This window comes from Capricornis sumatraensis, chromosome 2, assembly GCF_032405125.1.
Source record: "Capricornis sumatraensis isolate serow.1 chromosome 2, serow.2, whole genome shotgun sequence".
Taxonomy (NCBI): Eukaryota; Metazoa; Chordata; class Mammalia; order Artiodactyla; family Bovidae; genus Capricornis; species Capricornis sumatraensis.
The window spans coordinates 122341040-122460350 of NC_091070.1; the positions used below are offsets into that span (position 1 = coordinate 122341040).

The 119311-nt window shown below is 45.8% G+C and overlaps 18 non-coding genes and 1 pseudogene across 18 annotated transcripts; 9 read left to right on the forward strand and 10 right to left on the reverse strand.

The window, feature by feature from the left end:
- Nucleotides 1-5539: 5539 nt before the first annotated feature.
- TRNAV-AAC (transfer RNA valine (anticodon AAC)) lies at nt 5540-5612 on the reverse strand. Its single transcript has one exon. It is a non-coding gene; the product is annotated as a tRNA-Val (tRNA).
- Nucleotides 5613-11852: 6240 nt separating this feature from the next.
- Nucleotides 11853-11925, reverse strand: TRNAV-AAC (transfer RNA valine (anticodon AAC)). Its single transcript has one exon. It is a non-coding gene; the product is annotated as a tRNA-Val (tRNA).
- Nucleotides 11926-19880: 7955 nt separating this feature from the next.
- On the forward strand, nt 19881-19951 carry TRNAG-CCC (transfer RNA glycine (anticodon CCC)). The gene has a single exon. It is a non-coding gene; the product is annotated as a tRNA-Gly (tRNA).
- Nucleotides 19952-20714: 763 nt separating this feature from the next.
- On the reverse strand, nt 20715-20786 carry TRNAE-UUC (transfer RNA glutamic acid (anticodon UUC)). The gene has a single exon. It is a non-coding gene; the product is annotated as a tRNA-Glu (tRNA).
- Nucleotides 20787-21283: 497 nt separating this feature from the next.
- On the reverse strand, nt 21284-21356 carry TRNAV-CAC (transfer RNA valine (anticodon CAC)). The gene has a single exon. It is a non-coding gene; the product is annotated as a tRNA-Val (tRNA).
- A 600-nt stretch (nt 21357-21956) lies between these two features.
- TRNAN-GUU (transfer RNA asparagine (anticodon GUU)) lies at nt 21957-22030 on the reverse strand. Its single transcript has one exon. It is a non-coding gene; the product is annotated as a tRNA-Asn (tRNA).
- A 2356-nt stretch (nt 22031-24386) lies between these two features.
- On the forward strand, nt 24387-24458 carry TRNAQ-CUG (transfer RNA glutamine (anticodon CUG)). The gene has a single exon. It is a non-coding gene; the product is annotated as a tRNA-Gln (tRNA).
- Nucleotides 24459-36574: 12116 nt separating this feature from the next.
- TRNAG-CCC (transfer RNA glycine (anticodon CCC)) lies at nt 36575-36645 on the forward strand. The gene has a single exon. It is a non-coding gene; the product is annotated as a tRNA-Gly (tRNA).
- A 1326-nt stretch (nt 36646-37971) lies between these two features.
- TRNAV-CAC (transfer RNA valine (anticodon CAC)) lies at nt 37972-38044 on the reverse strand. The gene has a single exon. It is a non-coding gene; the product is annotated as a tRNA-Val (tRNA).
- Nucleotides 38045-38612: 568 nt separating this feature from the next.
- On the reverse strand, nt 38613-38686 carry TRNAN-GUU (transfer RNA asparagine (anticodon GUU)). Its single transcript has one exon. It is a non-coding gene; the product is annotated as a tRNA-Asn (tRNA).
- A 2381-nt stretch (nt 38687-41067) lies between these two features.
- Nucleotides 41068-41139, forward strand: TRNAQ-CUG (transfer RNA glutamine (anticodon CUG)). Its single transcript has one exon. It is a non-coding gene; the product is annotated as a tRNA-Gln (tRNA).
- A 12761-nt stretch (nt 41140-53900) lies between these two features.
- LOC138074817 (U1 spliceosomal RNA) lies at nt 53901-54064 on the reverse strand. Its single transcript, XR_011144621.1, has one exon. It is a non-coding gene; the product is annotated as a U1 spliceosomal RNA (small nuclear RNA).
- Nucleotides 54065-59480: 5416 nt separating this feature from the next.
- Nucleotides 59481-59553, reverse strand: TRNAV-AAC (transfer RNA valine (anticodon AAC)). The gene has a single exon. It is a non-coding gene; the product is annotated as a tRNA-Val (tRNA).
- A 14924-nt stretch (nt 59554-74477) lies between these two features.
- Nucleotides 74478-74551, forward strand: TRNAN-GUU (transfer RNA asparagine (anticodon GUU)). The gene has a single exon. It is a non-coding gene; the product is annotated as a tRNA-Asn (tRNA).
- Nucleotides 74552-79122: 4571 nt separating this feature from the next.
- TRNAH-GUG (transfer RNA histidin (anticodon GUG)) lies at nt 79123-79194 on the forward strand. Its single transcript has one exon. It is a non-coding gene; the product is annotated as a tRNA-His (tRNA).
- A 4014-nt stretch (nt 79195-83208) lies between these two features.
- On the forward strand, nt 83209-83282 carry TRNAN-GUU (transfer RNA asparagine (anticodon GUU)). The gene has a single exon. It is a non-coding gene; the product is annotated as a tRNA-Asn (tRNA).
- A 1585-nt stretch (nt 83283-84867) lies between these two features.
- LOC138074223 (chromobox protein homolog 1 pseudogene) lies at nt 84868-85424 on the forward strand (annotated as a pseudogene).
- A 9030-nt stretch (nt 85425-94454) lies between these two features.
- Nucleotides 94455-94527, reverse strand: TRNAV-AAC (transfer RNA valine (anticodon AAC)). The gene has a single exon. It is a non-coding gene; the product is annotated as a tRNA-Val (tRNA).
- An 11505-nt stretch (nt 94528-106032) lies between these two features.
- LOC138074611 (U4 spliceosomal RNA) lies at nt 106033-106176 on the forward strand. The gene has a single exon (XR_011144447.1). It is a non-coding gene; the product is annotated as a U4 spliceosomal RNA (small nuclear RNA).
- The last annotated feature ends 13135 nt before the right edge of the window (nt 106177-119311 follow it).

The window sequence follows — 119311 nt, forward strand, 5'->3', positions numbered from 1 at the left end:
ATAACAGTTTTCCCTTTATGGTAGTGAGATGAATTGGCTGTTCAGAGTACTCAGGGAAACGAATGTGAATGAATAGGTTGAAAGAGAATATTTTAACACATGTTCTGCACTTGCTCAACTGAAAGTGGGTGGAGACGCTAAAAGCCTAGGAGGCTGGGCATATCCACTATCGCTGGGCCAGTCATCGGATCTAAACCTGTCGACACTGGGAATACCCTGAGCCTGGGTCTCTGTCTCTGAGAGACACTTAGGAAAATCCATCTACACCTCAGCGACGGACCACAGCACCTGGTTCCCTTTCCCTGTGAAGCCTAAGCCAGGGATCACAAAGGTAATGTTTCAATGACCAAAGGCTATAAGAAAATACTCTTGACATATTTACTCATTCGGGAAATAAACGTCATGCTTATAAGGAGATATCATTACACAGCCTCCAGCATGACTGGTTTTTAAAAAATTCGTACACTAAATGCTGACAAATGTGGAGCAACTGCACCTGTAGTAGTCAGTTCAAAATCATTCTAGAAGACTGTTGGCAGTTTCTAATAAAGTTAATCTTGTACCTACGTCATGACCCAGCAATTGTAGTACTTCTATGAATGCACAATATACAAACAATTGGTATGGAATATTCACCGAGAACACCAGTTAACACACAAAAAAAAAACCCTAACAAAATTACTCCAATGATACCAAAAGTAATGAAATAGGCATAACACTATGAATATGTTTGTTTAATGAACAAAATGTTGCATGAAAGCAAAGTCAGTTCCAAAAATGTAGCTTCCTTCATTTGAATTTCAAGAGCAGGCAGCAGTACACTATTGCGGAGGACCTCAGAATGGTAATAAAATAAGCGATCTAGTGTAGGAATTGCCTAGAAGGTGGCTCAAGTGACATTTCAAGGGTGGGGGAAATTTTCTACACCTTGATCTGGGTGCCGATTACGTGTGCAAAATTTCAACAAACTGTGTCTATAGTTCAATGACTTACTGTTTCTGTAAAAATCAGTGGATGGTGGATGGAAAGGAGCTGGTCTAGACCATGATGACTGGTTTGCATTTTATTGTAAACCTCTTAAATATGTCTTCTCCTTTAGTGTAAGGAAAACCTCACTGATATTAGAAATATCTTTACCAGAAAACAACAACAACAATGACCGTGTTATTTTGTTAGTGTAAACTATAGACAAGGCTCCGTGAAGGGCAACCTTTAAACTCTGGGGATGTGTCCTGCTCAACAGTGAGACAAGCAGTTGTTCTAGGTTTTGCTTTGACTGGCAGGTTTGTGCGCTGTGGGATTTACTCCTCTTCTTGCTGCATTTTGCTCCCGGGCCAGTGGCAAATTCTGCTCTCCCACCACTGCTAGGGGGCATAGCTGGTGCTGGAATTAAAAGTAAATGGATAGAATATTACTCAACCAAAAAAATAAATAAATAAAAAAGAATGAAGTGATGCCAATTACAGCAACATGAATGGACCAAGAGATTGTCATCCTAGTGAAGTAAGCCAGGCAGAGAAAGACAAACATCATATGACATCGCTTATATGAGAAATCTAAAAAACAAAACTAAAACTGATACAAACGAACATATGTACAAAACGGAAATAAACCCACCGACATAGAAAACAACATCATGGTTACTAAAGGGGAAAGGGGGAGGGATAAATTAGAAGTGTGGGATTAACATATACACACTACTACGGTGCAGAAAGCAGATAACCAACAAGCACCTAGGGTATAGCCAGGGACCTATACTCAACATTTTGTAATAATCTGAAAGGAAAAATAATCTGAACCAAAACTAGATGTATATGTGTGTATAACTGAACCACTTTGTCGTACACCTGAAACAAACACAACATTGAAAATCAACTATACGTCAAACTAAATAAAAGAAAAAAGGCAAATGGCAAGACAGGCTATAGACACTACCTTGCCTTAGCCTGGATCTGAACCAAGGTTGCTGCTGCCACAATGCAGCACTTACACTCTACAGTTCCAATACACAACGTGGCATAAGGTAACTGTCCCACATAAATATACTCACACGGTTTTTGCTGTTTTATTTGTGGACACCAACAGAAGTTTGAGCTTTTCTCTCTTTCACGCTCTTCTCTGATTCTCCCTCCGAGTTTTGCCAAGAGAACGCGCCGGTCATAAACACTCTCTTCAAACAACACAAGAGACGATTCTATACATGGACATCACTAGATGGTCAATACCAAAATCACACTGGTTCTATTCTTTGCAGCCCGAAGATGGAGAAGCTCTATTGCCAAAGTCAGACTTAAGTTGAAGAAAGTAGGGAAAACCACTAGGCCATTCAGGTATGACCTAAATCAAATCCCTTACGACTGATTATACAGTGGAAGTGACAGATTCAAGGGATTAGATCCGATAGACAGAGTGCCTGGAGAACTATTGATGGAGGTTTGCAACACTGTACAGGAGGTCTTGATCAAAACCATCTCCAAGAAAAAGAAAAGAAAAATGCTCATAATGGTTATCTGAAGAGGCCTTATAAATAGCTGAGAAAAGAAGAGAAGCAAAAGGCAGAGAAAAGGAAAGATATACCCAAATGAATGCAGAGTTCCAGAGAATAGCAAGGAGAGATAAGAAAGCCTTCCCAAGTGAACAGTGCAAAGAAATAGAGCAAAACAATTAAAATGGGAAAGACTAGAGATCTCTTCAAGAAAATCAGAGATACCAAGGGAACATTTCATGCAAAGATGGGCACAATAAAGGACAGAAACAGAAGCAAGAGATATTAAGAAGAAGTGGCAAGAATACACAGAAGAACTATCCAAAAAAGATCTTCATGACACAGATCACCAGGATGGGGTGATCACTCAGCTAGAGCCAGAATCTTAGAGTGCGAAGTCAACATAGGGGCTTGCGAAGCATCGCTGCAAACAAAGCTAGTGGAGGTGATAGAATTCCAGCTGAGCTACTTCAAATCCTAAAAGATGATGCTGTTTAATTGCTGCCCTCGTTTGCCAGCAAATTTGGAAAACTCAGCAGTGGTCACAGGACTGGAAAAGGTCAGTTTTCATTCCAATCCCAAAGAGAGGCAGTGCCAAAGAACGTTCAAACCACTGCACAGTTGCACTAATTTCTCATGCTAGCAGTGTAATGCTCAGAATTCTCCAAGCTAGGCTTCAACAGTATGTGAACCGAGAACTTCCAGATGTTCAAGCTGGACTTAGAAAAGGCAGAGGAACCAGACTGCAAATTGCCAACATCTTTTGGATCATAGAAAAACCACGACAATTCCAGAAAAACATCTATTTCTGCTTCATTGACTAACACTAAAGGCTTTGACTGTGTGGATCACAACAAACTGTGGGAAATTCTTCAAGAGATGGGAATACCAGACCTCCTTAACTGTCTCCAGAGAAACCTGGATGGAGCTCAAGAAGCAACAGTTAGAACCAGACATGGATCAATGGACTGGTTCGAAATCGGAAAGGAGTACGTCAAGGCTGTATATTGTCACCCTGCTTATTTAACTTGTATGCAGAATACATCATGCGAAATGCCAGGCTGGATGAAGCACAAGCTGGAATCAAGACTGCAGGGAGAAATATCAAGAACCTCAGACATGCAGATGACACCACCCTTTGGCAAAAAGCAAAGAGGAACTGAAGAGCCTCTTGATGAAGGTGAAAGAGGAGAATGAAAAAGCTGGCTTAACACTCAGCATTCAAAAAACTAGGAGCATGACATCCGGTCCCATCACTTCATGGCAAATAGATGGGGAAGCAATGGAAACAGTGACAGACTTTATTTCCAGGGCTCCAAAATCACTGCAGATGGTGACTGCAGCCATGAAATTAAAAGACACTTGCTCCCTGGAAGAAAAGCTATGACCAACCTAGACAGCATATTAAAAAGCAGAGACATTACTTTGCCAACAAAGGTCCATATAGTCAACGCTACGGTTTTTCCAGTAGTCATGTGTGGACGTGAGAGCTGAACCACAACGAAGGTTGAGCATGGAAGAATGGATGCGTTTGAACTGTGGTGTTGGAGAAGACTCTTGAGAGTCCCTTGAACTTCAAGGAGATCAAACCAGTCAATCCTAAAGGAAATCAGTCCTGAATATTCACTGGAAGGACTGATGCTGAAGCTGGAGCTCCAGTACTTTGGCCACCTGATGAGAAGAGCTGACTCATTGGAAAAGACCTTTGCTGGTGAGAAAGATTGAAGGCAGGAGGAGAAGAAGGTGACAAAGGATGAGATGGTTGGATGGCATCACCGACTCAATGGGCATGAGTTTGAGCTAGCTCCGGGAGTTGGTGATGGACAGGGAAGCCTTCCGTGCTGCAGTCCATGGGGTCGCAAAACGTCCGAGAGGACTGAGAGACTGAACAGCACAACACATTTTTCTGCTACTTAATAAAATTATCTTTTATCCCTCACGATCTGTCTGAGCCTCTTCACAGGCTTCCCAGGGGAGGTCTCAGTGTCTCATCCATGCTTTTGCCTGCTCTCGCTCCTTTTCACGTTTCCTCGTTGGACGTGATCTCTCCAGCTGCAGCCACACGCACCTCATCTACTAAACCGATGTCCAGAAGCGCAAATGGTCGGATGAAGGCGGAGCAAACCAGGAGCCATCAGCTTCCTTCGGGCGCCCCTTGGACCAAGCTGGGGACGTCTCCTGGCCGCTGGCGTCTGCGGCGGAGTTGAAGCAACGCGCGGCGGGGGACACTTCGGGGGCCTTCTGCCCTCGGAATCGCACGGCTTCCCCGCGGGAGTGAACACCCTGAGTGGACTCCATCTCTCAGGTTGTCCGAGGATCGGAGGGGAAAACGCTACTCTGAGAGACACAGGTGGCTCCGGCTAGCTCCGTGAGCATGCTTGCTTTCTGTCGGAGTGAGAAGTAAGCTCTCCTCGTGTCTCTGTGGCGCAATCTGTTACGGAGTTCGGCTGTTAACCGGAAAGTTCCTGGCTCGAGCCCACTCAGGGAGGGGTCTCACTCTTAGAATGTAAATGATGTACGATTGTTTCTAATCTGTGCATCCTCTCCTGAGCTCCAGTACACACACAGGAGGACCTACGTCCGGGATCTCGGGGGAAAGCAGGTCACCATCTACCCTGTAAACTCATTTTACTAATGAAGTTTCTTCCACTGTTTGTAGTAGTCTCTATTTAACCGTTTCCATATACTTTTCCAATTAATTTGGCTCTATTCTTTTCCTCCGTTTTCCATCCACTGGATCATAGAAGAAGCCAGAGAATTCCAGAAAGCCATCTGTTTCTGATTCATGAACTACTCTAAAGCCTTTGACTGTGTGGATCACAACAAACTGTGGAAAATTCTTCAAGAGATGGGAAAAACAGACCACCTTCCCTGCTTCCTGAAAAACCTGTATGCAGGTCAAGGAGAGATGAAACCAGTCAGTCCTAAAGGAAATCAACCCTGAATATTCCTTGCGAAGACTGATGGTGAGGCTGAAGCGCCAAGTCTCATTCCCTGCGGCAGGCCTCCATTTCTGTTTAAAATATGAATCTAAAAGTTTCAGTAAAGTGACGTTGTTCCCGCCCGGTTTCGAACCGGGGACCTTTCGCGTGTTAGGCGAACGTGATAACCACTACACTACGGAAACCACATGGCAGCCGGTGCCTAGTGACATGCTCAATAAATGCATGTTTGGACACCGCTGGCCTTCAAATTTTCAAAGGAAGCCCAAGTGATCCCTCAAGTAAGGATCTGGGGTTCCTGAAAGGCCCTGACTGAGAGTTCCTCACCTCTCCCAGAGCGAGGTCCCTGTGGGCCCCCAGGCAGTTAGACCTCAGGATCCCCCAGAATCTGCTCTCCACTCCCCCCACTCTTCCCCCAAGCCAAAATTTCAGGCTCCTCTGTGAACTGCAACTGGTCAGGTACTCCTTCCATTAGCGAGGTCCAGATGCTTTCAGGACCTTGATAGTTGAAAAGCAAGCATCAGAGTGATGCAAACCGTTGGCATTTGTCTTCCAAAAAAGGGAGTTGGAATGGAGACCCCCAGGTGAGACCTGGGATCCCAAATATCTCTAAGGACCACAGAGGTGGGAAATGGGACAGCATCAATGGATTATGCTTTCTGGGAAGGCCCCAGGGTTCCAAAAGAAACTCTGGGTCTTTCCCCTTCCACCCCTGTGGCAAGGGTGTTTTCCCACCTTACCTGATGCTCTGTTGGCTCAGACCAAACACACTTCTCTTTGACACCAGTCTTTCACATCACACTTGCAACTTGTCAGAAAATCCTATTTTTCTTTGGTTAGTTATGCATTTTGATGCACATAATCTTTTTCTTGGTCTGATTTCCTCCCTCAACTTTCCTCATAAAGGTCGGGAGATGGATTCAACTCGAGAGATTCCCTCCTTTGAAACTTTAGGGTGTGAGTCTTTTATCGTCGAGTACGTGGGGCTGGGCCGAGGTTGAGAACTCTCTTGGCCAAGTCGGTCGAGATTGGCCTCTCCTCGCCTGTCCTCCAGGGTCGGGGGCAGGGCCGGGCCACCTCAGCATGGCCCCTGCCGCGGGGTCTAGAGCCCTCACGCAGGCGTGGCACCGCGGGAGACGCTTCAGCCGATAGCGTGGATTCAGCACGCCGGGAGCCGGCGAAGCGCAGGTGAGCGGCGCACCTGGGTGCACGCAGCGACTTTTGGTTCTCAGAGAGCCGGTGCCCTCCCGGCCCCTTGGTTCTGATCCCGCGGGCAGTAACCTCCGGGCCAGAAGAGACCAGTAGGGGAAGGGCAGCATCTCCTTCAAGCCCTGTCCAGTCAGCACCCAACAATGGTCTTGAAGAGACACAGTGAGAAGTGGTAATAGGTTAGGGGAAAAGAAGAAATCCTTGGTGATTTCCTCATCGAAACACCTCATGAGGATGAAGTGGGAGCCTGCAGGGACCCAGTCCTCCTGGCACTGGTGAAGGCCAGTCTAGTTCCCACCAGCTGCTGGAGCCAAAGCAGACAACCTTGGGCAGGTGACCAGTGAGTAAGCAGTCCTTCCTCCTCCCCAGCTGTATTGCACTTGAACTTGCGGCACTGGAACGTATCCCCCTTGGCTTTTGATGGATTCCGAAGAAGTAACACAGGTTTCTCTCTTTTTTTCAAAAATTGTTTTCTCCGACTTTTTTGAGACATAATTGACATAACACTGTGTGAGTTGAGCACGTTGATTGGATAGTTATATATGGCAAAATGATTCCCACCAGAGCGTTTACTAGCACCTCCATCCCATCACATAATTCTCATTTCTTTTTTGTGATGAGAACATTTATGATCTAGTCTCTTGCAGTTTTCAAGTATACATGCAATGAAGTGCTTCGATGAAGTTTACACCCAGGTAACTGACATCTTAAGATGTGATAAGAAATCCCTGGCAGTCTAGTGGTTAGAACTTGGTGCTTTCACAGCTGTGGGCCAGGGTTTGTAGAACTAAGATCCCACAGTCTGTGTTCAGTCATGCATGCTCAGTCATATCCAACTCTGTGGGACACCGTGGACTGTAGCCCACCAGGCTCCTCTCTTTATGGGATTTTCCAGGCAAGAATACTGCAGTGGGTTGCCATTTCCTGCTCCAACAACAGATAGGTTTCTTAATGCGCTCATTAAGGTCGGTAGTGGCGGGTGGCTAGATGGCACAGCGTGCTTTGTTTGCTGATATGGCAGGCAACATTTATCATGCACATTCCTCCCCTCTCCCTTCTGATCTCATCTGTTTGGCTGCACCCATTGGATTCCATGGGCAAGAAAGACCTGGAAATGCTGGTTTCCAGGGTCAGCCTCAAGCACACAGATCGGGGCGAAAGGTAGACAGGAAACCAGGAACCAGGAACAGCAGAGACCATTTAGCCCAAACATAATGAGCCCCCTCAGGGGGCCTCCTATTAATCCTGCTGGCACCACTTAACTTCCTTTTGACCCTGGGTCAACTCCAATTTGCTAGGCCAATTTTGCAAGTGTCATATGAAAGAAATAATAAGTACTTCATGAAGCTATTGTGTAGATTAAATGAGATAATCAAATAACACAGCTGGCACAGAAGGTGGCCAATATTAAGTACCTTCTAGGAGGAAACAATCAAAGAAAAGCTGGCACCTCAGTCTTTTGTAACATTTGAATACATTTTTAAACATTTCAATAAATTTTGTCATGATGAATGTAACATCCATTCACAAAATAAATGTATATTAAAGAATAGAAATTTTAAAATGGAATTTATAAAACATATGCCCACAAAAGGGACTTGCTCGTAGTAGCTTTGTTCATAATAGTCCCCAAATTGAAAACCATTCACATGTCCAGCACAAAGTGAATAGATATGATTGTGACCTGGTCACTCCAAGAAATACTACCCTTCAATAAAATGAAACAAATTTCTGATACGTGGCAACAATAAGGATTAAAACTTCACCCTGAGTGATGAAACGAGTACATACTCTGCGGGGCCACCTATGGGAATTACTAGATGAGGCAAACTAATCCCTAGTGACAAGAACTAGATCACTGAGCCCCTGGGACAGGGAGTGGCAGGGGGTTGACGGCAAAGGGGCTCAAGGGGATATTTTGGAGTGCTGGAGATGTTCTTGAACTGGGTAGTGGTTCCATAGGTACATCCACTTGTCAAAAGTCATCAAACTTGAAATGGATAGATTGTATCATTTTAAAATTAATTCTTAAGAAATTTGATGTTTTAAAAAATAACGAGAAGGATCGTTCCAAATCTTAATACCTTAATTCAATGACATTCATTATTATTATTAGCACTAGAGGGTTCTTTAGAAATATATGTCTCTTAAGGTAAACAATTTGATTGAAAGTTCAATGGTTTCTTCATTTTTCCATTTTTTCATTAAATTTATACACTAGTAAATTGAAATACTTTAAAGTCAGAATAGATTCTATAAGAGCTCAATCATATAAAAGCATATATATATATATATATACTTTTCTTGGTTGCTGCTGAGTCACTTCAGTCGTGTCCAACTCTGTGCAACCCCATGGACTGCAGCCTACCAGGCTCCTCCGTCCATGGGATTTTCCAGGCAAGAGTACTGGAGTGGGGTGCCATTGCCTTCTCCGTCTCTCAGTTGATATACCTAAATGACTCCATTATCATTTACTTACATTAACAAAAGTTACTTTTGAATTTAAGATGTTTCAAAATTTTACATATTTGTATTTTCTGCATCATTTCAATTTTGTAAAATAACACATAGAGTTTAGGGGCTTCCCAAGTGATACTAATGGTAAAGAACCCACCTGCCAATGCAAGAGACACAAGAGATATGGGGTCTATCCCTGGTTCAGGAAGATTCCCTGGAGGAGGGTATGGCCATCCACTCCATATTCTTACCTGGAATCCTCTCATGGTCAGAGGAGCCTGGCAGGCTACAGTCATTGGGTCCCAAAGAGTCAGACAGGACTGAAACGATTTAGCATGAACCCATGCGCTTTTGCTACTTAGAATAATGTAAAAATAGATTTGAAGGAAAATGTGCAAAGATGTTAACAGCAGTCCATTCTAGGAGGTGGAACTACGGATGACTGCTTATTTACTTCTTTAGATATATTTAAGGTTTTTAAATTAAAAAAAAAAAAAGAATGACCTGGAAGTGAAAGAACAGAAGAGCTGTGAAAGAGGTATTGGAAAGGTGAGAGGAAAGGATAAAGGGGAGGAAAAACCTAGTTCTTGCAGAAGGTGTGTATAAGTTGGGGATTCAAGGGGAGCAGCTCTTGGAATAAGAAAGGTGTTTGCCAGGCAAGTGGGTCATGAGGATACTGCAGTTTTATTTGTGTTACATGACTCCTCCTTGGTGTTTTGTCAAAGAAACATGCAGGCTTAAATCTCTTGCCAAACATTTTTACCATTTCTGTTCCCCTTTGACTAGCACCATAACCTGTGGAGCCAGGCAGGCTCCAGTTCAAATTGCTGCTTTCAGATCCCACTCACTCACTGAGTGACTAGACAAGTTATTTAAACTTCCATGTCTCAGATTTCTCATATGTGAAATGAGGATGATGATATGCTAGAAGCATGTTGAAAGGATAAAGTGAGTACATCCATGTAAAACTTGTAGACAGTGCCTCAGCACATGGCACTTTGCATGTCACCATTGAGTGTAAACTCTTACATTTTGGCACTGCACTGCATGAAGTCTGGGTGTGGTTTTCTTTTAAGTTACTGATATCTTTCAGTGGCAGTGGAACTTTCAAGAGAGAGTGAAGGAATCCTGTCTGACCAACAGTAACCTCCTGGGCTAGTGGGATCTGCCAGTTTACTAGTTCATCTGATCAGCTCATCAAAAGGGGAACAGTAGTCCAATTCCTTGCTTTAAAAATCCCCCAATTAAAAAAAAATAAGGTTTTACAGTGGAAAACATTTCTATACATGATACAAGACCCAGAATTTTACAACCAGCAAAGGAAACTGCCAGAACAAATGCAAGGCCAGCAGCTTTGCGATTTGGGGTGAACGGGATTCCCGGCCACCTCAGGAAAGCGTGGGAGCTGCGCCAGAGTCAGGCGCTGTGATCTCCCCAACCCAGCGACGGCCCCCGCCGCGATAGCAGCCCGCTCCTCTCTCGTGAAGTCCCTTTCTCCCTCTGGCTCATTCTCTGTTCTCTCCTGCTCTTGGCCTTCCTCGGATCTATTCGCCCTCTTCACATCTTTCATTTCCCGTCCTCAAAAGACAGCTAAAGCCTTACATTGTGTGGATCACAACAAACTGATCTCTTTCCAGCTGCAGCCACACGCACCCCATCTACTAAACCGATGTCCAGAAGCGCAAATGGTCGGACGAAGGCGGATCAAACCGGGAGCCATCAGCTTCTTTCTGGGCCCCCTCGGCTCAAGCTCGCGACTTCTCTTGGGCGCTGACATCTGCGGCGGCGAGGACGCTCAGGAGACCTTCTGCCTTTGGAACCTCCCTGCTTCCCGACGGGAACGAACAGGCTGAGTGGACTCCATCTCTCAGGTTGTCCGAGGCTCGGAAGTGGAAACGCCATTCTGCGAAACACAGGCGGCTCCGCCCAGTTCCGTAAGTATGCTTGCTTTCTGTGCGAGTGAGGGTTAAACTCTCCTCCCAACTGACTTTGGGGAGCAATGGGTTAGCTCATTCGTCTGTTAACCGAAAAGTTCGTGGCTTGAGCCCACCCAGGGACGTGTCTCACTCTTTTAGAATGTAAATGATGTATGATTGTTTCCGGTCTATGCATCCTCTGGCATGCTCCACTACTACCCTACTCCTCTGTGTCTTGTGTACACACACACACAGACACACACACACACACACACAGACAAGGACTTACGTCCAGGTAGTCTCTGATCCTCAGAGAGGATCTCTGGAGGAAAGCAGGTTGACTGGGAATCCTAGAATGCATGAAAGAGTAGGCTCATCATCATCACCCTGTAAACGCCTTTTACCAATGAAATTTCCTCCATTGTTTGTAGCACTCTCTATTTAACCTTTTCCATATATTTCTCCAATTAATTTGGTTCTATCCATTTCCTCCTTTTTTCCCTGCATTTTTCCTCATTGCATCATAGAAAAAGCAAGAGAATTCCAGAAAGATATCTATTTCTGCTTCATTGACTCTACTAAAGCCTTTGACTGTGTGGATCACAACAAAATATGGAAAATTCTTCAAGAGGTGGGAATAGCAGACCATCTTACCTGCCTCCAGAAAAACCTGTATGCAGGTCAAGGAGAGATGAAATCAGTCAGTCCTAAAGGAAATCAACCCTGAATATTCTTTGGGAGGACTGATGCTTGCTGAAGCTGAAGCTGCAAGCCTCATTCCACACGGCAGACCTCTATTTTGTATTTAAAATGTGAATCTAAAACTTTGGAGGAAAGTGAAGTTGTTTCCGCCCGGTTTCGAACCGGGGACCTTTCGCGTGTTAGGCGAACGTGATAACCACTACACTACGGAAACCACACGACGACGAGTATCTAGCGACATATTCAAGAACTGCATGTTTGAACACACCTGACCTTCAAATTTTCAAAGCAAGAGGACTCTGAAAACACAGGCAATCCGTCAGGCAAGGATCTGCAGTTCCTGAAAGGGCCTGATTTAGGGTTCTTCGCCTCTCCCGGGGCGAGGTCCCTGTGTGCCAGCTTTGCGCCCAAGAGCAGAGGTCGCCTCCCCTGACTCCCCAGTTCTCAGAAGCCTCAGGAGCGGGGGGAGTAAGGTGCTTCTGAGCCCCAGGTGGCCCCACGTCCGTCAAGGTGGACACAGCCCTTCCAGAGGCAGATCCAGTGCCTTGGAGTCCCTTTCATGGCGCCAGCGGGGACCTGGCTCGAAGTTTCTAATCCCACTCCGGAAACAAAGGACCCGCCCTCCCCTCTGCCCCGCCTGACCCGTGCGCTCCTCTCTCGCAGGCCTTTCACAGCAGCGCTTCTCCGGCGCCGCCTAGCACCGGGGGTTCCTCAGATTCCTGCCTCTGTGGCTGATGCTAGTCCTCTAGTTTCAGTCCAGACTTGCATCACGCTTTCACGTTTAGCAGGAACCGCCGCAAAGACTGAGGCTCGGGTCATTTGTTGAATTCCTTTGCCTACCAGGCCCAGCATAAAGCCGCAGAGGAGCCAGGCGCGGTCCACGCAGATCTGACCGCCTTCATTCCAAACTTGAGTTTCTTCTTGAAGGACCGCTTAGTTTTACATTTTACAATGTCTGAAACGCCTCTTGTTTTCCTTTTATAATTTTGCTGTTCAACAGGTCGTGGAGCGCGAATTTAAGAGAGGTAAAGGCGTTTTGTTTTGTTTTGTTTTGTTTTGTTTTTCAGAAAGCCGGTGTCTTGAAGGGTCTTCGTATTTACCTCACAGCAGGCAGAGTTTCTTTTCGCTGAAAGGTTTTAATGCAAGGTTGTCTGTGTGTCTGTCTGTCTCTGGTTTCCGTTAGCAGTAGAGCTTCTCAGTTGGGGGAATGCATGTGGCCTTTCCTCCAGCAGTGGCTTTCCTCCCTTTCTCAGTGAGGTTCACGGGCTCAGACCCCGAGGCAGGCGCGGGCCGCATGGGCACCGGCCCCCCGGCAGCAAGGCTCCTCCTGGTTCCGCGTGGACTCCGAGTGCGGTCGAGAGTGTGAGCGCGACAGCACCCTCAAGCGCGCTAGAGGCCTGAGTTCGCAAAGAGGCGGACTTGAAAAGGGCTTTAGATCAGGGCGTTTCTCGAGATTTCGCCTTGCTTTCCTCCCCTGCAGGTCCTAGTTTTCACCTGCCACGTCCAGACAGAGGAGCGGATTCATCGTTTTCTGTCGCGTCCGGCATGCTGACGTCCCACGTGGACGGGACGAGGGTGAGGTGGTCCTCTCCCCGTCAGGGTGGACGCACAGCGGACGCCCGAGGGACCACAGACACACGGCTCCCTGCAGCAGAAATGGTAGGCACAGGGCTTCGGAGCCGGCGAGTGGAGCGCGCCGAGGGGACGGATCCATCCCCTGCCCCCGAAGGTGTGACAAAGCGCAAGGACGCCCGCCCAACCCCTGGATCAGAGGTTCAGCCTCATCCAAGAACTGGACAAGGTAGGCTCCGCAGGTCGTGAGGGAAGACCTGGAATCCAGGTGTGGTGAGAGGTCAAGCTCTCTTTCTGAACCTGTTAACTTGCGAAGCAGGGGCCACTTGGTTCTCAGCTGGTAATGGGCGGGTCCATCTACTCCCTGATCTTGACCTGATTCCGGGGCCTCCCCTGATAGCGGCTCGAGGACCGGCTGCTTCTCCTCCTGGATCAGCTCAATCCGCAGAGCCTGACCCTCTTCATCACTGTGTCTTTGGCTGGAAACCGCGGTATAGAGTTGAATTCGTTCCCTTTTGTTCTCTGACTCAAATCAGATTGTCCCGCGGGTGTGCTGGGGTGAGGGAAAGCGAAGTGTCTTCACAAGGGACGAACTTCTTGGTTTTCAGAGAATAATAGGTGTCGCAGGTAGAGACGATGTAGGGCCCAGATGAAAAGGTGAGGGGATATCAGGCGGTAAAAGTATCCTGCAGTCAGCTTTGTCCTGTGCCCTCCTTGGATTCACTGACTGTGACTTGTTCTGCAAGGTGACTCAGAGCAGAGAAAGATGGGCTGGTTGTAGGCCCTATGGAGCTTTCCGGTTGTAAGCAACTGTTCCCCAGTTTCTTCAGTTCAGTAGCGATCCAAGGACAGTAACACATCAGGCTTCCCTGTCTCTCACCAAACCCTGGAGTTTGTTCAAATGCACGTGTATTGAATCAGTGATGCCATCCAACCATCTCATCCTCAGCCACCCACTCCTCCTCTTGCCTTCAATCTTTCCCAGCATCAGAGACTTTTACACTGAGTCAGCTCTTCCCACCAGGTGGCCAAAATATTGGAGCTTCAACTTCAGCATTAGTCCTTCTGATGAGTATTCAGGACTGATTTCCTTTAGGATGGACTGGTTGGATCTCCTTGCAGTCCAAGGGGCTCTCAAGAGGCTTCTCCAACACCAGTTTAAAAGCATCAATTCTTTGGTACTCAGTTTCCTTTATAGTCCAACTCTTACATCCATACACGACTACTGGAAGACCCATAGCTTTGATTAGACCGACCTGTGTTGGCAAAGGAATATCTCTGCTTTTTAATATGGTGTCTAGGTTGGTCATAGCTTTTCTTTCAAGGAGCAGGCGTCTTTTAATTTCATGGGGGTGGTCCCCATGTACAGTGATTTTGGAGCCCAAGAAAATAAAGTCTCTCACTGTTTCCATTGTTTCCCCATCTATTTGCCATGAAGTGATGGGATCGGATGCCATGATCTTAGTTTTTTGGATGTTGACTATTAAGCCAGCTTTTTCACTCTCCTCTTTTACTTTCATCAAGAGGCTCTTTACTTCCTCTTCGCTTTCTGCCATAAACCCGGTGTCGTCTGCATATATAAGGGTATTGATATTTCTTGCAGAAATGTAGATTCCAGCTTGTGCTTCATCCAGGCAGTCATTTCACATGATGTACTTTGCATAGAAGTTAAATAAGCAGGGTGACAGCACACAGTCTTGACATACTCCTTTCCCAATTTGGAACCAGTCCGTTCTTTCATGTCTGATTCTAACTGTTGCTTCTTGACCTGCATACAGATTTCTCAGGAGGCAGGTAAGGTAGTCTGGTATTCCCATCTCTTGAAGAATTTTCCACAGTTTGTTGTGATCCACACAGTCAAAGTCTTTGGCGTACTCAAGAAAGCAGAAGTAGATATTTTTCTGGAACCCTCTTGCTTTTACTATGAATCAACGGATATCGGTAATTTGATCTCTGGTTCCTCTGCCTTTTCTGAATCCAGCTTGCACATATGGACGTTCTCAGTTTACATACTGTGAAAGCCTCACAGTGAGAATTTTGACCATTACTTTGCTAACATGTGAGATGAGCGCAATTGTGTAGTAGTTGGAACATTCTTTGGCACTGCCTTTGTTTGGGAGTGGAATGAAAACCGACCTTTTCCACTCCTGTGGCCGCTGCTGAGTTTTCCAAATTTACGGGCATACTGAGTGCAGCATTTTAATAGCCAAGCCTCCCTGTCCATCACAAGAGTTTTGTGAATGTTCTTCCCAATGGCCCATGAGTTATAAGTAGTCCAGTCTGTGTGGGGAGATCACTTACACACGATTGCTTGTCCTGTGTGGTGAGCACCAGGCATTGTTCCAGGATCTTTTAAAAATGTTCTTTCCTTGGCCTCAGGCACTTTCTTCATAAGGATACCCGGATCATTACTCTGCTGAGTACTTGAGGGAGACCCTTTCATATCCCAGCATTCTCTCTCTCCCACTGTCTCATCACTGGACCTTTCTTCATGTTTCTTTTTATTATTATTAACTTTTATTTGAGTATAGCTGCTTTACGATGTGTTAATTATGATGTTGTGTTAATAGCACAGTGAATCGGCTATACATATACATATATCCCCTCTTTTTAGGATTTCCTTCTCATTTAGGTAACCACAGAGCATCCAGTAATTCCCTATGCCATACAATAGGTTCTCATTTGCTATTTATTGTACCAGTTCAGCTCAGTTCAGTCGCTCAGTCATGTTTGACTCTTTGCAACCCCATGAACCGTAACATGCCAGGCCTCCCTGTCTATCACCAACTCCCGGAGTCCACCCAAACCTATGTCCACTGAGTCGGTGATGCCATCCAACCATCTCATCCTCTGTCATCCCCTTCTTCTCCTGCCCTCAATCTTTCCCAGCATCAGGATCTTTTCAAATGAGTCAGCTCTTCACATGAGGTGGCCAAAATATTGGAAATTCAGTTTCAACATCAGTCCTTCCCATAAACACCCAGGACTGATCTCCTTTAGGATGGGCTGGTTGGATCTCCTTGCCATCAAGGAGACTCTCAAGAGTCTTCTCCAACACCACAGTTCAAAAGCATCAATTTTTCTGTGCTCAACTTTCTGTATATCCAACTCTCACATCCATACACAACCACTGGAAAAACCATAGCCTTGACTAGACGGACCTTTGTTGGCAAAGTAATATCTCTGCTTTTTAATATGCTGTCTAGGTTGGTGATAACTTTCCTTCCAAGGAGTAAGCATCTTTTAATATCATGACTTCAGTCACCATCTGCAGTGATTTTGGAGCTCAGAAAAAGGAAGTCTGCCATGGTTTCTACTGTTTCCCCATCTATTTGCCATGAAGTAATGGGACTGGATGCCCTGATCTTAGATTTCTGAATGTTGAGCTTTAAAACAACATTTTCACTCTCCTCTTTCACTTGCATCAAGAGGCTCTTTAGTTCTTCCTCACTTTCTGCCATAAGGGTGCTGTCATACAAGGCATCAATAGTGTATATAGGTAAATCCTAATTTCCCAATTCCCCGAACTCCCCTTTCAGCTTTGATATCCATACCTTTGCTCTTTACATCTGCTTTGCAAATAAGAATCACTGGATCTTTGTCCTGTGAGCTCTAGCTGCCTTACTCTCCACCAATATTCAGCTTCATCTCCAGAGTCAAATGAAAAATTGACCTGAAATCCTCCTCTTGGTGCCCAGCACGGGAACTCACTGAAAGCAGGAAGGTGGGCCCATGACAAGACTCATCTTGTTTGCTTGTCACCTCTCAAGCCTTGCTATCCTTTGCTGCCTGATTTCCAGTGTCTTAGAAATCAGTATTTCACGTATTTTTGTCTTTTTTATTCCTTTGGGAGTGGGACAAAGGTGGAGAGTGAGATTTGGAAGGAGGGTTAATCTGATTTCTATCACTGCACCTTTGCTAGAAACTGAAGGCATCTCTTTATGTTCTTAGTTTTCCCTAAAGAGATGTGCTAATTTATATTCCAATGTATTTTGCCGGCTCAAGGAAAGAGTCTTTTTCTTCACAGTCTTGCCATCACAAGAAATTGTCAATACACCTGTCTGTTACTCTAACAAAGGGATTTGTGCCCTCCTGACTCAACGTAGCGGCAGGTACAACGAAAAGACAACGTGTACATTTCCCAGAGATTGCACATATTCAGCAGCTAAGCTTCCAAGCTGATTGGAAAGTATTCTAATAATTGTAACTGTTTTCAGTGGTGACCAAGTCATTGAGTCCAGACAAGACCAGCCAGAATGACTCTGGAGAGCCTCTTGCAGAGCAGCTTATGGATTACAGGAGTTAAAACAAAAACAAAAACAAAAACAAAACGACCCCACTGGTCCCAGACATTTACCCTCTTCCCTTCATGAGTTGTATTTTGGCTTTGATTGGATGCACACAATCTAATGAGGGGTCTCCCTCCGGTATATGGGCGCACTTGCAAGCCCGAGACTCTCTCTGTATGATATCTCAACAGTACGGGGCTACATCTGCAAAAATTTTCTCATTTGAGACAAATTGTTGCAAGCTACAGAAACCTGGATCCTTAGAGTTCTTGGTTCCCCTTCCACTGATTCCTCAGTTGAAGTTGGTGACGAAAGAAGAGCTCTTCAGATTTTCCGTACTCAGTCGAGATGTCTCTACGTTCTAGGACATTTCTCTCTGCCCTTTTCTCTCCCTTTTGGAGCTTGTGCCTTTCTGTCCCTTATACTCTAGACCTCTGTGGATCTTACCCACATTCTGTCCTCTTCATCAGTTTTCTGGAACTGTGCATTAGGAGTCCTTCAGTCAGCAAGCACTTAGTAGGTGCTCACCAGGTACCAGGCCCTTCTCCCGGAAAACTGCTGTATCAGGAGTAAAGTCAAGGTCCCACTCCTTGGTCCATTCACACCAGGAGGCATCAAAAATAAGATACACATGCACACTCACACACACACACAGACACACACACACACACACAAATAAGAATCACAGCAGGAGAACCACCTGCCATGTTCTTTTCAGGTTCATCTGCCTGCCAGCACCTAAGGACCCCAGCAGTGACTAAAAAAAGAATTACATACCACATGGGAAAATGGGTGACTTGAGATTTAGAATGCAGGTAACTAAGAATCAGGATTTTTTTTTTTAATAAAGGAGTACTTCAGGTAAGCAATAGGTCTTAACTTAGAGAGTCCGTGTGTTGTACCCTTCTTCAACTGATGTATGGCTACATTCAGGAATATCTCCTAAAGGTACCAACACATTCTCTTAAGCTGGTAATCGAGAGCTCTCCTATAAAATCGAGAGCTGCCCTATAAAAATATGGGCATTATTATTTCTACTTAATTAGAAATTCTCCAGGCAAAGATTATACGTTAATTGAACCAATTTAATATCAAAGAACTTAAAGTTAATGATATATCTTCAAATCACGATTGGAGCTGAGTCCTGTCTGATAAATGCTGCTTAGAATCACACATTAGATAATACCTAAAAAGTTGACCCCAAATTGAAAGGGGAATAACTAAGTCACTATGATTTCTTAAATCAAAAGACTTAATCCTGATTTAAAAACATTATATGGTATATTTAATTTACTGGGACACATAATTATAAATTTTATAAATAATAAATCTGAAAGTAACCATGAGGTAGTTTTTAGACCAAAATTATTAAAGTAGTGTGGTGCATACCAAGAGTCAACTCTGGGAGCATGACAGGACAAACATTTTCTGGGTAATTATACATCAACTATTAGAATTCTATAGCATGTTAAAAGTATTCGAGAGTCATCCTTATTATCAACTTGAATTTTATTCTTGTTTGTAGCATGAAGAGCACTAATTTCTCTAAAGCTAAACCTTTTTTATATTCCTGAGTTACATTTCAGCAAAACAAAGTTAAAGGAAAAAAAAAAAAAGACCCACGTGGTTGCTATTCACTGAGATAGAAAAGGTGGTTCAGAACTCCGCTTTGGAGAGAGGCTGAATGACATACGTGTGGGAAAGCAGGGTGCCTCTGTGCTTGAATTCAGACTGGACCTGGGACTGGGTCAAGGCCAGAACACAAGACTAAGCATTATTGTCCTAGGGCAGCCACCCAACCGACAGCACCCACACAGCAGTTCTGGGAAGCTTTGGAGAATATTCCCCTCTCTTTGCAGCATTTCCCATCTGGTTCTCCATCCTCCAACCACACGGAAGGATTCTTCCCCTCTGTGTCCTGACAGAACACGTTACGCTCCCTGCAGGGCACGGGAAGCCAGGCAGGAGCCAAGGGGGCAGCTGCACTGCCTCGATGGGTTTCTAGCAAAGGAGCGTGGAAATCCCATGGACAGAGGAGCCTGGTGGGCTAGAGTCCAAGGGGTCGCAAAGAGTTGGACAAGACTGAGCCAGTGAGCATGAGCACCAGGCGGTTCCACCACTTCGACGGATCCAAAGTACACCTGAGTGCACGCCAAAGCAACCCGCAGGAGGCCAGAGGCCAGAGGGCAGCCCGTGCCGCGGAGGGCGGAGGATGAAAGCCTAGACCGTCCTAAAGGACAGGGCCTCACTGGCCTGCACTTGAGAACGACCTGAATAAACTTCCATCTAGGTTGCTCTTTCTTCAACGGCATTGGTGGTTCAGTGGTAGAATTCTCGCCTCCCACGCGAGGGACCCGGGTTCGATTCCCGGCCAATGCATTATGGTTGTGTTTCTTTTGGTCCTCGCTGGTTCCATACAGGAGACCTGGGCTGGGAGATTCCCCTCGAGAAGGAAATGGCAACCTACTCCAGTATTCTTGCCTGGGGTAATCGGTCCAAGGGATGGCAAAAAGTCCAAAAGGACTAGCGACTAACACACATATAGCTTCTCTACATCCTACAGAGGGCGGATTCCAGGTGCCTGACGGGCCAAGGGGGCCCTCTTCCGGACGGTAAAGCTGTTTGCTGGCCTTGGAAGACAGGTCCCACAGAAGTTAGCTTTGAGAGGGACACCAAAAGAAAGGAACAATCCCGAGATATCCGCATGTTACTATCAAGTGATGTCATAACTCTTATCCATAGAAAGAATGTGGTGTTAACTGGCCACTTACGTACAGAATATAGGATGTTCGTATTCTTGCAAACTTTTGGTATCTTACGAAAGATTTTTGGTTTGGGATTTTAATGAATTTTTGGAACGGAAGCCTCACGTTCTCTTTGAATGGAAATTCTGTTAAGTAAGAGTCTGTGTTTACCATGCCAGGAGAAAAGAGTGGAGGCCAGAGCTGGCCAGCCCAGGCTGTCCATGGCATCTCAGCTCCAACAGCCAGCCTGAGGTCCAGGACCCTGAGGCCCGGACTCAGCGGCATTTAGAAACTCTGTGCAGAAATGTTCTGCACTGGATCTTTAAGCAAAATACAGTTCCGATCTGGGCGGGCAGAGAGAGACTCGTGTACGTGCAGACGCTGGAAGAAAGAAAGTTTTCCCTGACCGGGAATCGAACCCGGGCCGCGGCGGTGAAAGCGCCGAATCCTAGCCACTAGACCACCAGGGAGCTGTAGGCAAATAGGCTTGTTTAGCCTCTGCAGGTGAAAGGTGAGTGGAAGATGACCCTTCGGAAAGTCATCAAGCTGGAAAGGCAACGTCGCAGCGGCCCAGGGCTGTGTGCAGCTGTGCAAGGCTCCCAGCCCTGCCCTCGCGGCTCATCGGCCTTCACCTCTCCTTTCCTGGGCGTCGCTTTTGCTCTGGGGCAAGGGCACAACGTAGCGGACTGGGTCCCTCCTGGTCTAGCGGTAGCGCTGCGTGCTGCCGAGCCCAGGTCTTGCTCTCTTTGTGAACCTCGGTTTTCTCTGTAGTCAGGCTCGGTGATGAGTGGCGGATGATGAGCGGACCCGTCCACCTCCAGATCTCCTAGCGCTGAATAAAGAGACTTGCAGGTGGTCACCAACTCTTCCTCCAGCTGCGTCCCCTGCCGCACCCCGTGCCTTTCGCGCCTGTTGGTTTTGCCAAGAAGAAGGCACACCTCCGGGGGGGAAAAAGAAAGAGAAAGGCTGTTTCAGCCCGGTTTCGAACCGGGGACCTTTCGCGTGTGAGGCGAACGTGATAACCACTACACTACGGAAACGGGACAACCCCTATTCCTGAACACTGTATCCATGAAATCCCGAGGTCCCGCCACCACGAACCACACCAACTCAAGACTCAAAGAGGAACCTTGGAGCTCCAGACTCTCTCAAGCACGGAGACGGCGGCTCCCGAGGGCCCTGCTTTAGGCTTCCCTTTCTCCCCTGAAGTGAGGACCCTCGGGCCCCCACAGGTTCCCTTCGGGGCCCCGAACCTAACGCAGAATCCTCAGATCCTCAGCTGCGCACCCTGAGTTCAGGGGTCGCCCCCGCCGACACCCCGGCTCCCGGCAGCCGCAGGAGGCGGGGACGGTGGGTGCGCCCGAGGCCCAGGTGACCCCGAAACCCAGCGGTGTGGAAGCCGCCCCTCCCGGGCTGCGGACCCGCGCCTCGGTGGTCCTCTTCTCGGCGCCCGCGATCAGCGCTCCGAGCTCTCAGGAATGACCGACGCTTCCAATCCACCCGGGACGCGCCCTCGCCGCTGTTCCTTTGCACCTCATTCCTGTGCTCTTTCTCTGAAAGTCCGTTGGGCGCATCACTTCTCCGGTGTCCTCCTGGCAAAAGGGAGTCTCTTTGGTGTTGCCTAAAATGGCACCCCCTACCGTCCCTGGGTGGGCTCGAACCACCAACCTTTCAGTTAACAGCCGAACGCGCTAACCGATTGCGCCACAGAGACAGCATTACAGGGTTCCTTGGGACTCTCTATGGAATAGACACTCATTCCCTGGGTGAGCGCTCTGTCCGCCAGAAAAACGGTGCCACTTCCCTGCCCCTGCCCGCCACAGATGCCAGCGCCCCCAGAGAAACCGCCATCTAGGCCTTGAACCTTCCGGGCTTGAACCAAAATAGATCCAAGGATAGCTGAACACCGGCTTGCTCCCATGATGGCTCTTCCCGTTTCCTCGCCAACACCCAACGAATGAGTTTGCCCACCTTGGCAAAGGCCTCCAGGGCAGAGGTTGGGCTTCGGTTTCCTGCCTCCACCAGGTGGTTTCCACCAGAGTGGGCTTCGCTTGGGGTTCAGATGGTAAGAATCCGTCTACAATGCAGGACACCCTGGTTCAATCCTTGATTTTGGAAGATCCCCTGGAGAAGAGAATAGTCACCCACTGCAGTATTCTTACCTGGAGAATTTGGACAGTGGAGCCTGGCAGCCTACAGTCCCTAGGGACACAATGAGTTGAACACGACTGAGAGACATTGACTTCTCTTTAAGTGAGTATAGCTCGTTTGTCTGAGTGTTTTCTTTAAATGGTTATTTTTACTCACATTGTAAATTTAACAAATATACACTTATTGTGAGAATAACTTCAGTTCAGTTCAGTTCAGTTCAGTCGTTCAGTCGTGTCCAACTCTTTGTGACCCCATGAATCACAGCAGGCCAGGCCTCCCTGTCCATCACCATCTCCGGGAGTTCACTGAGATTCACGTCCATCGAGTCTGGGATGCCATCCAGCCATCTCATCCTCTGTCGTCCCCTTCTCCTCCTGCCCCCAATCCCTCCCAGCATCAAAGTCAACTCTTCACATGAGGTGGCCAAAGTACTGGAGCTTCAGCTTTAGCATCATTCCTTCCAAAGGAATCCCAGGGCTGATCTACTTCAGAATGGACTGGTTGGACCTCCTTGCAGTCCAAGGGACTCTCAAGAGTCTTCTCCAACACCACAGTTCAAAAGCATCAATTCTTCGGTGCTCAGCCTTGTTCACAGTCCAACTCTCACATCCATACATGACCACAGGAGAAACCATAGCCTTGACTAGACGGACCTTAGTTGGCAAAGTAATGTCTCTGCTTTAGAATATACTATCTAGCTTGGTCATAACTTTTCTTCCAAGGAGTAAGCGTCTTTTAACTTCATGGCTGCAGTCTCCATCTGCAGTGATTTTGGAGCCCCCCCCAAAAAATATCTCACAGTTTCCACCGTTTCCCCATCTATTTCCGATGAAGTGATGGGACCAGATGCCATGATCTTCATTTTCTGCATGTTGAGCTTTAAGCCAACTTTCTTGCTCTCCTCTTTCACTTTCATCAAGAGGCTTTTTAGCTCCTCTTCATGTTCTGCCATAAGAGTGGTGTCATCTGCATATCTGAAGTGATTGATATTTCTCCCGGCAATCTTGATTCCAGCTTGTGTTTCTTCCAGTCCAGCGTCTTTCATGATGTACTCTGCATAGAAGTTAAATAAGCAGGGTGACAATATACAGCCTTGACGTACTCCTTTTCCTATTTGGAACCAGTCTGTTGTTCCATGTCCAGTTCTAACTGTTGCTTCCTGACCTGCATACAGATTTCTCAAGAGGCAGGTTAGGTGGTCTGATATTCCCATCTCTTTCAGAATTTTCCACAGTTTATTGTGATCCATACAGTCAAAGGCTTTGGCATAGTCAATAAAGCAGAAATAGATGTTTTCCTGGAACTCTCTTGCTTTTTCCATGGTCCAGCGGATGTTGACAATTTGATCTCTGGTTCCTTACCCCTCTCCAAATCAGAAATATATGAAGAATAAAAGAAGAGTTCTCCTGCCTCCATTCCCACTCCACCACTGACAAACTTTATATGTTACAGGTAAGAGATGGTGGCGGCTTAGGAGTGTGATCAGTGCTGTGAGAAAACTAAGGGACCCAGGAAACCCCGCCTCCTGCCCTGACAACCATCTGCCCCCTCTGGGCTACGGCAAAAGGGTGAAGGCAAAGAAAAAGAAAATAACACTCTTATTTGCAGAAATTTTACCTCCAGATGGGACACTCTGGTTAACCTAAACAGAATGTGCGGTTGGTGGTAGGGACCTAGGGCGTCCTCCCTGGCACCAAACCTAAAGTGGATTTCACTTCATTTTCTGAGGTGAGAGTGAGCTGAGTCGATCAAAGGAGAGGAGCAGAGAGAAAGTGAGAGGGATGAGCACCCACAGGAGTCAACCATATTGGAGTCTCCTCAGGGCCTCAGAAGAACTGCCCTGAGCTTATGGGTGGGACGTATGGAGGTAATGGAGCATATCCCGTTCTCTGGCGATGGAGGCCAGGTGGCTCCTGAGGGGTTCCATGGTGTAATGGTGAGCACTCTGGACTCTGAATCCAGCGATCCGAGTTCAAGTCTCGGTGGGACCTTTCTGCCTAGTTAGAAGAAGAACACTTTTTACTCCCCGAATCGGACCCGCCCGAGGTCTCCCGCGACCCACAGCGGCATGGTTCACATGGACACGGTGGACAGGTGTGGGACCGACCTGGGGCGTCCTCGCTGGACCCGGGCAGCTCTGCCCATCTCTGCCCTCCAAGCCCCGGCCAGGGGCGCAGCGGCCCAGCCAGTGCCACCCCCTTCTTGGGTCCCCTGGGTCTCTGGAGTAAAAGGCAGAGGCTGAGTCCACAGAGTCCTTTCCCACGAGGGGGCTTCCCACTGCCCATCTTGTAACTGGACGGTTGTCCTTGAGAGTAAACGGTTGCGGGGATGAGCTGCCATGTCAGATATTCACATATTAGATGATATCGAAAAACATTGAACCCCGTGTTGAAAGGGGAATATAAGTAACTATGATTTCTATAACTAAAAGACATAATCTTCGTCGGAAAAATATATCATATATTTAAATTTCTGTGGCACATAATTTTGAATTTTATAAATGGAAATATTTTTTGGATATGAGTTTGCTTATGGGAAACAAAGCAATACAGGACATTTAGGCACTTCTTTCATTAGGATTTTGAATAGAAAATAAATGCAAGACTTTACAATCTAGAATAGTATGGCACCAATATTTTCCACATTTTTAGAAAATCTGAAAGTCAACATGAAGTAGTTTTTAGACCAAAATTATTAAAGCTGGGTATGGCATACCAGGAGTCATCTCTGAGAATATGACAGGACAAATATTTTCTGTACAATTATACATCAATTATTAGAATTATCTAGAGTGTTAAAAGTATTCAAGATTCATCCTTACTATCAATTTAAAATTTTTTCTTGTACGTAGCCTGGAGAGCACTCATTTATCTAAAGCTAAACGTTTTTTATATTCCTGAATTACATTTCAGGAAAACAGAAAGGTCAAGGGAAAAAAAAAAACCCACATGGGTTGTATTCACTGAGATAGAAAAGGTGGTTCTCTACTGCACTTTGGAGAGAGGGAGAGTGGAATATGTGTGGTAAAGCTGGATGCCTCTGTGCTTGAATTTGGACTGGACCTGGGACTGGGTCAAGGCCAGAAGAACACAAGACTAAGCATTATTATCTTGGGGCTTAGACCCACCTGACAGTGTTGTAGCCATGCGTTCCGGGATACAAACTCACTCAGATGGACAATGCAGATAGTGGAATGCAGTTTATTGCACCAGCGGGCCCAAGGCAGAGTCTCCTCTTAGCCAAGGACCCCGACCAGCATTTGTGAAAATCTTTTATACCCCATGTGTACGTGTCTGAACCCACCACTTCAAATTCCTTGAGACTTACATAACCCAAGGAAAATACAATCCGAATAACCCCATCACTCACGTGCTATGTGCTCATGTGCTCAAACAGTCAAACAATTAGCCAATAATCAATAAACCCGAGGTTACACTCTGATTGATACAGAAAAATTTATGGCCTGTCTGAAGGAAGGGGTGATTAGTGTATGTTTCCTCTTAGGCGGCGAGGAACCTAGATCCGATCTTCAAGTTTCCCCTGTCTGGAGGGGGTCTTATCGTTCTGTTGTTGTTTTCATAGGCACTAAACACAGAGTTCAGAGTCCATTGGAAAGGTGGCCGAGCATGATCAGCATGAACAGGCCTAAGAGGGAGTCCAGGCCCTATGAATTCTTTCTTCAAGAGCACCCACACAACAGTCCTAGAAAGCTCTTGAGGATACTCCCTCTCCCTTGGACACGTTCCCATCTGGTTCTCTATTCCACCAGCCACAGGGAAGGACTTTTCACCTCTGTGTCCTTGCAGAACCCTTTATGATCCCTGCAGGACACAGGGAGCCAGGCAAGAGTGGAGGGGGCAGCTGCACTGACCTGATGGGTTTCCAGCAAAGTAGCAGGAAAATCCCATAGAAAGAGGAGCCTGACTGGCTACAGTTCATGGGGTTGAAAAGAGTCAGACATGACTGAGCCAGTGGGGGTGAGGACGAGGTGGTTCCTCCAATCAGATGATCAAAACACCACTGGCTGCCCACCAAAGCAACCTGCAAGAGGCCAGAGGGCAGCCAGTGCTGCAGAGGGCAGAGGATGAAAGCCTAGACCATCCTCCAAGCACAGGGCATGACAGGCCTGCCTGCACTTGGAAATCAGCTGAATAAAACACCATCTAGGATATTCTTTTAAAAAGTCTCTCAGTAGGGGCGTTGGTGGTTCAGTGGTAGAATTCTTGCCTATCACGTGGGAGACCCAGTTTGATTTCTGGTCAATGCATTGTGGTCATGTTTGTTTTGGGCTTCCTTGGTGGCTCAGATGGTAAAGAATCTGCCTGCAATACAGGAGACCCTGGGTTGGGAAGATCCCCTGGAGAAGGAAATGGCAACCCACTCCAGTAGTCTTGCCTGGAGAATCCTATGGACAGAGGAGCATGGTGAGCTACAGTCCAAAGGGATCTCAAAAAGTCCGACATGACTGAGCAACTAACACACATACCCTCTCTACATCCAAAAGAGACCAAATTCCAGGTTCCTGAAGGGCCAAGAGGGCCCTCTTCTGGACGGCCAAGCTGTTCCTGTCCTTGGAACACAGGTCCCACAGAAGATAGCTTTGAGAGAGACACCAAAGTAGAGGAACGATCCTGAGATGTTGGCATGTTATTATCAAGTGATGTCATAACTCCTACATAAGGAAAGAATATGATGTTAACTGGTTTGGTCCCTTCTCTTTGAATGGAAACTCTGTTAAGTAAAACTGGGTTTACCATGCCAGGAGGAAAAAGTGGAGGCCAGAGCTGGCCAGCCCAGGCTGTTCACGGCATCTCAGATCCAACAGCCAGCCTGAGGTCAAGGAACCTGAGGCCTGGACTCAGCGGCATTTAGAAACTCTGTGCAGAAATGTTCTGCACTGGACCTTTAAGCAAAATACAGTTCCGATCTGGACGGGAAGAGAGTGACTCGTGTGCGTGCAGACGCTGGAAGAAAGAAAGTTTTCCCTGACCGGGAATCGAACTCTGGCCTCGGCGGTGAGAGCGCCGAATCCTTGCCACTGACTAGACCACCAAGGAACTGTAGAGAAGAGGTTATTTCGCTTCTTCAGGAGAAAGATGAGTGTAAGAATCGTCAGAAAGCAGTGTAATCGTCAGAATACCTCAGCGGCCTACTGCTGAGCCTGCTGCCTAACCCGTGCCTTTCGCCTTTGCCGATGCAAATGCAAATCTCCCGGTTGGGTGGTGGGGGCAGGGGAGAGCAACCTGTTTCCATCCGGTTTCGGAGCAGGGACCTTTCGCGTGTGAGGCGAACGTGATAACCACTAGGAAACGCGTCAACCTCCGTTACTTAACACTGTATCCATGAAATCCCGGATGCTGCCACCAGCATCCAGACCACCAAATTGTAACACTCAAACAGGAACCTTGAAGCCCTGCTTTAGGGTTCCTCATCTCCCCTCAAGAGAGGACCCTCGGGCCCCCATAGGCTGCATTCGGGGTCCCGCACCCAACGTAGAGGCCTCAAACCCTTAACTCCGCACCCGAGCTCAGGGGTCGCCCCAGCCGATTGCCGAGCTCCCGGAAGCCGCAGGAGGCGGGGACGGTGGGTGCGTCCTAGGCCAGGAGACTCCGCTGCCCAGCGGTGTGGAGGCCGCCCCTCCCGCGCCGCGGGCCCGCGCCTCGGTGGCCCTCGTCGTGGCGCAGGCGGTCAGCATTCTGGGGTCTCAGGAACGGTCGACGCTTCCAATCCCCCGGGACCCGCCCTCTCCGCTGCCCCTTTGTCCCTGACTCCTGTGCTCGTTCTCTGCATGCCGGCTCGCCGCTACACTTTCTGGTGTTCTCCTGGCGAAAAGGAGTCTCTTTGGTGGTCTCTAAAATGTCACCCCACTGTCCCTGGGTGGTCTCAAGCCACCAACCTTTACGGTTAACAGCCGAACGCGCTAACCGATTGCGCTACGGAGACAGCAGTACCGGCCATTCCTGGAGTCTTTGGAGTGGACACTTCTTCCTAGGATAAGACCCCTGCCCCTAGGGAAACGGTGCCATTTCCGTGCCTTCTACCGACCACAGATGCCAGAGCCCCCAGAGATACCAGGGGCCAGGGCTCCAATCCTGCGGGCTTGAACCGAAATAGATCCACAGACAGCTGAACACAGGTGGGCTCCCGTGATGGCTCTTCCCACTTCCTCCCCTACACCCAACGAGTGAGAGTTTGCCCACGCTGGCATAGGCCTCCGGGGCTGTGCTTAGGTCTCCTGTGTCCACCAGGGGATTTCCACCAGAGTGGGCTTCCCTGGGGCTCAGACGGTAAGAATTCGCCTGCAGTGCAGCACACCTGCGTTCAATCCTTGGTTTGGGACTATCCTCTGGGGGAGGGCGTGCAACCCACTCCAGTATTTTTGCCTGAAGAATCCTCATGGACGAGGAGCCTGGCGGGCTAAGTCCATGGCGTGGCAAAGAGTCAGACAGGACTTAGAGATTAAGCACTGAGGTCGTTCTGTGTCGCATGCCGGTGACAGAGTCGGGCACTCACTTGGGATGCTCTAGGACTTGGATGAATACATTGTCGTCTTTAGCCCTCGTCCCATGAAGAACGTTGAGAATGGAAATACAGAAAAGTTTTCGAAGTGAACGGTTCTTTTTTAAAAGCCTTCATCCCAGTTTTTGGAATCTGCAGCATCCAGTGGGGTGAGCAATGGAAAGGCCCCCGGAGCAGCCCCAGCTGAGTGGAGCTCCCACATTCCAGCCTGGGTAGCCTGCGTTCTGTGAGGTCCACCTGGGAGCGGGAAAGGGTGAAAACCAAGCTGGGAAGGCTGGTTTGGGAGGAAGGCATTGAGACCTCCCAGGAGGCTTGGGCAGGAATCCTTAGAGCTGAACATTGCTTCAGTCTGGTAGCAGAGTGGGAAAGCAGGGAAAGGGCTGGTGCAGGCAAGAATCAAGGAGGCCTAAGGAGAGGGGAGGAAGGAGAGAATAAAAGAATTTGTGCTTCTACCCTTCCCCCCTCCCTCTCTTGCCTTCTCTCTTCTTGGTCTTCTTCCCATCCCTACAACTGAGAAATCTTGATACACCCACTTCTGAGAAGAGAGACCCAACTATCTGTGCTCGGGTGCACAAATTCTGGGTTGTAAAAATAGTTCTGTCCTTACGTGGCCTTAGACAAATAAAGAAAATTTCTTGTGCCTCCCTTCTTTCTGTTTTAAAATGGGAGGAATGAAAGCATTTGTTGTCAGATGTGCCTGGGTTTAGAAACTACTGAATGAATCATGTTATCAGCTGTGAAATCATTTTGTGTCACTATTCTCAGAATCTTTTGACAAACTCTACCCTTATATATTTTACCTTAAATTAACTTGATACTTCTAGAAATTTCTGTAAACGGAATCAAGACAAAGGCTCCCGTGATTGCTCTTGCAGTTTGCTCCGTGAGTGTTCTTGAAGTTTGCTCAGATGTAGCTGGACCACCCTTCATTGCCAGTTCTCTGCTTGCAGATCAGGACTTATGTGCAGGCTGGAGGAAATGGGAAGAACAAACATCTTTACCCATCCCAGTTCTAACCTCACCTGATTCTGTCCTTGGTCCTTGTGAGAGCCTGGTTCTCCAGGTTTCCTGGCCATTCTGTGATCTCTCAACATCCTTTCTATGGATTTATTTTCTTCCTATATGAGTCAGAGTCCATTTCAGGTACTTGTGCCCATAAACCTTGAGCTTTCTTCAATTTTCCTGGAGGAGTACTTTGTCTTATTACCACTCAACATCTTGATTTTCAAAAAGAAGTTTCATCTTTTCACTCTGGAGCTATGAACTTCCTCCTCATAATAAGAGCTTCCCCTTTGCCTCCTTCCTCCTTGAGTCAATCTCTCTGTCCAGTCTTGGAACAAAATACATCTCCAGGCAATACTAGCCATCTTTCTGTTTTTTGGCCCTCCAAAAACTAGTGCTACTTTTTCCTGTTCTGCTTATTGGACTAGGGAGGAAACAGTTTTAGGATACAATGAAGAACTAAAGATTATTCTGAGCCCTGATAGGATTTATACCTATTATACATGCAAATACTTCATGTGGTGGTATTTTGGGTACATAAATACTGTCTATACTGTAAGACAACTTGGATGTGCATCCTCTATGATTCAGCAATCAGTGCTCTTGGGTACCTTGATATTTGTATGCCTTTTTTTTAAACTGAAATTTCTGGGTTTGATATGTTAAGAAATGGGAGAGAAACTGACTTCACTGACCTGACCAAAATGTCTCTGAGTGCCTAAGTGTTTGTTAGAGCCCTGTCTCATGTCCTCCATGACATGCGGTTGATCTTCAGTCACCCCAGGTGAATTTGGGTCTTCCCTAGTGGCTCAGCAGGTAAAGAATCTGCCTGCAATGCAAGAGACCCAGGTTAAATCCCTGGGTTGGGAAGATCCCTTGGAGAAGGGAATGGCCACCCACTCCAGTATTCTTGCCTGGAGAATCTCTTGGACAGAGGAAGCTGGCATGCTCCAGTCCATGGGGTCACAAAGTAAGACAAGACTGAGCGAGGTTCATTTCACTTCTAGGTGAGTATAGCTGGTTTCTCTGAGTGTTTGATATCAATGGTTATTTTTACTTATATTGCAAATCTAACAAATATACACTTGATGTGAGAAAAACTTACCCCTACCAAATCAGAAATGTATGAAGAAAAGGAGAGTTCTCTTGCCTCCATTCCCACTTCACTGCTGACACACTTTGCATGTTACAGATAAGAGGTGATGGCGGTGGCTTTGGAGTGTAATCTGTACTATGGGAAAACTAAGGGACCCAGGAAATCCCACCTCTTGCCCTGACAACCATCTGCCCTCTTGGAGCAAGGAGAAAAGGGTGAAGGCAAGGAAAAGGCGAGTAACACTCTTATTTGCAGAAATTTTATCTCAAGATGGGACATTCTGCTTAACCAAGGCAGAATACGTGGTTCATGATGGAGAGCTAGGGGGCTCTTCCCTGGCACAAAACCCAAAGTGGATTTTACCTCATTTTCTGAGGTGAGAGTGAACTGAGCATATCAAAGGAGAGGAGCAGAAAGAAAGCAAAAGGGATGTGCACCTACGCGGGTCAACTGTGTTCAAGTCTTGGGAGTAGGAAGGGGACATACAGAGGCTGAAGAAGCAGATACCCTTTCCCTGGGAGTGGAGAGAAGGTAGCTGCCAAAGAGGTTCCATGGCGTAATGGAACCTCTGGATCCTACGATCTGAGTTCACATCTCGTGGGACCTTTCTGTTTAATTAGAAAGGTTGTCCCTGTGACTAAATGGTGATGTGGAGAGGCTGCGATGTCGCTGATCAGCCGGGAATCCCGACAGCTTTCGGGTCGAGGGTTCCAGACCTGAATGGGAAGAACTGTGTCTTATTCAAGTTCTCTATTCTTTCGAATTTTTATCAGCCCTGTCCCAGTTTGTTATGATTTTATTCAGAGTTTCTCACTCTTAAGTCTCCGCTGGGCACGCAAAGCCACTGTTCAGTCAAGATTCGAACCTTCACTCATTGAAATCCCGTCCTTTGGTCCCAAGCTCAGCCCGAAAGAGGAGCGCGGGTCGCGGATTCCCGCGTCTGAGGAGACCCCAGGTCCCTGACCCACGGGCGCCCGGCCAGGCTGCTCCGGGCCGAAGGGGAGACGAGCCGCTGGGACTCCGGAGCCGGGGGCTGGGCTCCTTTCATCCTGTCGTGACTTTGCTCCACGGAGAAGATGTCTCGACATGAGCGGATGGAAACACTTGTGTCCTCTACTGCTCAGGAGAAAAACACGGATGAGGCCCGTGATGGGCTGGACTAACTAGTTACAATTTTCCCTTCGCGGTGCTAAGAAGCATCACTCTCATAATTTGGAACTTTCAGCGGTTACAAAGGACTCAATGACGCAGCTGTCTTTGTAGGACAGAAAAGAAAGGTGTGAGGCTGGTGAAAAGATCCGAGGAAAGGCAGAGATCAGGAGGGAACACAGGATGAGCCAGAAGGGAGAAAGGGATTGGAAGGGAGAGGAGTGGGCGGTCGCTGGGTTGGGGCGACCACAGCGCCTCACTCTGGAGTAGCTCCCACCCTTTACTGAAGTGTGCCAGGACCCGATTCACCGGAAATCGCAAAGCTGCTGGCATGGCACTTGTTCTGGCAAAGTTCCTTTTGCGGTACCGTGTGGAGCGGTGAGGTGGGCGGTGTGGGTCTGCAGGTGAGTGGAAGTCCTGGCTGTTGCCTTGGAGATGACTGGTGGGCAGGGAAACACACACATTCCACTTTCCCCTTTGTAGGCCAGTCTGCAGCGTCAGGGGTGGGAAACTGGAAAATCGGAAGGTCAATATTTATTTAGAGATAAGGAGATATATAGCCAAACAGTCAGTGAAAGGGGTTATCCCTGGATAAAAGGAACATGAGAAGGGATCAGGAGACTACTGTTTTGGGGCATGTGTAACTTTGTATTCAGTTCAGTTCAGTCGCTCAGTCGTGTTCAGTTCAGTCCCTCAGTCATGTACAACTACTTGCAACCCCATGAATCGCAGCAAGCCAGGCCTCCCTGTCCATCACCATCTCCTGCAGTTCACTCAGACTCACGTCCATCGAGTCCGAGTCCAGGATGCCATCCAGCCATCTCATCCTCTGTCGTCCCCTTCTCCTCCTGCCCCCAATCCCTCCTGGGATCAGTCTTTTCCAATGAGTCAATTCTTCGCATGAGGTGGCCAAAGTACTGGAGCTTCAGCTTTAGCATCATTCCTTCCAAAGAAATCCCAGGGCTGATCTCCTTCAGAATGGACTGGTTGGATCTCCTTGCAGTCCAAGGGACTCTCAAGAGTCTTCTCCAACACCACAGTTCAAAAGCATTAATTCTTTGGCACTCAGCCTTCTTCACAGTCCAATTCTTACATCCATACATGACCACAGAAAAACCATAGCCTTGACTAGACGGACCTTACTCGGCAAAGTAATGTCTCTGCTTTTGAATATACTATCTAAGCTGGTCATAGCTTTTCTTCCAAGGAGTAAGCGTCTTTTAATTTCATGGCTACAGTCACCATCTGCAGTGATTCTGGAGCCCCCAAAAATAAAGTGTGACACTGTTTCCACTGTTTCCCCATCTATTTCCGATGAAGTGATGGGACCAGAGGCCATGATCTTCGTTTTCTGAATGTTGAGCTTTAAGCCAACTGTTTCGCTCTCCTCTTTCACTTTCATCAAGAGGCTTTTTAGCTCCTCTTCACATTCTGTCAAATGAAAAATTGACCTGAAATCCTCCTCTTGGTGCCTAGCGTGGGAACTCACTGAAAGCAGGAAGGTGGGCCCATGACAAGACTCATCTTGTTTGCTTGTCACCTCTCAAGCCTTGCTATCCTTTGCTGCCTGATTTCCAGTGTCTTAGAAATCAGTATTTCACGTATTTTTGTCTTTTTTATTCCTTTGGGAGTGGGACAAAGGTGGAGAGTGAGATTTGGAAGGAGGGTTAATCTGATTTCTGTCACTGCACCTTTGCTAGAAACTGAAGGCATCTCTTTATGTTCTTAGTTTTCCCTAAAGAGATGTGCTAATTTATATTCCAATGTATTTTGCCGACTCAAGGAAAGAGTCTTTTTCTTCACGGTCTTGCCATCACAAGAAACTGTCAATACACCTGTCTGTTACTCTAACAAAGGGATTTGTGCCCTCCTGACTCAACTTAGCAGCAGGTACAATGAAAAGACAACGTGTACATTTCCCAGAGATTGCTAAACTTCCAAGCTGATTGGAAAGTATTCTAATAATTGTAACTGTTTTCAGTGGTGACCAAGTCATTGAGTCCAGACAAGACCAGCCAGAATGACTCTGGAGGGCCTCTTGCAGAGCAGCTTATGGATTACAGGAGTTAAAACAAAAACAAAATGACCCCACTGGTCCCAGACATTTACCCTCTTCCCTTCATGAGTTGTATTTTGGCTTTGGTTGGATGCACACAATCTAATGAGGGGTCTCCCTCCGGTATATGGGCGCACTTGCAAGCCCGAGACTCTCTCTGTATGATATCTCAACAGTACGGGGCTACATCTGCAAAAATTGTCTCGTTTGAGACAAATTGTTGCAAGCTACAGAAACCTGGATCCTTAGAGTTCTTGGTTCCCCTTCCACTGATTCCTCAGTTGAAGTTAATGACAAAAGAAGAGCTCTTCAGAATTTCCGTACTCAGTCGAGATGTCTCTACGTTCTAGGACATTTCTCTCTGCCCTTTTCTCTCCCTTTTGGAGTTTGTGCCTTTCTGTCCCTTATACTCTAGACCTCTGTGGATCTTACCCACATTCTGTCCTCTTCATCAGTTTTCTGGAACTGTGCCTTAAGAGTCCTTCAGTCAGCAAGCACTTAGTAGGTGCTCACCAGGTACCAGGCCCTTCTCCTGGAAAACTGCTGTATCAGGAGTAAAGTCAAGGTCCCACTCCTTGGTCCATTCACACCAGGAGGCATCAAAAATAAGATACACACACACACAGACACACACACACACACAAATAAGAATCACAGCAGGAGAACAAGCTGCCATGTTCTTCTCAGGTTCATCTGCCTGCCAGCACCTAAGGACCCCAGCAGTGACTAAAAAAAGAATTACATACCACATGGGAAAATGGGTGACTTGAGATCTAGAAGGCAGGTAACTAAGAATCAGGAATTTTTTTTTTTTAATAAACTAGTACTTCAGGTAAGCATAGGCCTTAACTTAGAGAGTCCATGTGTTGTACTCTTCTTCAAGTGATGTATGGCTACATTCAGGAATATCTCCTAAAGGTACCAACACATTCTCTTTAGCTGGTAATCGAGAGCTCTCCTATTATAACCTATAAAAATATGGGCATTATTATTTCTACTTAATTAGAAATTCTCCAGGCAAAGATTATACGTTAATTGAACCAATTTAATATCAAAGAACTTAAAGTTAATGATATATCTTCAAATCGAGATTGGAGCTGAGTCGTGTCTGATAAATGCTGCTTAGAATCACACATTAGATGATACCTAAAAACGTTGACCCCAAATTGAAAGGAGAATAACTAAGTCACTATGATTTCTTAAATCAAAAGACTTAATCCTGATTTAAAAACATTATATGGTATATTTAATTTACTGGGACACATAATTTTAAATTTTATAAATAATAAATCTGAAAGTAACCATGAGGTAGTTTTTAGACCAAAATTATTAAAGTAATGTGGTGCATACCAAGAGTCATCTCTGGGAGCATGACAGGACAAACATTTTCTATGTAATTATACATCAACTATTAGAATTCTATAGCATGTTAAAAGTATTCGAGAGTCGAGTCATCCTTATTATCAACTTGAATTTTATTCCTGTTTGTAGCATGGAGAGCACTAATTTCTCTAAAGCTAAACCTTTTTATATTCCTGAGTTACATTTCAGCAAAACAAAGTTAAAGAAAAAAAAAAAAAGACCCACGTGGTTGCTATTCACTGAGATAGAAAAGGTGGTTCAGAACTCCGCTTTGGAGAGAGGCTGAATGACATACGTGTGGGAAAGCAGGGTGCCTCTGTGCTTGAATTCAGACTGGACCTGGGACTGGGTCAAGGCCAGAACACAAGACTAAGCATTATTGTCCTAGGGCAGCCACCCAACCGACAGCACCCACACAGCAGTTCTGGGAAGCTTTGGAGAATATTCCCCTCTCTTTGCAGCATTTCCCATCTGGTTCTCCATCCTCCAACCACACGGAAGGATTCTTCCCCTCTGTGTCCTGACAGAACATGTTATGCTCCCTGCAGAGCACGGGGAGCCAGGCAGGAGCCAAGGGGACAGCTGCACTGCCTCGATGGGTTTCTAGCAAAGGAGCGTGGAAATCCCATGGACAGAGGAGCCTAGTGGGCTAGAGTCCGAGGGGTCGCAAAGAGTTGGACAAGACTGAGCTGGTGAGCAAGAGCACCAGGCGGTTCCACCACTCCGACGGATCCAAAGCACACCTGAGTGCCCACCAAAGCAACCCGCAGGAGGCCAGAGGCCAGAGGGCTGCCGGTGCCGCTGAGGGCTGAGGATGAAAGCCTAGACCGTCCTACAAGCACAAGGCCTGACTGGCCTGCACTTGAGAAAGACCTGAATAAACCTCCATCTAGGTTACCCTTGCAAACACTGTCTCTTCAGCGGTATTGGTGGTTCAGTGGTAGAATTCTCGCCTCCCATGCGGGAGATCCGGGTTCGATTCCCGGGCAATGCATTGTGGTTGTGTTTCTTTTGGTCCTCGCTGGTTCCATACAGGAGACCTGGGCTGGGAGATTCCCCTGGAGAAGGAAATGGCAACCTACTCCAGTATTCTTGCCTGGGGTAATCGGCCCAAGGGATGGCAAAAAGTCCAAAAGGACTGAGCGACTAACACACATATAGCTTCTCTACATCCTACAGAGAGCGGATTCCAGGTGCCTGACGGGCCAAGAGGGCCCTCTTCCGGACGGTCAAGCTGTTCGCTGGCCTTGGAAGACAGGTCCCACAGAAGTTAGCTTTGAGAGGGACGCCAAAAGAAAGGAACAATCCCGAGATATCCGCACGTTACTATCAAGTGATGTCATAACTCTTATCCAAAGAAAGAATGTGGTGTTAACTGGGCACTTAGGTACAGAATATAGGATGTTCGTATTCTTGCAAACTTTTGGTATCTTACAAAGGATTGTGGTTTGGGATTTTAATGAATTTTTGGAACGGAAGCCTCACGTTCTCTTTGAATGGAAATTCTGTTAAGTAAGAGTCTGGGTTTACCATGCCAGGAGAAAAGAGTGGAGGCCAGAGCTGGCCAGCCCAGGCTGTTCACGGCATCTCAGCTCCAACAGCCAGCCTGAGGTCCAGGACCCTGAGGCCCGCACTCAGCGGCATTTAGAAACTCTGTGCAGAAATGTTCTGCACTGGACCTTTAAGCAAAGTACAGTTCCGATCTGGGCGGGCAGAGAGAGACTCGTGTACGTGCAGACGCTGGAAGAAAGTTTTCCCTGACAGGGAATCGAATCCAGGCCGCGGCGGTGAAAGCGCCGAATCCTAGCCACTAGACCACCAGGGAGCTGTAGGCAAATAGGCTTGTTTAGCCTCTGCAGGTGAAAGGTGAGTGGAAGATGACCCTTCGGAAAGTCATCAAGCTGGAAAGGCAACGTCGCAGCGGCCCAGGGCTGTGTGCAGCTGTGCAAGGCTCCCAGCCCTGCCCTCGCGGCTCATCGGCCTTCACCTCTCCTTTCCTGGGCGTCGCTTTTGCTCTGGGACAAGGACACAAAGTAGCGGACTGGGTCCCTCCTGGTCTAGCGGTAGCGCTGCGTGCTGCCGAGCTCAGGTCTTGCTCTCTGTGAACCTCGGTTTTCTCTGTCGTCAGGCTCGGTGATGAGTGGCGGATGATGAGTGGATCCGTCCACCTCCAGATCTCCTAGCGCTGAATAAAGAGACTTGCAGGTGGTCACCAACTCTTCCTCCAGCTGCGTCCCCTGCCGCACCCCGTGCCTTTCGCGCCTGTTGGTTTTGCCAATGAGAAGGCACATCTCCGCGGGGGAAAAAGAAAGAGGAAGCCTGTTTCCGCCCGGTTTCGAACCGGGGACCTTTCGCGTGTGAGGCGAACGTGATAACCACTACACTACGGAAACGGGACAACCCCAATTCCTCAACATTGTATCCATGAAATACCGAGGTCCCGCCACCACGAACCACACCACCAACTCTTAAGACTCAAAGAGGAACCTTGAAGCCCAAACTCTCTCAGGGACGGAGACGGCGGCTCCCGAGGGTCCGGCTTTAGGGTTCCCCCTCTGCCCTGAAGTGAGGCCCCTCGGGCCCCCACAGGTTGCCTTCGGGGCCCCGCACCCAACGCAGAATCGTCAGATCCTCAGCTGCGCACCCTGAGTTCAGGGGTCGCCCCCGCCGACTCCCCAGCTCCCGAGGCCCAGGTGACCCCGAAACCCAGCGGTGTGGAAGCCGCCCCTCCCGGGCTGCGGACCCGCGCCTCGGTGGTCCTCTTCTCGGCGCCCGCGATCAGCGCTCCGGGCTCTCAGGAATGACCGACGCTTCCAATCCACCCGGGACGCGCCCTCGCCGCTGTTCCTTTGCACCTGACTCCTGTGCTCTTTCTCTGAAAGTCCGTTGGGCGCATCACTTCTCCGGTGTCCTCCTGGCAAAAGGGAGTCTCTTTGGTGTTGCCTAAAATGGCACCCCCACCGTCCCTGGGTGGGCTCGAACCACCAGCCTTTCGGTTAACAGCCGAACGCGCTAACCGATTGCGCCACAGAGACAGCATTACAGGGTTCATTGGGACTCTCTTTGGAGTAGACACTCATTCCCTGGGTGAGCGCTCTGTCCGCCAGAAAAACGGTGCCACTTCCCTGCCCCTACCCGCCACAGATGCCAGCGCCCCCAGAGAAACCGCCATCTGGGCCTCGAACCTGCCAGGCCTGAACCAAAACAGATCCAAGGACAGCTGAACACCGGCTTGCTCCCATGATGGCTCTTCCCGTTTCCTCGCCTACACCCAACGAATGAGTTTGCCCACCCTGGCAAAGGCCTCCGGGGCAGAGGTTGGGCTTCGGTTTCCTGCCTCCACCAGGCGGTTTCCACCAGAGTGGGCTTCCCTTGAGGTTCAGATGGTAAGAATCCGTCTACAATGCAGGACACCCTGGTTCAATCCTTGATTTTGGAAGATCCCCTGGAGAAGGGAATAGTCACCCACTCCAGTATTCTTACCTGGAGAATTTGGACAGTGGAGTCTGGCAGCCTACAGTCCCTAGGGACACAATGAGTTGAACACGACTGAGAGACATTGACTTCTCTTTAAGTGAGTATAGCTCGTTTGTCTGAGTGTTTTCTTTCAATGGTTATTTTTACTCACATTGTACATTTAACAAATATACACTTGTTGTGAGAATAACTTCAGTTCAGTTCAGTTCAGTTCAGTCACTCAGTCGTGTCCGAGTCTTTGTGACCCCATGAATCACAGCAGGCCAGGCCTCCCTGTCCACCACCATCTCTGGGAGTTCACTGAGACTCATGTCCATCGTGTCCGAGTCCGGGATGCCATCCAGCCATCTCATCCTCTGTCGTCCCCTTCTCCTCCTGCCCCCAATCCCTCCCAGCATCAGAGTCTTTTCCAATGAGTCAACTCTTCACATGAGGTGGCCAAAGTACTGGAGCTTCAGCTTTAGCATCATTGCTTCCAAAGAAATCCCAGGGCTGATCTACTTCAGAATGGACTGCTTGGATCTCCTTGCAGTCCAAGGGACTCACAAGAGTCTTCTCCAACACCACAGTTCAAAAGCATCAATTCTTCAGTGTTCAGCCTTCTTCACAGTCCAACTCTCACATCCATATATGACCACAGGAGAAACCATAGCCTTGACTAGACGGACCTTAGTTGGCAAAGTAATGTCTCTGCTTTAGAATATACTATCTAGGTTGGTCATAACTTTTCTTCCAAGGAGTAAGCGTCTTTTAACTTCATGGCTGCAGTCTCCATCTGCAGTGATTTTGGAGCCCCCCCCCCCAAAAAAAATATCTCACAGTTTCCACCATTTCCCCATCTATTTCCAATGAAGTGATGGGACAAGATGCCATGATCTTCATTTTCTGCATGTTGAGCTTTAAGCCAACTTTCTTGCTCTCCTCTTTCACTTTCATCAAGAGGCTTTTTAGCTCCTCTTCATGTTCTGCCATAAGGGTGGTGTCATCTGCATATCTGAAGTGATTGATATTTCTCCCAGCAATCTTGATTCCAGCTTGTGTTTCTTCCAGTCCAGCGTCTTTCATGATGTACTCTGCATAGAAGTTAAATAAGCAGGGTGACAATATACAGCCTTGACGTACTCCTTTTCCTATTTGGAACCAGTCTGTTGTTCCATGTCCAGTTCTAACTGTTGCTTCCTGACCTGCATACAGATTTCTCAAGAGGCAGGTTAGGTGTTCTGATATTCCCATCTCTTTCAGAATTTTCCACAGTTTATTATGATCCATACAGTCAAAGGCTTTGGCATAGTCAATAAAGCAGAAATAGATGTTTTCCTGGAACTCTCTTGCTTTTTCCATGGTCCAGCGGATGTTGACAATTTGATCTCTGGTTCCTTACCCCTCTCCAAATCAGAAATATATGAAGAATAAAAGAAGAGTTCTCCTGCCTCCATTCCCACTCCACCACTGACAAACTTTATATGTTACAGGTAAGAGATGGTGGCGGCTTAGGAGTGTGATCAGCGCTGTGAGAAAACTAAGGGACCCAGGAAACCCCGCCTCCTGCCCTGACAACCGTCTGCCCCCTCTGGGCTACGGCAAAAGGGTGAAGGCAAAGAAAAAGAAAATAACACTCTTATTTGCAGAAATTTTACCTCCAGATAGGACACTCTGGTTAACCTAAACAGAATGTGCGGTTGGTGGTAGGGACCTAGGGCGTCCTCCCTGGCACAAAACCTAAAGTGGATTTCACCTAATTTTCTGAGGTGAGAGTGAGCTGAGTCGATCAAAGGAGAGGAGCAGAGAGAAAGCGAGAGGGATGAGCACCCACAGGAGTCAACCATATTGGAGTCTCCTCAGGGCCTCAGAAGAACTGTCCTGAGCTTATGGGTGGGACGTATGGAGGTAAAGGAGCATATCCCGTTCTCTGGCGATGGAGGCCAGGTGGCTCCTGAGGGGTTCCATGGTGTAATGGTGAGCACTCTGGACTCTGAATCCAGCGATCCGAGTTCAAATCTCGGTGGGACCTTTCTGCCTAGTTAGAAGAAGAACACTTTTTACTCCCCTAATAGGACCCGCCCGAGGTCTCCCGCGACCCTCAGCGGCGTGGTTCACATGGACACGGTGGACAGGTGTGGGACCAACCTGGGGCGTCCTCGCTGGACCCGCGCGGCTCTGCCCATCTCTGCCCTCCAAGCCCCGGCCAGGGGCGCAGCGGCCCAGCCACTACCGCCCCCTTCTTGGGTCCCCTGGGTCTCTGGATTAAAAGGCAGAGGCTGAGTCCACGGAGTCCTTCCCCGCGAGGGGGCTTCCCACTGCCCATCTTGTAACTGGACGGTTGTCCTTGAGAGTAAACGGTTGTGGGGATGAGCTGCCATGTCAGATATTCACATATTAGATGATATCAAAAAACATTTACCCCTATGTTGAAAGGGGAATATAAGTAACTATGATTTCTATAACTAAAAGACATAATCTTCATTGGAAAAATATATCGTATATTTAAATTTCTGTGGCACATAATTTTGAATTTTATAAATGGAAATATTTTTTGGAATTAGAGTTTGCTTATGGGAAACAAAGCAATACAGGACATTTAGGCAGTTCTTTCATTAGGATTTTGAATAGATAATAAATGCAAGACTTTACAATTATCTAGAGTGTTAAAAGTATTCAAGATTCATCCTTACTATCAATTTGAAATTTTTTCTTGTACGTAGCCTGGAGAGCACTCATTTATCTAAAGCTAAACGTTTTTATATTCCTGAATTACATTTCAGGAAAACAGAAAGTTCAAGGGAAAAAAAAAAAAACCCACATGGGTTGTATTCACTGAGATAGAAAAGGTGGTTCTCTACTGCACTTTGGAGAGAGGGAGAGTGGAATATGTGTGGTAAAGCTGGATGCCTCTGTGCTTGAATTTGGACTGGACCTGGGACTGGGTCAAGGCCAGAAGAACACAAGACTAAGCATTATTATCTTGGGGCTTAGACCCACCTGACAGTGTTGTAGCCATGCGTTCCGGGATACAAACTCACTCAGATGGACAATGCAGATAGTGGAATGCAGTTTATTACACCGGCGGGCCCAAGGCAGAGTCTCCTCTTAGCCAAGGACCCCGACCAGCATTTGTGAAAATCTTTTATACCCCATGTGTACGTGTCTGAACCCATCACTTCAAATTCCTTGAGACTTACATAACCCAAGGAAAATACAATCCGAATAACCCCATCACTCACGTGCTATGTGCTCATGTGCTCAAACAGTCAAACAATTAGCCAATAATCAATAAACCCGAGGTTACACTCTGATTGATACAGAAAAATTTATGGCCTGTCTGAAGGAAGGGGTGATTAGTGTATGTTTCCTCTTAGGCGGTGAGGAACCTAGATCCGATCTTCAAGTTTCCCCTGTCTGGAGGGGGTCTTATCCTTCTGTTGTTGTTTTCATAGGCACTAAACACAGAGTTCAGAGTCCATTGGAAAGGTGGCCGAGCATGATCAGCATGAACAGGCCTAAGAGGGAGTCCAGGCCCTATGAATTCCTTCTTCAAGAGCACCCACACAACAGTCCTAGAAAGCTCTTGAGGATACTCCCTCTCCCTTGGACACGTTCCCATCTGGTTCTCTATTCCACCAGCCACAGGGAAGGACTTTTCACCTCTGTGTCCTTGCAGAACCCTTTATGATCCCTGCAGGACACAGGGAGCCAGGCAAGAGTGGAGGGGGCAGCTGCACTGACCTGATGGGTTTCCAGCAAAGTAGCAGGAAAATCCCATAGAAAGAGGAGCCTGACTGGCTACAGTTCATGGGGTTGAAAAGAGTCAGACATGACTGAGCCAGTGGGGGTGAGGACGAGGTGGTTCCTCCAATCAGATGATCAAAACAACACTGACTGCCCACCAAAGCAACCTGCAAGAGGCCAGAGGGCAGCCAGTGCTGCAGAGGGCAGAGGATGAAAGCCTAGACCATCCTCCAAGCACAGGGCATGACAGGCCTGCCTGCACTTGGAAATCAGCTGAATAAAACACCATCTAGGATATTCTTTTAAAAAGTCTCTCAGTAGGGGCGTTGGTGGTTCAGTGGTAGAATTCTCGCCTATCACGTGGGAGACCCAGTTTGATTCCTGGTCAATGCATTGTGGTCATGTTTGTTTTGGGCTTCCTTGGTGGCTCAGATGGTAAAGAATCTGCCTGCAATACAGGAGACCCTGGGTTGGGAAGATCCCCTGGAGAAGGAAATGACAACCCACTCCAGTAGTCTTGCCTGGAGAATCCTATGGACAGAGGAGCATGGTGAGCTACAGTCCAAAGGGATCTCAAAAAGTCCGACATGACTGAGCAACTAACACACATACCCTCTCTACATCCAAAAGAGACCAAATTCCAGGTTCCTGAAGGGCCAAGAGGGCCCTCTTCTGGACGGCCAAGCTGTTCCTGTCCTTGGAACACAGGTCCCACAGAAGATAGCTTTGAGAGAGACACCAAAGTAAAGGAACGATCCTGAGATGTTGGCATGTTATTATCAAGTGATGTCATAACTCCTACATAAGGAAAGAATATGATGTTAACTGGTTTGGTCCCTTCTCTTTGAATGGAAACTCTGTTAAGTAAAACTCTGGGTTTACCATGCCGGGAGGAAAAAGTGGAGGCCAGAGCTGGCCAGCCCAGGCTGTTCACGGCATCTCAGATCCAACAGCCAGCCTGAGGTCAAGGAACCTGAGGCCTGGACTCAGCGGCATTTAGAAACTGTGCAAAAATGTTCTGTACTGGACCTTTAAGCAAAATACAGTTCCGATCTGGACGGGAAGAGAGTGACTCGTGTACGTGCAGACGCTGGAAGAAAGAAAGTTTTCCCTGACCGGGAATCGAACTCTGGCCGCGGCAGTGAGAGCGCCGAATCCTTGCCACTCACTAGACCACCAAGGAACTGTAGAGAAGAGGTTATTTCGCTTCTTCAGGAGAAAGATGAGTGTAAGAATCGTCAGAAAGCAGTGTAATCGTCAGAATACCTCAGCGGCCTACTGCTGAGCCTGCTGCCTAACCCGTGCCTTTCGCCTTTGCCGATGCAAACGCAAATCTCCGCGGTTGGGTGGTGGGGGTGGGGGAGAGCAACCTGTTTCCGTCCGGTTTCGGACCAGGGACCTTTCGCGTGTGAGGCGAACGTGATAACCACTAGGAAACGCGTCAACCTCCGTTACTTAACACTGTATCCATGAAATCCCGGATGCTGCCACCAGCATCCAGACCACCAAATTGTAACACTCAAACAGGAACCTTGAAGCCCTGCTTTAGGGTTCCTCATCTCCCCTCAAGAGAGGACCCTCGGGCCCCCATAGGCTGCATTCGGGGTCCCGCACCCAACGTAGAGGCCTCAAACCCTTAACTCCGCACCCGAGCTCAGGGGTCGCCCCAGCCGATTGCCGAGCTCCCGGAAGCCGCAGGAGGCGGGGACGGTGGGTGCGTCCTAGGCCAGGAGACTCCGCTGCCCAGCGGTGTGGAGGCCGCCCCTCCCGCGCCGCGGGCCCGCGCCTCGGTGGCCCTCGTCGTGGCGCAGGCGGTCGGCATTCTGGGGTCTCAGGAACGGTCGACGCTTCCAATCCCCCGGGACCCGCCCTCTCCGCTGCTCCTTTGTTCCTGATTCCTGTGCTCGTTCTCTGCATGCCGGCTCGCCGCTGCACTTTCTGGTGTTCTCCTGGCGAAAAGGAGTCTCTTTGGTGGTCTCTAAAATGTCACCCCACTGTCCCTGGGTGGTCTCAAGCCACCAACCTTTACGGTTAACAGCCGAACGCGCTAACCGATTGCGCTACGGAGACAGCAGTACCGGCCATTCCTGGAGTCTTTGGAGTGGACACTTCTTCCTAGGATAAGACCCCTGCCCCTACGGAAACGGTGCCATTTCCGTGCCTTCTACCGACCACAGATGCCAGAGCCCCCAGAGATACCAGGGGCCAGGGCTCCAATCCTGCGGGCTTGAACCGAAATAGATCCACGGACAGCTGAACACAGGTGGGCTCCCGTGATGGCTCTTCCCACTTCCTCCCCTACACCCAACGAGTGAGAGTTTGCCCACGCTGGCATAGGCCTCCGGGGCTGTGCTTAGGTCTCCTGTGTCCACCAGGGGATTTCCACCAGAGTGGGCTTCCCTGGGGCTCAGACGGTAAGAATTCGCCTGCAGTGCAGCACACCCGCGTTCAATCCCTGGTTTGGGACTGTCCCCTGGAGGAGGGCGTGCAACCCACTCCAGTATTTTTGCCTGGAGAATCCCCATGGACGAGGAGCCTGGCGGGCTAAGTCCAGGGCGTGGCAAAGAGTCGGACAGGACTTAGTGACTTAAGCACTGAGGTCTCGGGGATGGTCGTTCTGTGTCCGCAAGCCGGTGACAGAGTGGGGCACTCACTGGGATGCTCTAGGACTTGGATGAATACATTGTCGTCTTTAGCCCTCGTCCCATGAAGAACGTTGAGAATGGAAATACAGAAAAGTTTTTGAAGTGAACGGTTCTTTTTTAAAAGCCTTCATCCCAGTTTTTGGAATCTGCAGCATCCAGTGGGGTGAGCAATGGAAAGGCCCCCGGAGCAGCCCCAGCTGAGTGGAGCTCCCACATTCCAGCCTGGGTAGCCTGCGTTCTGTGAGGTCCACCTGGGAGCGGGAAAGGGTGAAAACCAAGCTGGGAAGGCTGGTTTGGGAGGAAGGCATTGAGACCTCCCAGGAGGCTTGGGCAGGAATCCTTAGAGCTGAACATTGCTTCAGTCTGGTAGCAGAGTGGGAAAGGAGGGAAAGGGCTGGTGCAGGCAAGAATCAAGGAGGCCTAAAGAGAGGGGAGGAAGGAGAGAATAAAAGAATTTGTGCTTCTACCCTTCCCCCCTCCCTCTCTTGCCTTCTCTCTTCTTGGTCTTCTTCCCATCCCTACAACTGAGAAATCTTGATACACCCACTTCTGAGAAGAGAGACCCAACTATCTGTGCTCGGGTGCACAAATTCTGGGTTGTAAAAATAGTTCTGTCCTTATGTGGCCTTAGACAAATAAAGAAAATTTCTTGTGCCTCCCTTCTTTCTGTTTTAAAATGGGAGGAATGAAAGCATTTGTTGTCAGATGTGCCTGGGTTTAGAAACTACTGAATGAATCATGTTGTCAGCTGTGAAATCATAAATATTGTTGTCACTGTTCTCAGAATCTTTTGACAAACTCTACCCTTATTTATTTCACCTTGAATTAACTTGATACTTCTAGACCTTTCTGTAAATGGAATCAAGACAAAGGCTCCCATGATTGCTCTTGCAGTTTGCTCCGTAAGTTTTCTTGAAGTTTGCTCAGATGTAGCTGGACCACCCTTCATTGCCAGTTCTCTGCTTGCGGATCAGGACCGATATGCAGTCTGGAGGAAATGGGAAGAACACACATCTTCACCCATCCCAGTTCTAACCTTACCTGATTCTGTCCTTGCCCCTTGTGAGAGCCTGGTTCTCCACATTTCCTGGCCATTCTGTGATCACTCAACATCCTTTCTATGGATTTATTTTCTTCCTTTATGAGTCAAAGTCCATTTCAGGTCCTTGTGCCCATAAACCTTGACTTTGTGTCATTTGTTACCACTCAACTGCTTGATTTTCCAAAAAGAAGATTCATATTCTCACCCTGGAGCCATGAACTTCCTCCTCATAACAAAAGCCTCCCCTTTGCCTCCTTCCTCCTTGAGTCAACCTCTCTGTCCAGTCTTTTGGAACAAAATACATCTCCAGGCAATTCTAGCCATCCTTCTGTGTTTGTTGGCCAGCCAAAAATTGGTGCTATTTTTTTCTGTTATGTATATTGGCTTAGGGAAGAAACACTTTTATTAGGATATAATGAAGAAGTAAAGATTATTATTCTGAGCTCTGATAGGATTTATACCTATTATACACGCAAATATTTAATGTGTTGGTATTTTGGGTACATAAGTACTGTCTATACTGTAAGACAACGACTCCGCATCCTCTATGATTCAGCAGTCAGTGCTCTTGAGCACCTTGATATTTGTATGCCTTTTTTAAAACTGCAATTTCTAGATTTGATATGTAAAGAAATGGAAGAGAAACTGACTTGACTGACCTGACCAAACAGTCTGTGACTGCCTAAGTGTCAGAGCCGTGCCTCTTGTCCTCCTCCATATGTGGTTGATTTTGAGTCACCCCAGGTTAGTTTGGGTCTTCCCTAGTGGCTCAGCAGGTAAAGAATCTGCCTGCATTCCGAGAGACCCACCATGTTAAATCCCTGGGTTGGGAAGATCCCCTGGAGAAGGGAATGGCCACCCCCTCCAGTATTCTTGCCTGGAGAATCTCTTGGACAGAGGAACCTGGCATGCTCCAGTCCATGGGGTCACAAAGTCGGACAAGACTGAGCGAGGTTCATTTCACTTCTAGGTGAGTATAGCTGATTTCTCTGAGTGTTTGATGTAAATGGTTATTTTTACTTATATTGTAAATCTAACAAATACACACTTGTTGTGAGAAAACCTTACCCCTACCAAATCAGAAATGTATGAAGAAAAGGAGAGTTCTCCTGCCTCCATTCCCACTTCACTGCTGACACACTTTACATGTTACAGATAAGAGGTGGTGGCGGGAGCTTTGGAGTGTAATCTGTACTTTGGGAAAACTAAGGGACCCAGGAAATCCTGCCTCCTGCCCTGACAGCCATCTGCCTTCTTGGAGCAAGGAGAAAAGGGTGAAGGCAAGGAAAGGGCCAATAACACTCTTATTTGCAGAAATTTTACCTCAAGATGGGACACTCTGCTTAACCAGGGCAGAATATGTAGTTGATAATGGAGAGCTAGGGGGCTCTTCCCTGGCACAAAACCCAAAGTGGATTTTACCTCATTTTCTGAAGTGAGAGTGAACTGAGCCTATCAAAGGAGAGGAGCAGAAAGAAAGCAAAAGGGATGTGCACCTACGCGGGTCAACTGTGTTCAAGTCTTGGGAGTAGGAAGGGGACATACAGAGGCTGAAGAAGCAGATACCCTTTCCCTGGCAGTGGAGAGAAGGTAGCTGCCAAAGAGGTTCCATGGCGTAATGGTGAGGACCCTGGATCCAGCTATCTGAGTTCAAATCTCATGGAACTTTTCTGTTTAGTTAGAAAAGTTGTCCCTGTGAGTAAATGGTGATGTGGAGGGGCTGCGATGTCGCTGATCAGCCGGAAATCTCGACAGCTTTAGGGCTGAGAGTTCCAGACCTGAATGAGAAGAACTGTGTTTTATTCAAGTTTTCTATTCTTCCGAATTTTTATTGTCCCTGTCCCAGTTTGTTATGATTTTATTCAGAGTTTCTTGCTCTTAAGTCTGCGTTGGACACGCAAAGCCGCTATTCGATCAAGATTCGAACCTTCACTCCTGCAAATCTCGTCCTTTGGCCCCAAGCTCAGACCGAAAGAGGTCGCAGATTTCGGCGTCTGAGGAGACCCCAGGTCCCCGACCCAGGGCCGCCCGACCAAGCTGCTCCGGGGCCCGAAGGGGAGACGTGCCGCTGGGAGTCCGGAGCCGGGGGCTGGGTTCCCTTCGTTCTGCCGCGGCTCTGCTCCCCCGAGATGATTTCTCACGACGTGAGCGGATGGAAGCATTTGTGTCCTCTACTGCTCGGGAGAAAAGTACGGATGAGGCCGGTGATGGACCTGAATAGTTTTCCTTTCGCGTTGCTAAGAAACATCTCTCTGATCTTTATAATTTGGAACTTTCAGCAGTTACAAGGAAAGGTGTGAGGCCGGCGAAAACATCCGAGGAAGGGCAAAGATTAGGAGAGAACAGACGATGAGCCAGAAGCAGAAAGGGACTGGAAGAGAGAGGAGCGGGCAGGTACTGCGGCGGGGCGGTCGCTGGGTTGGGGCGACCACAGGACCTCACTGCGAGCAGCTCCCACCCTTTACTGAGGTGTCCAGGGACCCGATTCACGATTCACCCCCACATCGCAAAGCTTCTGGCCTGGCATTTGTGCTGACAAAGTTCCCTTTGCGGGTTCCGTGTGGAGTGGTGAGGTGGGTTATGTAGATCTGCAGGTGGCAGCTGCCTTGGAGATGACTGGCGGGCAGGGAACTACACAGACACTCCACTTTCAGCTTTGCAGGCCAGTCTGCAGCGTTGGCTCCGGAAAATCCGAGCCTCAATATTTGCTTAGAGATAAGGAGATATATAGCCAGACAGTCAGTGAAAGTGGTTATCCCTGGAAAAAAGGAACATGGGAAGGGATCAGGAAACTACTGTTTTGGGGCATGTGTAACATTGTATTATATACACGATGTTTTCAAAAGTTCATTGCTTGTATTTTTTATTTAAATTTGTGTGTAGTCATATGTATCACTCTTTAAAAATTCTGGGTCTATTGTCATGTGTAGGGGAGTGTTTTCCACTGTAAAACCATGATTTTTTTTTAAAAAGTTCAGCATTTTGGAAGGAAGGAGTTGGACCATTATTGCTCTTTTGTTGAGCTGATCAGATGAGTTGATAAACTCACAGATCCTCCCAGTCCTGGAGATTACTGCAGGTCAAAGAGGACTGCTTTACTCTTCTTGCCACCTGAAAAGCTCAGAGGCAGCATGGATTCAAATTGCAGGGAGCTGGAGAGGCACAGCACGGCGCACTTGGATGCACATGGCGACAAAGGGCCGCTCTGGTTCCGAACCCCAGGGCAGTAATGTCTGGGCAAGAAGAGACCAGTAGGAGAAGGGCAGCATCTCCTTTAAGTCCTACACTTTCAGCATCCAACAATGCTCTTGAAGACACACAGTGAAAGAGTGGGAATAGATGAGGGAAAAATAAGAAATCCTCGGTGATTTCCTCATCTAAACCACTCCTGAGGATGAAGTGAGTATAGGCAGGGACCAGGCCCTCCTGGCACCAGTGAAGGTGGGTGGAGTTCTTCTCAGCAGCTGGAACCAAAGCAGACATCCTTGGCTAGGCGGCCAGTGAGTAAGCAGGCCTTCTTCTTCCTCAGCTGGGTAGCACTTGAACTTGCAGCACTGGAATGTGTCCCTCTAGGCTTTTGATGGGTTCCAAAGAAACAAGAGATAGGTTTCTTTCTTTTTTTATAATTTTTTTCTCCAGCTTTATTGAGATATAATTGACATATAACACTGTGTGAGTTTAGGGTGTGCAGCACGTTGATCGGATACAGTTATATATGGCAAAATGATTCCCACCAGAGCATTAACTAGCTCCATCCCATCACATAATACTCATTTCTTTTTTGTGATGAGAATATTTATGATCCACTCTCTTGCATCTTTCAAGTACACATATAATGAAGTGCTTCGACAAAGTTTACACCCAGGTAACTGACACCTTAAGATGTGACAAGAATTCCTTGGCAGTCTAGTGGTTAGAACTTGGTGCTTTCACAGCTGTGGGCCAGGGTTTGTGGAACTAAGATCCCACAGTCTGTGTTCAGTCATGCATGCTCAGTCATATCCAACTCTGTGGGATGCCATGGACTGTAGCCCACCAGGCTCCTCTCTTCATGGGATTTTCCAGCCAAGAATACTGCTGCTGCTGCTGCTGCAGTGGGTTGCTATTTTCTACTCCAACAACAGATAGGTTTCTTCTTAATGCACTTATTAAGGTCGGTAGTGGCTGGTGGCTAGATGGCACAGCATGCTTTGTTTGCTGATATGGCAGGCAACCTTTTTCATTCACATTCCTCCCCTCTTCCTTCTGATCTCATTTGTTTGGCTGCACTCATTGGAGTCCATGGGCAAGAAAGACCTGGAAATGCTGGTTGCCAGGGACACAGATCAAGCACACAGATCAGGAGCAAAAGGTAAACAGGAAACCAGGAAGGGTGGAGAATATTTAGCCCGTGTAATGAGCCCAACATCTGGGGGCCCTCCTTTTAGTCCTGGTGCCACCACTTACTTTCCCTTTGACCTTGGGTCAACTCCAATTTGCTAGGCGAATTTTGCAAGTGTCATATGAAAGAAATAATAAGTACTTCATAAAACTGTTGTGTAGATTAAATGAGATAATCAAATAATAGAGCTGGTAGAGCATGTGGCTAATATTAAGGATGTTCCGGTAGGAAACAAGCAAAGATAAGCTGGTACTTCAATCTTTTGTAACATTTGAATACATTTTAAAAATATTTCAATAAATTTTGTCTTTATGAATTTATTCATAATTTGTGAATGAATTCACATTCACAAAATAAATTTGTGAATTTATAAAAAATTTTAAATGGAATTTATAAATCATATGCCCACAAAAGGAACTTTCTAATATCAGCTTTGTTCATAATGGTTTCCAAATTGAAAACCATTCAAATGTCCATCACAAAGTGAATATATATGATTGTAACATAGTCACTCAAAGGAATACTACTCTTCAATAAAATGAAACAAGTTCCTGATAGATGGCAACGATATGGATTAAAACATCACCCTGAGTGATGAAAAGAGTATATACTCTGTGGATCCACTTATGCAAATTACTAGATGAGGCAAACTAATCCCTAGTGAAAAGAACTAGATCATTGAGTACGTGGGACAGGGAGTGGCAGGGGGATTGACTGCAAAGGGGCTCAAGGGGACATTTTGGAGTGCTGGAGATGTTCTTGAACAGGGTAGTGGTTCCATGGGTACGTTCAGTTGTAAAAAGTCATCAAACTTGAAATGGATAGATTGCATTATTTTTATTAATCCTTAAGAAATTTGATTTTTAAAAAGTAATGAGAAGAATCATTCCAAATTTTAATAACTTAATTATAATCATTATTATTATTACCATTAGAGGGTTCTTTTAGAACTGTATATCTCTTAAGGTAAACAATTTGAAAGTTCAACAGTTTCTTCATTTTTGTATTTTTTCATTAAATACATGCACTGGAATGTGAAGTCAAGTAGGCCTTAGAAAGCATCACTACAAACAAAGCTAGTGGAGGTGATGGAATTCCAGTTGAGCAATTTCAAATCCTGAAAGATGATGCTGTCAAAGTGCTGCACTCAATATGCCAGCAAATTTGGAAAACTCAGCAGTGGCCACAGGACTGGAAAAGGTCAGTTTTCATTCCAATCCCAAAGAAAGGCAATGCCAAAGAATGCTCAAATTACCGCACAATTGCACTCATCTCACATGCTAGTAGAGTAATGCTCAAAATTCTCCAAGCCAGGCTTCAGCAATATGTGAACCATGAACTTCCAGTTGTTCAAGCTAGTTTTAGAAAAGGCAGAGGAACCAGAGATCAAATTTCCAACATCCGCTGGATCATGGAAAAAGCAAGAGAGTTCCAGAACAACATCTATTTCTGCTTTATTGACTATGCCAAAGCCTTTGACTGTGTGGATCACAATCAACTGTGGAAAATTCTGAAAGAGACGGGAATACCAGACCACCTGACCTGTCTCTTGAGAAATCTGTATGCAGGTCAGGAAGCAACAGTTAGAACTGGACATGGAACAACAGACTGGTTCCAAATAGGAAAAGGAGTATGTCAAGGCTGTATATTGTCACCCCGCTTATTTAACTTCTATGCAGAGTACATCATGAGACACGCTGGACTGGAAGAAACACAAGCTGGAATCAAGATTGCCGGGAGAAATATCAATCACTTCAGATATGCAGATGACACCACCCTTATGGCAGAAAGTGAAGAGGAACTAAAAAGCCTCTTGATGAAATTGAAAGTGGAGAGCGAAAAAGTTGGCTTAAAGCTCAGCATTCAGAAAACAAAGATCATGGCATCCAGTCCCATCACTTCATGGGAAATATATGGAGAAACAGTGGAAACAGTGTCAGACTTTATTTTTGGGGGCTCCAGAATCACTGCAGATGGTGATTGCAGCCATGAAGTTAAAAGATGCTTACTCCTTGGAAGAAAAGTTATGACCAACCTAGACAGCATATAGAAAAGCAGAGACATTACTTTGCTGACTAAGGTCCATCTAGTCAAGGCTATGGTTTCTCCTGTGGTCATGTATGGATGTGAGAGTTGGACTGTGAAGAAGGCTGAGCGCCGAAGAATTGATGCTTTTGAACTGTGGTGTTGGAGAAGACTCTTGGGAGTCCCTTGGACTGCAAGGAGATCCAACCAGTCCATTCTGAAGGAGATCAGCCCTGGGATTTCTTTGGAAGGAATGATGCTAAAGCTGAAACTCCAGTACTTTGGCCACCTCGTGGGACGAGTTGACTCATTGGAAAAGACTGATGCTGGCAGGGATTGGGGGCAGGAGAAGGGGACGACAGAGGATGAGATGGCTGGATGGCATCACGGACTCGATGGACGCGAGTCTGAGTGAACTCCGGGAGATGGTGATGGACAGGGAGGCCTGGCAGCTGCGATTCATGGGGTCGCAAACAGTAGGACACGACTGAATGGACTGAAGAGAGAACTGGATCCAGAAATGCAAAGAGGCCTGCCTGCGGTAGGAAGGGGTGAGTGAGAGGATAGTATCTAAGCAGTACCTCCAGCAATGACTAAGGCGTGTAATAAGCAAGGCCAACTAGCCACGCAAGAAATGAAGCCTCTGACAGCAAGGACACTGGTGGGAAAAGTGTAATAAGCAAGGCCAGCTAACCACGCAAGAAATGAAGCCTCTGACAGCAAGGACACTGGTGGGAAAATGGCTAGTGGCAGCTTCTCACAAGACGGGCCGACTGGCCGAGGTAAGGAACTCTCTGGTTGGATCCTGCAGTCCAGGTAAGCCTTCCCACTCGCACAAACTTTCTACGAAGAGCGTTCATGAGCGAGCTTGCCACGAAGTCTGGTTTGGTTACGTACAGCAACGCTCCCACAGCAATACCAAGGCCAGTTCTTCTGCTTTTCCACAGACAGACCAGGGGAAAGCGCGAACGCAGTCCCCCACTACCACAAATTATGCAGTCGAGTTTCCCACATTTGGGGAAATCGCAGGGGTCAGCACATCCGGAGTGCAATGGATAAGCCTCGCCCTGGGAAAACCACCTTCGTGATCATGGTATCTCCCCTGCCAGGTAAGTATGAGCTCCATGCCCGCCGCCCCACGGCAACCTCATACGCCCTGCACTGTACAGACACGCTCACTTTCCTCCCCGCATCCCCGAGCCTTCTTGGCCCTTCCACACAGAGGATCCACGCACTTTCAAGCAAAAACTCCTCAGTTCTCTGCCACGCCACGGGAGACCATATCGTGTTTAAGCGCCAGATGACGGACCAGCAGCCCCTGCTCTCGGATATCTACATACGACACGCCCCATCCGTGACGTCACGAGAACCCGCGCTTTCCTCCAGCCCACGCCCCGCCCTAGTCCCCGCCTCCCTCCTCCCACGCCGTCCGGCCCAGCCAACCCGGCGGAGGGCGCCCTCTGGGGGACGTGACGTCCGCCTCCCGCTCCTGGGCGCGCGCGGCTGCCTGCCTCTTTTGTCCTGCCCAGTCCCGGTCTGGCGGTCGGCTGAAGCCTGTGCACCTTTTTTCAAATTACGGCGTTCAATGGGGAGAACGGAACATTTAGCAGTCCAGGGGAAACCTGTTCCTTTCAAATCCAGTTGTCTTTGTGATGTAGTATTGTGTATATGTCTAGTAAAACGCACTAAGCATCGCGACTGGCCGTGAACTTCTGTTCTTCAGAATTCAATGTCACTGATTGAGAATTTCACTTATGTTTGGTTCAAACATTTTTTATTAGTATTCCTAAATACCTTAGTTTACTCAGTAATTGATGTCTCAGTATCTTATTTTTTTTGAAACTACCTAATTAATTAACTTCTATCAGTTAAGTCTCAGCACAACTCTAGGACTTTACCAAATATCTGGAAAGATCATTTGAAGCAGACATGTCTAAACTATAATTTTTTTAAGAGCTTACCCAAAGCTCTTATCTCATTTACATTTACTTTAAGCTTTCATCATGTCAAGTTATTTTCCTCGCAAAAGATATAACGGGGTCTTATTTATTAAACCTAGGTACAATAAAGTTCAAAATTGGGAAAGGAGTATGTCAAGGTTGTAAAATATTGTCTCCCTGCTTATTTAACTTATATGCAGAGTACATCATGCAAAGTGCCAGGCTGGATGCCTCCCAAGATGGAGTCAAGACTGCCCAGAGAAACATCAACAACCTCAGATATGCAGATGATACCACTCTGATGGCAGAAAGCAAAGAGGAACTAAAGCGCCTCTTGATGAAAGGGAAAGAGGAGAGTGAAAAAGTTGGCTTAAAGCTCAACATTCCCAAAACTAAGATGGTGGCATCTGGTCCCATCACTGCATGGCAAATAGCTGGGGAAAAAGTGGAAACCATGGCAGATTTTATTTTCCTGTGCTCCGAAATCACTGCGGACGGTGACTGAGAGCCAGAAGAATCGACGGTTTCGATTTGTGGGTGCTGGGTAAGACTCTTGAGAGTCCTCTGGGCAGCAAGCAAATCCAACCAGTCAATCCTAAAGGAAATCAACTCTGAGATTAACAAAACTATGCAGATGACAACACCCTTATGGCAGAAAGCGAAGAAGCGCTGAAGAGCCGCTTGATGAAAGTGAAAGAGGAGGGTGAAAAAGTTGGCTTAAAACTCAACATTCAGAAAACTAAGATCATGACATCTGGTCCCATCACTTCATGGGAAATAGATGGGGAAAAAGTGGAAACAGTGACAGACTTTATTTTGGGGGGATTCCAAAATCCCTGCAGATGGTGACTGCAGCCATGACATTAAAAGATGCTTAGTCCTTGGAAGGAAAGTTATGACCAACCTAGATAGCATATTGAAAAGCAGAGATATTACTTTGCCAACAAAGGTCCGACTAGTCAAGGCTTTGGTTTTTCCAGTGGTCATGTATGGATGTGAGAGTTGGACCATCAAGAAAGCTGAGCACCAAAGAAACGATGCTTTTGAACTGTGGTGTTGGAGGAGACTCTTGAGAGTCCCTTGGACTGCAAGGAGATTCAACCAGTCTAACCTAAAGGAGACCAGTCCTGGGTGTTCATCGGAAGGACTGATGCTGAGGCTGAAACTCCAATACGTTGGCCACCTCATGAGAAGAGTTGACTCACTGGAAAAGACTCTGATGCTGGGAGGGATTGGGGGCAGGAGGAGAAGGGGACGACAGAGGATGAGATGGCGGGATGGCATCACAGACTTGATGGACATGAATCTGTGTGGACTTCGGGAGTTGGTGATAGACAGGGAGGCCTGGCGTGCTGCGATTCATGGGGTCACAAAGAGTCGGACACGATTGAACTACTGAACTGAAAAGATTAAATTGAAATACTTTAAAATAGGAATAGAACCAAAAGAGCTCAATCATATAAAAGCATATTTATATATATTCTTCTCTCTGTTGATATACCTAAATGACTCCATCAGCATTTACCTACATTAACAGAAGTTACTTTTGAATTTAAGATGTTTCAAAATTTTACATATTTGTATTTTGTGCATTATCTGAAATTTTAAAAATAAACCTATATAGTTTAGGGGCTTCCCAGGTGATACTAATGGTAAATAACCCACCTGCCCTGCAAGAGACACAAGAGATGTGGGGTCTATCCCTGGTTCAGGAAAATTCCCTGGAGGAGGGTATGGCCACCCACTCCATATTCTTGCCTGGAATCCTCTCATGGTCAGAGGAGCCTGGCTGGCTACAGTCATTGGGGTCCAAAAGAGTCAGACAGGACTGAAATGACATAGCATGAACCCATGCACCTTTTGCTACAACTTAGAATAATTTAAAAATAGATTTGAAGGAAAACATGCAAAGAAGATAACAGTAGTTCCTTCCAGGAAGTGGAACTATGGATGACTGCTTATTTTCTTCTTTAGATATATTTAATATTTTTAATTTAAAAAATGAATGACCTGGAAGTGAAAGAACAGAAGAGCTATGGAAGAGGTATTAGAAAGGTGAGAGGAAAGGATAAAAGGGAGGAAAAATCTAGTTCTTGCAGAAGGTGTGTTTAAGTTGGGGATTCAAGGGGAGCAGCTCTTGGAATAAGAAAGGTGTTTGCTAGGCAAGTGGGTCATGAGGATACTGCAGTTTTATTTGCGTTATGTGACTCCTCCTTGGTGTTTTGTCAAAGAAATATACAGTCTTAAATTTCTTGCCAAACATTTTTACCATTTGTGTTCCTCTTTGACGGGCACTATATCCTGTGGAGCCAGGCAGGCTTCCAGTTCAAAATGCTGATTTCAGATTCCCACTCACTGACTGAGTGACTAGACGAGTGGTTTAACTTTCCATGTCTCAGATTTCTCATATGTGAAATGAGGATGATGATATGATAGAAGCCTGTTGAAGGAATAAAGTGAGTACGCCCATGTAAAACTTGTAGACCATGCCTGGGCACATGGCACCTTGCATGTCATCACTGAGTGTAAGATCTTGCATTTTGGCACTGCACTGCATAAAGTCTGGGTGCAGTTTTAAGTTACTGATACCTTACAGTGGCAGTGGTAGCCTCCTGGGCTAGTGGGATCTGCCAGTTTACTAGTTCATCTGATCAGCTCATCAAAAGAACAGTAGTCCAATTCCTTGCTTCAAAAATCCCCCAATTAAAAAAAAAATAAGGTTTTACGGTGGAAAACCATCTTACACGTGACTCAAGACCCAGAATTTTATATAAGATATATATTTATTTATGACTATGTAAAAATTTAAAGTTAAAATATAAGCAATGCACCTTACTATGTATATATGTGTGTATACACACACACACACACACACACGTGAATGATACCAAATTACATATACCCCAAAGAGTACTCCACTGGCCCCAGTCAGGTTCCCACTCCCACTCCCCCATCAACATAACCACTTTCACTGACTGCTTGGCTATTGATCTCCTTATCTCTAAATAAATATTGATATTGGCACTCAGATTTTCCAGTTTCCCACCCAGACCCTGAAGACCAGCCTGCAAAGGGGAAAGTGAATTTGTGTGTTTCCTTGCCCCACCAGTCATCTCTAAGGTAGCCCATAGGTCTTGCATTCACCTGCAAACCCACACCGCCCACCTCGCCCTTCCTCATGGAACAAGCAAAGGAAAATGCCAGAACAAATGCCAGGCCAGAAGCTTTGCAATTTGGGGTGAACCGGATTCCTGGACACCTCAGTAAAGGGTGGGCGCGGCTCCTGAGTGAGGCGCTGCGATGCCCCAACGCTGCGATGGCTCCCACCGCTGTACCAGCCCGCTCCTCTCCCTTCCAGTCCTTTTCTCTCTTCTGGCTCATTCTCTGTTCTCTCCTGCTCTTGTCCTTCCTCGGCCTCACACCTTTCTTTTCCCGAAGTCCAAAGACAGGTAAAGCCTTTAACTGTGTGGATCACGACAAACTGATCTCTTTCCAGCTGCAGCCACATGGACCACACGCACTAAACCTCTGCCCAGAAGCACAAATGGTCGGATGAAGGAATAGCAAACACCAAGAGCCAGCAGCTTCCTTTGGGGGCCCCTCGGCTCAAGTTCGGGGCGTCTCTTGGGCGCAATGCGCGACGGCGGAGCTCAGGTGACCTTCTGCCCTAGGAACATCTCAGCTTCCCCATGGGAACGAAAAGGCTGAGTGGACTCCATCTCTCCAGCTGTCTGGAGAAACGCCGTGCTACGGACACACTATTAGGCGGAAACGGCATACTGCGAAACACAGGTGGCTCTCTGCTTAGGTCCCAAAGTAGGCTTGCTTTCGGTGCGAGGGAGGAATAAACTTTTCTCAGGTCTCTGTGGCACAATCGGTTAGCACGCTTGTCTGTTAACCGAAAGGCTGGTGGTCAGAGCCCACCCAGGGACTTGTTTCACTATTTTAGAATGTAAAGGATGTACGATTGCTTCTAGTCTGGGCATCCTCTCCCAAGCTCCACTACTACCCTACTCTACTGTGTCTTGTACACACACACACACACACACAGAAGGACATACGACCAGATAGTACCTGATCCGCAGAGAGGATCTCTGCAGAAAAACAGGTTGACAGGGAATCCTAGAATTCATGAAAGAGTAGGCTCATCATCATCATCCTGTAAACTCCTTTTACCAATGAAGTTTCTTCCACTGTTAGTAGTAGTCTCTATTTAACTTTTTCCATATATTTTTCTGAATAATTTTGTTCTATTCTTTTCCTCCATTTTTCATTCATTGAATCATAGAAAAAGCAAGAGGATTGCAGAAAGACATCTATTTCTGCTTCATTGACTCCGCTAAAGCCTTTGTTTGGATCACGACAAATTGTGGAAAATTCTTCAAGAGATGGGAATACGAGACCACCTTACCTGCCTCCTGAAAAACCTGTATGCAGGTCAAGGAGAGATGAAACCAATCAGGAAAGGAAATCAACCCTGAATATTCACTGGAAGGACTGACGGTGAAGCTGAAGTTCCAAGCCTCACTCCACGCAGCAGGCCTTCATTTTGTATTTAAAATATGAATCTAAAAGCTTGCGAAAAAGTCGAGTTGTTTCCGCCCGGTTTCGAACCGGGGACCTTTCGCGTGTTAGGCGAACGTGATAACCACTACACTACGGAAACCACACGGTCACTTGCGTCTAGTGACATGTTCAAGAATTGCATGTTTGAACACACCTCCCCTCCAAATTTCAAAGGAAGAGGACTCTGGAAACACAGGCAATCCATCAAGTAAGGATCTGCAGTTCCTGAAAGGGGCTGATTTAGGGTTCCACGCCTTCTCCAGCAGCGAGGTCCCTGTGTGCCAGCTGTGCGCCCAAGCACAGAGGTCGCCCCCGCTGAGTCCTCAGTTTTCAGGAGCCCTAGCAGCCAGGGGAGTTAGGTGAGTCTGATCCCCAGGAGGCCCGACGTCCTGCAAGGTCGACGCAGCCCTTCCAGGCTGCGAATGAGCGCTTTAGAGTCCCTTTTCATGGCGCCAGCGGGCAGCGAGCTCGATGCTTTAAATTCCATTCGTGAAACGAATGACACGCCCTCTCCTCTGACCTGCCCTCCCCTCTGCTCCGATGCGCCTGACCCGTGCGCTCTCTCACAGCCCTTTCACAGCACCTCTTCTACGGTGCCAGCCTGCACTGGGCGGGGCTGGGGGCAGGGGTTCCTCAGGAGCCACTGAGGTAATACAAGACTTGCATCACATTTTCACGTTTAGCAGGAAGTGCAGCAAAGGCTGAGGTTCAGGTCATTTGCTGCACTCATTTGCCCACCTGGCCCCGCATAAAGCCATGGAGGAGCCAGGCGCGGTCCACGCAGATCTGACAGTCTTCATTCCTGTCTCATCAAACTTGAGATTATTCTTGAAGGACAGCTTTGTTTTACATTTTACAATGCCTGAAACGTCTTTTGTTTGTCTTTTATAATTTTCCAGTTCAACATTTCATGGAGAGTGAATTTTAACAGAGAGGTAAAGGCGGTTTTCACCTTACAGCAGGCAGAGTTTCTTTTCGCTGAGAAACTTTAATCCAATGTTGTCTGTATGTCTGTCTGTCTCTGGTTTCCTTTAGAAATAAAGTTTCTCAAGTTTAGGGATGCATGTGCCGTTTTCTCCAGCAGTGGCTTTTCTTCTTTTCTTAGTGCGGCGGTCACTGCGTTTCCTTCCCGTCTGAGGTTCAGGGGCTCAAACCCAGGAAGGCGCACCCAGGGTGCGCTCTGGCCCCGAGGACGGCGGGGCTCCGACTAATTCCGCGTGGATTCCGAGTGCGGTCTGGAGGTCTGAGTCCCCAAAGAGGCGGACTTGAAAATAGCTTTAGATCAGGACGTTTCATGAGATTTCCCCTTGCTTTCCTCCCCTGAAGGTCCTAGTTTTCACCTCCCACGTCCAGACAGAGGAGCGGGTTCGTCGTCGTTCTGTCGCGTCCGGCGTGCTGCCGTCCCACCTGGACCGGACTAGGATGCAGTGGTCCTCTCGGTCAGGGTGGATGCACAGCGGGCGCCCGAGGGACCACAGACACACAGCGCCCTGCAGCACCAGAGGACGGGGCGGGGGTCCAGAGTCGGCGATTGGAGCGCGCTGAAGGGAGGGATCCATCCCCTGCCACCGAAGAAATGCCAAGAAGAGAGACGCAGCCCAAGACAAAGCGCAACACCGGCTGCCTCACACCTCCATCAGAGGTTCAGCCTCATCCTAGGCCGGTCAAAGTAAGCGCCGCAGATCGTGGGGGAAGACCTGCAATCCAGGTTTAGTGAGAGGTCAAGCTCTCTTCCGAACCTATTTCCTTGTGAAGCAGGGGCCACTTGGTTCTCAGCCGGTGAAGAGCGTGTCAATCTACTCCCTGAACTCTGTCCTGACTCCCGGGCCTCCCCTGATAATGGCAGGAGGACCAACTGCTTTTCCTCTGTGACCAGCTGAATCTGCAGAGCCTGACCCTCTTCACCTTTGGGTCTTTGGCTCGAGCCCTGGGGGAGAGTTGAATTCGTTCCCTTTTGTTCTCTGACCTCAAATCTGTTTGTCCCACATGTGGGCCAGGCTGATGCAAAGCTAAGTTTCTTCACAAGGGATGAAATTCTTGGTTTTCAGAGAGATAATAGATGTCACCAGTAAAGACAATGTAGGGCCCAGATGAAAAGGTGAAGGGATATCAGGAGGTAAAAGTATCCTGCAGTCAGCCTTGTCCTGTCCCCTCCTTGGATTCAGACTGTGGCTTGTTCTGCAAGGTGACTCAGAGCAGAGAAAGGAGGAGGGCTGGTTGTAGGGCCCATTGGGCTTTCAGGTGGTAAGGAACTCCTCCCAAATTTCTTCAGTTCAGTTCGTTCAGCCCTGTCTGACTCTTTGCGACTCCATGGACTGCAGCACTCCAGGCTTCCCTGTCCATCACTAGTTCCTGAGTTTGCTCAAACTCATGTCCATGGAATCGGGAATGCCACCCAACCATCTCATCCTCTGTCATCTCCTTATCCTTCGGCTCTCAAGCTTTCCCAGCATCAGGGTCTTTTCCAGAGTCAGCTCTTCACATCAGGTGGCCAGAGTATTGGAGCTTCGACTTCAGCATCAGTTCTTCCAATGAATATTCAGGACTGATATCCTCTATGTTTGACTGCTTTGATCTTTTGGATGTCCAAGGGACTCTCAAGAGTCTTCTCCAACACCACAGTTAAAAGCATCAATTAATTCTTTGGTGCTCAGTTTTCTTTATAGTCCAACTCTCACATCCACACATTATTACTGGAAAAACCATAGCTTTGGTTAGACGGACCTTTGTTGGCAAAGTAACGTCTCTGTTTTTTAACATGCTATCTAGGCTGGTCATAGCTTTTCTTCCAAGGAGCAAGTGTGTTTTAATTTAATGGCTGCAGTCACCATCTACAGTGATTTTGGAGCCCAAGAAAATAAAGTCTCTCACTGTTTCCATTGTTTCCCCATCTATTTGCCGTGAAGTGATGGGACTAGATGCCATGATCTTTGTTTTTTGAATGTTGAGTATTAAGCCAGCTTTTCCACTCTCCTCTTTCACTTTCGTCAAGAGGCTTTTTACTTCCTCTTTGCTTTCTGCCATAAAGTTGGTATCACCTGCATATTTGAATTTATTGATATTTCTTCCAGAAATCTTGATTCCAGCCTGTGCTTTATCTAGCCTGGCATTTCACATGATGTACTTTGCATAAAAGTTAAATAAGCAGGGTTATAATATACAGTCTTGACATACTCATTTTCCAATTTGGAACCAGTCCATCATTTCATGTCATGTTCTAACTGCTGCTTCTTGACCTGCATACAGAATTCTCAGGAGATGGGTAAGGTGGTCTGGTATTCCCATCTCTTAAAGAATTTTCCACAGTTTGTTGTGATCCACACAATCAAAGGCTTTGGCATATTCAATAAAGCAGAAGTAGATGTTTTTCTGGAATTCACTTGCTTTTTCTATGATCCAAAAGATGTTGGCAACTTGATCTCTGGTTCCTCTGCCTTTTCTGAATCCACCTTGAACATCTGGATGTTCTTGGTTCACATACTATGGAAGCCTAACTTGGAGAATTTTGAGCATTACTTTGCTAAATATGAGATAAGCACAATAGTTTAGTAGTTTGAACATTCGTTGGTATTACCTTTCTTCAGGATTGGAATGAAAACTGACCTTTTCCTGTGGCCACTGCTGAGTTTTCCAAATTTACTGGCATATGAGTCCAGCACTTTAACAGCATCATCTTTTGGGATTTGAAATAGCTCAGCTGGAATTCCATCATCTCCACTAGCTTTGTTTGTAGTGATGCTTCCCAAGGTCCACTTGACCTCGAACTCTAGAATGTCTGGCTCTAGCTGAGTGATCACACCATTGTGGTTATCTGTGTCATGAAGATCTTTTTTGTACAGTTCTTGTGTATTCTTGCCACTTTTAAAAAATATCTTCTGCTTCTGTTAGGTCCATACCATTTCTTTGCACAAAATGTTCCCTTGGTATCCCTAATTTTCTTGAAGAGATCTCTAGTGTTTCCCATTCTATTGTTTTGCTCTATTTCTTTGCATTGATCACTGAGGAAGGCTTTCATATCTCTCCTTGCTATTCTTTGGAACTCTGCATTCAAATGGGTATATCTTTCCTTTTCTCTTTTGCCTTTAGCTTCTCTTCTTTTCTCAGCTACTGCTAAGGCCTCCTCAGACAACCATTTTTCCTTTCTTTTTCTGTCCCCCTGTTTCTTGGGCCAAGGAAAATATAAGTGCACCTGCTGCCACAACTTCCACCCTGCTTTGTATTTCTTGAATGGGAATGTAGATCTCAGGAAAAGGGAAGTTCTGTTTCCAGCCAGGACCTTTCGCATGTGAGGTGAACGTGATAACCACTACACTATGGAAACAAGGCCTGTATTTTGCTTGATGATATCTATGTCCATGTAAACCTCTGGTACTGCCCACCTTCTCCTGGTCACCAGTCTTTCAAACAGAAGAATGAACCTGGAACCACCAGTGATATGTCAGACGAGGAGACTGCAGCTCCCAAGAGGCCCTGCTCTAGGACTCCTCCCTTCCTCCTGAAACCAGGACCCTTGAGCACCCAGAGTCTGGCTTCCAGATCCCACACCCAGTGCAGAGTCTCCAGTCCCACTGCTATGCCCCTGAGAGCAGCGGTTGGCCCAGTGGATGCCTCAGCTCCGGGAAGCTACAGGAGTGGGGTTATCTTTGTTTGAACCTGAGGGAGCCTGTCGCACAACAGTGTAGACCCTGCTCCTCCAGTGCTGTGGACCCGCACTTGGGTTGCCCTGTTCATCACGCAGGGAGTCGGTGGCCTTGGCTCTCAGAAATGATCAGAGCTTTGAATTCACTCAGGAGCCATACAATCTGCTCTTGTCGCCCTCCACTCTTCTCCCAAACTTGAAGTTCAGGCAAGTCAGTGAACTGCTTCTGGTCAGTTACTTGTTCAATTAGCAAGGCCCAGGTGCTTTAGGGTAGCTTGATAGTTGAAAAGCAAACATCAGAGTGCTGAAACCTTTGGGATTCTTCAGAAAGAAAAAAGGAGGGGGATGAGGAGGCCCCCAACTGAGACGTGGGTTCCCAAATATCACTAAGGACCGCGGATTCAGGAAAGTGGATGGCCTCAATGGATAATGCTATCAGGGAAGGCCCCAGGGCTCCAAGCAAAATTCTGGGTCTTTCCCCTTCCACCCCTGTGACAAGGGTGTTTTCCCATCTTATCTGATGCTCTGTTTGCTCAGACCAAACACACTTCTCTTTGACACCAGTCCTTCATACCATACTGCCAACTTGTCAGAAAATCCTATTTTTCTTTGATTAGTTGCACATTTTGATACACATAATCTTTTTCTTGGTCTGATTTCCTCCCTTAACTTTCCTCATAAAGGCGTGGAGATGGATTCAACTTGAGATCTAGCTCCGCTAAAAGTTGAGGGTTTGAGAATTTTAACCTCCAGTGTGTGGGCTGGGCCACGATTGAGACTTCTCTTGACCAGCCTGGTCAATATTGGCCTCTCTCTGACCTGTCCTCCAGGGTCAGGGGCAGGGCCAGGCCGCCTCAGGCAGCCCCTGTCACCAGGTCTAGAGACCTACACCTCGTGTGGAGCCAGTGGAGAAGCTCCGGAGGGGGGCATAAATTCAAATTGCCCGGAGCCGGCAAGGCGCAGATGAGCAGTGCACCTGGGTGGACGCCGCAACTTTTGGTTCTGAGGGAGCCGGTTCCCTCCCGGCCCCTGGTTCTGATCCCGCAGGCAGTAATCTCTCTGGGCCAGAAGAGACCAGTAGGAGAAGGGCAGCATCTCCTTCAAGCCCTGTCCAGTCAGCACCCAACAATGGTCTTGAAGAGACACAGTGAGAAGTGGTAATAGATTAGGGGAAAAGAAGAAATCCTTGGTGATTTCCTCATTGAAACACCTCATGAGGATGAAGTGGGAGCCTGCAGGGACCCAGTCCTCCTGGCGCTGGTGAAGGCCAGTCTAGTTCCCACCAGCTGCTGGAGCCAAAGCAGACAACCTTGGGCAGGTGACCAGTGAGTAAGCAGTCCTTCCTCCTCCCCAGCTGAGTAGCACTTGAACTTGTGGCACTGGAGTGTGTCCCCCTTGGCTTTTGATGGATTCCAAAGATGTAACAGGCAGGTTTCTTTCTTTTTTTATAAATTTTTTCTCCAGCTTTATTGAGATATAATTGACATATAACACTGTGTGAGTTTAGGGTGTGCAGCATGTTGATTGGATACAGTTATATATGGCAAAATGATTCCCACCAGAGCGTTTACTAGCACCTCCATCCCATCACATAATTTCTCATTTCTTTTTTGTGATGAGAATATTTACAATCCAGTCTCTTGCATCTTTCAAGTACACATATAATGAAGTGCTTCGACAAAGTTTACACCCAGGTAACTGACACCTTAAGATGTGACAAGAATTCCTTGGCAGTCTAGTGGTTAGATCTTGGTGCTTTCACAGCTGTGGGCCAGAGTTTGTGGAACTAAGATCCCACAGTCTGTGTTCAGTCATGCATGCTCAGTCATATCCAACTCTTGTGTGATGCCGTGGACTGTAGCCCACAAGGTTCCTCTCTTCACAGGATTTTCCAGGCAAGAATACTGCAGTGGGTTGCCATTTCCCTCTCGAATAGCAGATTTCTTTTTAACATACTTATTAAGGGCTTCCCTGGTGGCTCAAATGGTAAAGCGTCTGTCTGCAATGCAGGAGACCCAGGTTGGATCCCTGGGTTGGGAAAATGCCCTGGAGAAAGAAATGGCAGCCCACTCCGGTATTCTTGCCTGGAAAATCCTGTGGATGGCGGAGCCTGGTAAGCTACTGTCCATGGGGTCTCAAAGACTCAAACACAACTGAGCCACTTCACTTCACTTCATTAAGGTTGGTAGTGGCTGGTGGCTAGATCAGCCTTTATTTGCTGATATGGCAGGTAACCGTTATCATTCACTTTCCTCCTCTCTCCCTTTTGATCTCATTTGTTTGGCTGCATCTATTGGATTCTGTGGGCAAGAAAGACCTGGAAATGCTGGTTGCCAGGGTCAACCTCAAGCATACAGATCAGGGGCAAAAGGTAGACAGGAAACCAAGAACAGCAGAGAACATTTAGCCCAAATGTAATGAGCCCAACATCTGGGGGGCCTCCTTTTAGTCCTGATGCCACCACTAACCTTCCATTTGACCTTGGGTCAACTCCAGTTTGCTAGGTCAATTTTGCAAGTGTCATGTGAAAGAAATAATAAGTACTTCATAAAGCTGTTGTGTAGATTAAATAAGATAATCAAGTACTACAGCTGGCACAGCATGTGGCTAATATTAAGTATGTTCCAGTAAGAAACAATCAAAGATAAGCTGGTACTTCATTCTTTTGTAACATTTGAGTTAATTTTTTAAACATTTCAATAATTTTTTTCTTTTTTTATTTGCAAAATAAATTCATATTAAAGAATTTAAAATTTTACATGGAATTTATAAAATATATTCCCACAGAAGGGATTTGCTTATAGTAGCTTTGTTCGTAATAGTTCCCAAATTGAAAACTATTCAAATGTCCATCATGAGGTTAATAGATATAGTTGTGATATATTCATTCAAAGGAATGATACCCTTCAATAAAATGAAGCAAATTTCTGATATATGGCAATAATATGGATTAAAACATCACCCTGAGTGATGAAACGAGTACATACTCTGCGGAGCCACCTATAGGAATTACTAGATGAGGCAAACTAATCCCTAGTGACAAGAACTAGATCACTGAGCCCCCGGGACAGGGAGTGGCAGGGGGTTGATGGCAAAGGGGCTCAAAGGGATATTTTGGAGTGCTGGAGATGTTCTTGAACTGGGTAGTGAGTCCATGGGTACATTCATTTGTCAAAAGTCATCAAACTTGAAATGGATACATTGTATTATTTTAAAATTATATCTTAAGAAATTATATTTTTTAAGTAATGAGAAAAATTATTCCAAATTTTTGTGCTTGATTAAATTATAGTCGTTGTTATTATTGCTAGCATTATAGTTCTTTCAGAAATGTATCTTTATTTTTTTTTTCCATCGAATTTATGCACTATTAGTTGGGAATACTTTAAAATACTTTAAATACTTAAATACTTAAAAATAGGTCTTGTCTTTACAAGGATTATGTAATAATGTATCCTGCCTGAGGACAGTCTCTGGATTAAACCTTCTGGCTAATTCTGCTATCTTAAAATGTAAACTATGGGAGTAGGTCTGGTGAGATCTTTACAACGTCCAGACATTCTTTGGATTCACTGGAGAGTATATAACTCCATTGCTAACACTAGCAATCGGGTACTCTTTCTACCCCCTTCTGATGTCTATGTCAGAAGCTTTCTCTATCTCCTTTATACTTTAATAAAACTTTATTACAAACACACAGACACAAAAGAAATGTATCTCTCTTAAGGTAAATAAGTTGAAAGTTCAACGGTTTCTTTATTTTTGTGTTTTTCCATTGAATTTATACACTATTAAATGGGAATACTTTAAAATAGGAATAGAACCTATAAGAGCTCAAATATAAAAGTTTGTTTGTATATATTCTCTCTGTTGATATGTGTAAATGACTCCATCAACAGTTACCTACATTAACAGAAGTTACTTTTGAATTTAAGATGTTTCAAAATTTTACATATTTGTATTTTCTGCATCATTTGAATTTTATAGAATAAACATATATACCTTAGGGGCTTCCCAGGTAATGCTAATGGTAAAGAACCCACCTGCCAATGCAAAAGACACTGGAAATCTGGGATCTATCCCTGGAGCAGCAAGATCCCCTGGAATATTTCACCCCAATATTCTTGCCTGGAGAAGCCCATGGACAGAGGAGCCTAGTGGACTATAGTCCATATGGTCCAAAAGTGTCAGACAGGATTGAAGTGACTGAGCATGCACCCACGCACTTTTTGCTAAAACTTGGAAATTTAAAAATAGATTTGAAGGAACATATGTAAAGATGTTAACAGTAGTTCATTCCAGGAGGTGGGACTATGGATGACGGCTTATTTTCTTCTTTATATGTATTCAACATTTTTACATTAAAAAAATGAATGACCTGCATATGGTGACTGCAGCCATCAAATCAAAAGACTCTTGCTCCTTGAAAGAAAAGCTATGACCAATCTAGACTGCATATTTAAAAGCAGAGATATTACTTTGCCAACAAATGTCCATCTAGTCAAAGCTATGGTTTATCCAGTGGTCATGTATAGATGTGAGAGTTGGACTGTAAAGAAGGCTGAGCACCAAAGAATTGATGCTTTTGAACTGTGGTGTTGGAGAAGGATCTTGAGAGTTCCCTGGACTGCAAGGATATCCAGCCAGTCCATCCTAAAGGAAATCAGTCCTGAATATTCATTGGAAGGCCTGATACTGAGACTGAAGCTCCAATACTTTAGCCACATGATGGGAAGAACTGACTCATTGGAAATGACCCTGATGCTGGGAAAGATTGAAGGCAGGAGGAGAAGGGGACAACAGAGGATGAGATGGTTGGATGGCATCACCAATTCAATGGACATGAGTTTGAGCAAGCTCCAGGAGATGGTGATGGACAGGGAAGCCTGTTGTGCTGCAGTACATGGGGCCACAAAGAGTCAGACATGACTGAGCGACTTAACAAACAAAGACAACTCTGTCACTGAGTCCTTCCTTAACCACTGAAGGTTCCAAAATATAAGAATCTGAGAAGTTCTCCTTTGCACCCGGAAGGGAACACTTTAATTAGCTATTCAAGTCCATCACAGGCCTCATCCATATTTTTCTCCCAAGCAGTAGAGGACACAATTGTTTTGCTCTGCTCATCATCGTGGGAAGTCTTCTTGGTGGAGCAGTAACTGCAGGATGAAGGACCCGGTCCGGCTCCAAACTCCCAATGGCTCCTCTCCCCTTTGGTCCTGGAGCACCCTGGCCCATGGGTCAGGGACCTGGAGTCTTCTCAGATCCCAAAATCTGCAACCCACCCTCCTCTTTCAGGCTGAGCTGGGACCAATGGACGAGATTTTCAAAAGTCAAAGTTCAAATATTAGCCGAACATCAGTTTTACATGCCCAACAGAGACTTAGGAGCAAGAAACTCTAAATAAAATCACCATAAACTGCTAAGCTGCTAAGTCACTTCACTCGTGTCTGACTCTGTGCGACCCCATAGACGGCAGCCCACCAGGCTCCCCCGTCCCTGGGATTCTCCAGGCAAGAACATTGGAGTGGGTAACCATGTCCTTCTCCAATGCATGAAAGTGAAAAGTGAAAGCGAAGTCACTCAGTCATATCTGACTCTTAGTGACTCCATGGACTGCAGCCTACCAGGCTCCTCCGTCCATGGGATTCTCCAGGCAAAAGTACTGGAATGGGGCGCCATTGCTTTCTCCCTGCTGCTGCTGCTAAGTCACTTCAGTCATGTCCGACTCTGTGCGACCCCATAGATGGCGGCCCACCAGGCTCCCCCCTCCCTGGGATTCTCCAGGCAAGAACACTGGAGTGGGTTGCCATTTTCTTCTCATAAACTGGGATAGGGTCAATTAATATTCGGGATAATAGAGAACCTGAATAAAACATAGTTCTTCCCAGGCAGGTCTGGAAACCTGTACCGGGAAGCTGCCATCCTGTCTGATCAGTGGTGAAGCCGTGTGGTGTGAAGCCCCCTCGTGGGGCAGGACTTGGGAGGTGCAGCCTCTCCCTCTTGCCCTCAAGACCGTGGGTAACCCGACGGGAGGGAGGCACTGGCTGGGTCACTGCTCCCCTGGGCGGGGGTAGACAGGAGGGCAGGGGCCGGGCCTCTGATGGCCAGGGATGTGCAGAGCCACCTGGGTCCAGTGAGGATGCCCTGGGTTGGTCTCACACTTGTCCATCGGGCCCATGTGAACCACGCTGCTGGGGGACATGGGAGCTGGAAGGCAGGTCCTATTAGGGGAGTAAAAATTGTCCTAGTTCTAATTAACCAGAAAGGTCCCACCCAGTTTTCAGATCATGGGATTCAGAATTCAGAGTGCTCACCGTTACACCATAGAACCCCTTTGAAAGATACCTGCTCTTTGTTGCCAGAAATGGATAAGGGCTTCTTTAGGCTCCATCCATCTGGCTGGTAATCCCAAGGCAGTTCTTCTAGGGACCCAACCCGACTTGTACACTGTTGACTGGCGTGGGTGCTCATCCCCTTTGAGTTCTTTCTGCTCCTCTGATTGACTTCTCTCACTTCACTTGCACCTCAGAAAATGAGGTAAAATCCACTTTGGGTTTTGGCCCATGGAAGAGCCCCTGAAGTCTCCATGATCAACCACCTATTCTGCCTCCATTTGCCAGTGTCCCATCCTGAGGTAAAATTTCTCCAAATAAGAGTGTTATTTCCCTTTCCTTTGCTTTCACCCTTTCACCATAGCCCAAAGAGGGCAGATGGTTGTCAGGAAGTGGAATTTCCCTTGGTCACATAGCATGGATTACCTCCAAAGCCACCACCATCTCTTATGTGTAATATATAAAGTGTGTCAGCAGTCCACTGAGAGTGGAGCTGGAGAATTCTATTCTTCTTCACACTTCTGATAGGAGGGTAGTCTTTCTTTCTTTCTTTTTTTTTTTACAAGTGTATATTTGTTAGATTTACAAGATAAGTAAAAATGAACAAAACACTCAGACAAACCAGGCCAAACTCAAACTCACCTGGGGTGACTCAAATCAACTACATGCCACAGGGGCCACAAGGCAGGGCTCTAACATTTAGGCAGTCACGCATTTTTTGTCAGATTCAGTTCAGTTCAGTCGCTCAGTCATGTCTGACTCTTTGTGACCCCGTGAATCGTAGCACGCCAGGACTCCCTGTCCATCACCAACTCCCAGAGTTTATTCAAACTCAGGTCCATCGAGTCGGTGATGCCATCCAGCCATCTCATCCTCTGTCATCCCCTTCTCCTCCTGCCCCCAATCCCTCCCAGCATCAGGGTCTTTTCCAATGAGTCAACTCTTCCCATGAGGTGGCCAAAGTACTAGAGTTTCAGCTTCAGCATCAGTCCTTCCAATGAACATCCAGGGCTGATCTCCTGCAGAATGGACTGGTTGGATCTCCTTGCAGTCCAAGGGACTCTCAAGACTCTTCTCCAACACCACAGTTCAAAAGCATCAATTCTTCGGTGCTCAGCTTTCTTCACAGTCCAACTCTCACATCCATACATGACCACTGGAAAAACCATAGCCTTGACTAGACGGCTCTTTGTTGGCAAAGTAATGTCTCTCCTTTTCAATATGCTATCTAGGTTGGTCATAACTTTCCTACCAAGAGTAAGCATCTTTTAATTTCATGGCTGCAATCACCATCTGCAGTGATTTTGGAGCCCCCAAAAATAAAGTCTGACACTGTTTCCACTGTTTCCCCATCTATTTCCCATGAAGTGACGGGACCAGATGCCATGATCTTAATTTTCTGAATGTTGAGTTTTAAACCAACTTTTTCACTCTCCTCTTTCACTTTCATCAAGAGGCTTTTGAGTTCCTCTTCACTTTCTGCCATAAGGGTGATGTCATCTGCATATCTGAGGTTATTGATATTTCTCCCAGCAGTCTTGATCCCAGCTTATGCTTCTTCCAGGCCAGCATTTCTCATGATATACTAGATTGGTCAAGTCAATCTAATTCCAATTAACATATCAAGATCCAGAAACTTCACAATTTTTAAAAAAGCACACAAAATCAAGGTACCCAAGAGCACTGATTGCTGGATCATAGGTGTGTATCTAAGCTGTCTTACATTGTAGACAGTATTATGTACACAAAATACCTTTACACTAAATATTTACATGAATAATAGGTATAAATCCACATTATGGCCCAGAGTAATAGTCTTTCCTTCTTCATTTTTACTCAGTGTCATTTCTTCCCTCATCCAATACACAGAACAGAAAAAGTAGCATCTGTTTTAATGGCCAAAAAACAGAGTCAGAAAGAAGCCCAGTGTTGCCTGAAGACTTATTTTGTTCCAAGAGACTGGACAGAGGTTGATTCAAGGAATAAAGAGGCAAAGGGGAAGTTCTTTTATGAGGAGGAAGTTCATAGTTCTGGGGTGAGAAGATGAAACTTTTTTGTATAATGAAGAAGTTGAGTGGTAACAAACAACACAAAGAGCTCTTCCAGGAGAACCTGAAAGTGAAAGTGAAGTGGCTCAGTCCTGTCCTACTCTTTGCAACCCCATGAACTGTAGCCTACCAGGCTCCTCCCTCCATGGATTCTCCAGGCAAGAGTACTGGAGTGAGTTGCCATTTCCTTCTCCAGGGGATCTTCCTGATCCAGGGATCGAATCCGGGTCTCCTGCATTCCAGGCAGTCTGACCTGAAGGTCAGTCAAAGTTTATAAGTGCAAGGATCAGAAATGGTATCTGACTGATACAGGAAGAAAAGATATCCATGGAAAATATGTTGAGAGATCACAGAATAGCCAGGATGCCTGGAAAACCATGCTCTGACAAGGGGCAAGGAGGGAATCAGGTGAGGTCAGATTGTGTTGGGTGGAGATGTGTGTTCTTCCCATTTCCTCCAGCACATATATTGGTTCCAGACCTGCAATCAGAGAATTGGTGAAGAAGAGCAGTCACAGCAGCCAGTGTCTTGATTCTGTTTACAGAAATGTCTAGAAGCAACAAGGTAATTTAACATGAAATAAATAAGGGTAGGGGTTGTCAAAAGATTCAGAGAATAATGACAACAATATTATTTCACTGCCTATAACATTCTTGATACAATAGTTTCTAAATCCAGGTACATCTGACAACAGAATGAAGAAGAATGGTCTTATTGCTTTCACTTTACAGAAGAAAGAAGAGAGGTACAAGAAGTTTCTTTATTTGTCTAAGACCACACATGGGCAGAACTATTCTTACAACCAAGAGTTTATGCTTCTGAGCACAGATTAGTTGGGTCTTTCTTCTCAGATGTGTTTGTGTCAGGATTTCTCAGTTGTAGAGCTGGAAAGAAGAGCAAGTAGGAGAGAGAGGGCAAGAGAGGGAGGAGGGATGGGTGGAAGCACAAATTCTTTGATTCTCCTCTCCCTCCCCTTCCCCTCTCTTCTCCCCTACTTCCCCACCTCCCTTGCCTCCTGCTTTCCTTTTGGGGAGAGCTCTTTGCCTCCTTCCTCACTCTGTTATGGTAACTGAGACAATGCTCCTCTCTCCCAAGCCTCCTGGGAGGTCTCCATGCCCTCCTCCCAAACCCACCTTCCCTGCTTGGTTTTCAATTCCCACCCCTTCCCGTTCCCAGGTGGACCCCACAGAATGCAGTCTACCCAGCTGGCCTATCCAAACTCCATCCGATAGGAGGTGTCCAATAAGCTTTTCCATGGCCCGCCCCATGGGATGCTGGTAAATCAAATAGCTGGGATAAAGGCTTTTTATAAAGAACTGTTCACTTTGAAAACTTTTCCATATGTCCTCAGGGGTCTTCATGGGACAAAGGGCTAAAGATGACAGTGTAGCCATTCAAGTGTTAGAGTGTCCTGGTGAGTGCCAAACCCTGTCCCAGGGTGCAGACACAGGGCGACCATCACCGGACCTCTGCACTGGTGGAAATCGCCTGGTGGACATAGGAAACCTAAGCAAAACCTCGGCCCCGGAGGCCTTTGCCAGGGTGGGCAAACTCTCATTCACTGAGTGTAGGCGAGGATACAGCAAGAGCCATCATTTGCGCCCACTGGGTGCCAATGCTGTCCTTGGATCTCATTCGGTTCAGGCCCTGAGGGTCCAAGCCCTGGATCCTGGTATCTCTGAGGGCGCTGGCATCTGTGGCGGGTAGAGGGAAGGACGTGGCACCCTTTCCCTGGGGTAAAGGTCTTATCCTGTGAATGAGTAAGTAAGTAAATAAGGTCGCTCAGTCGTGCCCAACTCTTTGCAACCCTGTGGACGGTAGCCTACCCGGCTCCTCTGTCCATGGGATTTTCCAGGCAAGAGTACTGCCATTCCTTCTCCAGGGGATCTTCCTGACCCAGGAATCAAGCCCAGGTCTCCAGCATTGCGGGCAGACGCTTTACCGTCTGGGCCACCAGGGAAGTGTCTACTCCATGCAGAGGCAAACAACACTTTGCGTCATTGTCTCTGTGGCGCAATCGGTTAGCGCGTTCGGCTGTTAACCGAAAGGCTGGTGGTTCGATCCCACCCAGGGACGGCGGGGTGAAATTTTAGAGAACACCAAAGAGACTCCCTTTTGCCAAGAGGACACCGGAGAAGTGCTGCAGAGAAAGAGCACAGGAGTCAGGTGTAAAGGAGCAGCGGGGAGCGGGGTGTGGTTCTGAGTGGATTGGAAGTGTTGATCATTCCTGAGAGCCCAGAGCGCTGACGGCCGGCGCCTTGAAAAGGCCATTGAGGTCCGCAGCCCGGGAGGGGTGGCGTTCACACTGCTGGGCTTCAAGGTCTCCTGGGCTTCGGACCCACCCCCTCGCCTCCTGTGGCTTCCAGGAGCTGGGGAGTCGGCGGGGGCGACCTCTGCTCTTGGGCGCGTAGCTGAGGGTATGAGGACTCTGCCTTGGGTGCGGGACCCCGAAGGCAGTCTGAGGGGGCCCGAGAGGCCTCACTTCAGGGGAGAGGAGGAACCCTAAAGCAGGGCCCTCGGGAGCCGCCTTCTCCGTGCCTGAGAGAGCTTGGGGCTCCAAGGTTTCTGCATGAGTGTTAAAAATTGGTGGCTTGGATAGTGGCTGCAGAACCTTGGGTTTTCTTGGATACAGTGTTTAGCGGCAGCGAGTGTCCCCTCTCCGTAGCGTAGTGGTTATCACGTTCGCCTCGCGCGTGAAAGGTCCCGGGTTTGAAACAAGGCGGAAGCAGGTCGCTTTTTTTCCCATGAGATTTGCATTCTCATCGGCAAAACGAAAAGGCGCGAAAGGCACGGGGTGAGGCAGCTGACGCAGCTGTAGAAGGAGTTGGTGACCACCTGAAAGTCTACTCAGCTCAAGAAAGCAGCCCTCTTTCTCTGCTCCGAGTCTCTGCGGAGTCCAGGCCCAGTTCATCCCAGGGAGGGAAGGACAAGACTGACTTCGGGTCACCTTTACGTCCGGAAACCCCTCCGGCTCCTTGTCGGGCTCCTGGATCTTTCACATGTTTACAGATTGTCACTGAAAACCAAGAAGCTCATTCCCGTGAAGCTCACTTGCTTTTCCCCCCTCAGCACACTTGAGGAGCAGTCTTATTTTCCTGGTAGAAGAAAATAGACCGCACCCAGGTCTCACCGTGGGCTCCAGCCAAAGTCACGGAAATGAAGAATTTAAGGCTCCGCGAACTGGTACCCGTGCCGTCATCAGAGGCCCCGAGGCCAGGTCAGAGATCTGGAGGTAGACGGATCCGCTTATCACCCGTTGAAAGCCAAGTCAGCGCCTGACTCGATGGAAAACTGAGGTTCACAAAGAGAGCAGCAAGGCAGCACACAGCCCTAGGGCTAGACCAGGAGGGACTCAGTAGATACTTAGTGACCTGGTCTCAGAAACAGAAGCATCCCCCAGGAAAGGGGATTTGAAGGGCGATGAGCAGCTGGTCAAGGGCTGGGAGCCTTGCACAGCTGCACACAGCTCTGGTCTGCTGGGCAATTTCCTGTTCTCTGCATCTCTGGTTTCGTCTTTTACACTCTCAATTTTCACTTGGAGGCGCTAAGTCATCTTTTGTGTACAGCTCCCTGGTGGTCTAGTGGCTAGGATTCGATGTCCACCGCTCTGTGGCCTGAGTTCGACTCCTGGTCAGGGAAAACTCTTTCTGCATTGGTACTCACAGGAGACTTCCTCTTCCTACTCAGATCAGAATTGTATTTTGCATCAAGATCCAATGCAGAAGAGTTTCTGCACTGAGTTCCTAAATGTCACTGAGTCTGGACCTCAGGGCACTTGACCTGGGGCTTGGCTGTTGGAGGTGAGATTTCAAAGAATACCAAGGAGAGATAAGAAAGCCTTCCTCAGTGATTAATGCAAAGAAAGAGAGGAAAACAATAGAATGGGAAAGACTAGAGATCTCAAGAAAATTAGAGACACCAAAGGAATATTTCATGCAAATATGGGCACAATAAAAACAGTAAAGCGGTGGCAAGAATGCACAGAAAAACTACACAGCAAAGATCTTAATGACCCAATAGCCATGATGGTGTGATCACTCACCTGGAGCCAGACATCCTGGAGTGCAAGGTCAGGTAGACCTTAGGAAGCATCACTACAAACAAAGTTAGTGGAGGTGATGGAATTCCACCTGGGCTATTTCAAATCCTAAAAGATGATGCTGTGAAAGTGCTGCACTCAATATGCCAGCAAATCTGGAAAACTCAGCAGTGGCCACAGGACTGGAAAAGGTCAATTTTCATTCCAGTCCAAAAGAAAGGCAATGCCAAAGAAAGCTCAAACCACTGCACAACTGCACTAATTTCTCTTGCTAACAAAGTAATGCTCAAAATTCTCCAAGCTAGGCTTCAATAGTATGTGAACCGAGAACTTCCAGATGTTCAAGCTGGATTTAGAAAAGGCAGAGGAAGCAGAGATCAAATTGCCAACATCTTTTGGATCATAAAAAAAGCAAGAGGATTCCAGAAAAAGCATCTACTTCTGCTTCATTGACTAAGACTTTAGTCAAAGGAAGCCTTTGACTGTGTGGATCACAACAAACTGTGGAAAATTCATAAAGAGATGGGACTACCATACCACCTTACCTGTCTCCTGAGAAACCTTTATGCAGGTCAAGAAGCAACTGTTAGAACTGGACATGGAACAATGGGCTGGTTCCAAACTGGGAAAGGAGTACATCAAGGCTGTATATTGTCACCCTGCTTATTTAACTTCTATGCAGAGTATATCATATGAAATGCCAGGCTGGATGAAGCACAAGCTGGAATCGAGACTGCGGGGAGAAATATCAATAACCTCAGATATGTAGATGACACCACCCTTATGGCAGAAAGTGAAGAGGAACTAAAGAGCATCTTGATGAAAGTGAAAGAGGAGAGTGAAAAAGCTGGCTTACAACTCAACATTCAAAAAACTAAGATCATGGCATCTTGTCCCATCACTTCATGGCAGATAGATGGGAAACAATCTAAACAGTGACAGATTGTATTTTCTTGTGTTTCAAAATCACTGCAGATGGTGACTGCAGCCATGAAATTAAGCACATGCTGCTTGGAAGAAAAGCTATGACAAAATTAGACAGCATATTAAAAAGTGGAGACACTACTTTCCCAACAAAGCTCCATCTAGTCAAAGCTATGGTTTTTCCAGTAGTCATGTATGGATGTGAGAGTTGGACTATAAAGAAAACTGAGTGCTGAAGAATTGATGCTTTTGAACTGTGGTGTTGGAGAAGATTCTTGAGAGTCCCTTGGACTGCAAGGAAATCAAATCAGTCCATCCTAAAGGAAATCAGTCCTGAATAGTCTTTGGAAGAACTGATGCTGAAGCTGAAGCTTCAATACTTTGGCCACCTGATGGGAAGAACTGACTCATCGGAAAAGACCCTGATGCTGGGAAAGACTGAAGGCAGAAGGAGAAGGGGACGACAGAGGATGACATGGTAGGATGTCATGACATGGTAGGATCGATGGACATGAGTTTGAGCAAACTCCAGGAGTTGGGGATGGACAGGGAAGCCTGGCATGCTGCAATCCATGGGGTTGCAAAGAACCGGAGAAGACAGAGACTGAATTGAATTGAGACATAAAAATGCTTAAAGACTTCATCAGCTACATTACAAGAAATGTTAAAGGAGTCCTCCAGGAAGTACAACACTGACACCAGCTGGAAATCTGGATTTACACAAAGGGATGAAGGAAAAATAGAAGATTTTAAATTTAAATCTCTTAGAAATATGGGACAGATTTTTTTTTTAAAGAACAGAAGATTGTAGGGTTTATAACGTGCACCGAAAAGGAGAAACATGAAGAGATAAAGCTGCTAGTTGCACTCTTTCAGGATATTCTGGACTCCCAGTGACCCCGACTGGGTAACCTGCTCTTGGTTTAGGTCCAGAAAGGAGGGACAGAAGGGTAGTGAAGGAGGCATTTTTTGGAAAGGAAGAGCAGAGTAGAAAGAACCACAAAGCCTTGGAGTACTTACTTAAAAGGTACGAGGAGAAAGTTTTCCTTGGGTAGGCTTAGAACCACCAACTTTCCGGTTAACGGGCAAAGGCGCTAAACAATCACGCCTCAAAGCTCAATACAAAAGGCCTTCTTTTCATCCCCTTGGGTGCCGAATGCCCCAGCTGCCCCTTGCTCCCCTCCCCTCGCAGAAACAGCGCCCCTGAAACGCCCCCGGCCTGAGCAGGGAGGATAGGTATGGGTCTAAGGAAGCTGAACACTCGCTTGGGCTCCAGTATTTCTTCTGTTCTTTGCTCCGCCTTAACCAGACCGTCTGAGCCGCTTGCGCTGCCCTCCCTCCGCTCGGCCGCGGTCGGTGAGGCGAGAGCTGGAACCAGCGGGTGGGGAGGGTGGTCCAAGGAACAAGCGCGAAGAGCCGGGAAAGAAGCCGGCGAGGTGGGGACGAGGACAGTCAGACTTCCCAGACGGCACGTGCCGTATCTGGGGAGATGAGAATTGGTTTTTGATTTTGTTTTGTTTTCTCATCATGTATCAGAATTGAGAGGAAGAAAACGGAAGCCAGTGAAAGAGAGAATACGAACACCCGAGTAAAGTTTCCAAGAATAAAGTAGTGCAGTGATTGGAATCATTTTATGTCAAATGACATAGATTAAGGACAACTGTCAAAGCTTGGGTTGTGGTGCGCCGTGATCGTATAGTGGTTAGTACTCTGCGTTGTGGCCGCAGCAACCTCGGTTCGAATCCGAGTCACGGCATTAGGTTACACCTGGCATCTCCTTGTTTTTTTCTTTTCTTAAACCCCCGTAATGGTCTACATTGGGTTCTCCGAAATGTGACCGCTAATTCTATCCAAAAAAGGAATTATTAAGGTGTGTGATCACAGAACAAAATGCACAAATCATTAATGAACAGCTATTTGATGTGAAATCATCACCAGGATCAAAATGCAGAAAAATTTTTATCAACAAAGTATGGAAGATACACTTTGATATATGATGAAGCCCTTTGATACATTTTCCAAGTAATGCCTATCCATCCCCTGCTACTCTAAGCTATTCTGATGGCCACCCCACAGATTAAGTTTGTCCTTTCTTCAAACTCACCTAAATGAATATACACATTTTACTATCTAGGGATTATCAAGCAGAAATTCTGAAGTCGAGTTTCCCACTAGTAAGGAAATCACGGAGTTAGGTGAGCACCGTGTGAAAGCAATGGACAAGTTTTTGCCCTGGATAAAGCCCCTTCAAGATCAGGTATCTCTGCTGCCAGCTAACTATAAGCACGTACCCCGAGGGCCACCGTCTTTCACTCAGGGTCACCCTTCGCCCTTCTACCCTTACCAAATCCCTCTCTGCAAAGTAATTCTAGCAAAGGTCTCCCAAATCTCCTGCCCCTCCCCACACAGGCAAAGCACACTCTCTCACCCACCAGACTGACTGCCTTTCATCAGCTCTTCCAGAGCCACGCACACCCACAGCCACTGTGCTGTCTCATCTACTGCTCCCACTGCAGGCTTGGTCCACACCCCCACCCCCATCCACCACCCCCTCTTCCTCACTCACCTCTTGCCCTGCAGTGGACATAACATTTATCCTAACAGGTCTTCTGAGTGAGTGTCCAAGGGAAAAGGGAAAATGTGCCCACTACCAGATGGAGACCACAGGGATTCCAAACAGCAGCAGCTGGAGAGTCAGGACATTTACCTGGATCACCATCCTATTGATGTTCTGGTATTGATTTTTACACATACTTTCTGCTTATGTCAACAATAACTGTCTTCCCTTTGTGGTAGTGAGATGAATTGGAAACTCAAATTACTCAGGGAAATGAATATGAATGAATGGATTGAAAGAGAATATTTTAAAAATATAATCCACCCTCACTCTACTGAAGAGTGGGTGGAAATGGCAAAGGCCTGAGAGGTTGGGTGAGACTGCTTTTGGTGGGCCAATCATTGGATTTGAAGCAGCCGCTCCTGGGAACTCCCCAAGCTTGGGTGTCTCCAAGGGATGCTTCGAAGGATTCATCTGCACTGCAGTGATGGACCACAGGACCTGATTTCCTTTTCCTGGGAAGCCTAAGCCAGGGTCTTACTGGATCACAAAGATGGATATTTTAATAACCAAAAGTTATAAGAAAATATTCTTGACATTTTTACTCATCAGGGAAATAAACCTTAATACTACATGGAGATATCATTATCCTGCAGCATGATTGTATTTAAAAGAATTCGTACATCAAATGCTGACAGTTGTGGAGCAATTGGATCTGTAGTAGTCAGTTTGAAATCATTCTAGAAGACTGTTGGCAATTTCTGATAAAGTTAGTCTTGTACCTACTCCATGACTCCAAAATTGCAGTACATCCATGAATGCAGAAGCATACAAAAAGATTGATATGGAATATTCATCAAAACACCAAGAATATTCATCAAGGACACCAATTAACACCAAAAAACCCACCAGAATTACTCCAATAATACCAAAATTAATAAGTGATATACATAACAGTATGAATATGTTTAGTGAACAAAATGTTTCATGAAACAAAAATCAGTAACAAAAAATGTACATTCATTCGAGTTTCAAAAGCAGGCAACAGTACATGATTGCAATAGACTTCAGAATTAGTAATTAAGTGATCTTGTGTAGGAATTCGGAGAAGGCAATGGCACCCCACTCCAGCACTCTTGCCTGGAAAATCCCATGAACGGAGGAGCCTGGTGGGCCGCAGTCCATGTGGTTGCTAAGAGTGGGACACAACTGAGTGACTTCACTTTCACTTTTCACTTTCATGCATTGGAGAAGGAAATGGCAACCACTCCAGTGTTCTTGCCTGGAGAATCCCAGGGACGGGGGAAGCCTAGTGGGCTGCCGTCTATGGGGTTGCCCAGAATCGGACATGACTGAAGCGACTTAGCAGCAGCAGCAGTGTAGGAATTGCCTGGAAAGGGTCTCAAATGACATTGCTAGGATGGTAGCAGTTTTCTATAACTTTGTCTGGGTGGTGATTACACTTGCCCAAGTTCACAAATTGTGCTTATGAATTAAAGATGTGTGCTTTCTACACAGTGTGGAGTATAGTTCAATGATTTACTGTTTCCATAGAAATCAGTGGATGGTAGGTGGAGACAAGCTGCTGTAAACTGTGATGACTCGTTTGCATTTTATTGTAAACCCATTGAAAACTCATTTTCCTTTAGTGTAAAAAAAAAAACTACTGATATTAGAAATACCTTTTACAGAAAAAAAGTCATTGACCATATCATTTCGTTAGTGCAAGCTACAGACAAAGCTACTTGAGAGGCAATATTTCCACTTTGGAATATGTTCTGCTCAACCGTGAGACAAGCAGTTGACCTAGGTTTTGCTTTGACCAGCCCACTTGTGTGCTGTGGGATTTACTCCTCACAGAATACAAATGCAAGGCCAGCAGCAAACTGCTCTCCAACCACTGCTAAGTGGCATAACTTGTGCTGGAATTAAAAGCAAAATGAATATTACTCAACTATAAAGGGGGAAAAAAAGAATGAAATAATGCCATTTGAAGCAATGTGGATGACCTGGAGATTCTCATATTGAGTGAAGTAAGATGGACAAATACGATATCACTTATATGTGGAAACTAAAACACAAAAACAAAAATGATACAGATGAAATTATATACAAAACAGAAATAGACCCTCAGATGTAGAAAACAAGCTGCTGGTTACCAAAGGGAAAAGAGTAGAAAGAGGGATAAATTAGGAGTTTCAGATTAACATATATACACTACTGTGTATCAGATAGATAACCAATATGGACCTCTAGCACAGGGAGGGACCTAAACTCAATATTTTGTAAATAAATAAAATATTTTGTAATAAAAACCTATATAGAAAGAGAATCTGAAAAAAATGTATGTATAACTGAATCACTTTGTTGTACACCTGAAACTAACAACACTGTAAATCAAGTATATGCCAATTAAAAAAAAAAAGCAAACGGAAAGAGGTTATAGACACTAACTTGATACAGCCTGGATATGAACCGAGGTTGCTGCCACCACAATACAGCACTATACACCATACAAGCACAGTGCACAACAGGACCTCGGGTAACTATCTCGCCATAAATAAATCCACACTGTTTTATTCCTGGACACTTACAGAAGTTCGTGCTTTTCTCTCTTTCATGCTCTTCTCCGATTCTTCCTCCCCAATTTGCTACTTAAAAAAGCAATTTTTCTTTCTGAGGATCTGGCCCGAGCCTCTTCACAGACTTCCTGGAAGGTCTGCTGGCAGGTTTCATCCATGTCTTTGCTTGCTCTCGCTCCTTTTCACGTTTCCTCTTTGGATGTGATCTCTTTCCCGTTAAGCCACACGGACCACACCTACTAAACCGCTGCCCAAAGGTGCAGATGGCCGAATGAAGGTGGAGCAAACCCGGAGCCGTCACTGAGTACACCGCGGGTTCAGCTTCCCTCGGGACCCCCTAGGCTCAGGCCTGGCGTCCGGGCGCTGGCATCTGAGGCGGGTGTGGAGTAACGCGTGGCAGGGGCGCTCGGTTGCACTTCTGCCTTCGCAATCGCCCGACGCCCGGCTTTCCAACGGGAACGAACAGAGTGGACTCCGTCTCTCCGATGGCCCGAGGCTTGGAGACCGAGCTGCTCTCCCGAGAAAGGCAGGTGGCTTCGCCTACCTTTGAAGCTTTGCTTGCTTTCTGCAGGGATGAGTGAGTGAGTGAGTGTTAGTCACTCTATTGAGATCAAAAACGAGCTAGTGTCGAGTCTCTGTGGCGCAATCGGTTAGCGCGTTCGGCTGTTAACCGAAAGGTTGGTGGTTCAAGCCCACCCAGGGACGAGTCTCAGCCTTTTGGAGTTTAAGTGATGTATGATTGATAATTTCTAGTCTGTACATCGTTCCCAAGCTCCACTACTACAGTCCTTTCCCTTGTGTCTTGTATACACAAACACGAGAGCCTATATCCAGATAGTCACTGATCCTCAGAAACGGTCTCTGGAGGAAAGCAGGTCAGTGGGAGTCCTGGAATTCAGGAAACAGCAGGCTTATTATCTTTACCCTGTAAACTCCTTTCACCAATGAAGTTTCTTTCACTGTTTTTAGTAGCCTTTATTTATCCCTTTCCATATACTTTTTTTTTTTTTTACTTTATTTTACTTTACAATACTGTATTGGTTTTGCCATACATTGACATGAATCCACCACGGGTTTCCATATACTTTTGTAATTACTTTGGTTCTATGCTTTTCCTATGACAGTCATCATTCTTGCACACATGGCTACAGGGTAGAATCCTGGAAGAGTAATTGCTCTGTCATAGCCTTTACATGGTTTGTATATAATTCCTTTTTCTTGCCTTTGTTGACTTATTGGGTGTAAATATTTTGTTATTTCAGCAACTGCTTTGGGCATTACAGCATACATACATCTGTAACTTATCACAGCCTGCCTTCAAGTGATGGCACACTTCCTTATATTTCTCCCCTGCCTGCCCTTATGCTTATGTTGTCCTGTATTTTACTTGGCATATGTTTTGAATCCCACATCCAAGGTTATTACTTTAAAAAAAAAAACCCTGCCCCATGTTTTTAAAGAGATTTAATTGATAAAAAATCATATGTTTCCCATGCATAGACCATGTCTCTTTTCCTTCATTTCCTTTGTGTCCATCAGGAAATCCAGTTCATGTGAGTTCCCTTCTCCTTGGAGGGCTCCTTTAACTTCTCTTGCTGTGTGGCTTTTCTGGTGACGAAGTCTTTAAGCATGGGTATGTCTATAAATGTCATCATTCAACTTCTATTTTCAAAGAGATTTGGGAAGAGGGTGAGTAGGCATAGGATTACACTCTTTTTCACTCTCAGTCCTTTAAAAATGTTGCTTCACTGTCTTCTCACTTCCATTGTTTTTGATGAGAAATCTGACATAATTTTTACTTTTGTTTTCTGAATGTACTACGTATTTTCTTTCTGGCTCATTGGACATCTTTTTTTCTTTTATAATGGATTGGAGCAGTTTAATTACTCTGTGACTAGGCACAGTTTTCTTCCTGTTCCTTGTGCTCACAGTTCATTTGTCTCCTTGGATGGGTGGGTTTATAATTTTCATTATGATTGGAGTGTGTCCTCTTGGGTTTCTTCAGTTTTTTCCTTCAAAAAATTTCTCCTGGTATTTCTGAGACTCCAAATACTCTCTTATGTTAGGCCTTTTAAAGTTGCTCTACCAATTTGCGGGTCACACTTCAGCCTGAGCAGATCAACAATGCTACGTGGGTTGGGTGGATGGCTGGGGGATTGGGCTGGAGAGGAAACAGTAAATTGGGAAGAGGATGGGTGGGACAGCCTGGGCGCTTGAACCAGCATAGGGAGGGTTGTGACTGCAAGACTCGAGCAGCGTCATTCTTTATACCAGAAAGCTGGCGGGCACTATGGGGAAAAAACAAAACAAGAAGAAAGTGGAGGATGTGCTAGAAGAAGAGGAAGAAAAATATATGGTGGAAAAAGTTCTAGACCATTGAGTGGTAAAGGGCAAAGTGGAGTATCTCCTAAAGTAGAAGGGGCTCTCAGATGAGGATAACACATGGAACCAGAAGAGAACCTGGATTGCCCTGACCTCATTGCTGAGTTTCCACAGTCACTGAAAACAGCACACAAGACAGATAAATCAGAGGGAGGCAAGCAAAAAGCTGATTCTGATTCGGAAGATAAAGGGGAGGAGAGCAAACCAAAGAAGAAGAAAGAAGAGTCAGAAAAGCCACGAGGCTTTGCCAGGGGTTTGGAACCAGAGTGGATTATTGGAGCTACAGACTCCAGTGGAGAATTCATGTTCCTAATGAAATGGAAGGACTCTGATGAGGCTGATCTGGTCCCTGCCAAGGAAGCCAATGTCAAGTGCCCACAGGTTGTCATATCCATCTATGAGGAAAGCCTGATGTGGCATTCTCACCCCTCAAAGGATGATGACAAAAAAGATGGTAAGAATTAACTTTCTTGAATACCAGCCCCTGTCACATCTGACTGGGTTTCAAGTGGGGAAAGAAGGAGTTCTCCTTGTCTTGACACCATGAAGGTGGCTTGAGAAGTCCTTTGAAGAGCCAGTATAGTTTCTGTGCCCTACAGCAGCCCAGGGCTTCAAAGCCGCTCCATGCTGTACAGTTTGCACACCCCTCCCGGGGGAGGGGAAGGAGGGTCAGTGTTTCAAGGCAACCCGTTCTGAACTTTGCTGAAAAAAAAAGCAAAGGGCCTTCTATGAAGGACAAAACGTAGAAAGGGATGTGGGAGAGCAAGAGATACTGTAGATCTTCAAAGAGCATCTCCACAACCCACACAGCCTTCTTCCCGATAGGGTTAACTTTGCATTCTTACACCGTAGCATGTGTGTAGTTTTTGGCTATTAATGGTGTATTATTTGGGGTGGGTGGGGTGGGGTGGGAAAGAAGGGAAATGGGTTAGGATCATTTTTGTTAAAATTTGGGGAAATGGTGAAACAAAGGAATGAATGACTAACGATGATTGGGTTCAGTGTCCAGAATACTGTATCCTTTCCAAAAATGTCATTGGCAACCTAAATGAGGACTGTGAGAGACTGTTTAAAAGCTGTGAATGCCTGAAATTTAGAAGCCAAAGTATTCCCTGCCTGAGCTTAATGCTGTTCTCCACAAAGGGATAAGAAGCTACCAAAGCTGCCATTTGGGGAATAGAAACTGGTTGAGGAGGAAAAGTCTTATTGTAGTGTATACACAGGCAGATCATTCTGTCTTAGAGGTGCTACTCATGAAACTGACAAGAAGACCCTTTCTTTTCCTATTGTGAAGTTACAAATATCAGCTTCTCCATCCAAGCCACTGGTGAAGTATTTAGGGAAAGGCAGAGTGGTATAGGAGGTAAGTGAGTAGGGAAAGACAAGGGCCGGTGCTCATAGGGTGGAAAACTCTTGGAGCCTCTGTTTTTTGAACTTTGAAACCATTGGTGGCAGGGTTCAGTCACAGACAGCACAAGTTCAAGAGGTGAATGATTTCAAAAGCCCTGGTCTCAGAGAAGATAAATTTTCATACTGGGGCAGTGGTTCACTTTAAAACAAAACAAATTTTTTAATCCTAAGAATTAACTAAAATCCAAAATGCTGTCTTAAGTCATGAGATCCATCAGTTGTTGACATCATCTTGATCTACTTCTAGAACTCCATTGCAGTTTTTAGGCATGTGTTAGCTTTTTGTGAAAACTTTTGTTTAAATGTAAACTTCATATCAACACTGCCAGTTTTTTGTCTTAATAAAACTATATAGATTTATAATCCTTGAAAAAAAATAAATAAATAAGTTGCTCTACCATTCAGTGATGCTATTAATATGGTCAGTTAAAAAAATTACTGCCATTTCATTTTGAATAGTTTCAGTGGTTCAAGGCTTTGTATTCCTTAATTTTTTTTTCTTGCAATGTCTAATTGTTGTTGATTCACAGATGTTATTGTTTTTATCTCTAAAGTTTGCTTTTTGCCATTTTTGTATGTTCCACATTTCTAATGAACTCTTTGGACATATGCAACATAGTCATGGTAACTGTTTAAAGTTCTCTCTGCTGAGTTTTTCATCATGTCAGTTCTGGTCACTTTTGACTGAGTGATTATATTCTTCCTTTTGCATCATATTTTTCTGCCTCTTTGCATGCCTGACATTTGTTGTTGTTGTTTGGATGCTGGACATTATCAAATTTTCCTTTCTGGATACTAGCTACTTTGATATTCCTATGAATTATTTTGAGTTTTGTATTGGGTACAGTTAAGTGACTTGTAAACAGTTTGATCTCTTTGGATCTTGCTTTATGATTTTTTTTCAGAAGGTCAGTGTAGGGCTGATTATTCTAGAGCTGTGTTCTTGCCCTAAGGCTCATGAGTTATATAAATAGTCTAGTCTGGCTGATGGCAGTGAGAACAATTGCCTGTCCCATGTGAACACCAAGCACTGTTCCATGATCTGAACCAAAATTTCTTTTCTTGGTCTCAGGTAATTCTCCACAAGTGAGCTCTTAGAATAACTCTGTTTAGTACCTCAGGGAGACTGTTTAGTATCCCTGGATATCCTTTTCTCTCCATCACTGGACCTTTGTTCTCTGAACCCTACCTGCCTTGCTCTCCACCAAAACTCAGCTTCCTCTCAACAATCCAAAGAGCTGGTCTCAGATTACCCTTCTCATGCCCAACCTGGACATGCTCTTAAAGCAGTCATGTGGGCCAATGGCAGGACTCACCTTGTTTCTCATTCTCAGCTGATTCTCAGCTGTCCTCTTTTGTGTTGTCCTCTTTCCTGTGTCTAGAAACTGACATTATATGTTTTCCTTTTTTTCCTGTGGTGGCAGGCAAGAAAGGCAGGATGAAATTTCAAGCAGGAGGGTAAATCTGATTTTTGTCACTCCAAATACAAAACAGCAAAATGACTGTTTGAGGAGGCCTTACATATAGCGGTGAAAAGAAGAGAAGCCAAAAGCAAAGGAGAAAAGGAACTATATACCCATTTGAATGCAGAGTTCCAAAGAATAGCAAGGAGAGATAAAGCCTTCCTCAGTGATCAGTGCAAAGAAATAGAGGAAAACAATAGAATGGGAAAGACTAGAGATATCTTCAAGAGGATGAGAGATACCAAGGGAACATTTCATTCAAAGATGGGCTCAGTAAAGGACAGAAATAGTATGGACCTAACAGAAGCAGAAGATATTAAGAAGGGGTGGCAAGAATACACAGAAGAACTGTACGAAAAAGATCTTCACAACCCAGATAATCACATTGGTGTGATCACTCACCTAGAGCCAGACATCCTGGAATGTGAAGTCAAGTGGGCCTTAGGAAGCATCACTATGAACAAAGCTAGTGGAGGTGATAGAATTCCAGTTGAGTTATTTCAAATCCTAAAAGATGATGCTGTGAAAGTGTTGCATTCAATATGCCAGCCAGCAAATCTGGAAAACTCAGCAGTGGCCACAGGACTGGAAAAGCTCTGTTTTCATTCCAATCCCAAAGAAAGGCAATGCCAAAGAATGCTCAAACTACCACACAATTGCACTCATCTCACATGCTAGCAAAGTAATGCTCAAAATTCTCCAAGCCAGGCTTCAACAATATGTGAACTGTGAACTTCCAGATGTTCCAGCTGGTTTTAGAAAAGGCAGAGGAACCAGAGATCAAATTGCCAACATCTGCTGGATCATTGAAAAAGCAAGAGAGTTCCAGAAAAAGCATCTATTTCTGCTTTATTGACTATGCCAAAACCTTTGACTATGTGGATCACAATAAACTGTGGAAAATTCTGAAAGAAATGGTAATACCAGACCACCTGACCTGCCTCTTGAGAAATCTGTATGCAGGTCAGGAACCAACAGTTAGAACTGGACATGGAACAACACACTGGTTCCAAATAGGAAAAGGAGTACGTCAAGGCTGCATATTATCACCCTGCTTATTTAACTTATATGCAGAGTACATCATGAGGAATGCTGGGCTGGATGAAGTACAAGCTGGAATCAAGATTGCTGGAAGAACTATCAATAACCTCAGATGAGCAGATGACACCACCCTTATGGCAGAAAGTGAAGAAGAACTAAAGAGCCTCTTGATGAAAGTGAAAGAAGAAAGTGAGAAAGTTGGCTGAAAACTCAACATTCAGAAAACTAAGATCGTGACAACTGGTCCCATCACTTCTTGGTAAATAGATGGAGAAACAGTGGAAACAGTGTCAGACTTTATTTGGGGGGGCTCCAAAATCACTGCAGATGATGACTGCAGCCATGAAATTAAAAGACGCTTACTCCTTGGAAGAAAAGTTATGACCAGCCTAGACAGCATGTTAAAAAGAAGAGACATTACTTTGCCAACAAAGGTCCACCTAGTCAAGGCTATGGTTTTTCCAGTAGTCGTGTGTGGATGTGAGAGTTGGACTGTAAAGAAACCTGAGCACCAAAGAACTGATGCTTTTGAACTGTGATGTTGGAGAAGACTCTTGAGAGTCCCTTGGACTGCAAGGAGATCCAACCAGTCCATCCTAAAGGAAATCAGTCTTGAATGTTCATTGGAAGGACTGATGTAGAAGCTGAAACTCCAATACTTTGGCCACCTGATGCGAAGAGCTGACCCATTTGAAAAGACCCTGATGCTGGGGAAGATTAAGGGCAGGAGGAAAAGAGAATGACAGAGGATGAGATGGTTGGATGGCATCACCGACTCAATGGACATGAGTTTGGATAAACTCTGGGAGTTGGTGATGGACAGGGAGGCCTGGCATGCTGCAGTCTGTGGGGTCACAAAGAGCTGGACATGACTGAGTGACTGAACTGAACTGAACTGAAGGCATCTTATCTGTTTTTAAGTTGATTTATAGTAGATGTGCCAATTTGTATTTCTATCTTTCCAAATCCATGAAAGAGCTTTTTTCTTCATATTCTTGCCATCATGACAAACTTTGTACACATCTGTATAATACTCTAGTAAGAGGACAGGTACGCTCTTGATTCAGTTAAGCCAGAGGTACAACAAAAGTCTAAGTGGACATTACCCAGATATACCCTACTGCACATGTTCAACAGCTAAACTTCCAAGATGTTTAAAAAGCATTTCAATAATTGTAATTATTTTTGGTAGTGATCTACTTATTTGAGTCTGAGAAGACTATGCAGAATGACTTCCAGTTGCTTCACACTAAACTTCCAGTTATGGATAGGACAGGGGTAAAAAACACTGGTCTCAGATATTTGTTCTTCCTTTTTCTTTATGAATACATTTTTGGCATCTGGATACATACATTTAATGACTGGCCACCCTCTTACTCAAGACTGTGTTGGAATGCCAATAACTGTGTCTTTATGATTCCTTGACAGTGTTTGGCTGTTTCTGCAAAAATTATCCTATTTGAAACAAATTTTTGGGACCAATAGGATTCTGCACCTGACAATCCATCTTGTGCAGACCTGGTACCAAGAGTTATTAGCTGACCTTCCCTGAGTTCTTCTGTTGAATCTCATGAGCACTCAGGCTTTCACACAGTAAATCTAGTTCCTAGACATTCTTTCTACTCTCTCAGTGTGTTTCTTTGTCTGTCTGTCATTTTCTGTCCCTCATACTCTAGGCCTTCTCCAATCTACCTAATTTCTTCTCCTTTTCACCTTTCCAGGACATTACACTAGATTGCCTTTAATCACTGAGCAGTTCTCAGCCACTTATTAGATGCTAGGCCCTGCTATGGGCAGGGGAAAGGAAGAAAGATGCTGAATAGTGAGTCAGCTCAAGGTCTCTGCCCTGTGGAGCTCACATCTGGAGGCACTGAAAAGGGGTGGTGCAGCAGGAGCAGAAATGGTTCCTGGCAGTTTTCCCCAAGCTAATCTGCTTATCTTGGCCCAGGGTTCTAGCAGTGATCAAGATGAGAGAAGCATAATGAAGATGGATGACTTCAGATTTAGTAGGCAGAAAACTAAGAACCAAAACAATTTTTTTTTAATTACATAAACAAGCATTTTAGGAAAACAGTAGACATTTGGCAACAGCTTCCCAATTCCTGGAGCAGACATGCCACGTGTTCCACAATTCTTATAGTGACATTGATGGAAAGAGTCACCAACCTCCCATAAAAGGCACCTGAGCCTCCTCTCAACCTGTTCACATATGGTCATTCTATAATCTATAAACATAGGAGGCAGCATCATAGGAAAATAATGTTTCTCATTTCTATCATGGTTATACATGATACAGGCAAAGATCACACATTAATTAATTTAATATCAGTCAAAGAACTCAGATAAACATAGACCTTAAAATCAAAAGTTGAGCTGACACATAATAGAGAAAGGCATGTTGGAATCATACAGTAAATGATACTCCAAAGTCTAAGTGGATTGATTATGATTTCTAGAATTGTAATACTACATCTCCATTTAACATATATTATACAGTATATTTAATTTCTTGGAACACATAATTTTAAGTTTACAAACTTAAATGTTTACCCAGTTAAAATTTTTCTTAATTTATTCCTTTATTTGCGTTATTTATCTGCACTAGGTCTTCTTTGCAGTATGCAGGATCTAGTTCCACAATTGGGGATGGAACCCAGGCTCCCTGTATTGGGAGCAAGGAGTCTTAGCTCCTGGTCCACCAGCAAAGTCCCTTAAATTTTTTGATAAACAAGTAAAACCAGTATAGAAAACTTAGGCAGTTCAGTGTTATTAGAATTTGAAGAGAAAATAAATCCAAGACTGTGCAAACTAGAATACTTTGTTACTAATATTTTCCATATTATTACAGTATTTGAAAAGCAAGATAGTTTTTAGATCAAAATTATTTACCTGTGTGGTACATACAAGGAATATTCTCTATAACATTTTGTGTGATTTTATGTCAATTATTAGAATAGAGTGTTAATAATATTTGAGAATTCTTATTTTCAGCTTGATTTCTTTCTTATACCTAGCACACCAGGTACATACTAACTTATCTCTATGATAAAGTAAAACTAAACTTTTTGTTTTTTCTTCTTCATTTCAGTAGGAAATGAAGCTACATTTCAGTAAGAAAAGTCAAAGTCCCCTTGGATGTTATCCGCTGGAATTCTCATTGTAGAAGCAGTATCAGTACCCCCACTTTGGGCACCCCTTGGAGAAGGAAATGGCAACCCACTCCAGTATTTTTGCCTGGAAAATCCCATGGACAGAGGAGCCTGGCGGGTTACAATTGATGGGGTCCCAAAGAATTGGACTCGCCTGAGTGATTGAGCACACGCATACACACATGCCAGAGAGATTGAGCACACATACACACACATGCCAGGTGCACACACACATGCCAGAGAGAAAAAGATGTCCCTGGCCGGAAGTCTAACATGGTCTGGGGTGGTAAAAGCACCAAATCCTAGCCACTAGACCACAAGGGAATCTTGCAAAGCATCTGGTTTAGTGTCTCCAGGTAAAAACTATAAAAGTAAAAATTAACTTCTTCAGATGCCAAGAGCAGGAAAGGAGGTGATTGCCAGTGGCTCAGGGCTGAATAAAGCTGTGCAAGTCTCCCAGCTCTTGCCCCTAGATTCCATCCTGGCTTAGCTTTAGCGTTGTGTGCAGCAGAGCCAAGGTCAAGCTCCCTTTCTGAACCTCTGCTGTCTGTATCAGAAAAAGGTACAGACTGGCTCTCAGGGGGTGATGGGTGGATCTGTCTACTTCCTGACCTCTGACGTGGCTCAGGTGCCTCTCCTGATAATGGCAAAGGGTATGGACTCTTTTCGTGCCTGACAGCTCAGTTAGAGGAGTTCTTTGTGTATTTGGCTCCAGCCTCAGGTGAAGAGTTGGGTTTGGTTTATTTTGTTCTCATGCAAACCAAATATGCTTCAGAGGGATGAACTTCTTGGTTTCCAGAGCCATACTACATGTCAGGGTATAGAGGAGATTTACGTGCCAGAGGAGCTGAGGGGATTTCTGGATGGTAAAGGTGATCTTTTTCCATTGTTTCCCCATCTATTTGTCATGAAGTGATGAAATTGGATGCCATGACCTTAGTTTTAAGCCAATTTTTTCACTCTCCTCTTTCACATTCATCAAGAGGCTCTTTAGTTCTGCTTCACTTTCTGCCCTAAGGGTGGTGTCATCTGCATATCTGAGGTTATTGACATTTCTCCTGGTAATCCTTTGCAGCTTGTGCTTCATCCAGCCTGGTATTTTGCATGATGCAGTCTGCATAGAAGTTAAATGAGCAGGGTGACAATATACAGCCTTGACGTACTCCTTTCCCAGTTAGCAACCAGTCCGTTGTTCCATGTCCGATTCTAACTGTTGCTTCTTGACCTGCATACAGATTTCTCAGGAGGAAGGTCAGGTGGTCTCATATTCCTATCTCTTGAAGAATTTTCCAACAATTTGTTGTGATCCACACAAAGTCAAAGTCTTTGGCATAGTCAATAAAACAGAAGTAGATGTTTTTCTGGAACTCTCTTGCTTTTTCGATGATCCAACAGATGTTGAAAATTTGATCTCTGGTTCCTCTAAAACCAGCTTGAACATCTGGAAGTTCATGGTTCACGTATTGCTGAAGCCTGGGTTGGAGAATTTTGAGCATTACTTTGCTAGCATGTGAGATGAGTGCAATTGTGCGGTAGTCTGAACCTTCTTTGGCACTGTGTTTCTTAGGGATTCGAATGAAAACTGACCTTTTCCAGTCCTGTGGCCCCTGCTGAGTTTTCCAAATTTGCTGGCATATTGAGGGCAGCACTTTATTTTTGGGGCTACAAAATCATTGCAGATGGTAACTGCACCCATGAAATTAAAAGACCCTTGCTCCTTGGAAGAAAAGCTATGAGCAACCTAGACAGCATATTGAAAAGCAGAGATATCACTTTGTCAACAAAGGTCTGTCTGGTCAAAGCTATGGTTTTTCCAGTAGTCATGTATGGATGTGAGAGGTGAACTGTAAAGAAAGCTGAGCACTGAAGAATTAATGCTTTTGAACTGTGGTGTTGGAGAAGACTCTTGAGAGTCCCTTGGACTGCCAGGAGATGTAACCAGTCCATCCTAAAGGAAATCAGTCCTGAATATTCATTGAAAGAACTGATGCTGAAGCTGAAACTTCAATACTTTGGCCACCTGATGTGAAGAACTGACTCATTGGAAAAGACCCTGATGCTGGGAAAGACTGAAGGCAGGAGGAAAAGGGAACAACAGAGGATGAGATGGTTGGATGACATCACCAACTCGATGGACATGAGTTTGAGTAAACTCTGGGACTTGGTGATGAACAGGGAAGCCTGTTGTGCTGCAGTCCATGAGGTCGCAAAGAGTCGGACACAACTGAGTGACTGAACTGAACTGAAAGGTGACCTGAAGTTGGTCTTGATCTGTGCCCTCCTTGGGCCTGGTGTCCACAGTGACTCAGACAAAGAAGGCCTAGTTTGTAGTGCTGAGTAGGTTTTCAGGAAGTCACAGAACTCCTCCTATGATTCTTGTAGGCTTTTTTATGTTTAAAATGCACATCAAAAAGTTTGGGATAAAGTGAAGCTGTTTCTGCCTGGTTTTGAACCAGGGACCTTTTGCGTGTTAGGCAAACGTGATAACCACTACACTACAGAAACCATATGGTCGAGTATACCTAGTGACATCCAAGAAAAGCATGTTTGGACACAACTTGCCCTCAAATTTTGAAAGAAAGAGAGCTCTCTGAGCACAGAGGATCCCTCAGGTAAGGAGACTGAGGTTCCTGAAAGGCCCTGGTTTAGGGTTCCTCGCTTTCTCCAGAGCGAGGTCCCTGTGAGCATCCCAGCAGTTAGACCTCAGGATCCCACAAGGAACACACAGCTTTGGGCCTGAGCGCAGCAGTCACCCACGCTGACTCTCCAACTTCTCAGAAACCGCAGGAGCCAGGGCAGTTAGACGTCTCTGAGCCCCAGGCAACCCGATGCTTGGGTGGGGTGGACGAAGTCCCACCCAGCTGCAGACCCGCACCTCCGCACCTCCGTGGCCCTTTTCACTGCTCCTGCAGTCACTGGGCTTGGCTCTTGGAAATGATCGATGCTTTAATCCTACCTGGGAACAAAGAGCCTTCCCCTCTACTCTGATGCACCTGACCTGCGTGCTCCTTTTGCAGCATCACTTCACTGGTGTCGTCCCAGGCAAAGGGGTTTCTCAAGTCCCTGCTGCTATGGCTTATTCTAGTTGTCTAGTTGAAGTCCAAAACTTTCCTCACACTTTCACATTCAGCAGGAAAAGCAGCAAAGGCTGACGTCTCCGGTCATCTGGCTGTTTGAAAAATATTGAACATCAGAGAAGGAAATGGCAACCCACTCCAGTATTCTTGCCTGGTGAATCCCATGGACAGAGAAGCCTGGTTGCTACAGTTCATGGGGTCCCAAAGAGTCAGACACCACCTAGCAACTAAACAACAACATGTAATAAGATTAGTTTTTCATCATTGTGGAAATGATGTTTCAACAATCGATTATCCATGCTACAAATGAAAAAGAAAGCATACCTTACAAAGAACAATGAGTCAATTGTATTTAGAGGCTGAAATTATGAAACAATATATTAGAGGCAAACACAGAGAGGAGGAAAGCTTTACTGAGTAGGACATGGACCCCTGGAAGACAGTAAGCCAACCATACAAAGATTTAAATAAACTTCAGCATGGCAAAAGGTGCCAAAAAGATGTAATACACAACTGGCAGAAAATCACAACACGTATGAATAAATACGTTGTTTAAGAACAGAGTGCTAGGACACATACAAAGCTGTCAGGGAAATAGGCAGTGCATACCAACAGGTGTGTCATACTTGAAGAACTCTAATAAAGAAAATGTAATTTTAAAAAAATGAAAAAAATAAATTACCTAGAATATGAAAATCTCAGGAAGACTAACCCACTGTCCAGAAAAATAAATAAATAAAGAGTCAATGAAAAAAAAAAAAAGAAAATGTGTTAGGCTCTTAACCCCCTTGGTCAGAAAATTACAGATTTATAATAAATCTTGACCTCAGATGGGCAAAAATCTAACCTGGTTAATAGGCTGTACCTTTTATCAGTGTGGAAAACAGGAGGCCGTTCATCACAACTCATGTAGGATATCTCCTCTGGTTTGGGGAGGCAATGTGGCATGGCCTGTCAACTCTATAAATGTGTGTTCCTTTTGAAACAGTAATTCTAGATCTAGGAGTTTCATCCCACTGGAATGTATAGACACAAATGTAAAGAAAAGAAAATACTGAACATCAACGCTGGCCGAGTTTCGCTTCCTGACCTGTATTAAATTCGTTTGCCAACCAGGCCTGGTATAAAGCCACAGAGGGATCAGGCTCAGTCCACGCAGAACTCATGGTTGTGTATTCCTCCCTTATTGTACTTGAGATTCTTCTTAAAGGACAGCTTTGTTTTACCTTTTATAATGTCCGAAATGCCTTTTATTTGACTTTTTAAATTATCTGGTTCAAGAGGTCATGGAGCACGAATTTTAACCTTGGACAACAGAAGGGTAAAGGCGGTTTTCCCAGAAAACAGGTGTCTGGGGAGGTTTTTGGTTTCACCTCACAGCAGGCAGAGTTTCTTCTTGCTGAAAGACTTTAATGCAATGCTGTCTGTGTGTCTGTCTGTCTCTGGTTTCCTTTAGAAGTAAAGGGTAACAAGGTTGGGGATGCATTTGCGTTTTCTCCTGCAGTGGCTTTTCTTCTTTTCTTAGTGTGGCGGTCACTGCGTTTCCTTCAGGTCTGAGGTTCAGGGGCTCTAACCTGAGGAAGGTGCGGCCCACGTGTGCACCGGCCCCCAGACCGCGGGGCTCCACCTGGTTCCGCGTGGACTCCGAGTGCAGTTGAGGGTGCAGCTGCGCATCAGCACCCTCACCAGCGCTGGAGCCTGAGTCCCCAAAGAGGCGGACTTGACAGCAGCTTCAGATCAGGACATTTCATGAGCTTTCCCGAGCTCTCCCCTGCTTTCCTCCCCTCCACGACCTAGTTTTCACCTCCCACATCCAGCCAGAGGAGCGGATTCATGGTCTTCGCAGTTGCATCCCGGCACTGCCAGCCCATGTCTACTGGACCAGGGGGTGGTGGTTGTTTCCCGGTCGGGGTGGAGGGACAGCGGGTGCCCGAGGGAACACAGACACACAGCTCCCTGCAGCCTCAAGGGAAGGCACGGGGCTCCAAAATCGGCGAGAGGAGCGGCTGAGGGACCAGGCCCTGCCCCTGCCCATGAGGCCGGGCCCAGAAGAGGGACACAGCCCAGCTGGCGCCCAACGCCCCCACCATCCTCATCCGAACTTCAGGGTGAGGGAGCCCAGCGTTCCACTGATTTCCCACCTTTATCAAGAAAGTCGTTTACACAAATCCAGAGTCTAGAACAAGAGGGCCTGTGTCGGCCAAAGTCCATATGGACTGAGAGGTAAACACGAAGTCCTAACTGGATGTGGGGTCTGAGGAAGGCCCTGCGTCAGATACTACTCTTGGTCTGAGCGCGAGGAAGTTGGCGTCATCCAGGGTAGGGACAGGGCAGGTGTCGTAGGTCATGGGGGAAGAATTGGAATCCAGGTTTGGTGAGAGGCTCTCTTTCTGAGCCTGTTTCATTGTGAAAGGGGGCCACTTGGCTCTCAGTCGGTGGTGAGCCATCCATCTACCCCCTGATCTCTGACCTACTCCAGGCTCCACCTGGAAAATGGCTCGAGGACCAGCTGCTTTTCCTCCTGATCAGCTCAGTTTGCAGAACCTGACCCCTCTTCACCTTTGGGTCTTTGGCTCCAGCCTGCGGTGTAGAATTGAATTCGTTCTCTTTTGTCCTGTTACACAAATCAGATTGTCCCATCTGTGTGCTGGGGTGAAAGAAAGCTAAGTGTCTTCACAAGGGATGAACTTCTTGGCTTTCAGAGACGTAACAAGTGTAGCAGGTATAGATGATGTAGGGCCAGATGAAAAGGTGAGATAACAACATTTATTATTTGCAGATATTTTATGATGGCAATTCAGACCAGTCTGAGGTAATAGCTCATTGTAGTTTTAATTTTCATTACTCTAATAATTAGCGATGTTGAGTATTTTTTCATGTGCCTGTTGTCCATCTGTGTTTCTTATTTGCAGAAATGTCTGTTTAGATTTTCTGACCATTTCTTGATTGGGTTGTCTGATTTTGGTTTTGTTTTTATTGAGCTCTATGGGCTGTTCGTGTATTTAGAAATTAATCCCTTGGTTGTATCATTTGCAAATATTTTTTCCCATTCTGTAGGTTCTCATTTTTTTTGTTTTGTTTATGTTTTACTTTGGAAACTTAGGAGGCAAAATACCTGTACTCCCAAAACTGTAAGACACTGACTGATGAAAGAAACTGAAGGTGATACAAAGAGATGGAAAGATATATTGCGTTAGAGTGTCACTGTATGGCCCAGGGCAATGTATAGATTCAATGCAACTCCTATCAAATTACCAATGGCATTTCCCACAGAACTAGAAAAAAAAGTTTTTAATTTGTATGGAAACACAAAAGACCCAGAATAACCAAAGCAATCTTTACAAAGACAAAGCTGGAGGAATCAGCTTCCTTGGCTTCAGAACATACTTCACAGAAAGAGCAAACAAAACAAAAGCAATATAGTACTGGCACAAAACAGAATAGAGATCAATGGAACAGAATAGAAAGCCCAGAAATAAACCCACACACCTACAGTCAATTCATCATGACAACGAAGGCAAGAATGTACGATGGAGAAAAGACAGTCTCTTCAGTAAGTGGTGCTGGGAAAATGACCAGCTATATGCAAAAGAATGAAATTAGAGGGACTTCCCAGGTGGTCCAATGCTTAAGAGATGGTCCAGTGGTTAAGAATCTACCTGCCAATGCAGGATACACAGTATTCCTGGTCCAGGAAGATCCCGCATGTCGTGGAGCAACTAAGCCAGCATTCTGCAACTACTGATGCCTGTACACCTAGAGCGTGTTTTCCACAAGAAAAGCCATAGCAATGAGAGACCTGCACAGTGCAACTAAGAGCAGCCTCTGCTCGCTGCAACTATAGAAAGCCCACACCTAGCAATAAAGACCCAGTGGAGTCTAAAAAATAATAATAAAATTAGATCTTTCTCTTAACACCATAAACAAAAGACACAAAATGGATTAAAGACCTAAATGTAAGGCTAGATACTATAAAACTCCTGGGGGAAAACATAGGCAGAACACTCTTTGACATAAATCTCAGTAATAGCATTTTGGATTGGTCTCATAGAGTACTCGGAGAAGGCAATGGCATTAGAGAAGGAAATGGCAACCCACTCCAGTGTTCTTGCCTGGAGAATCCCAGGGACAGCAGAGCCTGGTGGGCTGCTGTCTACGGGGTCTCACAGAGTCAGACATGACTGAAGTGACTTAGCAGCAGCAGCAGCAGGATAGAGTACTGGAAATGGAAACAAAAATAAACAAATGGGACCCAATTAAACTTACAAATTTTGCACAGCGAAAAACGTAAACAAAACTCAGTTTCAAAAAGTTTAAAGCCACTTGGCTATTGCCAGAGTGATGTAGATTCTTATGCTTTCACCTAGTCTAGGAGACAAAGTCAATTCAAAATACTGTGATACTTTGGCTACTGTCAGATTTACAGCTCTCCTTCACTATCAGATATCTGATTACTTATGTAAATGTTGCTAACAACCATTATCTTATGTTGATGCCCAACTGTTAATACTGTGTCAAAGAGAAAGCAAAGTGTTCATGATGAAATCTGCTCTTTTAGGAACAATTACGAGCCAAGGAAGGAGGGGTTAAACTGAGAAATCCTGATGTGGAAAGTAGTTCAATTAGGCTTAACTAACTTGGACTGAAAGGAGATCAAACCAGTCAATCAGTTAAAGGAAATCAACCCTGAATGTTCAAAAGGACTGATGCTGAAGCTGAAGCTCCAGTACTTAGGCCACCTGATGCAAAGAGCTGACTCATTGGAAAAGACCCTGATGCTGGGAAAGATTGAAGGCAGGAGGAAAAGGGGACGACAGAGGATGAGATGGTTGGATAGCATCAATGGACCTGAGTTTGAGTAAGTTCCCGGAGATGGTGAAGGACAGGGAAGACTGGTGTGCTGCAATCCATGGGGTTGCAGAGTCAGACACAACTGAGCAACTGAACAACTCAGAGATGCCAAAGGGAGGATACTGGCAGCTATTACACCTAGAAAAGCTGCCATATTCATTTCACAATTAAACTTTCAAGAATTGATGGAGTGGGATTTCCCTGGTGGTCCAGTGGCCAAGACTCTGAGCTCCCAATGCAGAGGACCTGGGGTTCGACTCCTGGTCAGGGAACTAGATCCCACATGCCACAACTAAGACCCAGTTCAGTCAAATAAATAAATACTTAATAAATAAAATATTTTTTAAAAAAGAATTGATGGAGTGTCCACATATTGCCAAACCTATTTACCGGATTAGCTATTCAGCTTCTCCAGATCAACCCATCCAGACTAGCTGTTTGATGACCTCCAGCTCAACTATTTCAAAGAAAAGAAAAACCAGAACTCCCCATTTCCAAATATTTTGTGTGTGTGTGTGTTTTTTCCTTTCTTTTCTCTTTTCTGGCTTTTTCGTAAATCCTTTTCTTTTTTTTGGCTCTGCTTAATGACAACATTCTAATAACTAATTTTTCTGAGTAAATATGTGAGATAACTCATTCAAAATCTCTTTATTACTAATATAAAATTATAATTTTTATATTAATGTCTGTACACACTACATGGGTATCTTTGACATCTGTTCTAGAGTGGAAATTTTCCTTTCGTGGAAAACTTAGTCCTTGAACTGTTGGAACACTAGTACCTCTTACTCTTTAAATAAAGCCAGTTTCTGGTTAGTGTATGGGTAACAAGTACATCATACTTCTCTCTGTCTAAATCACCTTGCTTTTCCAGTGTGCTCCTCATGTCTCAGCCTCTGTTCCTGGTAGATCTGGGAGGCCTGTTGTGCTTTTACTTTGCTCCATGATGGTCTATGCTCTCAGGTGGGACTTGGCGAATGACGGAGTAAAGGCCTCCAGAGTGGAAGCCCCTTGGGTGCTGAGCTTCCCTGGGCTTGGTTGTTTAGCTCCCATTGAAGGTCATGACCTTTCCAGGACCACTCAAGCCCTACTGTAAAACATTTTTTGTATTGTCCTCTAAGGGAGTTATTTCTCTGATTCTGCAGTCTTTTCGATTTTGCAGGCTTGTCTGTGTAATAAAGAAATAGCTTTGAAAAATTCAGTAAATTCCAGTTCTTGGGGGTCGAAAGCAGTGTCCAGGGGATGGGACAAAAGTTCTACCACTGTCCAGCTATTGCTGACATGGCTGCCTTACCCTTCTTCCAGGTACCTTCCAGAACAAGGAAACCCCTGCAGTATACAGCACTGGGCCTACACAGTGCTGCAGCAACATTAATCAAAGGTGGGAGGAAAGGAGGGAAGCAGTACCACAGAGGTAGGGCCTGTTACCACCAAGGCATCTCAGACCCCATCTGTGAGACAGCAAGACAGGTAAGGCTCTTGGTCCCTTGGTGAAGGTGTGGGGATCTATGAGGAAGCAAAGGCTGCTGCAGAACTGCCCCTAGAGATGCTGGGGATGAACTGACATTCGGCTGTATCTAACCAGATGGAGAAAGGCGTTGAAAATTGTTAGTAGATGTGAGATCTTATGAAAACCCATTTATTGCTACGGGGAAATACAGCAGATGGCTTTATGGCACACTGGTTATTCTCCACCCTGTGCTGTCCTACAGTGTAGCCACTAGCCATATATAGGTATTTAAATATAAATTAATTATGTAATATGAAGTAATAAAAGAACTATTCAACTATGCAACATCTCCACAGTCGTTCATTCAACTATCACATCTGTCTAGCAGCCGCTGTATTAGAAAATGCAGATCTAGGCCATTCATCTAGTGAATCAGTACACGTAAGATTTTTAATTCCAAGATTTTAAATTCTGTCTTCTTACTCAACATTATTGACATTTTATTCCATTTCCTTCATCCGTAGTACCAGTAGTTGGTGAGTCTGTACTGATCTGTGTGCCATCCCTGAGCTTCGGTTGCAAGGAGGAATTTAGCGTGTTGCTTGGCTGCTATGAAGAGCCTTCCATGCTCTAGGGGCTACTACAGGGCAGTGGTAAACCAGGCACAACCAAAGCTTTCTCACAGTGATCACTTCAGCCTCACTGCTGCTCTAGGTTCCTCTAAAGGCTACCCTTGCCCAGGAGGATGCCCTGGGAATGTTTGTGCAAACTCATGAGCTCCACTTATTAACTCTGTTATTAACCATAATAACAGCTGCTTTCTTTTTATTTAATTTTATAATTACATCCTGCTTGTGGCAATTGATAGTAGCAGTTCAGTTGTGGTTGTGGTTATTCAGTCGCTCAGTGATGTCTGACTCTTTGAGACCCCCATGGACTTCAGTATGCCAGGCTTCCTTTCAGTTGAGATAATGAGATATAATTAATTTTCAAAACAAAATTTCTAAATGAAAAATGTGAATCCAAGTATGGGAAATGACAGGTAAAGATACATGGATGTGGCTAAATATTAAAGTGATGTCTTCATTAATGAACTGTAAAAAGCAGGCTTTTGTCTGATTTTTGTTGTATGTCCTCCTACTTCTTTTCCCTTCGAGAGCACTCCCGCTCCCTGAAGTCAAGAAAGGCAGGAATCCTTAGCTGTCCCCTCTACCCTTTGAACACAGAAGGCACTGCTACCTTTTTTTCCTATGAGCTCCTCTGGGAATGCCCTTGTTTCAGACCAGGAGATTCAAGGCCCATAATCACTTCTGGTTGGGAGGTATGATTGAATCATCTCCAGAGTCAGGGAATCTGTTTCTGGGGAAGGATAAATGGTTTTGTTTACTCTTTCCTTTTCTTCTTTTCAGTAATTGGTTGTGAGTATTCCTAGGCCTTCCTTTCAATATTCTTCTTCTCTTTGAAATCTTGAGGTTGAACATGAAGGAGGAAATGCAAATCTTTGTGAAGTCTTCTCAGTGACCACTGAGCATGATGGCCAAGGAGAAGGACTCTGGAGGCAAACTGCCTCAGTCTGAGTGCTGGCTCTCACCGTCAATGAGGTGCATGCTAAGTTGCTTCAGTCCTGTCCAACTCTTTGTGACCCTATGGACTGTAGCCCACCAGGCTCTTCTGTCCATGGGAATTCTCCAGGCAAGAATACTGGAGTGGGGTTTTCATGCCCTCCTCCAGGGGATCTTCCTGACCCAGGAATCCAACCCATGTTTCTTACATCTCATCTCCTGCATTGACAGGACCCTTAAAATTAGCTTGTGAAGTCTCTCAGTCGTGTCCAACTCTTTGCGAGCCCGTGGACTGTAGCCTGCCAGTCTCCTCTGTCCATGGGATTCTCCAGGCAAGAATACTGGAGTGGGTTACCATTTCTTTCTCCAGGGGACCTTCCCGACCCAGGGATTGAACCCGGGTCTCTCGCATTGGAGGCAGATGCTTTAACCTCTGACCCACCAGGGAAGCCCTACTTGACCTTAAAATTAGCTCAGCCTTTCTGGGCCTCTGCATTCTCATCTGCAACAAGGGAGTGGTAATAGTTTACATTATCTTTTAGGTTTGTTAGTTAGTTAAGTCGCTCAGTCATGTCTGACTCTTTGCGACCACATGGAGTGTAGCCCACCAGGCTCCTCCGTCCATGGGATTCTCCAGGCAAGAATACTGGAGTGGGTTGTCATTTCCTTCTCCAGGGGATCTTCCCGACCCAGGAATCGAACCCAGGTCTCCTGCATTAGAGGCAGGCACTTTAACCTCTTAGCCACAAGGGAAGAGCCTGGACTTAATAAGTAACTACACAGTAAAGCTCCGAGAAAGCTGGTATTGTTTCCACTTCTAACTGTATGTACCACTGCTGTTTTCTACATTCCTCAGAGTGAATTAGGAGTGTTTAATGGTTTCCCTGATCTCCTCTCTCCCATATTAGTGACCACCATCCAGAAACTGGTTGGGTTTGCTGATGATCTAGCTGCAGCGGCAGACTGTATCCAGCTTCACCATATTCTTGGGCCTTGGACAGGCATGATAATTATTTAGCTCATGATAGACAATATTTTGCACATGCTTCTAGAAAGAACTTTTAGTAACAGTCAAGAGTGATCTCACATTTTGAGAAACGTTCAAGTATGTACCCATGACCCACGGGTTTGTCTATTTGTTTGTCTGTCTATTTGTTTGTAAGAAATCAAAGGAGGGAAATATGATTCATCTGAAAGTTGTAGATGATTTCCTCTTTCAGTTATAATGGAGTATTTGTAGCAAAGTAGCTTTCACCTTGAAGGCAACCAAATTAATTATGGTTTAAAGAAATTCTGTTTGAGGTCTTTGAAGAAATACAGTGCAGCTAGGACCCACAGGGTCAGCGCCAGTGAGAGAGAGAGGTTCATTGGAATGAAACGGGTTCTCTGCCTTTTCCTCTCAGGACATTTGCCAGTTCTCGAGAAAGCGCAAGCCACCCAGAAGCTAGGGAGAGGGCAACGGCTGAGGGTCAGGGAAGACAGTAACAGTTTAAGTAATCTAACAAATCTGGAGAGAACAAATAAGGAGGATGGGAAGGAGGTGGGAGAAAGAAGGAATGGGGAAGGAGGAGAAGAAGGAAGATGAGATGAGCAGGAGGAAAAGAAGGGAGATGAGAAGGAGAGAGGGGGGAAAAAAAGAGAAAAAGCCACGGACTATCCAAGTATTCAGACTTGAGGAGCCAAGATCCTGGAGTGCGGTGATGAGTGAACTGGATGCTTGCTTCCAAGTATTTCCCCTTAAGACATCTACACATTAAGCCATGTTCATGTAAGAGGTTATGAAGTTGGACAGTGTGGCTGAAAGAGAGTGGAATTTTCAGCAGCAGCATGGTACTAAAGAGATAAAAACTGAAGTTCAGAATTCACCCAGAGTCAGGGCCCAGGAAAACCCTCAAAGTCTCAGGGACCCTAGCCATCTATAGCATGGCAGTGTGAGCAAACTAGTTATGGACTGAGACTTCCCTTGAATGCAAGCAAGTTGCAGATCAGCTCAGTCAAAGACTGAATTGAGGGGATGGGTCTTCTGCTGCCTGCTGGGGCAATAGGGTAAATAATATTCAGGGAAAGATAATATCATGAGATTATCCATCATTTTTCACACAACAGGTTCATCATTCACTCACAATATTCTAGGACTGAAAAAAAATAGAATGTGTTATGTCTTACTTCTAAAGATGACTCCTTGTATGCATGACATCAGTTTAAGAGCTTCTATCTAAACACTACTTTATATTGTCTTCCAGATTTTCTAATGATGTGGAAAATATTGGTAGCACAGTATTCTGGTGTGCACACATGTTGGATTTACTTTCTCTTCAAAATTGTCATGGCACTGAACTGCCTAAATTTCCTCTTTTGATTTTACTGATCCAGTAAGCAAATTTTCAGTTCAGTTCAGTTCATTCTCTGAGTGAGAGTCATTTCTTAGGCAGGTTGATAAGAAGTCTAGGGGTCCAGGCAATGCCAAAGAATGCTCAAACTACCACACAATGGCACTCATCTCACGCGCTAGTAAAGTAATGATCAAAATTCTCCAAGCCAGGCTTCAACAATATGTGAACCGTGAACTTCCTGATGTTCAAGCTGGTTTTAGAAAAGGCAGAGGAACAAGAGATCAAATTGCCAACATCCGCTGGATCATTGAAAAAGCAAGAGAGTTCCAGAGAAACATCTATTTCTGCTTTATTGACTATGCCAAAGCCTTTGACTGTGTGGATCACAATAAACTGTGGAAAATTCTGAGAGAGATGGGAATACCAGACCACCTGACCTGCTTCTTGAGAAATCTGTATGCAGGTCAGGAAGCAACAGTTAGAACTGGACATGGAACTGAGAGGGTTACAGGCAGGAAGGCCAGGGGTCTCCAAACGGAGGAAATGGCCTGCAAGTGTCAGACATTTTATCTCTCTTAAGCAGAAGGAGGAAACAAACTAACGATATTTTTTCCTTCTGTATACAAATTTAAAAGGAGGTTTCTCTTAAAATTCTGTGTTGCCATAATGACACCTGGTTTCACCTGAAGTTAACCAATGCCTTTTTCTTATGGAAATGTTTATCTTAAGCTATGCTAAGCTTTGCGCAGTGGCAGTATCGTAGCCAATGAGGTTTATCCGAGGCACGATTATTGCTAATTGAAAACTTTTCCCAATAAGCTATGCTAATATACTATGCATTTACCCCAAACTCTGTCTTCAAGTCGGTTCCCCCTTTTGGGCTCAGAACCTACTTGATAAACCAGTACGTTATACTCTGATACTGTTCCTCTAATCTATGTAAATGACACTATTTGTATGGTGCTCTGCCCTTCTTCACAATTCAAGTTAATCATTTTATGGCCCAAGATAAACCATTTGGAGCCAAGGTTATCCCAAAATACATCTTATGGGTGAGGGGCCTGGTGCCATTCTAAGTTTTGAGACATTCCTTTCTTTCATTAACAGACTGCTGGTGACTATATAACATCCAGCTAAAGACTAGCAGGGGGTACTCTTTCTGCCCCCTTCTGATCCCTATGTCAGAAGCTTTCTCTATCTCCTTTATACTTTAATAAAATTTTGTTACACAAAAGCTCTGAGCGATCAAGCCTCGTCTCTGGCCCCAGATTGAATTCTTCTCCTCCAGGGGCCAAGAATCCTGGCGTCGTAATTCAACAACAACTTTTCAGAACAACAGACTGGTTCCAAATAGGAAAAGAAGTGCGTCAAGGCTGTATATTGTCACCGTGCTTATTTAACTTATATGCAGAGTACATCATGAGAAACGCTGGACTGGAAGAAACACAAGCTGGAATCACGATTGCTGGGAGAAATACCAATAACCTCAGGTAAGCAGATGATACCAGCCTTATGGCAGAAAGTGAACAGGAACTAAAAAGCCTCTTGATGAAAGTGAAAGAGGAGAGTGAAAAAGTTGGCTTAAAGCTCAAGATTCAGAAAATGAAGATCATGGCATCTTGTCCCATTACTTCATGGGAAATAGATGGGGAAACAGTGGAAACAGTGTCAGACTTTATTTTTGGGGGGCTCCAGAATCACTGCAGATGGTGATTGCAGCCATGACATTAAAAGACACTTACTCCTTGGAAGAAAAGTTATGACCAACCTAGATAGCATATTCTAAAGCAGAGACATTACTTTGCCGACTAAGGTCCGTCTAGTCAAGGCTATGGTTTTTCCAGTGGTCATGTATGGATGTGAGAGTTGGACTGTGAAGAAGGCTGAGCACCGAAGAATTGGTGCTTTTGAACTGTGGTGTTGGAGAAGACTCTTGAGAGTCCCTTGGACTGCAAGGAGATCCAACCAGTCCATTCTGAAGGAGATCAACCCTGGGATTTCTTTGGAAAGAATGATGCTAAAGCTGAAACTCCAGTACTTTGGCCACCTCATGCGAAGAGTTGACTCATTGGAAAAGACTCTGATGCTGGGAGGGATTGGGGGCAGGAGGACTTCCCTGGTGGCTCAGATGGTAAAGCATCTGTCTATGATGCGGGAGACCTGGGTTCGATCCCTTGGAGAAGGAAATGGCAATCCACTCCAGTACTATTTTCTGGAAAATCCCACGGACAGAGGAGCCTGGTAGGCTACAGTCCATGGGGACTTGCAAAGAGTCAGACATGACTGAGTGACTTCACATTAACGTTCAATATGTGATTCTAACATGCATTTCTCTATTATGATTCAGTTTTAGTTGCAATTCTAAGACTTATTGTTCTCTTTAAGTTCTTTGACTTATATTAAATTGAGGTTATTAACATATAATCTTTGTCCAGAGAATATCTAATTAAGACAGGAAAAGCAAACGCTCTCTTACTATCATGCTGAGGCATATTTTTATAGACTGCTGAGTGGTCAAAGTTGCACGGGTTAAGAGGAGGTGTGAGTACCTGTAGGGGATGTGGTGAACACAGCCAATATGTCATTTGAAGGCAGGTAGAACACATGGTATATCTGCTCCAGGAAGTAAGGAGCTGTCACTGGAGATCTGCTGTGTTTCTGAGGTGTTTGATTAAAAAAAAAATCCTAGTTCTTGGTTACCTGCCATAGAAATGAAGTCATATCCATTTTCCCATTCTTTCCTATCCTTTCCTTGTTTCTCTCACAAGGAGAGAAACCTGCCATTAGGCTCTGGCAGGTGGTTGAGATTGATTGTGCTCCCACAGGGCTGCCTCTTTTTCATGCCTCAAGATATGGGTACAGTGGGAGCAGGGCCACTGGGTTTGTTTACAATTCTGCTGGGCCCCAGTAGCTCTTACCCAAGCCGGTGGGGGTTCTTCTGTCCTTACTCTTCTCTGTGCCAAGAATCAGGCCAATGATAACTGTGAACACAGGTCAGATATTTAGCGGATTTTCTGGCAGGCTGCAAAGGGGATTCCTTGGCACATTTTTCCCACTGCTTTTTCCTCCTGTCCTTCAGCCCTCTCCTGGGACTTGAGCCCAATCAAAACCCAGAATGCCCAACTTCAGGACCTAATGAAGCTCAGGCTGTGATGTCTCATTGCAAAAATTCAGTGAGAGACAAAGCGATAAGTAAGAGTTGGACTTGTTAAGATTCAGAGAGAAGCGCCACACTCTACAGGGTACAGGCCAAGGAATGTGGCCTGGCTAGATTTTTCGAGCGGGGTGAATTCATGTGCTAATGAGTGAGAGGATCATCTCAACCATTGGGGAACCACCCACTCCTCCATCTTTTGCCTTGGAGCTGTCCTGCCACCTCTGCGTGTGTCTGTTGGCTTACAGATTGGGGATTAAGGTTTACGTTATGCCCTTGTGCTATGTCATTCTTTCAAAGGTTGTGCTCTGCCTCCTCCCCTCCTGTTCCGTGCTCCTTTCCTCATCCCCATCTGGGCCCACAATGTTGCCTCTACAATTTTCTGGAGGGACAACCAGAAAATAGCTGGCCTTGGGAGGGAAATACTGTGTAATGTCCAACCCCCTAATCCTACCCAGCATTGGTCACACTGGAGATCTTGGGGACATCCAACTCCAGTCCAGGGGTCTCAGGATGTCATCATGCCTTGACCTGCCTAGGGATCTGGTCCTCGAAAGGTTGTCATGCCTCAACCTGCTCAGGGATCCGCCAGTCCCAGGGGTCCCAGGAGGTTGTCACGCCTTGACCTGCCCAGGGATTTGATCTCTAGGAGGCTGTCACGCCTCAGCCTGCCTGGGGATCTGCACCCTGACCCAGGGTTGCCTGGCTCTCAGGTTGCAACAGTACTGGGTAGAATAAGCTTCAGAAAGACTCACCCCTAAGGAAGTCCACCCATGGAAACAGAAGGAAGTCTACTACTTGTGGGACTGTGCCCAGTCTCAGCAATAACTCAGGAGCCCAACGAGAACCCCATTGCCTTTCTGGAAAGACTAAAAGAGGCCCTCCAAAAGTTTACCAATCTGGACTTAGACTCTTACAAGGGACAGGTGATTTTAAAGGACAAATTCCTGTCCCAATGTGCATCAGATATCAGAATTAAGTTACAACAGCTACAACAGCAGGACCCCACTGCCTCTTTAGATGAGATGGTCCAGACAGCCACCAATACCTTTTATAACATAGAACAGGAAAAGGAGGCCAAGGCCCAAGAGAGGGAGAGAAGGAAAGACAAGGCATGCCCATATGCTGGCCACCCTCCAGAGAAGCCCTATGGCACACCCTGATTCCTTGAAGGACAAGGCACAAGGCAAATGCCTAACCTGTAGACAGGAGGGGCATTGGGCCAAAGAGTGTCTAAACCATGACAAGTCTCCTAAAACGGCTTGCCACAAATGCCATCAACTGGGAGATTGGGCAGCACTCTGCCCTCGGGACCCAAGAGCCTCAAGGTCAAGTGCCAAGCCTTCAGTCACAATGGTTCAAGAGGACTGAAGCGGCCCACTCCAGCCAGCCCGCCTGTCACAGATAACCATCATGGGGCTGGAGCCAAGGGTGCAACTGGATGTGGCAGGTAGGTCCGAGAATTTCTTGGTTGACACAGAATTTCTTGATCTCCTACTCCGGACCCTTCTCCTCCCAAACCTGTACCATTTTGGGTGCTACAGGAAGAACAACTACTAAAAGATTTACCCAAGCACTTCTTTGTTGCTGGGACAGACAAATATTTCCCCACCAGTTTCTGGTGGTCCCTGAGTGTCCTACTCCCTTAATGGGAAGAGACATACTCACTAAACTGGGGACCACCCTTGTGATGGGAAGCATTTCAGCCACTAGAGCCCTGCAACTCCTGGTTACTACTGAAGAACCCATTACACCTTCTCCAAGAGAGAGAGACAAAAAACTATGGGAGGACTAAACTAACCCCCAGGCATGGGACCAGGGGATTCCTGGACGAGCCCACCAAGCTGAACCGGTCATCATTGTCCTCCGAGATCCCACTCGGCTTCTTAACCGAAAACAATATCCTCTCAAAAGAGAAGCTCGGGAGGGATTACAGCCTTTAATAAATAAATTCCTTGCTTGTGGGCAAGGAGGAGGCGCTCTCAACAGGAAAGTTGAGAGGAACTCCAGGGGTCGTGCCCCCACCAGTTCACCATGTAACACCCCAATCCTCTCAGTAAAGAAAAAAGACAGAACCTGGCGAATGGTTCAAGATCTCCGGATCATAAATGAAGCTGTAGTCCCCCTCCATCCCACAGCACCCAATCCCTATGTAATCTTGGGAGAAATCCCACCCAGTGCCAAGTGGTTTACAGTCTTGGATCTCAAAGATGCATTTTTTTGCATACCACTGGTTAAGAATCCCAATATCTTTTTGCCTTTGAGTGGGAGGCCCCAGGAGAAAAATGCCAACAGATGACTTGGACAGTATTACCTCGGGTTCAGAAATAGCCCCCACCTGTTTGGACAGGCCTTTAGCCAGGATCTCCTAGACCTGAACCTGGGACCTAATGGGAAAATATTACAATATGTAGATGACCTACTAATCCGCTCTCCAGATGAGAAAAGTGCCCAACAACATGCAATTCAGGTTCTAAACTTTTTGGCAGAAAGGGAATATAAAGTCTCCCATACTAAGGCACAGATGGTCAAGACAAAAGTCACTTACCTGGGAGTTCAGATTACACATGGGTCCAGGAGGCTGTCCTCTCATTGGATGCAAGGAATCCTCCAGTTGCCCTCCCCACGACTTGAAAATTGCAAGCTTTCCTGGGGCTAACTGGATATTGTAAAATCTGGATACCCAACTATGGTCTAATTGCCCAGCCCTTATATGAAAGCTTAAAGGGACAAAATGATTCAATCCCACTGATGTGGGGAACTCCTCAAAAGAAGGCGGAGGCTACACTAAAATAGGCCTTAACTCAGGCACCTGCCTTGAGGTTGCCAGACCCAGAAAAAGCATTCCAACTTTATGTCCATGAAAGAGAGGGAATAGCCTTGGGAATGTTAACTCAAAGGTTGGGACCTGAGTCCCAGCCTATAGCTTACTTACCCAAGAGGGTCGATCCAACCACCCACGGCTGGCCTGCCTGCCTTCGAAATCTTGCAGCTATTGCAATCATGATAGAAGATGCTTTAAAACTCTTCTTTGGGGGCAAACTATTTTTACCAGCCACCAAGTAAAACAACTCCGAAATGGGAGAGGCCATTTATGGATGTCTGATCAAAGAATCCTCAGATATCAAGTAATGCTGATGGAAAATCCAGGCCTCACTATATCCCCTTGTGAGGTTCTTAACCCAGCCACCCTCCTGCCTTATCCCCGAGGGCTCTCTCCCCTTTCACTCTTGTCTAGAAACCTTGGACCACTGGACAAAACCCCGAGAGGGATTGTCAGAAGATCCTCTGACCAATCCTTAGGAAATCTGGTACACTGATGGAAGCAGCTTTGTCTTGGATGGAAAAAGAAGAGCTGGGTATGCAGTAGTCTCCAATTTTGAGACCATAGAGGCTAAGCCTCTGCCACCAGGCACTTCAGCCCAATTAGCTGAGCTCATAGCCCTGACTCGAGCTTTAGAGCTGGGAAAAGGAAAAAAATAGCCATTTACACTGACTCCAAGTATGCCTTTCTGGTGCTACATGCACATACGGCTATTTGGAAAGAAAGGGGCCACCTGACCACCCGAGGGTCCCCAATCAAATATGGTGATCAAATTCTTAGACTCTTGGAGGCAGTCCATCTGGCCACTGAGGTTTCAGTCTCCCACTGTAAAGGACACCAAAAAGGGAACACAGAAGTGGCACGAGGGAACCAAGCAGCCAATCAGGCAGCTAAGAGAGAAGCATTACAGAACCATGACCTAATAGGGGTTGCCACCCTAGTTCCACAGATTAGTTTGCCAGAAACTCCTTCATATACTGAAGATGAGACTCTTAAAGTTAAGAGTGTGGGCTTTCAAGAAGATCATATGGGGTGGTTCCAAAAGGAGGGACTCCTTTTTCTGCCTGGGAACCTTCAATGGAAGTTGGTTAACTCCTTACATGCCACCACTCATTTAGGGGAAAAGGCCCTCCAAAGATTACTAGAAAGATCCTTCAGAGGAACAGGCTTCCAAACAACTATAAGGCAAGTGGTCTCCTCTTGTCCCACTTGCCAAATAAACAACCCCCAAAGAGCTCAAAGACCCCAGCTGGCCCAGCCCATCCAACGACGTGGGACCTATCCAGGAGAGGACTGGCAGATGGACTTCACCCAGATGCCAGTTTCTCAAGGGAATAAATACATATTAGATACAGTCACAGGATGGATTGAAGGCTTTCCCACCCAGACTGAAAAGGCTGAGGAGGTGATAAAGAAACTGCTCCAAAATCATTCCAAGATTTGGTCTGCCCAGGTCATTACAAAGTGACAATGGGACATCATTTACTTCTAAGGTCACCCAAGAGGTCTCTAAAGCATTGGGCATTACTTATTATATCCATTGTGCCCGGAGGCCTCAATCTTCAGGAAAAGTAGAAAGAGCCAACCAATTCTTAAAATCAGCGATAAAAAAGATAACCCAGGAGACCTCCCTGGGAGGGAAGGAGGCTTTACCAATAGCCCTCCTCTGCACCTGAATCACCCCTAAGGAACAGCTTGGTCTTAGTCCTTATGAGATGCTATATGGAAGACTTTTGTTTATGTAAATGACCTCTTCCTAGATCCAGAGGTTCAGACCCTCCAGTCTTATACCATGGCCATTGGGCCATTCCAACAGGATATACGCTTGTGGGGTATGAACCAGGACCCAAAAGATTCTAAGGAGTCACCACTATATGCTCCAGGGACTCAAGTCCTAATTAAAGTCTGGAAAGATGGGTCTCCAAAGGCTCAACTCCAGCCCACATGGAAGGGCCCCTACCCTGTAATACTCTCTACCCCCACAGCAGTCAAGGTACCAGGACATGACTCCTGGATTCACTACTCACGAGTCAAGCTGTGGAAGAAAACAGAAGACATTCAATATACCTGGGAGCCCCTGGGAGATCTCAGATACCTATTCAGGACTACCAATGAGTGCCATTCTAATGAGCACCCCCAAAATCTGGTTTCTGGGGATAAGATTTCTCAGGATAGCTCTAAAGAGCCAACACAGCTTGGCAGAGATTCTACTCCAAAACAGACAGGAGATAGATCTTCTGATCCCTAAACAAGAAGGGATTTGAGCCATTCTGGCAATGGGAATTTAGAATTGGCTAATGCCCCTACCAGCTGGAATCAAGACTGCCAGGAGAAATATCAATAACCTCAGATATGCAGAAGACACTATGCTTATGGCAGAAAGTGAAGAGGAACTAAAAAGCCTCTTGATGAAAGTGAAAGTGGAGAGTGAAAAAGTTGACTTAAAACTCAACATTCAGAAAACGAAGATCATGGCATCTGGTCCCATCACTTCATGGGAAATAGAGGGGGAAACGGTAGAAACAGTGTCAGACTTTATTTTTCTGGGCTCCAAAATCACTGCACTGTTCATGGTGATTGCAGCCATGAAATTAAAATACTCTTATTCCTTGGAAGAAAAGTTATGACCAACCTAGATAGCATATTCAAAGGCAGAGATATTACTTTGCCAACAAAGGTCCATCTAGTCAAGGCTATGGTTTTTCCAGTGGTCATGTATGGACGTGAGAGTTGGACTGTGAAGAAAGCTGAGTGTTGAAGAATTGATGCTTTTGAACTGTGGTGTTGGAAAAGACTCTTGAGAGTCCCTTGGACTGCAAGGAGATTCAACCAGTCCATCCTAAGGGAGATCAGTCCTGGGTGTTCATTGGAAGGACTGATGTAGAAGCTGAAACTCCAATACTTTGGCCACCTCATGTGAAGAGCTGACTCATTGGAAAAGACCCTGATGCTGGGAGGGATTGGGGGCAGGAGGAGAAAGGGACAACAGAGGATGAGATGGTTGGATGGCATCACCGACTCGATGGACATGAGTTTGAATAAACTCTGGGAGTTGGTGATGGACAGGGAGGCCTGGTGTGCTGTGATTCATGGGGTCGCAAAGAGTCAGACATGACAGAGAGACTGAACTGAACTGAACTGAATGCCCCTACTAGTCCTTGTTACACCATACTGATGCTGCTTATGATTGTTCCATACATTATCAATTGTCTAACCTGTTTTGTCTCTGCTCAGGTCAACAAGCTACAACATGCGGTGCCAGTTCAACAAAGATACAAAACTACAGCTGACCATGGAAAATATCACACACCCTTAGATGGACACCGCTATGAGGACTCTGAGGCCTGAGGCTAGCAAGAGAGGGAGGCCCAATACCCCTCGCTGTCCCAGTTCAGCAGGAAGTAGCCAGAAAGACCTCGACACCCCTATTCCCAAAGAATTGGGCCTCCCATCTCTTGAGGGAGGTAGACTAGGGGAAAGGAGTCCAAAATGGTGGTGGCTAAAAGACAAGGAAGGGAAAAGCCCCACAAAATAGAACAGAGGTAGGTCAAAGGAAGGTCTGAGGACTGGAGTGGGGACTGCAGGTAGAACAGCACTCCTGACTAAGCCCAACTTGCATAGGGCAGGCCTAGCGGGGAGAAAAAAACGTAAAAAGAGGAGCCAAAGGGCTCTCTCGCCACGCGCGCGCTGGAGTACTCTTCTCTTTGTGTCTTTGGATCGACGTGCTCTCATGCCTCGAAGATGGATTTTCCTGCTATCTTCTAAATAAAATAGAGCTGTAACACTGATTTATCTAAGAGCTATAACACGGTCCATTCGAGACCTGAGAGCTATAACACAGTCTATCCAAGACCCGAGAGCTGTGACACACCGAGGGGGCTTTAATGTCCGTCACTTCAAATCTTGGTTGTGACAAGACAAAAACTGAGGAGCATACATTTGCATGACAAACCTCTCTCCTGGAACAGGAAGTGACTGAACAGGACCTGGAACAGGACCTCATAGGCACCTAACTAAAGGCTTGGTGTTGAAGGCCTTCAGTGTAAGGTCCTGGAAGGCTGAACAGCAGAAGACATTGGGTAAGACTGTGGGCAGCCTAGAGAGTGAGAGACAGAGAGAAACAAACAGACAGGCACACAAGGAGAGGGAGAGAGAGAATGTCCTTCCAGATCTGGTATGGAAAAGCTGAAGAGCTTGTTTTTGCTTATGAAATTCAACAGAACCATGAGAAGGGAAGGCAAAAACCCTAAGGACCCATGTCTGCATAATCTGATGCATTATCAACTGCAAGATCCTGTGATCCAACAGCTTATCTGAAATGAGAGAATATTTGCAGAAATAGCCCAACATTGTTGAAGAATCCTACAGAGACAGTTAGGGTCACATAAATGCAACCTGGAGGCATAGCAAGGAGACCAGTCACCAGATTGCATTCATCCAGTGAAAGCAAAAACACAATTCAGAAAGATAAGGGAAGAGGAATAAATGTCTGGGACCAGGAAGAAGTCTGGAGCCATTCTAGCCGGTCTTCTCTGGGCCTGATTAAATCAGTCACCACCAAAAATAATTATAACTTTTGGAAGACGTTCCTAACATCTCAATAGTTTAGGTGTTAAACCTATGCAAAATATGGTACCTCTGGGCAACATCTACATTGTCCTTCTACAGTGCCTCTGGCTTACGTGAACCACGTGGGACTCTCTCCACTTGATAGCATATCAGATGGAGATGGCAAGAGTATGAAGGAAAGGCTCTTTCATTTAATTAGTAAAATACATTGGAATACAGATTGATACACCTCTTATTGAATTGAATATTGAACATAGGAACACAGAGTATCTTTAGCTTCTGGCAAAAATGGAGTGATATCAGAGTCACTATATTCCCTGAAATCTCACCCACACCCCAAAAACCACCCTCAAGATGAAAAAGATAGAAAACATGAAATAACCAGTTTTCCAGACACTGTAAACCAGACAGCAAAGGACAGCAACCCATGAGACGTGAAAAACAAGATGAGCCCTGCCACTGACCCAGCTTACTGCTTTCAGAGAGTCTCCAGGCTGCATACCAGGAGCGGGGGATCTGAGGCCAAATCCTTGGATGGTGGAGGTGAATCCAAGTGTTAGCTGGACAACAAGGAAGCTAGAGTTCATAGAACAAAAATCCAGTGATAAGTGGATCAAAGATCCAGGGTTATGGACTGCTGGTAAGTCGCTTCAGTCGTGTCCGACTCTGTGCGATCCCATAGACGGCAGCCCACCAGGCTCCCCCGTCCCCGGGATTCTCCTGGCAGGAACACTGGAGTGGATTGCAGTTTCCTTCTCCAATGCATGAAAGTGACAGCAGCAGCAAATACTCATTAGAATAGAGGTCAGAGAATGTTTGTGAAGAAGCTGCCTGACGCCAAGGAAAGAAACCTTTTAAAAGATCATGGTACAATGCCTAGTGCTCACAAAAGACAGGCAATGGTACTCCCCCCACAGCCAGACTGCACTACTCATAATTCATAGGCCATTGGGAAGAACATTCAACAAACTCTCGTTTCAGTAGTGGGAATAATCACCCTGAGAATAACCTGCCTAAAAAATGATAAAAGCAAGATCCAAAGCGATCTGTTTACAAGTCACTTAATTGTACCCCAGAACAAAACTCAAGATGACTTATAGGAATGCCAAAATAGCTACTATCTAAGAAGAGAAACTTTGACAATGCCTGTCGAAGAATGCCAGGGATGCAAAGAGGCAGGAAAATGTGATGTGTTAAGCAGGAGACTGATCAATCCATTGAAACTGAACCACAACTGACATGATGTTATAATTAGCAGAAAGATAGCTATCACGACGGTGTTGCATATGACCCAAGAGTTAAGTAGAAATGTAGAACATATACAAATGGCCAGAAGCAAGCTTTAGACATAGAAATGATAACATCTAGTATTATATACTTCACCAGATGCAATTAATAGCATTTGAGACGTTGCTGGGGCATGCGGTGGGGGTGGGGGGAAGATTAGGGAACACAAAGCCATGAAGAAGTGACCATATCCAAAATGAAACCATGCACAACAAAACGTTTTTTAATGAACATAGCATCTCTGAGGGATAGGGTATGTTTAAAAGGTCCAATATATGAGTAATTTGGAGTTTCTGAAAAGACCAGAAGGGAAGAAATGATTTTTTGAGAAAGTTTGACAGAAAAATTTCCAAAGAGCCAAATGAACATTATGAGCACAAGAAACATTAAACAAACCACAGGGAGCCACATCAGGATTAAACTGCTCAACTCCATTGAAGAAGAAACACATTTCCAAAGAAGTCAGCAGGAAAAGACACAGTACAAACAGAAAATGAAAATAAAGATTATGTTAGATTTCTCGTCAGAAGCAGTGAGAAGACAGTGGAACAACATCTTTAAAGGACTGGAGGGCAGCAGTCAACCTGGAGTTCATGCCTCCTCCCCAAGAAATGTCTTTCAGAAATGAAAGTGAAAAATGACATCTACAGACCAACCTACAAATGCTAAAAGAATTCATCACCAACAGACACACGTTGTAAGAAATGTTGAAGGAGTCCACTGACCTCAGATGGAAATCTGGATATACACAAAGGCACCAAGGACAACAGAAAAGGTATCTATGTGGGAAAATACATAAGCTCTTCCTTATTATTTCAGTCTCTTTAGAAACTGGGGCTAATTTTTCTAAAGTAATCATGAGGGATTGTGGGGTTATGACATATGCAAGTAAAATGCATGATGACAATAGCAGAAGGGCCCGCAGCGAAGAAATCTGAAGATGTGAACTTGAAGGCAGATTGTGGTAAGTTCCAGATGTCTGCTGTAAAGCTTCAAGCAGTCACTTAAATAAGAAAAGAAATTGTAGATAGCTAATAAGCCAACCAAGGAGTAGAAATGGGATTGTATATGAGCCATGTAAACACTGTCAGTTCAGTTCAGTCGCTCAGTTCAGTTGCTTCAGTCCGACTCTTTGCGACCGCATGGACTGCAGCACAACAGGCTTCCCTGTCCATCGCCAGCTCCCGGAGCTTACTCAAACTCATGTCCATCGAGTTGGTGATGCCATCCAACCATCTCATCCTCCATCATCCCCTTCTCCTCCCACCTTCAATCTTTCTCAGCATCAGGGTCTTTTCAAATGAGTCCGTTCTTCCCATCAGGCGGCCAAAGTATTGGAGCTTCACTTTCAGCATCAGTCCTTCCAATGAATATTCAGGACTGATATCCTTTAGGATTGATTGGTTGGATCTCCTTGCAGTCCAAGAGACTCTCAAAGAGTCTTCTCCAACACCACAGTTCAAAAGCATCAGTTCTTCGGCGTTCAGCTTTCTTTATAGTCCAACTCTCACATCCATACATGACTACTGGAAAAACCAAAGCTTCGACTAGATGGACCTTTGTTGGCAAAATAATGTCTCTGTTTTTTAATGTGCTGTCTAGGTTGGTCATAGCTTTCCTTCCAAGGAGCAAGCGACTTTTAATTTCATGGCTGCAGTCGCCGTCTGCAGTGATTTTGGAGCCCTCCCAAAATAAAGTTTCTTATTGTTTCCCTATCTATCTGCCATGAATTGAGGGGACCAGATGCCATGATCTTAGTTTTCTGAATGTTGAGGTTTAAGCCAACAGTTTCACTCTCTTCTTTCACTTTCATCAAGAGATTCTTTAGTCCTTCTTTGCTTTCTGCCATAAGGGTGGTGTCATCTGCAAAGCTGAGGTTATTGATATTTCTCCCAGTAATCTTGATTCCAGCTTGTGCTTCATTCAGCCCAGCATTTCACATGATGTACTCTGCACGTAAGTTAAATAACCTGGGTGACAATATGCAACCTTGACATACTGCTTTTGCAGTTTGGAACCAGTCCCTTGCTCCATGTCCCATTCTAACTGTTGCTTCTTGACCTGCATACAGATTTCTCAGGAGGCAGGTCAGGTGGTCTGGTATTCCCATCTCTTGAAGAATTTTCCAGTTTGTTGTGGTCCACACCTTCAAAGGTTTTGGCGTAGTCAATAAAGCAGAAGT